This window comes from Dryas octopetala, chromosome 9, assembly GCF_963921425.1.
Source record: "Dryas octopetala chromosome 9, drDryOcto1.1, whole genome shotgun sequence".
In the NCBI taxonomy this organism is placed as follows: domain Eukaryota; kingdom Viridiplantae; phylum Streptophyta; class Magnoliopsida; order Rosales; family Rosaceae; genus Dryas; species Dryas octopetala.
In genome coordinates this window covers 13,260,639-13,398,159 of record NC_141374.1, presented here as the reverse complement: position 1 = coordinate 13,398,159, position 137,521 = coordinate 13,260,639, and the positions used below count along the sequence as shown (strand labels likewise).

The following is a 137,521-nucleotide window of genomic DNA, read 5'->3' as shown; positions in this document are numbered from 1 at the left end:
TAGTACACTCACACTTGTTACACACGTACACTTGGTTGGTTCGGGTCAATAATTCATCGCTTTGTCGACACATACCAATTCATGCAAGTCCAGGTCGTCGGTTATCTCATTCTAATGGATTGCATGGCTGTGACACATACCACAAATATTATTGATCATTGTACTGGGTAACCACTTAATTAACCTCAGTGAGTCAGTAAAACTTGCACTATGTTAGAAGCTCAAATTGGGCTCAATAGCAAAGCAGCTCTTCGATACTACATGTATGTATGGTTTGGATCAAAAGCTCTTGGATGTCTAAGTTAGTAAAGTATCATTGATAGTCAAACTAGCATAGTATATGCGCATTGTGCATCTTGGAAAATTGTCCAATGATCTTTATACTGTATAGTGGTGTAGAAGTTGTTTATCTTGATAAAACTGAATTAATTAACGTGGAGATGACTGATCTTTATTTGGCATGATGAACTTTTTCCAAGCATACATTATTTTTTTCTTGAAACCCATCATGCAGATCTAACATTAATTTCTCAAAACCCAACGTCAAGATTGGCATGAAAATAAATAATCTCAGAGATATTATTCTTAGCTAGGTTAATTAACTAGGCTAGATGTATTATTAATAATGAGTTAGTAAATTAATTACAACCATACTCATAATATATAAATGGCTTTATTACACTTTATCCACCTGAACTTTGAGCCCAATCTCACTTCACCTCCTAAAAAAGAAAATTGTCTCAATTTACTACCTGAATTAAAAATTTGTTGCAATGTACCACGTCTGACTCATTTTGTCTAAACTTTTGTTAAAATAGGAATATTTTAGCTTTTTCAAGTCAATTTTTTATTGTGTCAAAGTAGGTAAAGTAAAAAAACTATTTTTTCTAACAGTAGGAACTTGAAAAAGACCAAAACAATCTTATTTTTAACAAAAAATTAGATAAAATTAGCCAAAGGTGGTACATCGCAATAAATTGTTAATTCATGTGGTAAATTGAGACAATTTTTTTTTTAGGTGGTGAAGTGAGATTGAGCCTAACTTTCAAATGAATAAAATATAAAAAAGCTTATATAAATTCATATTTAAATTAACTACCAATTTAAATTCATCAAGTTTCATACCTGCTAGTCTGCTACGTACTAGCTAGGCTTCTACATCTTCTTAATGATCGATGCGAACCCACATTCCTCTACTTGGTACACCATCACACACCACAAACAATAAGTAATACCCTGGTGGTGCCAATGCAGGTGTTGCTGGTGCATAACCCTCAACATTGTAGTATGCACCAGATTTCTTGGTCTTCTTGATCACTTGGCTCAGCTCCAAAACCAACACCCTCTGGTTCATGGCAAACGAATGTGTAGTAAACGATGGAGCCACCATTGTCACGTAAACCTCCTCCGCTTCATAATTTGATTTAAACTCCACCCAAAATTTTTGCTTGTAATTAAGCTCCAATCCTGGTCCAATCGAACTTATCTGTGGCCTAGGCTTGGATGAACTCAAATATGGCGGATCAAAGGCCTCGAGACTCAGCTCAGTTGGGTAGAGAGTGGTGAAATTGTAGTTGGGATTTGGGTTGCTGCCACCAACTAAGACTCGACCGTCAGATAGCAAATGTGCTGTTGAATGATAGAGACGAGGTATGCTTGTAGGACTCATAATCTCAAACCGGTCTTGTTTTTTGCTGCTGGGTTTGTAGAGAACCGGGTTGAGGACCGGTTCTCTTGCCACACCCCAACCAGCGGTTCCCTTTGCTGCACCATTTATGATGAGCACATCACCTGTGGGGAGCAAGATCATGTCACCCATGACTCTGTTGAATGGCATTTGCTCCATTTCCCATTTTGGGTTTGGTGCAGTGAATGCCAAGCGACCACAGGTTTTGGTCGCAGGACTAAACAGTCCAGCGTTGGCCTTTATGTTTGAATCAGGCAATGTCCCACCGCAGACCAAGACCTCTGCATCTGGGGTAGTACTATTCTGTCCCAAAAGACTAATAGGAAGCAGAGCAGATGAGCCTGTGCTTGGATAGTTCCTTGAAACACCACCTGGCATCACTGGAAACTTTCTGACAACTTTGTTGTGTACATAATCGAACAAAATTGCGCGATCATTTGCGAATATGAAGAGGTTTCCATCAGTTGAGAGGTGCAAAAAAGGGAAAAGATTGTTGGGTACAAAATCTGAGTACCTTGTTTCTTCAAGGAATGGAAGTGGGTACAGTTTGCTTTTGGGGATGAATTCGTAGTTGAACTGAAACCTCCCACCAACAACAATGACTCTCCCATCTGGTAAGACTTGACTGGAAGCATACCATCTTGGCACATTCAGACCATTCTGTTGTTCCACCCAATCGCAGTCGAGGCAGGGGTTGAAGTGCCTGACAACTTTTTCTCCATCACCAGACCCACCACTTTGTAGCAGCACACCATTTTGTGACAATGCACCTGAAGAGCACCATGTATCGGTTGCTATGGTGAGTGGTCGATAATTTCGGTTTTTGGGGTTGAATTCCACAGAATGAGCATAGCAATGGCTGGTTTGGTGGTCAGCTGATTGGTAATCTTTTGGGCACTTCGATTGTGGAAGACTGAGGTTGGAGGGACTTCCATCTGTTCTGTCAAAGAGAATGACTCGGTCATTTGGTAACAATGCCATGTGCATTGCTGAGACTCCAATGCTTCTCTTCAGCAGCTTCCACTGGCCAAGGTAGCTAGCTTGGCTGCATTGGCACAAATTGAAGAGTGTTGAACATATTGCCAATGCTAGCAATGCAGAGGCTTTTGCTTCCATGTTTAATTTCTTTGATGAAAACGTAGACAGTATGAACCCCCCCAAACTATTTATATAGGTCCAAATTGATTAAGTGCTAAGTAGCAGTTGGTACTTCATATCATGCGTCATTACCCACTGATTCATTTAGTGGGGAATCAAGCATTAATTAGTGAATTAATTACGATTTCTATTTACTTACATTAATGTGAAAGATAATTACCACAAGTGCATGTTAATTTGCCTGAAGTGTAACTAGCTAGAAATAGGAAAAGGGCATATCTGGTGGTGGGTGGCCTTGGACCTTTGGTAGGTCAGTGGTGTATGTGAAAAGAGAAGGAGAACCAAGTGGGCTTAGCTGTATAGCATCATAGCGATTGGTCACTGCAGAGGAGGAGACCTTAGCTTGCAAGCCATGTTTTGTTTTTATCAGAAGTATAGCACTGAATCATTGAGGCCATTAATAATTTGGTTGAAATGCGTTCTTATTCAAGCTCCTAGCTTCCTTGTGCAAGTGGGACAATTAAGGATATGAGAGTATATATGCTATATAGTCTTTAGCCATGAGTAATTAGCTGTAATTGAATAGCTAGTTCAGATTCTTCAGAAAGCGGACCAAAGAAATTTCAGGGTGTAAATGCATTCATGCCATTGTTGGTGGGAAAGTGTGCTCATTGAAGATCGTTCTTGTTCAATTAGGCTGAACCTGAACTGACTGTGGAATGATGCTCATTTACGTGGAGGAATATTGAGAGAGCAGCCTCCAAAAGAAAGCTTTCCTTTCTGCAGCCTTAACTTTACACTAAACAAACCAACATATTAAGAAGTGACGATCTAGACTCAGAGGTTTCAAACAAAAAATGATAACTATTGTAATTAACTCAAAAACTTAAACTATTAGAAAATAGTTTACGATATGCCATCCAATCTGTTTTTGAAATCTTTTATGTTTTTAAGTATATGGATGGATTCTAAAACCTCCAAGTTCATGACAATAACCCAAAAAAAGTGTCGGTGACACAGTGGTCCGTGAATTATTTTGGTGATCACATCACATGCATGTGGGGTGGGGACTGATTTTACTGTTTGGACTTTATAGCTTTACATGAGCAGGATATTTCATGCACGGATGCACCTCAGACAGGTAGTGGTATTCGTACCTAGCTATTTAAAATAAGAGTTAAATACAAAAATAGTCTATGAATTTTATATTGATTCTCAATTTGATCTATTAACTATAAAAAATATCAATTTGGTCCACAAATTTTTCAAGTTGTACCAAAGTAGTACAAACGTTAACTTCCATCCGAAAATTAACGGACTTGGTCACATAAAAAGGAATGGGCTTGGTGAGGGGAGTGTGTCGGGGATGGGTTGGGTTTGGGGAGAGAGGCGGGGGGCTGGTGTTGGGTAGGGTAGAAGATAGAGGGATGTGAGATCTATTGTACGTGCAAGCTAGGAGAGAGAAATGAGAGGGAAGAGAGAGTCATGGGCAAGGAGGAAAATGAAGGAAAGAAAAGAAAAGAAAAGAAAATGAAGGAAAAAAAAAAAAGGCTTTAGGGTTGATTGAGGTTTGGAGTCTTTGGACAATTGGAAAGAAAAAAAAAGGTTTGGAGTTTGGTTTGGCTCTTTTGGGGTTTCATTTAATTGTTTTTAAATCTTAAACCATAATACATTTTTATATATAAAATAATTAAAAATATTCTAAAAGGCGTAAACCCTAATATCTTATACCATATCTTAAAAAATATATGGAGTATATAGGGTTTAGTGCATAGATTATAGAATATAAAGAGTATTAGGGTATATAGAGTATATAGGGTTAGTGTATAGATTATAGAGTATAAATAATATACTAATTTTATTTAATAGTATTTGCCTCGAGCGTGTATTATATTCATTTTATATCACATGAAAACTATTGTATAATTTGGTTTGTTCAATATTTTTTTTATTAATGTTGTAGATAATATGTTAAATAAACATATGATCAAGTTTTATTCAAAATTTTCGTATTTTAATAATAATTTTCATCGTTTTTGTCTAATTTTGTTGAAATCAAAATTTTAATCGAAATTTTTACGAAAACTTTTGTCAAAATTTCCATCGATTATGTATTTGAAACTGAAATTTTACTCATTAGTTGCATCTTATTTAAAACTCTGTAATATTCAAGAACTTGATACCACACAACTTTTACCTTTTTCTTTATCTTGAGTAAACAAAGGAGTGGTACCTGGCTATCCGTATCTTGAAAGAATAAAGAGATGTGGCATCACCTCTTTCTCTCATTCTCTCTTTCTATCTCTATGGGATGCCACATCCCAATAACGGGATAGGCAAGTTATTCCCAAGAATAAACCATTGTTTGTACTCCTATAAAGGTATGCTATATTTATCTTTTGGACCAGTAAAGTTTATTATGAAGGCACCTAGATCTAGAGGGTGGAAGATAAAGTACGAGTACAACATTAAAGCAATGGGACCAATGTTGTGCACCCTATAAAGTCTATAATAGCTAGCCTATCCCACAAAGTGTAAAGAACACAGTGGTGAGCAGTATATTATTAGTCTGCATGCATATGATTTTTCAACAAGAACACATGGGTACGTACTTCTTTGGAATTGATAAAGACTGGTTAGAAAAATCTACAAAATTTGTTATAAAGCAATGAACACTAGTCAAAATTTATTAACAACCCAAAAACAACAATAGTAAGATACCCCAGAAACAGGAACAAGCCGAAGCTGCAGGCTTTAAATTAGGGCCCAGGAACCAACAAGGCTAAAAGCACCAAAGAAAGCAATGAAAAGCCCAAACGGCAAAAACCAAAAGCCCAAGATGAACCAAACACAAGCTGGCCCAGAGATCAGAGGCCCTACTGCAGCAAGGCCGGACCCAAGAACCACCATAACAACCAACATAACACACCATTGGATTTGGGGAGATTCCATTCATTCTTAGCTGGACACGAATCAAATACTGGATCCCAATTCCCATTTTATTCACACCTTAAAGCTAAGTATAAACATATAAAGAAAAAACAAATAGAGGATTCGGATCCAATATTTTAACACTTACACATTGTAGATAGAGGCTATAATATATATATATATATATGTGTGTGTGTTCCTCAGTGTTCATGTTTTATGCTTTTCTTTTTCGTGTTAAATTATATTTGCTATCAACAAGGTGTCTTCTACGGAAGGTGCTCAATTGTTCATATATATTTTATGTTTATCACACATTACGTGATTACCACAAAATCATTTTAAATTTTGATACGTGGATCAATCTTTTTTTGGTGGACTACGCGCATCAATGTCAATCTTTCGTTCGCGTGACAGTGGCAAGTTTAATAAAAAATTAAATTCATATGATTTTATTTTTATTTTTATTTAGTTTGTAAAAAGAGTATATTAATTAGATAATTTTAATTGATGAAATTAACCCTACTAGTCTTTTTTTTTTTTTTTGAGAGAAGGAGGCTGTAATTTTTATTCAAGTTGCATCAGTATGCAGAATTACAGCAAGCCAATTTGGCCAATTATTAAGACTAATGAGAGAACCGACATGAGAGACAGCATACTTGGCGAGGAGATGAGCTGCATTGTTGCTGGTTCGTCGACAGTGGTAGCAAGTTGTCGACGCGAAGCCCAGCAAGAGAAGCTTTACATCCTCAACAAGGACCCCATCAGTTGCCAGGCAGCTAGAAGGTTCATTGATGCAATTCACTGCATCGAGTGCGTCCATTTCCAAAACAATATGGTGAAGGCCAAGATCTGAAGCAAGTTGCAGCCCCATGATAGCTGCCATAAGTTCAGCTTCTCGTGGCGAATGGGTGCCAGGGACATGCTTGGACGCAGCGAGAAGGGCCTCCCCACAACTATCCCGAATCACCACCCCCAGACCACACGCCCGAGTTCGTTTAGATACACCTGCATCCATATTGATCTTAAAAACACCCTCCGCAGGCTTCTGTCATTTTTCCACAGGCCTGTTCATCATGGGGCTCGGTTGGAGGCGAAGCCAAGCCTCTTTGTAATCAGTAGCAAAAGTAAGCATGCGGGTATACTAACGCAGGCCATCTCCAAGCACGCCAGTATGCACAAAATCATTCCGCATATTCCAGATGCCCCAACATATAAACGCAAATTCCTCCTGCTCGGCTTTGGAGAGAACAAGTAGAATTGAGTGGAAGAATTCAATGAAGGTTCCCCCCATGTACTGTCGCACCATCTCACCAAGAACAGAGCAGTGCCAAACATTTTTTGCGGCACTGCATCCCCAAACAGCATGAAGAACCGTCTCTGGTTTTTTCCAACACCGAGGACAGACCGGCCGAGGGATGACCTTGCGATTGAAGAGATTGACATTACATGGAAGGATTTCTTGGCAGCAGCGCCAGAGGAAAAGTTTGATCATGCCCGGGATTCTTAAATTCCATAATGTGCGCCAGAGTTGCTGATTGGGGCGACGAGAGGAGCAGCTGGGAAGGGTCGAGTTGGTCGCCGAAGTCATGGCGAGCCAGTACCCACTCTTAATGCTGTAAAGCCCATTTTTAGTATAGTGCCAGATTTGTCGATCAGGGTGGTGCAGACTACCAAGGGGAATACTAGCAATTATGTCAGCTTCCTCCATCGAAAAATAATTATAAAGCAACTCACGATTCCAGGCACCTGACGGAGTGATGAGGTCGATGACCACACAATCAGTGGGAAGGAGCCGTGGAGATTGCACCGAAAGAGTAACAGGGGTTGGAAGCCATTTGTCATGATATACCTTGATGTTGCGCCCATTACCAACACGCCACCTGATGCCATCCTTTAATAGACCACGAGCCCATATGAGAGACCTCCAAATAAGTGAGGGGCGCTGGCCAATGGTGGCGTCCATAAAAGAACCATGAGGGAAATATCTGCTTCGCAAAACTCGACTGGCAAGAGAATCAGGGGAGTACACGAGACGCCAGCCCTGCTTAGCAATAAGGGCTTTGTTAAAATACTCAAAATTTCGGAAGCCCAAACCCCCATCCAATTTGGAGGTGCACATTTTCTCCCATCGTAGCCAATGTATACCCTTCCCCTTTACACCACTACTCCACCAAAACCGAAATAACATCGCACGGATCTCCTTACAGACACCCTTGGGCATGCGAAAAACACTCATATAATAGGTAGGAATAGCCTGAACCACAGCCTTCAGTAAGACTTCCTTCCCCGCCTTAGAGAGAAACTTTTCTTTCCAGCCACTTAATTTCCTCCAGATACGCTCCTTTACTGATTGGAAAATGATCTTTCGCTATCTTCCCGCCACACTGGGGAGGCCAAGATATTTTTCATGACATTCCACTTTCGGCACCCCCAGAACCTGAGAGATAATAGTGGAAATTAAATGGTCAGTATTTTTGCTGAAACACACCGCTGATTTAGAAAAATTCACCAATTGGCCAGACACTTCGGCATAGATATTGAGCATGGATTTTATCGCCCAGGCACTGCCTGGTGTGGCCTCAAGAAAGAGTAAGCTATCATCTGCATAGAATAAATGTGTCAATTCAGGGGCATTGGGGGCAACTTTCACTCCTTTAATCATACCCTGGCGTTCTGCATTATTAAGCAGGGTGGTGAAGCCTTCAGCGCACAAGAGGAAAAGATATGGAGATAAAGGGTATCCTTGCCGTAGCCCCCTTTGAGGTAGAATGTTCCCCAGCGGGGCACCTCGCCAGAGGACTGAGAAACTCACCGTCGTCAAGCAATCCATAGTCAGAGAGATCCATTTCTCATGAAAACCAAGTTTTCCCATTAGCGCCCGTAAGAATTCCCATTCCACACGATCATACGCCTTAGCCATATCCAGCTTTAGGGCCATTTTCGGGGTGCCAGCCGCAGGCAAGGTCTTAATTGCATGGGTCGTCTCAAAAGCCACAAGAACATTATCAAGAATCAAGCGCCCCGGGACAAAAGCACTTTGGTTCTCCGAAATGAGTTGGGGGAGGATCTGCTTCAGTCTGTTGGCAAGAGTCTTGGCAACCAACTTATAAAGAACGGTGCATAGGCTGATAGGTCGAAAATCACCCACATTTTGAGTAAGAGCCACCTTCGGGATAAGGGCCAAGAGAGTGTGGTTGACACTGCGGACACTCTCGTGCCCATTTAGAATTTTGAGGCAGAAAGCCGCAACCTCATCACCTACAATAGACCAATATTTTTGATAAAAAATCGCAGGCATCCCGTCAAAACCCGGGGCTTTGGTGGGGAACATCTGTTTCAACTCCCGCAAACTAAGGCCCCGTTTGAGATTGTTGTGAATGACCCAAAAGCTGCTGTGGATCACAATTCTCAATCACCCACAACAGTTTTGGTATTTGGTAAAAAAATGAAAAAGTGTTTTGTCCCACAATTCTCAACTCCCCACAGCAAAAATAGAAAGCAAGTTTGTAGGTGTTTTTGAAAGCTGCAGTGAATCACAGCAACAATGAAAATTTTATTTTACCCATAATAGCCTCATTTTACATTACAATTTACCAAACACCTTCATACTGCTTTTTGTACTCACAACACTTTTGAAAATATAGTTTACGAAACACTCAACTGCTTTACTTGACAATTGACTTTACTTCAGAGCTACTTTACTTCACAGCTGTTTTTTTTCATAGCAATCCCAAACTAAGCCTAAGATTATGGATAGTTACTCCAGATTATACATGATATAGTACAAGACAAAACTTATACATATATAATTAATAATATCGGTACGTACGTGATAGAATAATAATCAATACAATATACGTACAGTGGATTATTTGATTAATTTGATCTCTTGATGTAGAGCACTAGACTCTAGTGCACTTCACGAGCAAGAAATAGAAAGATATATGGGTACAACTGTCAAACCACAATGTCAGAATATTGACAAGATTATCTTTTAGTTCATCTGTTTGGAATTTAGCGCTAATACCTGGAACCCATTTCAAATTTGCCTCAAGTTTTCTTCTTTGTTTCCATCCTCATCCTCAACAATACTATGAAACCATGTTGTAGACTTGTGGGTTTCTGGATTCTGAAAACATTAGGACACTGCACCGTTTATTTAAAAATAATAAATTCATTCATCTTCCATGTGGGTTCTAATTTTTTCCTTTATTACCAAAAAAAAAAAAAAAAAAAACCTTTAGCCAATTGGGTCCGTTTGAAAAGCTTTGTTGATGACTTTTCAAAGTAGTATTTGTCATCCCAAATGGGCTTTTTCTGTGTCTCACAAAACCCACATCAGGGACTCAGAAACCAAAACCAGAAAGCTAGCAACAGTTAGCTGCTTTGAAGATTAATTTGAAGCCAAATATACTCAATATTTGAGTGCCCTTTTAGATCCATGAGAGAAAACATGGAGGTCTCTGCAGATAGTCAGCAGATTATACTTGTAATAGTGCTCAAGTTAATTACGATGTGGGCAATATTTCATCAAGTGTCAGTTGGTTTTGGGTTGAGTTTGGGGTGGAAATACTGTTGCACGGGTTGCACCATTTAAGCTGACATATTTGAGTTTTGTACTTATCGAAGTTATGGAAATACAAAAACAAAAACAAAAACAAAAAAAACGCATTGGGTTTTGGTGTGGAGAAAAGAACACATGCAAACACAGTTGGTGGTGGCCAAATTGAAACATCACGGTCCATGTATTTATTATCAGAGTCAGGAAAAGAGGAATCCATGGCGTAACTGCTGATGTTGACTCCACTTTTATTGTGGTAAATGATTCAGATTTTTGCTGAGAAGAGTCAGACCCAGCCATTAAAGGCATTTAGTGTTGCATATGCACCGGCCTTGCCAGCTTCAGAAATTGATGACACACTCACACACACACACTCAGGATATATATGCATCAAATGCAATTATGCAATGCATGAGAGAGAGAGAGAGAGAGAGAGAGAGAGAGAGAGAGAGAGAGAGAGAGAGAGAGCCTGATCTGATGAACAGCATTTACCCAGCTTCCAATCACTTTTTCCCATTTCCTCTGTTTCTTTGTTAGCAATTTTCTGTGCCCTGATGCAATCCTGCAAGTAACAGTAACTAGAGGAAACACACATACACGAAATCATGCCAGCCCCTCAGACTCTCTCTCTCTCATCCAGCACACATTTTGAGACAAATTATGAGTTACAGTAGCTAGTGCCATGAAATCTCAAGCAAATTAAACACAACAAAATTAATACATATATATGATATATGTATAAAAGTACAATTCACTATGTGAGAGAACGTTTGAATGCTCAAACATTGGCTGTTCAAACGCTATCTCACGTACACAACTGATTTGTTTTAGTGTTGGCATGCTCTCAACGATGTCCGTTTTAGAAGATTTGCCACTATGTAAAGTACAAATTGCCTTGATGGATCCAATTTACACATTTTGAACATACCCATTACACAATTATCTCATGATCTATATTATAATTTTATGTGTGAAGTCACGATCAAAATCTAATTTCCATTCATGACAACTTTTACAGGATATATTGAAGTACAATTTAGAGAAGAGATGACTTGAAGGTACTCCAGGCATATCAGTCTGACTCTGAGACAAGTCCAATCTAGCTATCACATCTTTTTTCCTTTTACTTGTTTCACATAGAAATTTACCCCATGTAGCACAACCACAATCACCTTGTGTTGAAGAAAGCTCATGGTTTGGGAAGTTTATTATTTCAAAGCTAAGCTAGCTCCTCATCAGCTCATCGATCCTGCAAGTGGCCTGGGGTTGCTTCTGGAATACAACTTGGTCATACATGCATCTATCTGTCAGCCTTTGAAAGATTATTCTTTCCAATATATACATGATAATCTATTAAGTGATGGCATCACAGTGAAGAAGCATAATCATTAATCAAGTTTGGATCACATCTTTCAAAGATATTACATAACATCGAAGAAAGCTGAATGTATATTATGAACAGTTGAACACAATCTAACAGCATGATAATGAAGAAATCTCATCTGCATAAAAGGCAACCCAAATCGGCAAAAATCCTAGCTAATTAACCCAAACCATTATTAATTGATTTACTCCTTAATTATCATAGATCCAGAAGTAAATAACACAAATAATTAACCATGTTAATGGAAGCTGATAAAGGAGAGAAACAAAACAAGAATGGTGGAGATCAGACAGCTCTAAGAATCCACCCAACCCACTATCACTATTCACTACCAACAAAACAAGAAAATTGGGAGGGTAAAGAAAAAGATCGATCAAGCACATGATATTATTTTCCACCAAGTAAATCTATAAAAGGAGGATTATATATTCATGTAAAGAAACTAAAAGGAAAATTGAAGGAGGTTATAATTTAAGAGAGACAGTATAAGCTAGCTACTGTGGAAAGTAGAAACCCTATGAGATATGCAGCACAGCAGCAGCTATATAAGCACAAGTGAAAATAGGGTTTTAGGGGTTGCAAGTAAAAGGAGCCAATTATAAGTGGGTGGGATTAGCAGAAGTGGACAGAGAAGATTCTTCAAGGCATGATGAAAAGAGATAAGCCCAATGATATGAACCCCTGAGAGAAAGACTTAAAGGGACTACTGACAAATAAAACCCAACCCCCCCTTGCACCTGCATACACACTCATGATGATGATGATGATATCCAAGAAATATTTAGACATAAAAATAAAAAAGAAGTAATGATAATCTTTCCCACTTCCGTCAGAGCTAGGTAGATAAAAAGGCAGAGAAGAAAAGAAGAGTCAAAACCCATCATCATTACACCAATCTGCTTCTGTTCTGCCCAACGACCAGACCACAATTTCTTTACCAACAAAAAGAAACCGTCAAAAAAAAGTACAGAAATATAAAAGGGTATGAAAAAGAAAAAATCATGAAAAGGACTTACCTTTGGATGATGAAGGCAAAAATGTTACACGGGTTGGGTTGTGAAGATCTGTGTGATTTGGAAGCAAAATAATTGGGGGGAATGAAGCCTGGTCCGACGTCCCTAAATGTTGTACCAATTAATCAGTGATCATCCATCTGTCTCAACTCTCAATTTGGTCTTTGTATTAAAGATTTATTTATCATAATTTGGTCAATTGAGATGGAGAGACATAGATGGAGATCATAGATCTAGTACTTTGATTAGAGGCCTCGAGCCAGACAACATTCCCCTCAAAAAGAGATCCATGGCTTCCTCCTTGATCCTCCATTTCACAAACCCAAGTTGACCCAACAACCTCAAACCTCATGGGAGTGAGAGGCTACCATAGCTAGCTAGCTAGAGAGCAAGAGAGAGAAAGAGAGAGCTTGTGTGTGTGTGTGATTATGGTGAATGAATGAGAGAAATGAAATGAGTGTAGGAGAGATGAGAAGGAAGAGATAGAGATAAAAGGAGAGATGGGGGAGAGGTGAAAAAGGACAAGGTAATTAAAGTGGCAAGGACCCCCCAACCTGACCCTACCAACTCATGGGTTGCCTTACAGAAATGACCACGACCCCTCTCCTCTATTCTCTCAATCTCTCTCACTCACTCACTCACTTGTCCCATCGTCTCTACCATGCAAATATATATACACACACAGCTTCACAGCTCTCACACACACACACACATTCACACACTTTACACACGTTAATATCAAATCCCATGTCCACCATGGCCATCTCATCATGACCTAATCATATCATCACCTACACTAATTGGAATAATTGGAACCACCTCTACCAAATGTACACATCTTAATTTGAACAAAAACCCATATCAAAACACAATTAGGCTCCCTATAATACCTATTTGTTGATGATGATGACGACTTAATAAACCCTAAAAAATGAAACCCCATTTTGGGCCGTACGATAGGGGATGGGATATATACACGAATATACACGATGGTGATGACGACCATGATAACGATGAGACATGAATCAAGTAACCCAAGGGCCGAGGATGAGTCAGTGGTTTAGTTGAGCTAATCCAGCCACCCCTTATATAGAAATTTTGGATTGTGGGTTTGGTTGTCTTGTACATTATTTTCTATATTTTATTATTTATTGTTTATTTGTTAGTGTGAAATTTGGTAAACTATAAATAATATTCACGAAAAGGGGAATCCCTCGTTCAGTGGGTTTTCACTTCTTTTTATTACTACGGTCGCGGGGGGTTCAAGATGACGACACAGACTGACTGACAAATAAAAAGTTGGGGCAGGAAGAGAGGAGGACTCAGCACCATACAGCATTACAGCTAGCTAGCCAGCTCTTTCTTTCATTTTTCAGGTGCTCGCTGCTCCACTTTTCATACTATGCTCCTCCCTTTCTCATTCCACCTTTCAAGTAATTCTATACATATCATCTATGTATGTATAGAGATTTAAACATATGAGGTGCAATCTTTTGTAGGTTAATGTGTTTTTGCTGGCAAGTCTTTCAATTAGAACCACATATTTTGTCAACGATTAATTTACGCGTGGCAAATGTTAATGAAAATGAGATTCAAACTCATTAATTAAGTAACTTCTACGCACACCAGCATAAGGCAAGCAAGAGCAAGGCCTGTGTGCAGGGCCTCATATTAAGGGAGGCCTCGTATTAAAAGTATTTGACACACTATTAAAAACAAAAAACTTCTTTAAATATTTATATTTATATTTAGTCAATTAGGCCTCAAAATTCAGAAATAGGCTTTCTATTTTCTCCTTTAATGATTATTTGTTAGTGAGACTTTTGATTTTTTTTTTAATTCTCTTAGGCATGAGATAAAGCATGAATAGCTGAATTAATTACTTCTTGAATGATCAGACAAAAAAAATTTCTTCATGAATTGTTTTCGGAGACATCTCACATCTGTTTCATTTGTGTATTATGATCTGCTCTTTTTTCATTTTCTCTTATTCTCTATAATATTTCTCGTCTAAAACTAAAAGAAGCAGGCCTACGGGCTGATTTTTTGCTGGAAGGGCTAGTTCATCTATGCCGCAAGTGGAAACTAGTAAAGCTATTTCTTCAAAGTTTAAAATCAAGTTTTATTGTTCTTGAATATTGTATCTCATACTTTAGCTTTTGCTTGTTATTAGTAATATTAATTATATATGTCTATTAGGAAATTTGAATATGGACATGAAAAGAACAATGTTTGGGTCCTCATATTTGAGGACCAACCTTGTCCTCATGATCAATTAAATGAACTCTACCATGAGAGAAAAAAGATAGTTAGGATAGTAGATCCCATCATGAGCTTATTTAATTGGCCATAAAGACAAGATTAGTTCTCAAACATGAGGATCCAAGCATTGCTCATATGAAAAACTTAAGCAAAAAAGGCCTCCTAACTTAAGATTTAAAAAAAAAAAAAAACATTTTTAAATAATATATTTAGAAAGCCTCTGTGTAATTTTGCCTTAGGTCTCACTTTTCATTGAGCCACCACTGACGCACATGTGATGACTTGCACTAACATTTCTCTTAAACACTAGAAAAGATTATCCGATTCTAATAATGCAATTATATTTTTCTTTTTTTGAATGGATTTAAAATAAGCTATGAGTTTTAATTCAAATGGGGTTGGATGAATGAGATGAGAACAAAGATAGTTATGTTGGATTCATTATGTAATTTGATTCAAAATGAAGATAAATCAATGGCACCAGCAACAATATTCCTTTTCATACCATCATTGATATTGATATTTATCTTCTTATGAATCTATGATCGGCCAAAGTTGTTAATGAAAATTATAGAAGGAAGTCATCACGAGTTGTCAAATCCATGCCAACCACAAATTGACGTTAATTTATGGGGTACTAGTATTTGACAAAAACTAACACGTACTATAGCCTTATTAAAGTTATAAAAGTCCTTGTAACAAAAACAAAAAAGTTTCACAAGTACTAATAGCATTGAAGCTTTGTCAAAGAAGCCACAGCAGCCACATAATATAATTATGCTACTGCAGCATTGAAATTAAATTCAAATTGGGTAACATATATATATATATATGGTTTAATTGTTTGATAAAGATATATAAAAAAGTTTGAGCAAAATGAAGTATTTTTAGTTTTCAAAATGTTTGCAAGTAATAAAACCATGTTGTTTGTGATATAGAAATCAAAGAAAACCAAGCAAAGTAATGCCACGTTCTTTGTGTTAGAATTAATTAACCATTCAGAGGAAATAAATGGAAAAAGAAATTAACAGGAAGCAAGCATGCCAACATTTTGGTTGGATTCAGATCCACATTAAGGTGTCCATTGACCTGCAGTCACCTCTTTGACCCTATTCTAATAAAAAAATATAAAAGAATTGTGAGATTTGCATTAATTTCTCTTTTCCCGAGCTCCCTAATTTCATGGTGATTGACCTAAAAGCATCTTTAGAGAGACACCAAACTTTACCTAGATTTTTGTTCTTTCCCAATTTCCCACCACACATATTAACGGCATTGTCTCCCCTCCCTTTCCTTATCAAAATTAATTCTTCAAATTAGTATTTATTTCCCTTGCAAAGAATAAAAATAGTATTTATTTCCACAGCTCACAACCTGCTGTGACCAATTCTTAATCACATCCCCAATCATCAACTTGCAAAGCTTTTCTAAGAATTGTTATTATCTGGATTACACGAAATATTTTTCTATGTGACGAGAATGTGGCATTGCAGAACTAGTATGAAAATGTAGGGTCAATCACTCATGATGTTTTTGCGAATGTTAATCAATCTATGTGTTAAACTATCACAATCATAAATACGAATATCTCTCTTATTAAGAGTCCACATAAGTTAGGACGAGTTTATGGACAATTTCTAACTAAAAATGCATCCGGGTTCCTTAAAAGATATTCAAATACATTATTGATTTGAAATGACGCACACGTTTTTTACATTTGCTTAAGTTTTTTTATTTTTTTTCCAAATCAATCCTTGATAGGCGATAATTAAGATGATTTTGAAGCACTTTGTTGCAGCAGCTAGCCTCTCTGAATTCCATATTAAAATTAAGCTCAAGCATTTCCTATTGTTTAATAAATAATCTTCATGCTTAAAAAAATCAAGTCATTGTCCTCGTTCTCCTAACAAATAAAGATTAAGAAAATGAATGTGCAAGAGTAGTTGTGAAAAGTTGAAAAAGGTGACGGCCCTTTTGCACTCGCTTTTTTCCCACCCCAACCCAAAGTAAAGTAGGCCTTGATTGAGAGCAAAGAAGATTCTTTACAAACTACACAACGTAGAAAATAAAACCAAGGCTTTGGTGGGTGTTCTTTTTTATATTTCAAACTCCAAACTCAAACATACATACCACGACGCAATAAATTTCACTTTAGTTTTTATATAATGGTCTCCAATGGAACACCTGAGACTCTGAGAGAGAGAGAGAGAGAGAGTGCAGGAGCTGGAGACAGTTTACTGGCAAATGTAACAAATATTATTATTAAAGCTATGAGTACCAATATGTCAGCTTTGGACCTTTTTTTTAAGATTGATTTTTCTTTGGTTTGATGGAAAATTTTCAATATAGGACTGTCATTGATTGGGTTTTTTGGTTTCCAAAGTGAGTTGAGGCATGTAGTCTAGTTGATTAGTTTAATTAAAGGCCCAAATCTTAAATGAAAAATTAACTTAGCTTGTCCCTATGGCTTTGGGATCAATTGAACTAATGTGAATATATGTGATAGTATAATAAAGTTCATGGTGGATTCAAATATAAACAAATAAGACATTGTCACATGAGTTGGGTTGTAAAATTTTTGGACTTATTTTCGTGCCTGTAAGATTAGAAAAGCTTGTCCTATGATATACATAATCGTAACAATGCATATGAATATTATAGGGTTTTAAACCAATGGTAGTGATGAACAAACATTTGGAACAACTGTATTTCATTCGCAATACCTAACACAAAATTAAAAGAGACATTGCCAGAATAATCACTATTCAGCTTGAGAGTCAAGGGGACAACAATTCAAAACCAACTCCACCTAGAGCAAGAGTACATCATGTTAAAAGATATATAATTATGACTTATGACACCCCAGCAAGTTTCTACCTTCGAGTCATTAAAAAGAGAATCAGTCATTGCTCTCCATGCATGTATCATCCATTTTCTTTTAGGTTAAAGTCACAGCCTTGTATCCATCCATCTAATTGATTACTATTGTCGCTCCAAGACCAGAAAACGGAGAGTTACAACTCGGTAAATAAATTGTGACTTTCAACAGTTGCAAAAACTAGAGGCCAAGCAGCTATTGCAAACTGGAAAAGATGCCAAACCCTCTATTGGAAAGTTATAATCAGCAAATACATAGGGGATCAGTGAAGATGACCGCAGAAATATTGAAAGCAGTGAAAACGAAATTGATAATTTGATCATTTAAAACTTCGAAGAACTACAGATGGTTTTAACATGGTCGGGAAAACAAGACAGTTTTTATGAGTCAAGTTGAAGTTCCTTGCTAAGTGTAGGATCAAGTTTGGCATTGCTAAGAGGAGCAGCTTTCTACACTAAGATGAAGAGGAAAACTTGCATGAAATTGACATATACGCCCTACGTGTCTTTTTTTTTTTTTTTTTCTCATATCATCACGTATGCATGATATGAAAGATAGATACAAAGATATATGTACAACTCAGTGAAGTTTTTCACCTAAAATGAAACAGTCCTGAACCATGCCAACCCAAATCCAAAAACTCTGACTCCATGTGGCTTGTAAAAGATTGGCAAAACTCCAAAGCTAAGTTTCATCTACACCCAAAATATCTCCATCTAAATCTCGCTACTTGGGAAATGGATACCTATTACCTCCATACTATATAAGTTAACTATTTGAATGGTGCATCAACTCCGAGACCAACACCTTGTTCTGTGTCTAGACACCTCTTAAGTATGGTTGTTACAGAGTCTTAACTCAGTAGCTCTTTTTTCTGCTTTACTCAGTTTCTTGGCACCCTAGCTCTTAGATCTGAGGTGACCGTTGCACTTCTTTTCAATAAAATTTCGTAAATTCCATCCACAGTGGATGACCTTAGTGCACCCAAGAAAGCAAACAAAGTTCATAAAATTGAAAACGAAAGAAAGACCGGGCCAATAACATGAACTAAGTTAAAACTAGGTGAAGCCAATAACATGATTGTTAATAAAGTGTATTATATCTTAGAAAGTAAATTGACAGTTCCCAGATCATAAAAGAAGTATATACACAACTACTTTAAGGAATCTTTATCACTAAAATCATGAAAGGGTTATCAAACCCATTCTGTTCCCATAATTTTAAGCAATAATAATGTAATATTAAACCAATTATGCATAAGATTACAACCCATAAGATTACAAACATGGTAAGACATGCATAGATTCTAAGAACCTGATACACAATCACACACTTAAAGCTCGGGTTTGACCTTCACATCTCCATTTGGTAATATGCTTTGTGCTTGTGCCAGCCGTTTTGTTTCCTGTAATAGATGAGAAAAGAGCTTAAACCGTAGACGAATAATAATTAAACACACACACACAAGGAAAGGGTAATACTGATCTTTTCTAGCCAAACAGATCCAGTTTGCCAGAATAAATAGAATGAAATATTGACAATAAGTCAATAAACACAAACAAGCTGATTTCTGCTGGGTGCATAGTCAAAACATAGGTAGCACATTCATTTCCAAAAAAGTAGACCTTCAGAAAAAGGTTGTTTTGATCTGGATGAAAAACCTAAGAGAGGGAGAGAAGGGATAAAAAGGTCCACAGAAGACTTTCATCACATAATTTTGACAATAGAAAAAAAAATCATAATCAACATTCAGAAGACATCTATGAAGGAGGCCAATATGTTTTATAAAATCTTTGTACAGGATATTAATTGGTCAATGCAAGGTAACTTACAGCAGCAGAAGCAGCACGTATTTCTCTATAAGATTCAACTTCAACAGGAAACACCTGTTCAAGTTCCTCTAGAAGATGTTTGCGTAAACTCTGAACACGACACAAGTAGAAAGTTGAATCACGATGAAATTGAAACATTGAAGTGGAATCACAAAATTGGTTAAAAATATTATATTAAAAGGTCTACCTTGAAGGTGTCGGTTTTTCCTTTAGTGATTTGATTTTTCGCAATGCAGCTGTTTAGGACATCCCTTGTAAATTCATCAGGATTCTTCCCATCATCGATCAAACTAGGAAAAATTAATAAATCAACAGTAGTCAGAAATTGGTCATAAAAGAGCAATTTTCAGTTGTTATAAAAAAATTACAGAAGAAAACTCACTTAAACACTTCCATAGGAACCTGGATATTGCATTTTTCCGACAGCTTAGCCATGTTATCAAGCTCGATAACAAGAGCATTGCTGAGAGGTAAAACCTAATGTGAGAAAGTCTCAAAACAACAATCAAAATATTGGGAAAGAAAGAAGAAAGGTCTAAATAATCAAATGAAGAAGCTCAGATTGCAGAAAATTACAGGCGTTGGAGGAGGGGGAGCTGAGAGGCAGCATTGAACGAAGAGACAGTGAGGTAGAGCTGGTGAATGAGGCCTAAAGTTTTCTGGATAGAGTTAATGACCTGGTTCAAATTTTGCTTTGGATCATCCACCGATGTTGTTCCTGCTGTATCATTGGTTTGAGGGACTAAAATCCCATTTCCGCCACTCCCACCAGTCCCAGCTGTTGCATTCTGCGATGTATCCATCTGAGGCCACTCTAGAGCTCTTCAAAACATACGTGTCAATAAGAATTCAAGCCAATTAAGCGCAAAACACTAAATACATTACATTTTCATGAAATTTAGAACTTCAAAAAAAATAAACGGAACAAAAGTCCAGCTGGTGCAAATATTTCTGCATGTGAATATAATAAACCTAAGGTGACTTTAGTATAAACTTGAAAGAAACTTATCTTCATTAGTCCTCTTTTTCAGTTTCCATAAACTTAAGAATAATAGAATGCAGAACAAGAGAGACTCAACATTTATTTTCTATGGAAATAGAAAAGTGATTCTTATTTTATAACAAGTAAAACAACACCTATCTCTCAACTGCAAGAGCAATTTCAACCTGTCTGCTTAAGCCCCATATGTTTTTTTAACTCTATGTCCAAGTCACATATACCATTTAAGTTCACATGGGCAAAAGTAGACAGCCAATTGCTTTAAACAAAGTAGAAGCACTTCTTCTCTATCAACCTCACAAGACTGTGCATGTCTAAAAATTCCAAAAATCTCGAACTTAAAAGGAACAATAAGATTGATCATGCCTATAATTAGATTTACTTTCAGTTAACAATCAAACTTTGGAAATTGGGACTGAAACCTCCAAGTTCAAAGCCAAAACTCCAATTTTTCGAAGAAATGCAGGAAAAGATTCCTAACAAGATTGTTTTCTTTCAAAATTGTTTCAAACACAAAATAATTCCCCAAAGTACAATATACCCAGTACCAATTAAACTTGTCAAACACCATTTTCTTATTCTTAAGAATCGAACACATCAATCAAAACCTAATTGAAATTGAGCCCTACCTAGCCCAAAACGAACTACCCCAATTTCTCTTTATTTCAAGGAAAAGATCTTAACTTTGAATAAATGTAAAAATTTTAGGTCACCTGATATGAATTGCTTTGTTGCGGTTTGAGGCGGTGAAGCTGCTCTGCTAGCCAAAGGGAAAGAGGAGCTTCTGACTCTCTGAAGCGACGTCGCTTTTGGCTCCAAATGTTTGTTTTGGTCTCGTCAACTGTCATGTCCGTTTTGTATTTGGATAGATTGGACTGGCTTCTGGGCTTAGGTCATTTTTTCACCCTGTAATGGACTGGATGCCAGCGGTAAGGACCGAGCTCCCTTAAGCCCAACAAAGCCCAACGAAACTTTTTTTTTTTTTTTTTCTATCTGAGGGAGGGTGATTCAAAAGTTGGAACTTTGAACCTTTTTAATATTAGAGCAAATTACAATTTAGTACCTCAACTTTACATGTTATTTCAACTTAGTACCTCAACTTTGAAAACTTGCAAAAAAATACCTCAACTTTCATTTTGTGTCAATTTAGTACCCCAACTTTGAAAACTTATAAAAAGTACCTTAACTTTCATTTTGTGTCAAAATAGTACCTCCATTAGTTTTTATGTCAAAGTTACAGGGGTATTTTCGTCTTTTCCTTAAATTTAAAAAATAATAATTTTTTTTTTGAATAAAAAAATTTCTTAAAATTTCTTAAAATTTCTTAAAATTCATAAAATAAAAAAATAAAAAAAATTTCTCCAGCCCACCCCCACCCAACCAAAATTGAGGGGCGGCACTGGGTAGGGCGGGGGGGAGGGAGGTGGGTCGGGGCTGGGTGATAGGGGGAGGTGGGTCGGGCTTGGGTGAGGGGGAGGGGGTGGGTCGGCACTAGGTTGGGGAATGGGGTGTGCGAGGTGGGGGCGGGTTGGGCTGGGGGGTGCAACGGGGCTGGGGCTTGGGGGAGAGGGTGCAACGGTGGCAGGGGGTGGAGGGTGCGACTGCGCTGGGCTTGGGGTGAGGGGGTGCAGGCGGGCTGGGGAGGGGCTGGTTGGGGAGCTGGCTGGGTAGGGGCGGGCTGGGATGGGATGGGGAGGGGATGGGTGGGGGAGTGGTGGCTGGGTGGGGGAGGAGGAGAGGAGGGGAGGGGAAGGGCTGAGTGGGCCGGGGATGGGAAGGGGATGGGGGTGGGCAGGGGGGAGGGAGGTGGGTCGGGGCTGGGCTGGGCGGGGGGAAGGGAATTTTTGTTTTTTTTTATGAAATTTTTTTTTATTTTAAGAAATTTTTTTATTAAAAAAAATTATTATTTTTAAAATTTAAGGAAAAGACGAAAATACCCCTGCAACTTTGACAGAAAAACTAACGGAGGTACTATTTTGACACAAAATGAAAGTTGAGGTACTTTTTTGTAAGTTTTCAAAGTTGGGGTACTAAATTGACACATAATGAAAGTTGAGGTACTTTTTTGTAAATTTTCAAAGTTTGGGTACTAAATTGTAATTTGCTCTTAATATTAATATTGTGAAAAAAATACCACTTTTGATAGATAAGTCTCAACATTAGTTGACCAATTTTAATAGTCTTGGAATTCCTAAAAAAAAATATGTTCTATATAAGAATAATAATATTACGTGATGTAATCAATCCATGCGTTATAATGTGGGTGGACGACAAGTTTATACATTTAATAAATAGTATTAATAATATTCACTTGTATTATAACAAATTGATTAATAAAGATATCAAACGGGCTGGCCTGACCCATTTAACTTGGGTCTATCATGTTGCCCACATAGCTAAGACCTAAACCCAATGACCTGCAGATCATTCATGCTTGTCTCGAGTTCGTGTGGTGCCTTAAACGGGTCGACTCACGCTCATTTGACACCTCTACTAATTAATTACAGCACATGATATTGTTACCGTTATACAAAACAATTTATCATATTCCTCAAGCTTCTTTAAAAAATGTTACTTTAGGTTAGACACATTGATGTCGAATGTGACTGCGGATTAATCGGTGATTATATGCTTCGATCGGCACCCACATCTCACATTCATCCTGCAAACCCATCTCGCATTAGAGAAAATTATCTCCCGTAGTCAATTTTGTTGGTTTTTGTGAGTAGGGGACCAAGACCAATGTTAACTCATAAAAAGACAGAAAAACAGAGCACGTAAAGCAGAGTAACCAGCCCATTAAATGTTGCTTTTGTTTAAGCGGCTCTTCATGGTTTAAAAACCGAAGTGCTTAAGCATTACTAATCGACTTTTCCACCACTATTATTATTATGTACCCTGCCCTTTGATTCCTGCTTATTTTATGGCATTATTTTCAACTACAAGTCTACAACACCAGGGATCATAGGGAGAAAAGATAAATCGATCACTCTCATGAATTTGGAAAATTATATTTTAGAATAATATCTAATGGTCCTGCAATTCAAGATATGCAATTTTTCTGCTAGATGACTGATACACCACTTGCTACTTGTTTAATTAATTTATTTTTCATCAACCAATTACACATTAATTGAATGGTAAAAGAATATGCAGATATGGAAGCTTAGCCCAGGTTAGAAAGCTTTAGGCTTTCAAATTCAGCATAATTAAATCTCTCAACTCCCTTTTTCCAGAAGAATTGAATAGAACCTCACTAATTTTTTTTAGTTTATAACATCACATTTCTTTACTTATATCAGGAGAAGCTCTCCTCTTAAGTTTTATATAATTAAATTTTCATAAAAATTAACTGATGTCTAATCATCGTTCCAATGGTGATATAAAAATTTTTAAGATGAGACAGTCATAGTCATACCGTCATACACATATTAAATTATTAATCTCTACATCACATGCTTAAAATAAAGACAAAATATATTAAGTTAATAGCAAATTAAACATAGGTATTTCAATTTTACACCGTTTTTCACTTGGGTACTCCAATAAAAAAAAAGTTGCATAGATGTACTTCAACTACCATTTTTTGACACTTACGTACTTCCGTCAACTTTTTCGTTCATTAGTCCGTTAATTGTCTACGTGGCACAATAACATGGCTTAAAACAATGTCACGTGGACAAAAAAAAAAAAAGTTAAAAATACAAATAATTATTAAAAACAACAAAAATTAATAATTAAATTTAAAAAAAAAAAAACTCTCTCTATGCCTCACCTCCCCCCCCCCACGCCCATCCAGCCTCTCTCCCACGCCTAGCTACCCCTTCCTCTGGCCGCCTCTATCCCCGACCGCCGACCGCCGCTCTTTTCCCCGCCTGCTGACTGCCCCTCTCCTCTTTCTCTGCCCCCTTCTCTCTCCTCGCCCCTCACTTTCTCTCTCTGACTCACACTCTCTCTCCCCGAAACCCCAGCCCAACCCCAACCCCGAGCCCTCCTCCATCTGCCTCCCCCGCGTCGGCCACCCAACCCACCCACCCACCTCCCTCCCCCTCTCCGGCCACCAGCTCCATCTCTCTATCTTTCACTCTTTCTCTCTCTTTCTGTCACTCTCTCTCACCCTATTTCTCTCTCTCTCAGATCTGAACGAGGAGGGTGGGTGGAGCTCGAGGCGGAGCGGGGAGGGGCTGAGTTTGGGTTGGATTTCAGTGGTGATGTGGAGTCGGGGCTAGGGTTTCGGGGAGGAAGAGAGAGAGAGAGGGGTTGAGGTGGGGCTGGGTTGGGAGGGACGTAGGGGGAGGGCGGCGGTCGGGCTGGGGTTTGGAGGAGAGATAGTTATTCAGAGAAAGAGAGAAATGAGAAGGGCAGTCGGCGGGCGGGAGAAGAGCGGCGGTCAGCGATCCGGGGGATAGAGGCTGCAGGAAGGACGGCTGGCTGGGCGTGGGGTAGGGATGGCAAAATTCCCCGCCCCCGAAAATCCCCGTGGGGACCCGCCCCGATTAAGCGGGTATGGTAATACCATCCCCATCCCCGCCCCGCCCCGTATACCCGTTTAATAAAAATATTATATTACATAATTATATTATAATTTATTTTCTTAATTTTTATTGCATATCTTTAAAATTTAATAGTGTTCTCTTTATGATTTAGTATTATTGTAATATAATATGATGAATTTTAATGTATTTCATCTATTATATTATATATTTATATTAATTTGATATGTTATTAATAAAAAAAATTATTTTTTTGAAAATAATAGGGGCCCCAAATACCCCCGATGGGGACCCGATTACCCGGCGGGGCGGGTATGGTATTGGCAAACCCGCCCCGAACCCGCCCCGTTGCCATCCCTGGCGTGGGGGGAGGAGGCATAGAGAGTTTTTTTAAAAAATTAATTATTAATTTTTTTAAATAATTATTTGTATTTTTAACTTTTTGTTTTTTGGCCACGTAAAATTTTTTAAGCCACGTCATTGTGCCACGTAGGCAATTAATAGCCTAGCGGACGGAAAATTTGATGGAAGTATCTAAGTGTCAAAAAATGGTAGTTGAGGTATATATATGTAATTTTTTTTATCAGGGTATCCAAGTAAAAAATAGTGTAAACCTAAGGTACTAAGTGTAATTTGCTCTTAAGTTTATTAATTGTCTTAATCTATGCATGTACTCCAACTTGTTGCAATTGTGTATTTACTAGCATGCTTCATGCTTGTGAAAGGCAAAACATGAGCAAAATTTTAGCAAGTTTTTTCGAGGAAGATGAACCCATTGCCTGGAACAAGTCCATATTCACTTAAAGCTTAAAACAAGGCTATATCCATTTGATGTCACTCAAGCTTTTCCTTCAATTTAATTCGATGATCGACCGTAATCTCCATTAAATGGAAAGGTTGTATTATTGGATTTTCTCCTAGTAGGTTTATGGCGATTCATATAATCAGAATCGCATTTGGTGATAAATTAAAGCAGTACATGACCAATCCATTAAGTTTGCACTCTCGCAATATTCAATGACGTTAATTTCATTGCTTCCAATGATCCTTGTGCTTCCTTTGTTTAAGTTAGGACCAAGGGCCATTAAGGATATATATATATATATATATATAAAATAGTGTGAATCTAAGGTACTTACGTGTAATTTGTTCTTAAGTTTATTAACTGTCTTAATCTATGCATGTACTCCACCGTGTCGCAATTGTGTAATTACTAGCATGCTTCATGCTTGTGAAAGGCACAACATGAACAAAATTTTAGCAAGTTTTTTCAAGGAAGATGAACCCATTGCCTGGAACAAGTCCATATTCACTTGAAGCTTGAAGCAAGGCTATATCCATTTGATGTCACTCAAGCTTTCCCTTCAATTTAATTTGATGATCAACCTTAATCTCCATTAAATGGAAAGGTTGTATTAATTGGATTCTCTCCTAGTAAGTTTCTGGCGATTCATATGATCAAAATCGCATTTGGTGATAAATTAAAGCAATACGTGACCAATTCATTAAGTTTGCACTCTCGCAATATTCAATGACGTTAATTTCATTGCTTCCAATGATCCTTGTACTTGCTTTGTTTAAGTTAAGGAACAAGGGCCATGAAGGATATATATATATATATATAAATAAATAAATAATAGGGAGGCGATTTTCACACTCCTATTTTCTCCATTTGCACTCCTTCATATTTGTTTAATGGTTTTTTATATATTTTTTATTTATATTTCCAATTCTACCCTTTACTCCTTTGAGTTTGAAAATGTTTTAATTTATGTATTATGTCTTCTCTTTTTAATCTATTATCATGCTAGTAGCCTAGTACTAGCTAGGTTTCTCTCCAGAGGCTATTGTCTCCAGAACTTGGTTAATATTGTCCATTAAATACATATATATGGTCACAATATTGGAGTACTTTAAGTATTTTTTTAATAGTTGTATTGTATTGTATTGAAACTATCATTTTCTTCCTTCTTTTCATATTCTCTCAATATCTCTTTTTTTTTCTTTTTCATACCAAATAAATCAATAAGCAAATATAAATATTAATCTAATCCAAAGAAATCAACACGTACACTAGAATTTTTATGTTGAGATTTTTTTCATTCATTCTTCCTTTGTATTCTAGATCTTTCTTGTTATCTTCCTCTCATTTTTTTTTTCTATTCCAAATCTTTACAACTCAAGGCAAATATTATCCGAAACAACCAATTATAATTGTCATCCCCGTTAATAATGGTTCTCTTCCCCTTAATAATCTTTGCTTTCATACCCATCATTTATAGCAAATTTGAGCTATCCTTTAACAAAAATGAAAAACACTAGAGAAAAAATAAATAAATCCAAATAAGATTGGATATAAAGAGAAAGCATCACAGGAAGCACGATAAAGAAATGAAAAAATACCATCTGAAAAGTTTTAACATCTAACACTGATGTCTTAGATAATAATCGAATTAATAATGAAGAAATCAATAAGCCATAAAAGGGTCGATTTGAAAATACATAGAAAAAATCTTTAAAAATATGATAGAGTGCAAATGGAAAAGAAAAAAAAAAAAAAGTACAAAAATGCCTTCCTAAATAATATAATATAATTTTAATTAATTGCTACCGTACGTTGTCATTGTCACTCATAGTATGATATGGCATCCTATAGAAAACTAGTATTTTACTGGCACGCCCTAGCTTCCTTTCTCAAAAGCAATACATAGTGATAATTAACTTTTACTTATTTTGGCTGCCTTAGTCTCATTGAGTCAAGACTCATGATCAGCTTTCGGATTTTAAGTTTCAACAAGGTGTTAAAAAAAAAAAAAAAAAATCCGAACTATATTTTTGGAACCCATTTTATGTATTAACATATTAACGAATATTCAATATTAGAAAGAATATTACCGACTTGGCCAAAAAAAAGAAAAAATATTACCGTATTTGACAACAGAGAGGAGAGAGAACGAGAGTCAAATTTTAATCGTGAATTGGTCTGAATAATTATTCTACCATTAATTTATAAGCATCCATGCATGCCATGAGCGTACATGAGTTGTCCATATAGATGACACTTACTAATTGTTAAAGTTCATAAGAATTCAAGTTGAAAATGTCCGAATTGCGCATTAGAAGTTTATGGGATTGTAAATGCTTAATCTGGATTTGCGCTTTTGGCATATACCAAAAATTTTATAAGAAAAGCACCCATATATGATTTATGACCCAGGTGCTTTAGTCAATGTCATGATTCCCATATCGACGTACAGAAGATTATATGCTTAATTTTGAGTGCAAGATGCGTGGATAAGATTTTGTAATGACATCATATTATTTGTTCATCATATTTCAATCGCCCATGGATTTGTAAGGTGGTCCTCGTCCAGTCGTCCCTAGTATTTGTGTTGAGTTCCTGTATCTTAAAAAAATGTCAATAAAAAAGTGATAGATTCACAATACATGTTAGATTTATACAGCAAAAAATGTAATAAAATCTCAATATCAATAACAATGTCACTCGTTAAAATTTATTTATTATGTAAGACTCTTATGTGTGGGATCATTGATTGCATATTCTGACTTCTAATAATATGACATACATAAATTGAAGCATTCAACCATTGACAATAGATGGTGAAATCCAAAACTTAATATATAATACTATGCAAAGTCTAACATTTTTACTAAGGAATCTTTCTTTTAACAATCACAAATGTCCACAATGCACTCTTTTTAGAAAGATTTTTTTTTTTTTTTTTTCTGAAGAATAATTAATCATATATGGCCCAATTGCTGAAGCATAAGTATCTTTAAAGCATTAAATGTTAAGCTTATTATTCTATTTGCCCCTTGAGCATAGTTCAAATTCTCACTTTACCCTCCAACTTTTTTTTGTCTCAAGTTACTTCATGATGTTACACTCCATATATATCTCACTTAATCCAATTTTATCAAATCCGTCAATATCTACCGTTAAAGTGCTAATGTATCGTTCAAGTGTGCTTAAAAATGAATTAAATATTATTTTAAGATTTTAATATTTCAAAAAATTAAAATAAAATTCCAAAATCAATAAAAAATAATTTTAAAAAAAGAAATGGAGTATGGGGGTGGGGGGGTTGCTGATCGGGAAGGGAGGGTGGGGTTGGGTGGGTTGCCGATGGGGAAGGGAAGGTGGGGGTATGTGTTTGATTTTTTTTTTTGTAATATTTAATTAATTTTTTTTGCACAAGTGGATGCCAGATAAGCATTTTTAACATAAGATATTGATGAATGTGACGGAATCAAATTAAATGAGACACAGAGTATAACGTTAGAGAGTAATTGTAGGCAAAAAAAAAGTCAAAATGTGAAGCGAGAATTTGAACTGAACATAGGGTAAATAGAATAATAAGCCTAAATATTAAGGTGGATCGAATGCCTTTTGTCACAATGGTCAATGTTCAAACTTCAAACGGAGATTAGAGAACAAAGGAACTCCAAACGCCAGCATGGAATATATGCTTAAAAATCAGGTAAATTACTTCAATTATTTGATGATATTGATCAGCCTAAGAATATATAGTAGCTAATAATTGCTCTCTTATTTTTTCTTTACTCAAAATCAAAGGGTTAATTAATGTAGCACCAAAATGTGAATGCTCATAATGAGCATAACACTACAGTATGTACGTATAAGTGTGCGCTTGAATACTCATACGCATCCTGCGCTAGAGAAAATTTCCTAAATTGTATACATCAAATAAACATTTACAAGTAGCTCGATCAGAATATATCAGAATGAGAATATTTTGAATCACAGAACTAGCTCGATCATCTTTTTCTTGCTTCAAATATTCTCCAAGAAAAAGGAATAAAGCCTCAGACCTCAGTGACAATGATTATTATGATTAATATATAAAACATCAATCAAATCATCGATCAGATCAGATCGATTTGTTTCTTCAAAAGCTCATGAAGTACTTTTACAGGATTCATCTATCATACATGTGGCATGCAACAATGTCAATTAGTGCAACTATCTTCATTGTTTTTGATTAACCCACTTATTAATTATTCAGCACAAGTAGTACTAGGAAATAAATTATATATTGTGGTTGCACAAAAGTTATGCACTTGTGATTAGTGGTCACTCTGAGAATTGAGAGGCATATGATATACATCAGCAATTGAATTCTGCAAATTAATTGGAGGGTTTTAAAGCTATCTTCTCAAAGGACACTGAATATAAAGATCTTAAAAAAATAAAATCCTTCAGAACATACAAAAAAAGATTCAAGTTGGAATGAGTACGTTGAGTGAATGTCGACCTCTCAATGCCACCCTCAGCCACTAATAATTAACCTAGTTTATATATTATTAAATCATATCAATCCCAACAATTTTAATTGATTTCCATTTTACTTGCTTAATTTGAGTGGGAAAGACCAATCCACTAATTGGGTATATATTGACTCAAATTATAACCAAGGTAGAGGTGGCTAAAAGAATATACTTGAGCACAATAATGTCTCCCATCACATTATATTTGATGTCACCTCTCTCTCTCTCTCTCTCTCTCTCTCTCTCTCTCTCTCTCTCTCTCTCTCTCTCTCTCTCTCTCTCTCTCTCTCTCTCTCTCTCTCTCTCTCTCTCTCTCTCTCTCTCATACATGCTCTATTTCATGAATGCATGCGGCGTAGCCAAGAATTAATCATAATAGAAGTATGATAATAATAAAAAAAATTTCTCCTCACTATAATCCAATATAAAATTTTCCAATTATTATATCTACTTATCTTAGCTTCTAAAAGTACAAACAGAAACTATATATTTTCAAATAAAAAACTTATTTTCTAATGTTCATAAAAAATAGAGTCTAATTTTTTTTGTCTAAAAGGATAATGGGATTAGATCCAAAATTATAAGAGCCAAACAACTGGACTATTGGGGTCATGTGACCCCAATGCCCCCATTGTGGCTCCGCCACTTAATGCATGCATGACAATATATATATCTATATACAACATATATGGATGTACACAATTTCTCTATGTAGGAAACATATATATCTATATACAGCATACAGAGAAACAAGGCTGATTCGCGTTTTCCATGACCATTTAAAGTAAAATCTCTTTCAACAAAAAATGAAAGAGTATGGTCAATTCAGTGTCATCTCACTTTTTAATGTGGGTGGTCGTTGAGATTTCTTTTGATAAGGTTTGTCGTCCAGGCTTTCATGTCGAATATTACAACAGTATAAATTGTTTTTAATAAATTATAATGTCCATTGATTGAGACTTTCCTAGTTTTGTTTAGCTACATCCTCTAGTTTTGTTATTAATTTGTCGATCAGATGTCATTGTAGCTAGAAATTAATTAGACACAATCCATTGAATATATAGATTGTTTTGTTATTTAGTACAATATTTATGCATTCTAAGGAAATAATTTAAGTGACAGTATAATAGACAATGGGAAAAATTCCGAGAAATTGGAGGAGATTGTGAGAAACTGTGTGTGTGTGTGTGTGTGAATAATATAGAGTACAAGAGAAAATAATTCGAGAAAAAATAAGGGTTTGAAAGGTATGGATCGACCCGACAATAATTTGTTAGGAACAGACCATATGAATTGACCCATGAGTCAATTCTGAGACAAAATATCAAGTACAATCTAAATATTTGGTGAGCAAAAGATTTAGATTCTCTTGTCTTATTTTTTTTGTTTGTTTTGATCGACATATATATAAAGGTTTATGTTATAAGGCCTTCCACTATGGTAAACCCATTTTTTGTGACCCAAAATCCATTTTGGGTCACAAATAGTGTTGTGACCCAATTCTCACATTTATGGTGCTGTGACTCATTTTGGGTCACAGTGTTTTATATATATTTAAAATATGCCTAATATTGATTAAATGATATTTAATTGATAATTTTAAATTTAAAGTATAATAAAAATGATTCTAGTGATCTTATTTTAATGAGATCTTTAAAATAAGGTCAATATTGAATATATTTAAAATAAGAAAATTTCATAAATTAGACAACATAAGCCTTACAACATCGGGACTTCAACAACCACAAACAAGAAAAACAACACGATGATTTAAAGGAAAAACATGGCATTAATAATATCATTATATAAGTATGCTACATTTATAAACAAAACCAAAAATAATCATACAAATATATAAATATGTTTGATACATATACAAAACAATAAAATAGTAATACCATTATATAAATATGCTTCATTTATAAACAAAACATATAATAATTATACAAATATATAAATATGCTTGATAATTGGATAAAACAAAAAATAATCATGCAAATATATAAATGCATAAAAACTTACCACATTGGCATCATTTGCACCGCTTGCACGCATTCGCTCGGCCTCCAATAAGCAAGCATAAAATTTGTTGCAATCACGCGCAATATCTTTGAATCGTGCTTTAATACCGCCAACCTTACGAATTGTTTCACCCCCCATGTTACGCTTGAGAATTTGATAAATTTGTTCCCAAAGCATGACGGCTCTATTTTGGGCACCAAGACAACTGTCGGGAGACCTCTCTAGGTATGCCATCACTAGGGCTTCATCTTCAGCTACCACCCAAGCACTTCCTCTTGGAGCCATGACAAAGAAAAAAAAAATTTGTGTAAATTTGGTAAACAAAGGTTGTAATTTGTGATGAAACCATATGAGTGTTGTGTGATATATATAGACCTATTTGAAAATATAGTTGTTGGAGGGTTTGGGGAATTTTTTAAAATTTTTTTGAAATTTTTTGACAATTTTTCGGATATTATATCTATTTTAAATGATTTATTAAATATTTGTTAAAAAAAAAAAGGATTTGGCCGATCTGGACCGTTGATTATCAACGGTCCATTCATCTCAGCCTTTGATTCATTTTCCGGCCCATCTAAAAAAAAAAAAAAAAAAAAACAAATCACAGCAGCCGTTGATCACCAACGGTCATCTCATCTGGACCGTTGGTGACCAGCCCAGCACGCCACGCGTCAACAGCCAAGCTCACTAGGCGCGGCCCACGAGATGACACAGGTTCCGGAGCTGCAACAGTCATCTCCAGCCTTCAGCCGACACTTGCGTCAGCAGCAATAGGCGCGGGGCCCACCAAGCTTTTTGCCCAGCTTTTGCTTCTCTCTCTTCACGTGGTGGGCTTTGCTGATTTTGGGTTACACACAGATTTGGCTCACACTGAAACCCTCTTTTGGGTTACACTTTGGGTGACACCCTCTTTTGGGTCACATTTTCCGGCCCATAGTGTTAAGGTGTGACCCATTTGTGACCCAAAATGGGTTTTGGGTCACACTTTCCGGCTGCATAGTAGTAGGCCTAAGAAGTGCTAGAAATTTATTTAATTAGTTTTTCTTTATGCTTAAATAATATATATAAGACTAAAATTAAATGTTACGTAAAAATAAATAAATAAAAATGAGGAGTGCTCTAAAGATAATCAATTAGCAAGTTAATATGAAACTAACTATACTTTTGGGCCCATCACATAACTAATTTCATAATCCGAACCATCAATTATTTAGGTCATACTTCAAAGATCATCATTACAAAAAATCAACTAAATCGAAAATCATTTAGTTATCTAATTAAGATCAAATAAATAGACGATCAGTATTTTCGATAAAAGCATATAAATAGTTGTTGTTATAATCAAATGGCTAAATGACTTCCGATTTTAGAGATTTTTTACAGGGATAATCTTTGAAGTAGGGCCTAAAAAATGGACGGTTTAGATTTTGAGTGTACATTATGCAGTGGGCCTAATAGGGTGGTTAAATTTGTATTAACTTACTAAGCAGTTAGTTTTAGAGTATTCTTGAATAAAAATAATGAGCTTAACCATAAAAAGAAGTCACCATTTCTTATAATCCAATCACAATGAGTCATATGTGTTTAATTTTTAGATAAAATTTAGGACCAAGACGTAACTTTTCTAATCAAAACAAAATTAAACAAACCACAAGATATCATAGCCTACGTGATTGAATCCGTAGAAAATTATATCAACAAAATACTACTATTTGAAGCTTATTGGGAGAGATTCTTTAATAGGGGCACTTGTATCAAGTACATGGTGTGACATTTAACGATATACTGACAAGTATGTTTATTTAAAATAAAATTTACAATTGTCAATAATTATTTGATTTAATGGATGACATCCAGTCTCCCATATTGAAATAGGTTATGAATTTTAAATTCTTAGATGTCAATTAAATAATTAAAATAAATTTTAAAAAAGAAAACTTTACACATAGCATTGTAGTAAGTCATACCATAAAAATTTCTGGCTTAATGACTCTAGGTACTGAAAATTATTTGTATAAAATATTTCTCACAATATTCCTTACATTATTAACGGTAGGAGTCGTAGGACTTGGGTGTTAATTTTCCAATAACCATCCATAAATAAAATATAAAATAAAAAACCATCCACAGTTTTGACCACCTGGGACCAACGGTCCTGGTCCTGGGGGTTTTCAGTGGGGGCCCACTTTCAAATGGAAAAGCTACGAGACGAGGCCTGCTTGTACCATCCCCTGGCCTTTTGTGGTTTTGACGTACTATTATTGTGAAATGACGATTGTACCCATGACTGAACAGGTTCCAAAGTCGAGAAATGTGCTTGTGTCCCCAAGGATATTTGGGACCTACGAAACGTCACATTCTGTGCCACTACCAAGCCCTTTACTGTAGAGGACACGTGGAGGTTTAATGAGGAGCTTTGGTGCGCGGGAAAAGCAGGGATCGTCGATTTATGAACCCACTGCATATCACACGTGGTAAGCAAGCCACCAGCATCGCACAGACCATAGGGGGGTGGGAGGGGGGTCTCACACCTTCACCCAACCTCGCTTGGTGCGTGATATGGGGCCTCCTCCGTTCCATTTGCATTTGCATTTGCATTGCATGCCCTTTACTGTGTACTGCCAAAACTTCATGCGACTTCTAGCTGAACCTACAACTGGGCACCCTAGGCATCATAGCTAGGCACGATAGCATCACCATCTCACCCTTGGTCGGACACGTGTAACCATCACACATCTATGTCCGACTTTTCTAAGATATTTTCAGATTTTTTTTTTAACATTCTCTATAGTTAAGCCCAAGTGCTCTCCTGCCAAAATAAAAAATACTCTATAATATATATGATCAAGATTTGTATTACAACTTATGTTCTCATAAGTTTCTTTACTCGTTATCAAATAGTTATGAAATTAAAAAATGATTGTAGTAGATGCATGGCATTGACAAAATCAAGAGTCCCAACTCCCAAGGTTCCTCAATCCCAATATATATGCACATATATCATGGGTTGTGATTATTAGCACAACGTTTGGTTGATGAATGATGAGGGTGGTGCCAACAGATGGGAGGAGCGCGCTTTAAAGTGGCATGGCAGTATGCGGTTGTGAGCTTTGGAATAGGAGATGGAGGGTTTTGACTTTTGAGTGCTAGCCAAGCCAGGCCTTGTGACTAATAGATTTTGAGTGCATGAGTGTGATACAACCTCCACTAGTGGGTTGGCTTGATTCAAATTGGGTTAATTGCGATTGTTTTGGATATATAGTAAAAGGGTTTGGGTGTTTAGTTGAGAAACACACGATTAATATCATTTTTGAATACTTTGCATACATATCATCATCAAGTGATCGATAGTTACATATACATGCTTTTACTTTATTAATAATAATTTAAAATTAATAGAATGATACGTCAATAACGATATATGATACGTCAATAACGGAATAATATGTCGATAACAGAATGATATGTTAATAACGAAATAATATGTCGATAACGGAATAATATGTCGATCGACATATAACTCAAATGGTAAAGTACTTTTTGTCCTTACCTATACGTAAAAGTACAAATATTGTTATTTTCTTTAACATGATCATATTCTAGATTTGATATGTTCCCTTGTCCTCACATGTACCCTTAATATCGAATCCTAAAACTTCAGGGAATAATATGATGATATTTTGCTAAATGAGAATTTTAACCATAATGAGAGAGAAAATTCATTCACCTGCCTTATAAAATATCTCAAGAATGTTATCAATATTTTAAATAATTAAAATAATATTTATAAAGTTGAACATTATTATACTAATTTCTTCACGTATATATATCCATCTCTTTCGCTCTTTCTTTTAAATTTATATATTTTTTAAAAACTTTTTATGTTCCTCCTTATAACTTATGTCATACATATAGCGTGTGTAGTCATTTTACGTAATACACATAGAACTTGTATCTCCCTCATGGACCGGACCTTGACCTGAAAACAGTAACTGCGCGATTAAACGAGCGTTGAGTGAGTCACGACTCTTGAGTGGCTCGCTCTTGTCCCGTTGTCCGTTATATGTTTTTATAATGATGGCGGCGCAAACTGATATTTCCATAACTTCCCTGTTCACTTCCCCTTTTCCGTTACATGAGAATTGAGGCCCCTATTTAACGGTTTTGTTATTTAAATTATTATTATTATCCTCCTCCTCCCTCTTGCTCCACAGCCCACAACGCACAACCCCAGTATCTATATAAGCCAATTCCCACTTCATAGTTCAATCCAAAAAAGGAAAACAAACAACACAACACAACACACTCCCCCCTCCTCTCTCTCTCTCTCTCTCTCCCACCATGGAAACACAGCTAGACAGCCTGTGGATTTTGGCTCTCTTCTCCAAATGCAAATCTTTGTCTTCCACAAACACCCTCTTTGGCCTTCTCTTTATGTGCATGGTCTGGTTGACCATGTCGTTCTTATACTGGGCCTCTCCTGGAGGCCCAGCATGGGGAACGTACCAGTACTGGAAGAAAAGAAAGCATGATCAAATTACCAAAATTACGAAAACTCCCATTCCCGGACCACATGGATTCCCAGTGCTTGGCAGCATGAACCTCATGGCCAACCTCGCTCACCGCAACCTCGCTAAAGCAGCCGACCGCCTCGGCGCCAAGCGCCTCATGGCTTTCAGCCTCGGCGACACCCGCGTCATCATCACATGCAACCCCGACGTAGCCAAAGAAATCCTCAACAGCTCGGTTTTCGCGGACCGCCCCATAAAAGAGTCGGCTTACAGTCTAATGTTCAACAGAGCTATCGGCTTCGCCCCTTATGGAAATTACTGGCGTACCCTCAGACGCATCGCCGCCACCCATCTCTTTTGCCCCAAACAAATCTCCGCTTCCGAGCCCCAACGGTTTCAAATCGCGGCTCAAATGACGTTCCTGATCGCGACACGTGGCGATCACTGCTGCGTCCGTGATGTTCTCCGGCGAGCCTCTTTGAACAACATGATGTGCTCCGTGTTTGGACGTAAATACGAACTCGGCTCGTCGAATGCGGAGACCGAGGAGCTGAGTCAGCTTGTGGAAGAAGGCTACGAGTTGTTAGGTAAGCTCAACTGGTCTGATCACCTTCCCTGGCTCGCCGGTTTAGACCTCCAGAATATTCGGTTCAGATGCAACAAACTCGTTCCCAAAGTGAACCGGTTCGTCAGCCGTATTATCCATGAACATAGATCGGCCCAAACCGGCCAGACCAAAAACCATCATGATTTTGTAGACGTTCTTCTATCTCTTCAAGGACCCGATAAATTGTCCGACCACGATATGATCGCAGTTCTTTGGGTAAGCAAAATTCAAATTTTTCAAGCTGAATTGTTACCGATTAATTTACATGCATGGTGTTTGGTTGCTAAGAAAATGATGCGCTACAGGAAATGATATTCAGAGGAACGGACACTGTTGCGGTTTTGATTGAGTGGATACTAGCGAGGATGGTGCTCCATCCTGACATCCAATCCAAGGTCCACGATGAGCTCGATCGGGTGGTGGGAAGATCACGGCCGTTGATGGAATCCGACATTCCGTCGATGGTGTACCTGCAGGCAGTGGTGAAGGAAGTACTGAGGCTGCATCCGCCGGGCCCACTGCTCTCGTGGGCCCGCTTGGCGATCACAGACACCATTGTCGATGGCTATCAAGTGCCTGCTGGGACCACCGCTATGGTGAACATGTGGGCCATCACCAGGTGCCCACTGGTGTGGGAGGACCCGCTCCAGTTTATGCCGCAGAGGTTCGTGTCGTCCAATGATGCTGACGTGGAGTTTTCTGTGTTGGGGTCTGACCTCAGGCTTGCGCCTTTTGGGTCGGGTCGGAGGAGTTGTCCCGGAAAGGCATTGGGCCTGGCCACGGTTTGTTTTTGGGTCGGGTCCTTGTTGCATGAGTTTGAGTGGGTGCCGTCGGATCGTGACCCGGTGGACTTATCCGAAGTGTTGAGGCTTTCTTGCGAAATGGCAAAACCTCTCACTGCCCAACTGCATCATAGGCGCGGATAAAGAAAAGCATGCCAGAGAAAAAGATAAAGAAAATTATAAAATGTTTAGAGGTTCTTTCTAATATGTTCAATCTCAGCATCTCAATCTTTTACTTTTAGCCCTGTTCATGAAGAACAACTGTTTGTATAAGAATACTTAAATTTTACTTTTTGGTTAGAATCAATGATATTTTGGCTTTGTCAATATATTATCTTGTTCTAGTCTATGCATATGAGCTTGTTAAAAGTTTAATATTCTACAATGTTTCTGTGTTTCATTTTCAAATTGGTTTTTATTTTTTAAGGGCGATGCTAGGGTGTCATAATTATTGGTGCCCTAATCGTGTCCTTTTATAACATAAAATTGGAATAATTTAATGTTAATTGTCAACATAATTCAACCTTTGTGCGATCATATGATACTCTTTCATGTAGATTTTTTGTAAGAGTGTTTAGAAGTATAGAATGAATAACTAGTTGTCATGGTGTATAAGAATTCCAATCGGTTGTGAGTTGTATTAAATTATTCATGGAGTAGGAAATGGAAGCTAATATTTTTTGCATTGTAAACATGATGATTGATGACAAACCAATTTTCTGCAATGGGTAGCCAAATTGGTATCCTTGTTTGCCAAATTTTTGCAAATGAGTAGTTGAATTGAGATTCACATTCATATTGAGAGGAAAAGAAAAAACACTCAATCCAATTATTTGGTTTATGATTTAGGATTTAGGGAGGAGAGCAATTGATCTGTAGGAGAAGATAACTCATGTGCAAAATCAGTTGGATTTTTTGAGAGAAGATTCAAACATGGAGAAGATAACAACAATCTATAGGAGAAGAATTGTTCAAATTGTTTTGTGTGATCTAGACGTGGGTTGCAAATTTTGAATGTGGAAAAAATAATAAATTAGAAAATTAGGATTAAATATCAAATCTCACTAATTTTTTGGTATAGCATGAAGACCATATAATATTTCAATTGAACTACCAAATTTAAATGTAATTTTTTAGATTAGGTCACAAATATGTTGACCTCTTTGATTTGAGCATTTTTCATTTGACATTTTTATCCTTTGGCCTACATATGATGAGTGTTAGTTAAAATTTATAAGGTTTTGATAAAATTGTCCTTGATGCTTTTATATTATCTTGAAAATTTGCTAATGTAGTCTCAACTTTACATTTAGTTGTGACTGTACGACACTCACAACTTCAAATTTAGTTGTGACTGAACGACAGTCACATCTAAGTTGTGAAACAGTCACAGTTAAGTTGTGACTTAATTGAATTTTTTTGGAGAAATTATACTACATTATAGTATAAATAGAGGTCAAAACAATACTTTTACTCAAAATAATATATAGTATAGTGGTGTAAGTTGTCTCTTTCAATTTACTAAGACAGTCACAGTTAAGTTGTGACTGGATTGATTTTTTTTTTTTAATACAATATAGTATAAATTAATGTAATATTTGTGATGTAATATTATTTTTATTTTTTTATTGTAGTGGCATGTGATGTAATATTTGTAAATTCTAATACCTTTTACTTTATTAATTTGTTTGACTTTTCAACTAGTACCTAATCTAAAATGCTATTTAATTTTGGTACCCAAACTAAAAAGTTATTGAAATTTAGTAGTTAAAATCAATGGACCTATAATAAATTATGTAAAAATTAAGATCATTAGATTTGGGTAAGATAAGAAGGTCTTTCAATAAATATGATATTAATTTCATATTAAACATAAATAAGTAATACATATAATCACCAAAAAACAAAAGAAGGATGTGTATTATTTAACTTTGTCATATATTTCTTCATTTGGCCAAAATAAGTAGGGCTCGACAAAACATAAAGTATCATGGTACCGACATCAACATGGAACTTGCATGCTGGAGCGCGTGAAAGTCGATCTATTATGACCAGCACGGTTGTTCATATTTCATTTTCTGATCCACAACGAGAATTAGACAAAGAAATAAAAAAGAAAGAAGGGAAATGGAGAAGACAAGGACAACGTACAGGCGGTACAGTCTTCTACTTCTTCTTTTAAAAAAAAAAAAAATTGTCATATATAATTAGGACACATGGATTTCCTGTCCTAATAGGACACAAGATCTATGTATCCTAATATGATGTGACAAAATTATTGTGTACACATCATAATTTATTTTCTATATTATTATAATATTATTAATGTTAAAATACTATCTTGCCCAATCAATGTTTATTTAGTGTAACTGCGTTTGAAAAAAATTATTGGAACACCAATACTTTATTGTTTTTTCATTAGCCGTCTTTGACAAATCATCGGAGAGAGAGATGGCCATAGTCGTTAACAATTTTCATGGGGTAATACTGCATGGTGCTTAAGACTTGATTTGAGTGGTTACTTTGTGGCCCAAGGAGAGAGAGAGAGAGAGAGAGAGAGAGAGAGAGAGAGAGAGAGAGAGAGAGAGAGAGAGAGAGAGAGAGAGAGAGAGAGAGAGAGAGAGAGAGAGAGAGAGAGAGAGAGAGAGAGAGAGGGGGGGGGGTTCAAACGGACCTAATCAAAGCAAAAGGGAAAGAGGAAGTGATACCTGATACATCGATCCATATTGATTTTGTGTAGTGTGCAAATCCTATTTCAATTTATAAACTATAAGATTATATGAAAGGTGATGGAATAAAAATCAATTTCTTTTCCAGGTAAAAAAATTGAAATATATAAGATTTACTTAAACTCAATTTTAAAATTGGGATGAAATATTTTTTAATTTTTTTACTGTAATTTAAGTTTTGTAAAGTTAAATAAAGGGTTAATTACAATTATATACCTCAACTATACATCACTTATCAACTGAGTACCTATGGTTCAAAAACTTTCATTCGGGTACCTCAACTTCAATATTTCGTCAACTTAGTACCTCCGTTAGTCTGACCGTTAACTGCTTACGTGGCGCTGACGTGACACATGATGACCCACCACTAAACGTTGACTTGTCTTTTAAAAAAGGTCACATGGACAAAAAATAAAAAAAAATGATATAAAATAGAAAAAAAAAATTTATTGAATTTTGAAAAAAAAAAAAGGCAAACAGAAACTTTCATCCATCCCCCTCCATCGCATCGCCGACCCAACCCACCCACCCACCCACCCACCCACCTACCTCCCTCCCCCTCTCCGGCCACTGGCCGGCAACCCCCTTCCTTGCGTCGGCAACCTTCTCCCGACCGCATCTCTCTATCTCTTTCTCTCTGTCACTCTCTTTTCCTCTCACTCACTCCGCGAGCTCGGCTTCCTTCCCCACCACCACCCCGTCCACCCCGCACCCAGCCCTTCACCAACCTCCTATCTCTCGTCTCTCTTTCTCTCCTCCCGCTCTCCAGCCACAACAACCAAAACCTAGCAAACAATTAATCGAATTCAAAACAAAAACCAACAAAAACAGACCAAAATCGCAAATCATAATCCAAAAATCAAATCCCAAAACTCAAATAAAGCAACAAACCATTTCTTTTGTTTTCCAAACCATTTCTTGGTTATGAATGTAAATCAGAGAATGAGGGAGGGAGGAGGGACAAGGCTGGGTGGGTGATACCTGATACATCGATCCATATTGATTTTGTGTAGTGTGCAAATCCTATTTCAATTTATAAACTATAATATTATATGAGAGGTGATGGAATAAAAACCAATTTCTTTTCCAGGTGAAAAAAATTGAAATATATAAGATTTACTTAAACTCAATTTTAAAATTGGGATGAAATATTTTTTAATTTTTTTACTGTAATTTAAGTTTTGTAAAGTTAAATAAAGTTAAAATAGTCTTTTAAAAAACTTATGTAGCCATGACATGTCATTAGGGCGCAAATACCAATTATTGTGGCACCCTAGCATTATCTTTTTTAATTAGATAGGTAAGGAGAAGACATTGGAAAGATTGCTCCTTCATCCCTTCATAGAATTAAGTATGTGCTTTTGAATATACTTGAAATTATTTGTACTACATTTACCAATTACATGTTTACTACTATTCATGCTAGAACCTAAAGGAGTGGGGAATAACCATGTCGGTTCGTGTCTGTAAATAATTTTTTCCTTGAATGTGATGAGTAAAGATGATTCATATGTCATTATTGCTCAATTGATTCCTCACATATATTCATCTCAATTAAATACGATAATCACTAGTCATAGGCAACTAGTTGAAAGCATGTGGATTGAACGACACACATTAATGGACATGATGAACGATGAGGAGTACTTTGTCAGTGCTCCCTAAAATTGCATTGTGATCTTGTTGTCTGCATGTTTTGGTAATTAAGAGGGTGTTTTGGAGTAGTCCAAATCAAATCTTGTGTGATGGCATTGGTTATAGGTAAGGTCGTTTTCCCAAATTTTGATGTTCGTCGTTTGGTTGTGCCTTGGGGCAATTGTCCGGATGGCACCAACCAACCGACGTTGATTTTTGGACAAATATATATATATAAGTTTGTGATAAAAGCTTATCTTGCAAATGATTATGCCCCTTGTCTGGAATGAGACCCACGATTTGTATGATATATCGGATGCAATTTTTGGAGTAAAGCTAACTCGGAAATATCTGAAACGAATTATAAAAATAGAGTTTTTAATACTTTAACAGATATTATTTAAGTCTAACATAATATGTAAGTAAAAAAAAAGAATAATGCTATACTTACCACATTCTTATACCACATTTTTATACCATCTGACGTGTCATTATTTTATTAGACAATGTTTTTCTTTTTCTTTTTGGGTTTTTCTTTTTATTTTTTAGTATCCAATGTATGAATGCCATGTAAGTTGCCACATAAGGTGGTATGAAATTATGGTATAAAAATGTGGTATATGTAGCACTACTGAAAAAAAAATTTATAAAATTTGGGACTTTCAACATTTCTGAATTAATCGAGATTGTTGTCTACTTCACCTACCCTCAGAATCACCTAAGTGCAATGTTTTGATAACTTAATTAAACATGCATTTAGGCTGATACTTGCGGGTCCAAGACTCCAAGGCTTCTACAAGCTTATATTTGACCCATTATTAGTGAACTAAATTGAACTTAGTCCAGCCTAAATCTAGCCCATTGATTCTATTGACCTAATCACCAAAAGAATCCTAATGGTTCAACTTTAAAAGACCTATCATTATTATTGAGCGGAAGAATTACACCCATTTGTTCCCTCATCATACCCATCTCCAAAATATTTACTCACATAGTGACATCTATTTTTATTTTTCTGTTACTTTAAAACTTGGGTCTTTTACAATTTTAGTACCTAAACTTTGAGTTTTGTCCCAACTATCTACCTAAACTATTATTTGTCTTAATTTCATAAAAACTTTTATTTTGTCCTAATTTAGTATTTAAGGTGATTTTTTTAAATAATACATCAAAATTAGGGGCATGTAAGTTAATATAGGATCGTGAATATACCAAAATCACCTAAGATATAAGACATGTGTAACACACATAACCAAAATTTGTATTTAATTCTATTAAATTGAATAAAAATATAGTCACAAATCTAAAAAATTATTTGTAGCTTAAGTTACAACTGATTTCGTACAATTTTGTGTAGTTCAATATACCCAACTCTCTCGCATATTATCCCTCCATCTTGACTCATCTCGAAACCTCCCTCCCCTAAACACCCATAACCACTCTTTCCTTGATGCCACATCATTGCCAAAAACCCAAAACCCAAAACCCAAATCCCAGTCCCGATGCCTCTTCCTCTTCCCATTGCCGACAACAATTCCTTTGTCAAACTACAAGTTCTAATGGTTTACCTGTTTGGTGCCCCTCTCTGGGTGAGCTAAAATTGAACTTTGATGCATCATGGAATCCCGCCACTTGTGAAACTGGAGCAGCTACTCTCATTCGAGACTCATCTGGAACTCTGCTTGCCGGCTATGCTCACCTTCGAACTGCCGCGAGCCCTCTGGCAGCAGAAGCTTATGCCGCCACTGATGCCATCGAGCTAATTAGAAGCTTTCCCAACCATAATGTTACTATCGAGTCGGATTCTAGGGAGCCCATCACTCATATTCATAAGGCTCGGAAGAACACCTGTTGGACCCTGTACCTAGTCCTTCTCAAGATCCATCATGCTCGTGAGACCCTCCGGCATGTCAACTGGGCTTGGATCCCCTGCCAAGCGAATCGTGCAGCCGATTGGATTGCATCGCTCACTCTAAGGAAGACGTGCCCACTGTGCTGGGTCGAACGACCCCCGTCCTCCCTAGTCCACATTCTCTCACGGGACGGCCTCCCTTGTTCTCCAACTGATTCAAACGCCCAGCGTTCTAGCCCCTTGCTGCCTTGAAGTTTATTTGTTAGGTCTCAGCTTTTTTGCTAGATTATCGTTGTATTTTTTCTTGCTTAGTTTGGTCAATCCTTCCTCTCTCCTTGTTTGAGTTAGAAGTAGGCTCTCTAGCTCTGCTCTTGGGCCTTTGCGCCTTCCTTTTAATGAAGCACTATATTTGACCAAAAAAAAAAATAGAGTTTAGACCTGACATAGCAAATGGGTTAACGGGCTAGCTAGGAAAGGTCAACTAGATGAACCAGAATTTGTGAGAAGACAATTGAACAAAGCAATGCTTTGTTTAGATGGACTTATGGACCTCAAAATATTCGACATGGAAGTCCAGTGGGTAACAATCATATCATGTGTGTCTGTGTAATTTCATGATTCAAATCATTCATATTTTAGGTCTCCATTTAAAAATCAATCAAATCAGAAATCATTTAGCCATTCGATTATCATTACAATCATTTCATATTTTATTGAAAAACTTGTGTTCGTTCATTTACATGAGCACAATAAGCTTACTAATAGTTGGCTACACGATTTTTTGATTTTGTTTATTTTTTGTAAGGATAATCTTTAAATGATAATCTAAAATTTGCCCAAAAAAAAAAAAAAAAGAATGAGAATCTAAAAAATAAACGGTTCGAATCATGAGATTACATTGTGTAGTGAGCTCAATATAATAGTTAGTATCGTATTATCTTACTAACGGTTTACCTTTAGAGCACTCCTCTTTTTTAAGTATTGAGAAATTTAGAAAAACATTCATGAAAACTATATAAACATTAATAGAACTACCCAAAGGAAAATTAATTAGGATTTGATATACGAAATTAACCAAAGGGTACACCTATTTTTACAAGAGATGCAACCCAACCCAGCACTCTCTAAACCATACTTATTCATCCCCCAACAACAAACAAACACTGGACAACAACAATTTATCACTTCTTCCCAAACAAACCAGAATCCTGGTGCATTCTAGAGAGTGCCTTCTCAAACTGGCTCCATCTCTGCTCCAATGTCCCAATGTACCCAATTGACATTCTCACCAACCCTGGTGAAATCCCAGCCAAAGCTTTCTCCTCAGCATTCATTTCACTGCTTGTGCTGCTTCCAGAGCAGGACATGAGGGTCTCATAGTACCCCAAGCTCACAGCCATGAACCCAAACTGCGTGCAGTTTTGCAACAGGTTCATGAGCCTGTTGGCCCTCTCCTCAGTCACCATGTCCACACACAGAAGCCCACCAAACCCATAGTCCTTGTTGGCCAGGGACTTAAGGAGCTCATGTTGGGGGTGGTCCTCAAGGCCTGGGTATATGACTTTGAGGCCCAGCTTCTTCATCCTTGTGGCATAAATCATGGCCCTGTGGCAGTGCTCCTTCATTCTTAGGGCCAAGTGGGGAATCCTCTCAGAGAGTTCAAATGCCACCTTGGCATTCATTGTTGGGCCCAAAAGCATCAGGGCCCCTTGGTGTAGGTCCATCATTGAGTTCACCAGGCTTGCAGGCCCACACACAACCCCTGCATATAAAAATTTAGTATTTTGTTGCCAATCAAAATATAAAGGGTTAAAAAATTGTGACAAAACATATCCGTGAGAAGTGGTGGGGTTTGCAGATTGCTAGATACGCATGGAGGATTATAATAAGACTAATGCTAGAATCTAACATATTCTTAGAATTGAATGATGTGATATTTGTTATGTACTAATTAAATTTTAATTAATCAAGTGGATTAGACTAAGTTTTATAACGCTACCTTAATTGTTATATAAAAAAAATCTTTATATTTGTAAAACACATCACATTGGAATCTCACAGTGAAGTTAGAAAAAGAACAAATTAAGTAGAGGACCAAATCATGGATCACGTAAAAGATTCTTCCACTGGAAGAAGAATACAATTCCAACTCAAGTCACCCATGTTAACACCAAGTACGGTGGACAAGAGATAAACGAAACCAAACAAACCTCCTCACCAAAAAAACACAAACAAACATAAACATTGTACCTAAAAATAACACAAGCAAACAAAAACGAACAGAACACCTGCCTTGCTGTCATAGCAGTAGAGCAAGACAAAGATGATTCACGAGGGAAAAAGTAAAGCCATCATCACATGAATTCCATATGGCATTTCAACAATCTCTATGGACGTCCCAGATTTCATCACTAATAGTAATCACCTTAATTTTTTAAGAAACTAAAACTATTTATACCCATTTTTTACATGCAATGTTAAGTATACTATATATTTTTTTATGTCTGATAGATGAATTCATCTTTATTATTAAAAAGTCGTTACAACAAAATTAAGTAAGGACTTGTAGAACTGAGATGTTATGTTAGGTACGTTATACAAACACATTTGTCCATAATATTAGAGAGATTTGACATTTCAAAAATGGCCAAATTAAAATTTTTGGGAAAATGTATATTTATTTACCTGCGATAATATCAGCACCGCCGCTAATAAATTTGGATATGCTGTGAATGACGACGTCGGCTCCGAGCTTGGCCGGAGACAAAACCATAGGGGCGAACGTGTTGTCGACGACAACCGTGACGCCCTTGTGGTGGCCGATGCGGGAGAGTTCAGGCACGTCGGCCACCGTGAGAGTCGGGTTGGACATGGCCTCGAAATAGAGGACCTTGGTCTTCCCGACCTGGATGGCATTCCGGACGGCGTCGAGGTCGTTGATGTCCACAAACGTCGTCGTTATGTTACAGGCCCTGGGCAGGAAGTGGGTCAGCAGCGTGTGGGTCCCACCGTAGAGGGTCCTGGAGGCCACCACGTGTTCCCCGCTGCTGACCAGCTGCAGCATCACGGCCGAGATGGCGGACATCCCGCTAGAGGTGCAGTAAGCGGCCTCCGTGCCCTCCAGGGCCGCCATCTGACGGCTCAGATTCAGCACCGTCGGGTTGAAGTGCCGGCTGTAGATGAAGAAGTCACGTTCCGGCCCCAGCTCCCCGGAGAACATGCGCCGGAGGGTCTCCGGCTCCATCACCGTGAACGTGGCCGAGGCCTCGATGGACATGTTCACCCCGCCGTGCTCGCCAAACTCATGGCGAGTGCTGGCCAATGCCGCCGCAGGGTCGTCATACTCGGCGGCGGCTGCGGCGGAGTTGAGCACCATTGATTTTTTGGCGACGACGTTGTTGTTGTCGTCGCCGCCGCCGTCCATGCCGTCGCGGTCGGCAGGTCTCTTGTTGTGCTTGGTGGTGGGGAAAACGATGCCGTTTGTTTTGGTGTCGGCCATGGATGATGAATATGCAAAGTGATTGGCAAATTGAGGAGAGAGAGAGAGAGAGGATGGAGGATTGTGTTTGAGTTTAGACAAGGTTAGGATGAGGAGGAATCCATATATAGAGTTTTAATGGGTGCATGGTCACACAAATTGGTCTGTTTTTTTTTTGGTGTTTTTGGGAAGTTCGTTACTTAATTAAATTTTTACCATTTTGACAAAAAGTAAAATTGATTTGTTACCATATCACGGGGGATTTATTTTAAGGTGCAGTGAATCTGGCCAATTTTATTCACGGGGCCACCTAAAATATGTTTCTTTCACTTATACGTTTTTTTTCTATTTCATTTTTCTACTAAAAAAACAAAACTCTGACTACAATTCGAACTCTTATCCTTTCAAAATAAAGGGAAACGTTATTTTGTTCAAAGCCAAGAAAAAGCACTCCCCTATTGTGAGTTTGTAACACACAATATCCATCCATCTTGTTTCATTTGAATAATTCCTCTTTTGGGTACCAAAATTAGAAGATCCATCTTTCATTTGGGTGGTAATTGGTCTTTTTTGCATTGAGTAGCACACTAATTAATCTTAATTTAACTAATTTAATTAATTATGTCAAATGACTTGATAGTCTCGAATCTCGATCATCAAAGAATTTTGTGGACATAGCAGAGACCTTAGACCGATAAATTGATTAAACCAATTATTGTAGACTTTTTCATGGAAGAATTGAATTACAGTCATTCATATGTGCCGATTTCATATATAGTCAATAAACAATAACACAATATGCCTATTATTTATTTTGTATTCTAATCATATATGGTGAACTAGAAATGTAAAATTAAATTTCTTTAGAGTCCGTTTGGATTTGGATTTTAAATTCATGTATTTCAACTCTTTAAATTTCAAATCCTATTGTTTGAATAAAAAAAATAAAATATAAGAATTTCAATTTAAGAATTTTTAATTTTTATATATATTAGCCGGAGGAGTCGCCGGAAAAGTTGGTTGGAGGGGTTGTCAGAAAATTTGGCCGGAGGTCGTCGGAAAAAGTGTCCGGAGGTTCGTCGAAAAAGCTGGCCAGAGGAGTTGTCAGAAAGTTGGCCGGTGGTGGTTACCAAAAATTTGCTAGTGGTGGCCATCGGCAATGGTGGCCGGAGATGATGAGAGAGAGAGAGAGAGAGAGGTGGTGAGATTTCTTTTTTTTTTTTTACCAAGGGGTGATGAAATTTCATACTTATTTGGAGAAGGTATTTAAAATCAATAAATTTGGGCCTCCAAAATTCACCATAAATTTAAGTCAAATCTAAATTCATTATTGAAATTAAATTCAAACATGAAAATTTGAATTTGAGGAATCCAAATTCAAATTCAAATTCACCCCATAAAATTCAGATTTTCAAACGAACCCTTAATTTGTAAATCAAATATATCGTATGTAGTCGATCATATACATTCCTTATTGGTATAATTGAGCACCTCATTTAACGACTGGAGATATGGAAAGTTTGAGCTTGAATAGCACGAATAAGGTGAAAGTTTGGTTGTCATCAACTATATGTAATGAAGGGTATATCATAATGTATATGTATGGGACGTCCTTTGTCAATAATTTGATGGAGCCTGCAGGTAATATTATCACAGTCAGTTAGCCACACAACGGCCACAACTTCCTTCTATTGGGTACTTTATTTTTAAAAGGTTAATAAAAAACCACTAAAATTTTTTAAAACAACTCGAAAGTGAATATATATATACAGGTTCCTTCTGTTGAGGTATACCTCAACTTATTTATGTTGAGGTATGACCTTGTTGGGGCCCACACGAGTCGTTTTGTGTCGATCCGAACCGTTCGCAAGGATCATCTTCATTGATAGATCATCCTTGCAAAAAATTAGCCAAATTGGAAATCATTTGCCTATCTAACTTTGATAAAACAAATGGACGGTTTCATCGAAAATATTTAGTTCGTTCATTTATTTGATCAAAGTTAGATAGGCAAATGATTTCCGATTTGGCTAATTTTTTGCAAGGATGATCTATCTACGGAGATGTAAAAATTGAACGGTTCGGATCGACACAAAACGACTCGTGTGGGGCCCAACAGGGTATACCTCAACATAAATAAGTTGAGGTATACCTCAACAGAAGGAGCCTGTATATATATATATATATTTTCTTAACACGTAAAGACAAAATCACATTGACGAAGGACGCGCGTTTACATTTTTATCGAAAACAATGCCAACCGATCGACTGAGGATGCCGTGCACCCGGCTCTTGCAATGCAGCGACAGTTTCAAGTGCAAAGTTTTTTTCACATGTTTGTTGATAATTTATTTTTGTTGTTAGGTTTTATTCAAGGAATAAAATTTCGGGTTTCGAGAAAATTTCGACGGAAATTTTGATGATTTTTAAATTTCGATAAAAATTTGACGGAAATGATGGAAATTGATATCAAAATACGGAAATTTTGAATGAAACTTTATCATATGTTTATTTATCATATTATCTACTAAACTGATAAAAAATATTGAAGAAACCAAATTATATAGTAGGTTTCATGTGATATAAGATAAATATAATGCACGCTGGAGACAAATACTGTTAAATAAAATTAGTATAAAATGAAATTAGTATATGATATATACTCTATAATATATACATTAAACCCTATATATTTTATAATCTATATTCTATATTTTTTAGGATATGGTATATGATACTAGGGTTTAAGCCCTTTAGGGTAATTTAAATTATTTTTTATATAAAAATATATTATAGTTTACTAGTTTAGGGTTTAAAAATAACTAAACAAAACTCCAAAACGGGCAAACGAAACTCCAAACTATTTTTTTTCTTCACAATTAACCCAAAGGCCCCAAACTCCAAACAACCCTAAACCTTTTAATTTTTTTTTTTTTTCTTCTTTTTCTTTCCTTCCTTTCCCTTTCCTTTCTTTTCCCCCGAGGCTCCACTGCTCCAGCAACCCCCCTCTGTTTTCTTCATTTCCTCTCTCTCTCTCTCTGCATCTCCCCCCGTCGTCGCCCCCTGCCCTCGCCCCGTCGCCTGTCGCCTCTCTCCCTCGATCTCCCCCTGCCGTCGCCTCCCTCTCCCTCGATCTCCCCCTGCCGCCGCCCCTCTTTCTCCCTCGATCTCCCCCCTGCCACCTCTCCATTTTTCTGCAAAAACCCAGCTCCAAAACCAGATCTCAAATTCAGTGTAGGGGCAAGTGGGCAACCGACTTAAGGGAATGGATTATGGGCACCGTCGAAATTTTGCCGAAATTTCGACGATTTCGGCGAAATTTCGATAATTTCGACAAAATCATCCCGAAATTTTAGCAAATATGGGTTTCGATTTCGATACCCCCAAAAATCGAAATTTTCGACGAAATTTCGCCGAAAACTTCGAAATTTAACACCCTGGTCTTATTTGAATGTGTTTATGTATAATTTAATATTTTTTAAGAAATTTATGAAGTTTAAATTTATAATTTTAAGTCTTTTAAAAGATATATAAACAACTTAATGACCATGAATAGATAAATTATTCTATGTAATCGATATATTTGTCACATGGTGTAATCAATTTAACGTGTCATAATATGAGTGAATGTTATTAATACTATACTCTACTAATATAAATATACCGTTCAATAATACCCTTACACGTTGAATTTATTACACTACATAACGGTGTATCGGATACACTCAATAATTTTTCTCATGATTCTAATCTGTTGAAGAAAAAAAAAAAAAGTACTGGCTTATATATTCCCCACAAATGTTGATTAAGAAGCAGCCACGTACCTTTCCTGCAGTACATAGGTGTAAGGTGTTTCCCCGTGAACCAATACATTGGATCAATGGACATCAATATTGTTCAAATAACATTTACAAACAGTTAGTTAGATATACATTAATTCATAGAGAGTTTTATTATTAGTGTAGTTATCTAATATAGTATGAGAATTCTAGTTAACGTTGAAACATCCATTATTTTTAGGGTAATTATATTGTTGGTGATCTATTTTTAAAATAAACTATTCATTGAAGTCTAGTAATTATCTACCAGTTTACTATATATAGAGAATTCAATGACCAATAAAGAAGGTGCCAATTTTCTACTAATAAGACCCATCCATATATATATATATATCTGAAATTACCAATAGTACTGCATGTTTGAGTGCTGATGTAGAATATTGCATAAGCAAAATAATATTACTTCTTTGATGATTTAATTTGTTCTAGAGGTAAACAATATAAAGACTTAGTTCTTTCTTAATTTGATGCCTGACGCCCTTCCCACTAGTTTTGTAATGAGTAAAATTGTGAATTGTGGGTGTGTGGGGATGATATTGATTACAATTTACAAGTGCATCTCTGCACGTTTAATTTATTCTAGGCTTCAGTCTTTATCATATGCCATAGTGCATGCATGTGTAGAGCAGATTGAATATCAGAAAACAATCTTATAATATATACAAAAGAGATAGTAGATATAGGTGCACTTAACAATTAATTGTAGATAAAACTAGCTAGCTACTTATATAGTTATATAGTACTACATGTTAAAATGACTAAAGAAGGTAAAATTACTTAAATCATGGGTTTAATTTATTTTTTCACTTAGCTATCAAAACATGACTAGCTATATATGTATGTTAAACTCATCTTCTATACGTGTATGGACATTTAGTGATAAAAGTCAGAAATCATGTCCAAACTTTCAAAGACAGATTAATTAGTGATACTCAGCTTTAAAGAGCAACTATATATTGCAAATTCCAAATTGACAAGCTTTTCCGGAATTTTCCAAGTTGATTCCAAATTGACAAGCTTTTCCGGAATTTTCCAAGTTGATCCTTAGAATTTGGAACATCCAAATGTGAAGGAAGTTGGTGATCATGTGGTACCAAAAATGGGAAGATAAAAAAGTTGGCCTGGGGACCCCTGTCATCGATAGCTGAAAGCACTTGGCTCATAATTTGGATTCATACATCACTTCCCCTCTCTTTCAATTCGATTGGGATCTTGGATTCTCGATTCTCTCTTTTAAAAAGAAAAAAAAAAAATTTATTTTTCAAAGACGACTTGTGTTCCTCTTCTTGTGAGCATGAGCATGACATAAAGTTCAAATTTATATTTGATATTTTCATATGCATTCAAAGACTTTATGGGCAAGTTGTACGGACCATCATTTTCTTCCAAGCATTAGCAATAGCATAGTCTCCCGATCGGATGAGGCAGACAATCTTTGTGTTTGTTTATATGGTCATACAATTAGTAATTTTTCAGCCGACTAGGGTAGGCGAATTATAGTATGGAAGCCTCCTTCAAATGTTGAGGACTTCAAATTTTATAAATTCTCTTATATATTCATATAATATGTTAAGTTCAAGTATATATGAAAAGTCGAAAACTTTATTTTTATATTTCGATTTCATGTTTCGGAATCTCGTCTATCTCACCTTTGTGTTGTATGCACCCTACCGAATGATCTTTATCAATTTTATTGCATCTAGTGCATGCATGTCATATTCAAGTAAAAATATCGTGAAAAATCCAAAAGTTATTATAGAAAACTTCACACTTTATCAGTTGGGTAGCAAAAGAAGTTGCATAGCCACGCAGGCACGCACTACTTTTGGTACTTATATAGTTATATGCATATGTTGTTGATGTGGGTGGTTATCCAAAACCCTCCTCGTGAAAATGATGATTAACAAAATGACAGGAATTGAACTTGGCATATTCTCTATGCATATGTGTACAATGAATGAACGATCCATATTGCAACCATATATTGAAAGCTCTAAAATTGGAAAGAAAAACAAATTCCGCACAAACAAACAACTAGAAAAATTGATGATTCATTCATGCAATTGCAAACAATATGGAAAAGTAGTCAAGCTATGAATATTGAATAGTGGGCACTCATATACAATGAATGAATATATATATATATATATTAGGTGCATCCGAGAAAATGGAACTATAAACTTATTATAGTTTTAATCCATTATCCCACCTTACTCATATATATATATTATTTAGTATAGCATTACGTTATATATATATTCTAGAAAAATATATGTGCCTATTTTATAATTAAAAAATTCTTATATATATACACATTCTCTCTATAGGACATTCATTTTTTAACTAAAGTATGAACATGAGTCTTTTTATTTTTTACTATTATTTTTTAATTTTTTACTGGGTTCACCATTTTATAGTATAGGGTTTTATATTTTAAAGTATAAAATCATCGTTCGAAATTATATTTTAGGTTTTAACTCTTTAGTTTTATACGGAGTCCAAAAATTGAGAGTTAAATTATTAAAACTCGAGCTGAAAAACATGAGCTCAAAATCATTAGAGTTAAAACCGAAAAGCGAGTCATAATTGATGATTAATAATTTAATACCATAAGAAAGCTCTATATATATATCAATCTCAAATTCGGTCCCCTAATCCAAGCTTGTAATATGCCCTCCACAAATAAACAAACACGTGCTAAGTGATAAAGCATACAATGCATATGTTCCAATAGAAACAAATCTAATAAGATGGGATGAGACATGCACCTCATGATCTCGATTTTTTTGAATCTTATCCGAAACATGGAAATTAAAAGTTTAAAACAAAGATTAAAGACGTAGGATGTTGCTCTGATCTTTGCTTTGGATGACATCGGAAGGACGACGTTGTACACTGAAGTGAAATACAACACATGGCCGGTGGGTCCCGCTGCTAAGAGGGCCCAGCTGATTTGTCCTCAACCGTAATTTGGACATGTTGGGCCCTACACGTGCCCATTCATCCGCACCACATTATACCCAGAAAAAACGTCCTTTAATAATAGAATGGGTCCAAAGCATATGAAAATAGCTTTCATCAACATGCATGCACTCTGGCCCAATTCTTTTTCTAAAATATTTTCTTCATGGCTCAACATCTATCAACAACTGTGTACCCATGGATTAGATTCTGTACCTAAATGATAAATTATTTTTTCATGAGTAATCCTGATCAACAATGAATATAGGTACATTTTTTTTTCCCTGGAAATAACTCTATTAAAGAGATGTACTAGCATGAAAAAAAATTTGGTACGATAGTCCTTAAGAATAATACAAATACTAGTACTCTTGTAAAAAGTTCATTTAACCCAAAAATGAATAAAAAAATCAAATATCCCTTGATTTTTCTTTTGGGTGTGTGAAACCTTCTTTCTTCTCAGTAAAGTTCTAAAAAAACCTCCACATTCATTCCTACATGTATGTTGTCTTCAATTTGATCCAAAGCATGATCCTGGTCAATCCGAGTAACTGACTTCCCAGACTCTTCTTTTCATCTTTTGCCATATGTTTTGGAGACTCTATATTTTGTACTCCAACCTTTCAAAGGGATAAGTATTATTAGCTTTGATTGGTCAAATCTGAAAACCTAGAATAATGTGTGAATTGGAAGCACAATTGCATTTGAATTGTAGCACTCATGTGTCATGTGCAAATATGGGCTCAACTTCTTGGCTGGAACTTGGTAGGATACGAGATTATCCTTTTAGATTTGGATAATGTTAATACCAAAACCATTAAATATATCAGAGAAGCACAAGCAATGACGCAAGGGCTCACTCACAAGTCACAACCAAGTTCATCAAAAGAGCACCAATAAATAAATAAAACATGTCACAAATGCCAATAGCAAGGCCACAGAAAAAAAGCAGCAATTGATTCTTGGCATGTAGGGACAAAACATAAAAAGAGAATCCCAACACTCTGGACAATCAAGAATTATATATAGTAAAAAGTAAACTGGAGGTAAAAGGTAATCAAAGGCATGGGTTTGGAACTTTGGATCATAGTCTGTTAAAAACCATTGTGTTATAGACATGGTATACACAATCCATTCACTTTCTTAATATATATAACATAGAATCATGATTAAGCACTGCATTGGCAAGAAAAGAATTCAAGATCTTTATGCTGGCGAAAGATTCTGTCAAAACAACATAGTCGCAAGCAGCTTGCCATTACACCTTTCAGATAATAAGATTTCAACTGTGAAATAATACATCAGAATTTCAGATACATCAAAGGTCTAATTGCCTGATAAGCTGCAACTGACAGCTCTAAAAATACAAAGATGATCATATACCATCTCATTATTAAGACTAAAACCTGAAGTATTTGCTAACTATACTTCCAAGTGGTGCAAGCCCTCTGTCTCAGAACATTGTTGCACATTTTCCAGATTACTAGAACATAAAAGGGCTTCAGATTTTCCTCTCTCTAGATGATCAAGGAACTCCATGACAACTGGATCAGTCCATGGAGCTCCAAACGGAGCTTCACCACCTGCAACCCACCCTAGATGGCCACCTTTGGGTGTCACTATCAACAAACAGTTTGGATTGTCCTGAGACAACAGAAAGGGATGTAATATATTAAAATGCCAATGGTATATACAAAGAGATGGCAAGAAGTAATTCAAAAGAAATCAAAGAAAACCACAAGGTTAAGCCCAATGGTCCACCAACCCATTGGATGCCATGTGATCAAAACGGAAGAGAACCTCTTTTATCTTTTTCCTGAAAATTTCTCCTTCATCCTCTATTCTATGAATCCTGAACATATGGCTCAGTTAAACTTATTGTAGAACCTTTCATAGGGCCTCCATGGGCAGTTTAGAATACGTCCAGTCTAGAACAGTCCCTCCACAGTTATTCTCCCCAACACAAACATTGTTTTACTTTACTTTAGCCTTGCATTGAATCGTACATGATTACATGAAGGGGAGACAGAATGTAGCAAACCCAAATTTGTTTGGAAATAAATGCTTCCTTTGTTTATGTTAAATGAGTAATACTATAGGCACTGAGATAATCCCAAATTTGGAGACTAGCTGATACGGTAGTGTTTTGTTTGTTTATATTTGGTCCTGCTTACTTTTTTTCATGTGAACTCCATTTACTTAATACAATGCCATGTCACATTAGTTTCAGGATTTATCTTAGTGTTAATAGTATTTACTCATGTTGAATTAGATTGAAAATGATAAAATATCAACTATTGGAGAAAGAGCAAGCAAATTAAACATTGAGGTTTAGTATAAATTAGCCTCAAGGGCATGGTATCTGGCTCACAAACTCCACAAACCTTGATATCTTCACGAGGAATTCCCCTGTTTGGAGCAATTGGATCATTTCCTGCCTGAAAACCAGTAAGAACTTGTAAGTCCAAGCACATTTTGAGATTCACTAGGACATAATTTCAGTTCTGTCACTCAAGCAATTGGAATCATATAAGAACACTATGTTTGATAGCGAGAGGTAAAGGATGCATGAGGTAAATCATGAGGAATGAAAGAAGTGATTTTTCCCTTTTCTTGTTTGACAAAAGAGAAGGAATGGAGGAAGGAAAGAAAATAACAATCTACCATTATACCATTCATAAAGTAGATGGAGATAAAAAAAAAAAAAAGTAAAAAAATTGTGTTTAACATGCTCATCTTTCTCTCCACTTTTCCTATAGGGATATATAGATTATGCTGGACCCAGGTGCACCTTATCCTTCCACTTTTCCTTTCCACTCAAACAAGAACTCCAAGGATTGGCAATATACCTCCCTTCCCTTCCATCATTCCTTTCCTCTCTCTTTTCTATATTCCTAATCTCCTACCAAACATAGTATAAAGAATGACACAGAGAAAAAAAAACTGTAACTCTATAACAATAGCAAAAAGTTTTCATCACCTATACAGTTTTACAGCAGCAGAGAGGCTCATAAAATGTCAATGAAAACATATATATTGTGGAGAAATATCACCTGAATGCAAAGCAATGGTGTGCAAACATCTTTTATGGAATCTGAACTACAGGAATTAGAGTAGTAGTCATCTACTGACTTGAAGCCAAATGAAACTGCAAGTTTTCATCAAAGGTGCTCTCATAAGATGATTGCCGTGTTATCCCATCCAAATACAAAAAGGTTTCATGCACACGAAATATATACCACGAGTTAGTCCGTCATCAAACTCCCTGACAGACTTGGCATTGGCAGCCAATGGAATATTATAAACACCACCCATGTCTTCAAAGAGTAGAGCATGCCTACAATGTAGTGCCAACAAATTAGGTTATCAACTTCAAGCTGAAATAACTGTTGGAGCATAACATAAATATTTCATGGGATTACTTCTTGAAAATTTTGCAGAGAGCACCTGCAAGAGCTTTGTCATAAACAATGTTAAAGCCCTTACGGAAGTCCTCATCTGCAATGACCAAATTGAAAGGATTACACAACGACACAGCACCAGAAAGACGGCATGCATGAGATTCCTGCAAGTACCACATCATAGAAATATAAATGAAATGGAAGTGGAGGAGAAAAGGCAAGGCAAAGAAAATTCCAGTGCAAAGTGCTGGTCCTTATAAAAGTTATATTGCTATTTTTCACTACTTAAAATGGGACGTAATGACGTATTCTCCTAAATAGGGAATGTAGCTCCATAAAAAATTCAAGGTCATAGAAAGACTACTGCATGCACAAATAAGACTGATATAAACTTTATATCTACATCCCAAGTCAAGACTGTGTGCTACTGCTAGACAAACTCCTATTTTAATCACTCAAACCCACATCCTTTGTTAGGCCTAAAGTCATTGATAAATTCAGTTGAGCAGAAAACAACAGCATGTTGCAGCGAGATAGAATGCAACACTCACTGCCTTGTTAAAGCTATCATTAAGATTTGCAGTGCATTCCCTAGTGCACATATGCAAAATGAAAATGCAAGAGCAACATATGCTAAACCATTCTAGTGAAAGTCATTGATCCAAAAAACATACAAAAACTTTACAGAGAAGAATGAGAACAATATTATGAGCAATTGGTCAATCACAAATTCACAAGGTACATGGACAGCATGGGAGAGGAAATGAGTTCAGTAACATGAGTATCCTACCTGACCCAAATACCGGACGAGAATGTTAGCACCAAGAGACCAACCGACAGCATATAAATTTGCTTTCGGATAACGAGTTCCAACATGGGTCACAACTTCACGCATATCTCCTAAAAATGAAGCCGAATAGAACTGCATATCAGCGTCATAAGATAACGAATCACAAAGTTGGCTAAAAGCACATCAAAAAGTTGAAACTTGAGAAGAACAACTCCATAAGGTCATAGACTCATAACAAGTATCAATGTTGACAAATTTCAGACCTGGCTAGCAATAAAATGTTAACTTGGATTACAGTTAAACACAAACAAGCATGGTTTTGGGTTTGGGTCAAATTATTAGGCCCAAGAGAATGTACCTGAGGAGTGGTTACAGGGCTAGCACCACAACCACGGCTATTGAAAACAACAACCCGCCACCCTTTACTTCTGGCTCTAACCAGCATGTGCCTCACATACGAGTCGTGACTCCCTCCTGTTAAACCTGGCTGCAAAACGAACACCATCCATCACCCAAAAGAAAATTTTACTTCTTTTCTTTTTTGTCATTTTCTCGGAAAACAAACAGAAAATAAAAGAAGGGTAGAATGTAAGAACCAGGAGAATGAGGAGGGGAGAGTCGGGGGGCAAGTGGAGGTCATTGCCGGAGACCCAGTCGAGCGAAACGGCGCCATCGTCTTCAGTACGGAGGCACTCGCGGCGGAGCTTAACTTCGGGAGTGGACCTGAAGAACGCGGCGAAGATGGTCTCCACGTGGCGGCTCCACCCGATTACGGGAAACGGGTTGTAGGGTCGGGTCATGGAGTTGAGGGCCGGTAGGAACTGCTCTCGCCCGCCTCCGAGGACTTCGAGGGACGGGTGATGGGCCATTGGGTCGGCGGTTGAGCTGACGTGGATTGTGGATGAGGCGGCGAGACGAGAGGTCTGGTGGTGATGAGCCACGTGGCGGCAGTAACTGAGAGGTGGTGAGTAGCCCAAGGAGCCTTTGGCCATTACTCATCAAGTCATTAGTTATTGGAGTGTACTGGAGTGGGTAGCATTAGATGTGGCCATTAATTAGGATTTAATATTTCATTTCTTCTTCTTTTTTTCATTTCACCTTAAATTTCTCGTATCTTTAATATTATAAAGGGATAAGAGAAGTTTGGTGTTACATGTTTTACAAAAAATGAAAATAAAATTAGGGAATATATTTAATTAAGATTTTAATAAATTTTTATAGAGTTAAAAGTTTAATGGTATTCAATTAAATTTTTTAAAGATTTTATTAAAATGTGATGGTATTCAAATAAGATTTTTAAAAACTAGAGCTATTAAAATTTGATGGTATTCAATTAAAAATTGGGGTGGGGGGGCTATTTAGACCACCCAAAACCATTGAGTTGACCACCCCTTCAATTTTTTGTCCCTTTTTTTCTATTTTGCCCCTACATTAAAAAAAAAACTCATTTCCAGTTTTGACCGGCCACTCCTCCCCGCCGCCGGCGTGACCTCACCCCTCCCCATTGCCGGCGCGACCCACCCACCCTTCCCCTTGGCCCGATCTCCCTTCTCTCTCTCTCTTCCCTCTCTATGCCTTCTTCTCTCTCTCCCCACTCTCTGCCTCCCTCCCTCACCGGACCACTATGAGTAGCTGGCGCGACCCCCGATGTGTGAATAGCCCCCTCCCTTAAAAATTTTAAAAAGTATAAAAATTTGTTAGGATTCAATCAGGACTTTCAAAAATTATAAAAGTTATTTGGTATTCAAAAAGTTATTAATTTTAATAAAATTCAATAAACGGTGACTTTGATTGAATTTGAAGTGTGAGGTATAAATACCAATTCTCCAACCTCCTCCCTAGAGATTTCTGAGGAATTCACATCGAAAAAAATTCAGTGAGCTCCTAGCACAATCTTCAATCTTCCTCAAGAATCAACTTTCTCATCTCATCTCCAGGTAGGCCAGGGTTTTTAATAATTCGATGTTGGAATTCTTTTATGTGATATAGATGCATGTGTTTCTAGTTTATTTCTCTTGGATTTAGGGTTCTCTTCTATGGCTGGAAAATAGTACTATGTCTTCTCTTTTCTTGATATTTTTAGGCAGCCGACAGTAATTTTGGACAAATATAATTACATTAGCATGATTTATCTTTACTAGGGGTACTGAAAGTAGACGAAGAAGATAATATAGTAAGACAAAAATTGAGAAGACATTATCATGACAAAACAAACAATTAACAATAATAATAACAAAACGAAGAACAAAACGAAGAAGATTACCTGTGAGTACGTACATATATAGCAACACTAATCAGAGAAGCTCGATATGGCCACATGGGCCAATTGATCATTGATAAACAGTTGACAAAAATCGAAAAGACAAAAAAGAAGACAAAAGAGGGCTGATGCACGCATCTAGATTTCATTAACTGACAACTGGGTTTGACATCTTTTCTCGATTCACATAGTTGTTGATTATTGATGACCATGTCAATGCTTTCATGTATTGTATTAATTCTTTCATTGATTGGATAGGCTTATCTTTCAAATGTTTGTTGTTGCAATTGTATGTACGTTACAGCATAAAACTCAAGCTTTTTTTTATCCAATGCCAGTGATTTAAGAAGTTTGGTCATGCTAGCTTCTGCATCATATATGGTTATGTGCAACTTAATTAGACCTGAGATAATGATTTTCTAGGATCCAATATTAGGGAGATTTGACATGGAAGACTGCTTATTTATACATGATTTCGTTTCTATTAAAGAACAGGTTATTAGTAATAGATATGGTTGACAATTAAATATGGTCTAAATAGTATAAAATTATGATCGATCGGTGTGTACGTGTACGTTCTGTTCCCAGCTAGCTAGCTTGTAATTACGTGCAGCACGTGATTGTACTCATTCGATAAGTTGGCTATATATATGTAGTATTTCATGTTTGAATGAACTGATATTATATTTTGACAAAAAAAAAAAGAAAAGAATGAACTGATATTATATATATATATGTATACTGACTGCTTATATAGCTAGAACCGTATAAAAAACCGTATCTGACATTGATTTATTTTCATGAACTGATATTATATATATATATGTATATATACTCATTGGATAAGTTTTATTTTCATGCTTTTAGAAGTTTAGCATAAGAAAGTCTGATATGACATTGATGCTACTATTTACAAATATCAGATTATGAGAAGGAAATTGAGATCGATCATGCAAACTGTGATAAAAGAAGAGTATATATGGCCTCATTAAGAAGGTAGGACTTCATACAACTTTTTTGTGAAAAGACTTCCACACTCAGAAATTTCTTTGGCCACAGTTTTCATGATAATTAAAACTATTTGTTTCTATGTTCTAGAAAAAGCAGTGGCTTTTCAAGAGGTGTATTCAAGTATAGGGGAGTTGCAAGGTGATATTCTTAACATTGTGATGATCAAACCAAATATTTTAAATACTTACTAATGAAAAAACAGTATCTAAATATTAATTATTTTGGCACATATTTTCCAGGCACGTACCATCATAATATTAATGGCAGATGGGAAGCAAGAATAGGAAGAGTTTTTGGGAACAAGAGTAGGACTGATAGCGAAGAACAAAAGAACCAACCGCAGGTTGGCAGTGAAGACGAACATGGAGGGATTTTATTTGATGGAATTGGCGACAACTACATGTGGATTGCTTTTTTTCATTTAAGCTTCCCATCATTTTTCCCATTGATTGCTCACAGTGCAAAGCACATTGTGTTGTCTTTTGTGTTCCCTTTTTGGTTGTACTCTGTCTTTTTGAACTTGTTGTAGAGACAGAGCTATCTTCTTCTTTTTTTTTTTTTTTTTTTTTGTAAGAGACAGAGCTATCTTTAATACAAAGATCTAGCATTCTCCTAGAGAAGTATTATTCACTATATAGTTTTACAGCCCTAGACTTTTACCTTTCCCTTATAGTGAAAAGCATGTTGTTAAAATAGGTAGGGGTGTTATGAGTATAGGGTGTGTAAGGAGAAGGTAGGGGTGTTATGAGTATAGGGTGTGTAAGGAGAAGGTAGGGGTGTTAAAATAGCAGCATTCATAGCTTTCTTTTTCTTTTGTTTTTTTGGTTATCATAGCTTTTTTATTCACTATTCGGACTTTGCTATTCGACATTTATACATTTGATATTCAACATTTGTACTTTTGGTATTCAGCATTTTTATTTTGAGTATATTCACCACCATTCGTATACCAATGATGTGATGTGGTATTGCCATATGCATTATCAAAGAAAGTGAACTTAATTAAGGTGAGTATGGTACAACCCATTAGCTTTAAACCCTGATGACAAATTTAAAGTCATGAACTCCACCATAACATCTGATACAAGGCTTCTAACCAAGGAAGAGATCAAAGCGATAACAAATTAAAAACAAGAGTAACTTTCTTAAACAATTAAAATTAACAATACGACGACATAAAAAATAAATTCGTTATTTAATAAAATGTTTATATGCGAACAAGAAAAGAAATATATATATATAATATTTGTGTGCAGCCTCTCCAGATTAAGCTGAAGAAGCTTTATTCATTAACCTTCTCCAAATACTTGTGCTTCTCCTCCTCTGTCATGAAAGCTGTGAATGGGAAAGACTTCCCAATCCCCATTGGAGTCTTGAAGAATATCTTCTGGCTTGCTGGGTCTTCAATGCACATTTCTGATATGGGCACCCAAAGAAACAACTGCTTGCTCTTAATGCCAGTCATCTTCTTCATCCTAAACTTCTCAACATACCCAGTCACCTCAGTGGCATAGCTGACACGTGTATTCGACCCAACAAAGAAGTGCTCGTAGGGTGCCTTTTGCTTCATCCACACAAACCCAGTTTCTCTAACTCTTCCACACTCCACAAGGTCTTGTAGGGGAAGAACACCTCTGGGAAACCCCAGCTCCGCCAAGAGCTCTACGGAGTGGCGGTAGCACTCTTCAGCGCCATGAATAATCTCAGCACCTGCACGCTTGTTGTCTTCCTGGGGTTTGCCGCTAGCCATTTCAGGGTGAGGTGGTCTAAGCAAAGCTTGATGATGTCTCAGAGTTGGGGAAGGAGGGCTTCTTGTGTTTTGTTAGCTGGGTTGAGTTAATATATGCAGAGATGCTAAGAGGAGCAATCAAGTGTCTAATGGTAGTTGGGTGTAGGTTGAGCTGAACGGGCTTGCACTGTAGGGTAGTTCACCTAATGGCCAATCAGTGCATGGCATTGTACTATTTTAGTGTTATACTTTGTATATTGAAATAGAGGATTAATTGCTCACGGCTTAGCAACTCTAGCCAGTTAGCTTGGCTCACCTATTGTGTGCTTACCATTAATTAAGGGTCTAAAAAGAAAGAGCTTCACATGGTTTGGCGTGTTCGATTATACTTGCTAGATTAAAGGCTTAAAGCTAACACATAGCATACCAAACCCAACCCCCGCGGCTCCACTGGGACCACTACAATTCAGAGTTATTGACACTATTCCTCATTCATCGCCTTATAGCCGTTGTTCCAATCACTAACGCTACTTGTATAACATTTTTACTAAATATGGTAAAAGTTAGCACAAGTACTAAGGGTAGGTGAGATAAAAGTTAAGATTAAACTAAATCTAGATCCGATTCCATCCAATGTAACAAAAAAAGAAGTTAATATGCATGGTACAAAGAGTTTTATTGACACAGAGCTGAACTCAGCTAGGCAAATTTGACCTCTTTCTTTCTCAGCTGGGCAATCAAGGAACAGAGTGAGTAGTTCATACAAGGACAACTCTAACAAGTTTGTGACTTGCAGCTGAGATCAGGCTTTTAAGAACACCCCCTTAACATAAAAAGATTAAATGGGAATACCAGAGATAAGATCCAAACTCAAAGACAATTTTTGCAAAATAATTGATGCTTGTGGTCAATAGCAATCACCTAACTACATTCAGTGCTGGGATTTAGGAAAAAGTTTAGAATGGAACCACGCAAACTTTACAATGGAGCTTTCTTGTGCGCTGGATTATGGCATTACCAGAATAGCTTCATCAGGAAAAGTCACAATTGTGCAACTTTGTTTCTCTTACGCTAATATTAAAAGGGTACCTTGGATAAACAAAGCATAGCTTTCTCCTTGGTTTCTAGTTACATATCTATATCTAAAGACCGAAAATTGACTAGGAAAAACTAGATGAGACATTTTATGAACAGAAAATCCAGACAAAGATCAAGACTTATCCCAAAAGAAACACCACCAAATATCAAAAATTAAGAAACGAAATGAACAGTCAACTACTGTGAACCACCAAGGTGCGCCCATATCGACACTAGTGCTTGCCTTCCTTGGGGATATCCTTCTGCGAAACTTTTGATTCCAGTTCCTTGGTAGACTTCTCAGCTGCCCTGAAAGAAAATCCATGGAGTCATATGAATGTCTCTTAAGATGCAAGAGGCCCCCAAACAAAAGATAACAAAACAAAGAAATGAAAGCAAAAAGAGTGAATTATTCCCATGAAGTGGTAACTTTTTAAGAGATCATACTCAAGTGGTAGCCTTGGACAAACATCCATTACTAGGTTTGAGTGGACGAGTCTTTTGAACTCTACACAATCATTTGATAGCAAAACAATCTTGGCCTATTTAATCATGGACAGTACCAGAACCAACTAATAGAGTAACTCAAAATTTCTCTAAGCTGCTCTTGTGTTCATTCTGATTCCAAATTATTAAAACTAATGCATCACTCCAACCAAAAGAGCAAGGCTAGGGTAATGCTGAAAAGCAAGAATAAACAAAATGACAATGGAATGAGTATGATGAGATGCCTAGTCAGTATTATAAAATATATCCAGCACTCGAAAAATTAAACCCTTCAAAATCAATCAAATTAACATCTCTCACAAGGCAAACCAATTTCAACCCATCACTTGCTAACTTACTGGCCCCGCACCATTCGAAAAGAAAAGAAAATTATGCTTAATGGTAACAACAGAAATCTTCATCCAATCTGATTATCAAGCATATCAGGTGTGGCAATCTGCGGATAATCACAACTCTGAACAATTTTAAGAACATAACTAGCATGGTAAAGTAAAGCTAAATCGTTTTCAAGGAACATATTGAATTAAATTGAATCCCTAATATGCAAATATATCAACAAATTCACAGGGAATATTTTTTTTTTAATGAAAAAGAGATATAAGAAGAGGATACTTGGATGCAGAGGCGGATTCTTCTTCAAGCCAGGTACGGATATGTTTGATGTTGCGCCTGAAGATGGTAGCTGATTGTTTCACATCACTCCTCAGCAGAAGAACCACCGCGCTTACACCAGCCACGGTCAGTATGAAGTTTGTTAAAGCCATACTTCTTGTGCTTCTACCAAACCCTAATTCCAACAACATGGCAAAAATGATTCCCAATTTACTCTAGTAAATGCAGTTTTTAAACCCGTGTCTTATTTAACTTAGCTAAGAAGACGAATATCACTTCACTGAGTCTCTTACATATATATATGCTATACAGATTCAGTATGACATTATGAAAACAAAAACACAAGAAAATTCATACTCACATCATCTTCAGAGAAGCAAAGTGATCAAATACAGTACCCATTACCCAGTAAACCAAACCAATTAGCATCTTAATAGAAAATTGACCCAGATGGAAGCCATGGCCACTGACTTGTTTTATATAAAAGAAAAGATAAACCCTTAATCTGAACCAGATCACATCATTCAAATGACAACAACACCATAAATCAAACACAAGTATAAAATCAATTCAGAAATTCATTTCTAAATGTTTAAAGCCGAAATCGGCGGCTGAGAGATCACCTGACAGAAAATCGGACTGAGAAAGAACTTGCGAGTTGGGACTGCTCGTCACAGAGTGCTGGTGATGAGGCAAACGGAGGGAAAGAGGGATGGGGATTTAGACAATCAGGTGTGTGTTTGAACATCATATTAAGGTGTACCCACCCATGAATTGGGCTTCGGATCGATATAGTTACTTTGTCTGGGTAAAATATAGGCAGGGCTGGCCCAGGATATAAGGATTTGTTGTTTGAGATAAGCTTGGGTCTTTTATATTAGTCTGGACCATCTGTTTAAGGCCCAATACTGCATTTATATTAGTAACACTTATTTACTAGTGGGCCCTTGGATCACCATGAGTTTTAGTCATTCTGGAATCTGGGCCCTTGGTCCCTCGTAGAGGACAAAACAAAGCGATAAACGGCATCATCCTTGATGAACCCTCCAAGTGGTAGCTGCCAAATTCTGTCAATACCTTAATCATCTAAATTAAATAATTAATCACATAAATAATTTTTATATGCAATATCATTAATTATTTCCTTTAATACTTTTTATTTACTCTCCTACGGTCCTACCGGCCTACCATTCTTTGTTTAGGAATATACAAAATGACTCACAATTTTCAATTAATAAATTACCTTAAGCTTGTTGAAACTTGCTTTGACAAACTAATCTCTCATTAATAATAAGATTTGAGTGTGATTTATGGTTCTTGCTGGTCATTTTCAAGATTAATTATAATAAAATAGGAATCTCTGTTCTCAGTTCTCACTACCTCATACTTCATGTGACATTTTTAATAAAGATTTGATGAGTTTAGGTTCAAGACAAAGTAAAGGCATGTGGTCCGGCAAAACTAAGTGGTTTGGTCTCCCCACTGTCTCTGCACAAATGTGCACATAATAATCATGTGTAGGCTGCTCATAGCATATTCTGATCCAGTGATTCCTCACCTATTTGTATTTGGGTGTCAAGTGATTAATTCCATCTTTACTTAATCCCACTTATAAGATGGACCCAACTTGTCTTTTGACTTTTGTGTGTTGGTATCTTCTTTTTCTTCTCTTTAACCTGTTACTTTGTTGAAGTAAATGACTTTGATCAAGCATGCTTTAATGAAATGAAACATCACAATTATGCAGATCATTGTGCCTGTGGGGGAGAGTAAAAAGCTAACTAATGAGGTTATAAAGTGATGTTTGGATGCAATAATTAATGAAAATTATATAGGGATTAGGGATTAGAATAGAATAAAGTATGGAATGAAATTGATTATATTGTTTGGTTGAAAATTGGAATCAATCAAATTTGGACTTATTGTCTAAGTTTTAGGGTTCTTGTCATGAGGTTTGGTGCTAAGAGCTGAATATGTATAGGGTAGATGTCTAGACTCTAGAGTATATGGTTCGAGGCATGCATGAGTGATCCGTGGTCTAAGATTTTGATCCCAAATCGATGCTTGACTGGCTTGAAGTATAGGGTATGGTTTGAGGCCTGAATGGTCTATTTTTTATGGTGTATAAAACAAGTATGAGCAAGATAAGCAAAATATGGATTATAATAGTGTTCCTCGGTGCTATTTTAGTATTGTCTCTAACTCTATGTAAACAACTTTTCCCACAAACGTTTCTCTTAAGAAATTACATATTTTTGTATAGAAAATTTAGTAAAAAAATTTATGGAAATCCCTCAAATATTAATCGGTAAGTAGCTTAATAAGACTTGATAAAAAAAAAAGTAATTTAATAAGGCACTCACCCACAATATATTTGAGGGGAGAGCTTACTCTATAATATGGTCTTGTAATTTAAACGGATTACTCTTAAATGTTCATGCAAAGGTAATATTTATAATAAGGATTAAATAACTAAATGATTTATAATTTTGTTTTTTTTAATTGAATGAATGAGCTCTAAATAATGATCTAAAAAATATATACCATATTATGATATACCTCAAAAAGAGTGATTACTAACTTACTACATTATCTTATCAATCAAGTTAGAGTGCAACACCAAACTACATTTATTTCTCACCACCAAACTCCAAGTGTTAATGATGTTAGTTATTAATGGTTCATCATCACTATTGCTGTACACTTTTACCTAGCTAAGTCATTAATTTGGACGCTGCTAATATAATTATCATCCCTGTCTTAATTATAATTTTTCTTGTTAGAGACTCCCCTTGTCATTTTCTATTACATATACCAACCAAAATATAATTTCTTTTGTTTATCAAAGTAAAAAAAAAATATATATATATATATATGTTTTCTAAAAGGTTGCTTTCAGAGTAGGTGATTTCTGATTTCACCTGTGCGTTGTTTTCCTCACATACTGAAATAGAGTGAAATTGGGCCAAACTGGGCCGGGCCAGAAATCCCAAGTGTCCGCCCATTGCAGTGAGCTCCGAGCTCCGACCCAGTTCAAGTCTTCGATCTACTTTTGCAGTCCCCACTCTCAACTGAGAGAGAGAGAGAGAGAGAGAGAGAGAGAGATTTGCATACGAAGATAGAGACTAAAGAGAGGGGGGAGAGAGATATGGATATAATATCGCAATAAAATATAATCATTTTTTTTATAATTTCTGCCTTTCATGGAAAGAGAGCGAAAGCTCTAAAAAGAGAAAAAGAAAAGCAGTTGGAGGGAGAGAGAGTGGCAAGGGTTACAGTTAGGTAATGGTGGAGAGGGAGAAGCAAACGAAGAAAGCCGTCGGTGATAATCAGCATAGTAGTTGACGAGTGTGCGTTCGCCCATTGATGCTCTCCGGCGGTGGTGGTGGCGGCGCTGCTGGTTGGAAATGGATCGTGTTCGCGGAGGGTAGTCCCGGTGGCGGTGGTGGCGGCGGCGGGAGGAGCGCCTCGATCATCGGAGGCGGCGTCGGCGGAGGAAGCGGCTTCTGGTCTTGGACTGCTTCTTCCAATGTCAGCTTAGCCGTCGCCGTCACGGCCATGGCCGGTATCGCCTTGGCCGCCACTGTCGTCTACTCTCGTAGGTAAAGCAACACATAAACAAAATTTCCCAAAACTAAATCGAAATCCCTAATTTGGAAGCCCTAGATTCTTAGCTAGGTAGACATAGGTAGATTATACACCATAGATATGCTTACGCAACAGAAACCGTTAATGAGAGCCCTACGGCGGAGTCACACTTCTTCTCCCTCATCTCAACCGTCGTCAAATTCCTCATCTTCACAGTCATCATCCTCGTCGTCGTCGTGGATTCATCTGCGATCGGTTTTGTTAGTCGTTGGTTCCTCCTCGTCTTCCTTACCAGTTTCCACTGATCGGTGAGTTTTCACTGTTCCTCTTCTCCCCCACTATCTTTTCCCTTAAATTTCTCCCCTTACACTCTATTTCGTTACTTAGAAATTGTATTAATTGGGAGGAAAGCTGGGATTTTTGTTTCATTTTCATGTTTTCTGAGCAACCAACGAAGGTTTCTCTATTTTAATTTTTGATATGCGATCTTAGATCCCGATCTGGAAGTATCCAGTTGATTCCTTTGTGTCCAAAATGTCATGTTCAGCTACTTATCCCTAGTATTCTTTGACCACTCTCTCTGTGGGATTCAGATTCTTATTATTGTTTCGTTGCTTAACTATTGGTGGGCTGGAACTGTGTCTTTTATACTTGCATTAAGTTTAGGAATGCTGGAAATGAAATTGGGGTTTATTCGGATTTAGCCTATCACAATTTTGGACTTCCGATTCTGTTTTGATATTGTTTCTCAAATCCCTCATTACGTTGTCTCTGATTCATAAAACAATGCTTCATGCTTCATGATCGGGGGTTTCCTGTTTAGTAGTTAACATTGTACCTGTTTAGTAGTTAACATTGTACTTTCCATCAAATTTTGTTCTTTCTTTTTTGGTGGCAATATTACCCTTTGTTCTTTTCTAATGGACCTTATTTGTATAGGTGAATTGCGCATCAATATCTCTGTGTTGCATTTATGTACCACTTTGGATTATTAGTTGTGTTTGTTTAATTCTTCTTTCCTCCAGCGCTGAAGTTGAAAACTAATCACCTTTATTTTGTTAATTTTCAGGGGTAGTCTTAAATCACCTTGGTCCCGTAGGAGAAAAAAACACGCTCTTCTACCTAAACAATGGAAAAGTTTATTTACACCAGAAGGGAAACTCACTGATGGTGGTGTCAAGTTCTTGAAGAAAGTTCGCAGTGGAGTATGTTATTGACTTTTGTCAGATCTGTTTCTCCTTTTCTTTCTAGTTGTTTTATTTGTCATTATTGTATGTGCTACAGCTGTTGGATATTAATCACTTACTTCCTAATGCAGGGCGTTGATCCGAGTATTCGAGCTGAAGTGTGGCCATTTCTTCTTGGAGTGTTAGTATTTTCTTCTCTGCACAATTTCATTAATATTTTCGGTTGTGTGTGATATACACATTAGCTAGTGTAATTGAGAAAGATTTAGCTATCTTTTAAGAACTTCTTGTTACTGTAATGACAATTAGTTTGCCTGGTTCCTGTGGAATGCTTGTTCTATGGAGCCTTGCTGGTATCTGTTAGGAATTATGATGAGCTTTTCATCTATCACCTGCTTATACTTTGTCTTTTCTGGTGTGTCCCACTCTTGTATGTTCCAAGTGATTTGATCACATGCACTTAGAACTATCGTCACAGTTGATTTTTACTTTGGTTCATTATATGTTTCCTGTGAATTGCCGAGTGCCTACGATTTGGTACACTCAGGAGGGGTGAGAACCACAATGTATTTGATTTATTGGGTCCAACTTTTTTGTAAGGAATGAACTCCCATGCATGGTCCTTTCTGTGTTTATGGATAATTTTTCTCTGACTTGCTGTTAGCACGGAAATCTGCATCTGACTGTATGGTGTTAAGTTTGTTAAGGAATTTCTGTTTGTATTTCTTTTCTTTATTTGTCCAGCTTAATTTTCTAGTTGTAATGGAAGCCATAATTGAGTCCTTTGATTGTTGTTTGGCATAAAGAAAAATGGAACCTCACCTCTGTTGCCTTGTAGTCTCACAAGAAAAATGGACTTACATAATGCTCCTTTATTTTTGGCTTTTTGTGTGTGCGCTGGAAATTTTTACTTGCGTGCTAGCTTATCTTTGTACATACGCTGACATTGATTTGCTCTTGACAACAGCTATGATATGAACAGTTCCAAGGAAGAAAGAGAATCAATTAAAAAGCAGAAGAGGTATCGTCATAGCTCTTTGGCCTCTTATACAAATGCATCTGTGACCATTATTAAATTTTCCAGGGCATATTCCTTATCAAGGCTCCCTTCCTCTCTCTCTCTCTCTCTCTCTCTCTCTCTCTTGCTCTCTCTATTTGGTGTGTGTTTTCCTTCTTCACCTTGTTCACATTCTCTTAAACATTTGTAATGCAGAAAAGAATATGAAAACCTTCGGAAACAGTGCCGTAGAATTTTCTTACAAAGTGATAAGAGCTTTAAGTTGAAGGAAACTTCTGGGAATAGTAGCAATGAGGACAGCGGGGAATTTAGTCAAGTTTTAGATACTCCTAGAATAGGGGGTGTTACAAGCACCAGGAAATCCATCTCAACTGAAGGAAGCCTATTGCCTGAGGATCCAGATAACCCTGTCAGCCATCAAGCTGTTCAGACTTCTGAATCATGCGAGGCAGATGGTGAGAAGAGTGGAGTCACCTGTGAAGATGCCTCTGCTGGTGATACAGAGTCAACTGATTCTGATTCCTCTGAAGAACCTGATATCACTCAACCTTTACTTGCTACTGAAGGAACTGAAGAAACTTATGTTGATGACACTGCTAAGGAGAATTCCTCACTCTCCAATGTAGAAAACAAGTCCAAATCCCACACAGCAGAAGATTTTGCCACATGGCAGAGAATCATCCGCCTTGATGCTGTACGTGCAAATGATGAATGGATGATTTACGCACCATCTCAGGCTGATGTGTTGGAGATAAAGGCTTGGAGATTAGCTGAGAGTGTCGGGATGAAGGATTATGATCACTTGGAGCCAAGCAGGATTTTTCATGCTGCTCGCCTAGTTGCAATCCTGGAAGCCTATGCTCTGTACGATCCTGAGATTGGTTACTGCCAAGGGATGAGTGATCTACTTACTCCCATTCTCTCAGTGGTGGAAGAGGACCACGAAGCCTTCTGGTGCTTTGTGGGATTTATGAAAAAGGCTCGGCATAATTTCCGGCTGGACGAGGCAGGAATTCGGAGGCAGCTTAGCCTTGTTTCCAAGATTATCAAGTGCAAAGATATTCCTCTCTACAGACACCTGGAGAAGCTTGAAGCGGAGGATTGCTTTTTTGTGTACAGAATGGTAGTGGTTCTCTTCAGGAGGGAGTTAAGCTTTGAGCAAACGCTTTGCCTCTGGGAGGTAATGTGGGCAGATCAGGCTGCAATCAGGGCGGGGATTGCCAAGTCCGCTTGGGGGAGAATGAGGCTGAGAGCCCCTCCTACCGATGATCTCTTGCTCTACGCAATAGCGGCCTGCGTGCTGCAGAGAAGGAAGTTGATAATAGAGAAGTACAGCAGCATGGAAGAGATCATGAGGGAGTGCAATAGCATGGCTGGCTGTCTGGATGTTTGGAAGCTTTTAGATGATGCACATGACTTGGTGGTGACCCTTCACGACAAGATTTAGAAATACCCAATTGTAAAAGCAAAGGGGGCTCTGGTTTTCTTTGCTTTCTTGTTCCGCGATTCCCTTTTCCCTTTTTCTTTTATTTGTTGTTGCACCTGCTGAGGATCCCTTTAAAACTAAGGGATCTTTGAGGTCATTCCACACTGCTTGAAACAAGCATCTGATAGAGGCAATTTCTGTATTGGAGTAAATTATGGGATTTATAATATAAATGTATTGCCCGCACTCGGTGCTGATCCTGAGTGATTGTGGCAGCAATGCAGATTTAGTAATTCAGAGCAAATCTCAATCTGACTGGGACTCGTAATGTATTTTCAGCTCTCAGTCTTATGCTTCTCTTTTGTGTTTCTTAATCTTACGTGCTTTTCAATTGACCTTGCCTCATGTTTTACATGGTATGGTTATTGACAACGCTAACACCTTTGATCAGCCCATTATTCAATTCTCTTTCATGAAGATGTAGTTGGGGCTTTTACATTCCACCCCCATTTCGATTTTTATTTTTTATTTTTTTCCCAATCGAAAAGGAAATCTTTCTTTCAACCGTTCATGTGAAACTTCACAAATGTTCTCTTTCCAAACACTGTAAAGGTTAAATTCAAGGTTTTTTTTAAAAAAATTCGAGTTTTTTTTTTTTCTTTAGCCTGTGAGGATTCGGACTAAAAAGTTCAAATTTATAAATCATCTCTTACCCTACATTTTTTTCTTGATCATAGAGAGGGTTTGTCCTTTTTTTTTTTTTTTAATCTTAAAGAGGGTTTGTCCCTTTCTTAATCTTAGAAAGTTTCATCCTAAACTCTAGTTTGTTTCAACAACTATGGTCATGCCTTTCCTAAGCCTACGTTGTATTTCATATACTTGAAGTGAGAAGGAAAGATTCTGGATATAGAGCAATCAACAAGAAGCCTGATGTGGTTTTCCTGAATTACTCAATAATGACTGCGATTTAATTATCAAAACTATGATCGATTGGGGATTAAAGAATTTCTTGTATTGAGTTTTTTAGTAGTCAAACATGGCGTGCAATTTGCTTTAAATGTGAGTTATTTGTCTTTTGTTATGGAGTGAGGCTATCTTGAAGCATGCTTAATGATTAATCATCCGGCAGAGAAGGTTAGATCATTGTTGGCTCTAGCCAATTTTTTGAATTTTTATTATCGGTCGTTCTAGCCAATTTTTTGAATTTTTATTATCGGTCGTTATAGTTATAGTGTAATATAATTGCTTGCTTTATGTTCAAGGAACGTGGTATGTTCTTTTAATTAAAGGGTAATCCTTTATGGCTTATGAATTTTATTCTAATTGATTTTGTTTATTAATAAAATCCAATATTTAAAAAAAAAAATTTTCCCTCGTTTGAATTTTTTCTTACTGACACCTATACACATGTTATGAGTATGACAGACATCTATACATATTATAAGTTATAATATAGATGGATTAGTAATAGCTGTCTTACGGTCATAAAAGTATAAAACCATTCTCTGCCAATTTACCGATATATTTTTACTGTTTATGAAATAGAGGTAAGTACGTTAATCACTTGGTTATTTTATTTGACAATTTAACTTCTCCTCGATCCGATGGCTGCTTAATTTTGATTTTGCTTTCCTTCTTTGAAGAACGGATCTCTCATTCTCCCTACAACTTCTCTCTCTGTTTTCTCAGTCGTACCATCATCAGTCTTAGAAATCTGAGCGCTCTTCCTCCCATCTCCCACAATGTCCACAACCCATGAAGAACAAGAACCCCACTCCCAGAACGGACTCCATCCTGACCCGACAACGAATCCGGAAACCGCACCCGAACCCGAAGCTACAACAGAGCCAGTGTCAGTGCCAGAACCTGAAGCTGAACCAGAGCCAGTGCCGGAAACCGAATCTAAACCCTACCCAGTTGCAGAAACCCAACCTGAAGCTCAACCCAAAGAACCAGAACCAGTGGTGGCAACCGATGCTGCAGATCCGAAGGTGGACGAAGTCATTGAAACCTCGATCCAATCCAATGGCCAAGGAACTGCGCGCCCAGAGCTGAAAAAAGACGAAGGGAGCCGTACATTCACAATGAGAGAGTTGCTTAGTGGCTTGAAAAGTGACCAAGGAAACGACCCCGCTAATGATTCCAGCTCGCCTTACAGTTACAGGTTTTCTTTCCTTCATTTTGTTTTATTTTCTGCCTTCAAGTTCTGTTTTTTATGCTTGAATTTTGGTTCAATTACTCCAATTGATAATATTTGTCTCCAACTTCTAATTGGGTTTATTCAAACAATGATTAAAGTTTCAACTTCGAATTGGGTGTGATCCAATTTCATGTCTGTCTTTTGACGAAATTTATCAGTTTTAGCTTTGAACTAAATTTTTTGTCCATGAATTGCATTTGGGCCAGTAAAAGTTTAAGTTTTGTATGTTCATTCTAGTGGATCACCTTTCTTTTTTTTTAATCATTTACCAACAACTTATTTGCCAAGTTGTGGCTTTGAATTGTATCAGTGAAGAAAGCCCACAGCAACAGAACTCAGAGCAGAACAATGCTGCAATGGAGTTGATCAATAGTGTCACAGGTACTGACGATGACGGTCGATCTCGCCAACGGGTTCTTACTTTTGCTGCCAAGAGGTGTGCTGTCTTCTTTATTCTTTCCTTTACTTGTCAGTTTTTCTGGTGATAGTATAATTTTATAGTTTACTACTGAAACAAAGCTTAAATTGCTTGCAATGCACACGATCTTTTTTTTCTTGTGGAACTATGTGATGTTTTCAATCACAGGGTTCCCCCCACCCCCCTATTTTGGAGTCTTGTTTTCCTGAAATTGTAATTTGTACCTCAATTATGTAGGTATGCTAGTGCAATAGAGAGAAATCCTGGAGACTATGATGCGCTATACAATTGGGCATTGGTTCTTCAGGTTTGAGATACTCTTTTGTTTGATTTACTATTAAAAACAGGCGTTGGATATAGTTGTTCTTTTGCTTTTCGAATTTCAACCAGATGGCTTTCTGTGACAATTAAACTATTTTAGAAATACATATGTGAGAATGATGTTGTTTTATAAGTGTTTGGAGGCACATTATTGGCAAGAATAATATGCTCATTGAAACTTTGTTTTTTTTTTTTTTGTTTTTTTTTTTTTAACTCTGTATTTTGTTTTCTAAGCAAGAGAAAATCAGTCACTTTACATAAGTCAACATTTTCCAGCTGGGTCATATGTTTGGAATGGAAAAAGGCTAAAAGTACCTTGGATATATTGGCTCTCTACCACAATAATCTACCGTTGCATGTTTCAGTTTCTGTATGTTACATTACATATTTCAGTTTCTCTATATATGATATCATAATGGGAATGCTGATTGTAATTCTTATTTTTAAGAACATTTTGTCTTACTTTTAAGTGCATTAGAGTGAATTTACTGTTTAAATAATTTTCATTTGGCATGCAGGAAAGTGCAGATAATGTTAGTCCAGATTCCACTTCTCCTTCTAAGGATGCTTTGCTTGAGGAGGCTTGCAAAAAATATGATGAGGCTACCCGTCTGTGCCCAACGCTTCATGATGTATGTGTGCATATCCTTTTGCAACATAATCTCATCAAATGGCTAGTGAAACTAGCAATCTCAAAAGTGTTAAGCTTGGGGGCACCTTACAAAACTAACACCTAGAAGATGTGTTTGTGTGTATATGTATGTGGATGAGCATTCTATAGTTTCTTATTAATTATCTGACTTATGTGTTATTACTACTTGCCAGGCTTTCTATAATTGGGCTATTGCAATCTCTGATCGGGCAAAAATGCGTGGTCGCACAAAGGAAGCTGAAGAGCTGTGGAAGCAGGTTAGACTATAATTTTACTACTTCAACCATGCAAATTATTCATTTTCATTTTTCCTTGTCTTAAAGAAGGTCATTGCCCTTGTTAATATTTGCTGTTGCTGTTGTGGCAACTCTGAGTCTCTGAGACTAGGTAGCTGGATGTGACTTTAATATTATGGGAATAGCATTGTGAAACAATCTGCTACTTTGTTATTTGCCTCATTTGTTATATTGTTAAGTGTGGGTGACCTTCGTGAGCTTTAGGAGTCATTGTTGCTTAAAGCAATTTTGCTTCTCTTTAGATATGGTGGTTCTGGTATCAAGTGGGGCTAGTTCTTATTTATTCTCTTTAAATCATAATCAACTTGAATTTTCCAGAAGAAAAAGCATAGCGTCAAATAAGTAAAGTGATTTTTACCATCTTTTAACTTTATTTGCAGGCTACGAAAAATTATGAAAAAGCTGTCTTGCTCAACTGGAACAGTCCCCAGGTAGGACTCAATAAATTATTGTATTAGGCTTATTCCAAATTTCCAATTTCTTATGATATCCAAGAAAACCAACTTCTTATACAGTTGTTTCCTCTTATATGATTCTGTTCATTTAATGCTATTGACTAGTATGAAACACTCTTCCAAAGAGAGTTATGAAACCCTTCTGATTTGCTGAAAGAAAAAAATAAATAAATTTAATTGCCTTTTGTTTTCTTCTTTCCTTAGTACTAACTCCTAGTGATATATATTTCAGGCACTGAACAACTGGGGACTTGCTCTGCAGGTATCTTAAGTTGCATTAGCATTGCCTCTTAATTTAACTTTTTTAGAAGAAAGAAAATCTTATTGCATTTTCCCCTTACGTGGCTTGTACTTATGTTTTGTGTCATGAACTACAATTTGATTTTTTATTAGTATTTAATTATGCAATTTAGGAACTCAGCGCAATTGTGCCTGCACGAGAAAAGCAAACAATCGTAAGAACTGCAATTAGTAAGGTATAATAGTTGTTTGGTGGCATCAGAATGATTGGGTGAATGTGGAGGGAATCCAGCAAATTATTCACGTCTGAGTTGTAATTCCTCCTTATATATACTCTTATGACTTGCTTCATTTTCTTCTGGTGCAGTTCCGTGCTGCTATTCAGTTACAGTTTGATTTCCATCGAGCAATTTACAACCTTGGAACTGTATTGGTCAGTTTGCTACTTATCCTTAATAATTTAGGATAATGTGATATTTACTTCTTAGCTTAAATATCTTCTCATTTTTCCTCGGCACTGGATAACAAGACATCACTAATTCTCTTATCTAATAATCCTGGGTAACTTGAATTACCAAAACTTGGTCTTGTTCCTACTTTCATGGAGCAATTTACAACCTTGGAACTGTATTGGTCAGTTTGCTCCTAATAATTTAGGATAATGTGATATTTACTTCATAGCTTAAATATCTTCTCAGTTTCCTCTGCACTGGATAACAGGACATCACTAATCTTGTATCTAATAATCCTGGCTAACTTGAATTACCCAAACTTGGTCTTGTTCCAACTTTCAGTATGGATTAGCGGAGGACACACTACGAACTGGGGGATCTGGAAATCTGAAAGAAGTTTCACCTAATGAGTTGTACAGTCAATCTGCTATCTACATTGCAGCTGCTCATGCTTTGAAACCAAATTACAATGTAAGCATCCCATGGCTTCCTACTTCATTTGATATTTTTCTGGATCAGATAGGTAAGCTGATCTAGACTATGGGTACCTTATTCATGAATTCAAACATTTTCACAACTAGGTAACAAAATTTTGACACGAATCTAGACATTACCCATTCAAGTCAAGCCCCACATATCACTTGATTTTATTTCTCCTTTGATGTTTGAGGATGTATACTTTGATTTCATTTTATGCTAAAGTTTTTGTGTGATGTTAATTACTTACAGGTTTACACTAGTGCCTTGCGGCTGGTGCGATCCATGGTAAGCATTAATACCAATTTCTTCAATAAACCCCCTAAAATTTTGTATAAATAGTTTTTGGTCAGTTATGACTTATGAGATTGGTCTCTAGCTGTTCTCTGTTAGAGATGGTCTTTATTAGGGAACCATGTGTGATGTGCATTCTTGTTTTGCATTTTAATTCCTATGTAATTCTTTGCATACTAGTAAACATTTCTTTCTAAATTGTTTTTTAGGTTAGCTTTTGTTAATGATCAGTAACCTTGGCTGGATTAAATCATTCAGTCCCAAAACTCTCAGTGGTCATATTTTGTTGCCTTCTTAATTCTTGTGGGTTGGGCAATTTTTTCCCTTACATGGTAATACTAATAGAACTCAATTTTTACAGCTTCCTTTACCGTATCTTAAAGTTGGATATCTTACTGCACCACCAGTGGGGAAGCCAATTGCACCTCATAGTGATTGGAAACGATCACAATTTATTTTGAATCATGAAGGGCTTCACCAGGTAATTCTTTGCCAGTTTTCTAGTGTATAGGAAGCAAAGAAAAATTATCTGCACAACTAATCACACAATTAAGTGTAGCTTGGCTAAATATGTTGCTTGTGCTGCAGGTATATTCTTTATTTATTAATTACTTATTTGTTGCCTTTCTATTCTTCATCTACTTCCCTTCAGCAGGTTAGCAAAGGTGAGCAAAAACAAGTACCCCAAAGTGGCTCTGGCAGACCAGGAGACGCAGCTATAAAAGTTGACGTTCCAGATATCATTTCTGTTTCCGCATGTGGTGATCTGACTTTACCACCTGGTGCGGGCCTCTGCATTGATACTATTCATGGACCTGTCTATCTGGTAAGGATCATCTTTTGTTACACAGAGAATCCCTTCTATGAAGAGAATGATGTCATGTTGTATTCCAAGTTAAGAATTGATAGGTCTTAGATACAGAGGCCATATCCAGCTTTTGCATGCTATGATTTCTTTGAATAGGGTATGGAAATGAGTTTGAGTTGTTATGAAACAGTGGAAATCTTTCTCTCTCTTCTAATCCTATCTATAAGTTAAGTCAATGCTTCTAATCCTATCTATAAGTTAAGTCAATGCTTTTAAGTTTTTCATTGGTCATTTTTGGTCAAGCTTGCTTTCGTTAAAAAGCTTACTGTCAGGAATCAGGAAATATATTGCATCATTGCTGGTCAAGCAAGCAAATTTATGAAAACATGAGCTTGCTAATTTTAAGCAAAAAATACCTTAGCTTTACCAAGCAAGAGAGAAATATATGATTTTTACATCCTTTTAACATATGACTTTGCAATATTAGGTAACTTTCATGCACCGTCAATTGCTAATACTCTTAATATCTTCTGTTGTAAAACACCGCCTCAGGAAATTTATTGTTTCTAGTTTGCAAGATGATTAAAAAGTGAAAGCTGTTCTTTGATTCTTTATTGATGTCAACAGATCATTATAATTCTACAGGTGCTGTCAAATGCATAAAAAGTGGATAGAAAGCATTGCTATTTGTATATTAGAAACCCATCCTAATGTGAAATTTCATCATTCCTCCAGGTTGCTGATTCATGGGAATTCCTTGATGGATGGCTTGATGCAATCCGTCTAGTTTACACAATCTATGCACGTGGTAAGAGTGAGGTTCTGGCAGGTATTGTAACAGGCTGATTTTTTCTTTTCTAATTTTTTTTTCTCTTAATGTATCATCAATTCCTCGATTTTGGTTTGGGTGAATGTATAATTTTTGTATTGAGAATGACTTGGTCAAATAAAATCTGTATATTTATAAACTTTGGATGCCTTCAATACAATTTTTCTTTGCATAATGAGATTATTTTACTCGAGTGCAGACCTGGTTTCTCTTTTCTATCTTCTAGCATTTACACTCAATTGCAGCTCTTTTCATCCCCCTTTTAAAGATGATGCATGTATTAATGTCCTGCATCTCATCCCATAACTGACCTGCATCGCGTTGGGTTTGTTGTTTATTATGTCCCTAAGTGCTTTGATCTTGATTATTGATGGACTTATACTTAGATGCTATGCAAATAATAAGAGAAAACAAAGACTATAAAACACACACAAGATTTGTTATCGAGGTTTGGCTAACTTTGCCTACGTCCCCGTGTGATCTTTAGATAATCACAGCTGCACTATAAAGATTAGAAAGAGATTACAAGAACCTAATGTAAACCCTAACTAATCCCCAAAACCCGAGCTTCCTTTCTCTTTATCACTCTCGGCACTTTTTGTTTCTGTCCCTTATATATTTTCTGAAGAAATTCTAGCAAGCTTATTTATATATATAAGCTGCTGATTACATTTCTTAACTTATTAGGATAGCCTAAACCTTCTAGAATAGGGAAATGAACTTTATTTCTTAAATCTAACATTAAATCAACTAGGAATACTAAAGAGAACTATTTCCTAAAGTTACTAAGAAATATTTGTGCACACTTTTCTCTAGTTTCCTAAACTAATTAGGAATCCTAAAACCAACTAGAACTTCAATGAGTCAAACACAACAATCTCCACCTTGATGAGTTGAACCACTGAAATAACTGCTGCAACCTTCAAGATGTCTTGAACTTCTTGAAGTAACCCTAAACAAACTCCAAGAATCTTCACCTTGGCAAGTGTCTTCTTGTCTTATTGCACCTCAGGTGAGAAGGTGCTACACCCATTTCTTAGCATGTGACAAGATTGATTAAGTTCAAGCAATGCCTGAACTTATCTGTTGTGACCTGCTTAGTGAAGCAATCTGCAGCATTTTCTGTTGTATGAACTTTCTCCACTATATCTCCTTTAAGTTAACCCAATCTCTAATTCGATGATAGTGAACATCAATGTGTTTCAATTTTCCATGAAACACTTGATTCTTGGCTAAGTATATAGCACTCTGACTATCACACTTGATCATCAATGACTTTTGATTTAAGCTGAACTCACGAACTAAACCTTTCAGCCATATTGCTTCTTTCCCTGCTTCTGCTAAAGCAATATACTCTGCTTCAGTAGTAGACAAAGCTGCAATTGATTGCAGCGTAGCCCTCCAGCTGATCGGCCCACCACCATAAGCGAAGACATAACCTGTTGTGGACCTTCTTTTGTCTAAGTCTCTTGCATAATCAGCATCCACATAGCCTAGCACACATGCTTTCTTTTTCTGCTTTTCAAACAAAATCCCAAAGCTTTTTGTACCTTTCAAATATTTAAGAATCCACTTCACTGCCTCCCAGTGTTGTTTACTCGGATTTGCCATATACTTGGAAACTACCCTTAGTGCTTGAGCTAAATTAGGCCTAGTGCAAACCATAGTGTACATGAGACACCCTACTGCGCATGCATATGGAACCTTCTTCATATCTTCCAACTCTTTTTCTGTAGTTGGGCTTTGTGATGCACTCAACTGAAAGTGCGCAGCAAGTAGAGTAGACACAGGCTTTGCTCCACTCATATTGAATCTCTCTAATATATTCTGAATGTAGCTTGATTGTGACAACCATATTCTTCCCGCTTCTTTGTCTCTCCTAATTTGCATTCCAAGAATCTTTTGTGCAGCTCCCAGATCCTTCATGTCGAATTCACTACTCAGTTGTGCCTTCAATCTTTGAATTCTTGACATATTTTGGTATGCAATCAGCATGTCATCTACATAAAGCAGTAGTAGTATAATCATACCATCCTTGAACACATGATGGTAAACGCAACAATCAAATAAGCACATTTTAAAACCAATTTTCAGCATGTATGAGTCGAAACGCTTATACCACTGCCTTGGAGATTGCTTTAAACCATAAAGTGATTTCTTCAATCTACAAACCAGATTTTCCTTTCCTGTTTCGACAAATCCAACTGGTTGAGCCATATAAATAACTTCTTCCAAATCACCATGAAGAAAAGCTATTTTAACATCCATCTGCTCTATCTCCATGTCTTGTTGGGCTGCTAGTGACAACAACAACCTGATGGAAGTGTGCTTGACAACCGGAGAGAATATTTCATCATGATCAATCCCCTTCTTCTGCGAGTAACCCTTGACCACTAACCGTGCCTTGAACCTCATGGCTTCACCTTCATGTAGTCTTTCCTTCTTTCTAAACACCCATTTACAGCCAACAATCTTTCTATTTTTGGGTTTAGAAACTAACTCCCAAACTAAGTTCCTTTCCAGAGATTCCATCTCCTCAGTCATAGCAACCAACCAACTTTCCCGCTCCCTGCTTGCTATAACTTCTTGATATGTAGTTCGATCTCCTTGACTTATGTTTAAAGCATAATTAACTACGCCTTCTTCAAACCCAAACTTCTTTGGAGGACCAACGTTTCTCTTGGGTTTGTTTAGTGATATGCATCTTTGGAATCCTTGTGCAGGTGTTTAATGGACCGGGGAGTCTTGGATCCGAACAGGTGATTGTTCCACCTGAGCCTGCACTGGTGACTGCTGTTGTTGCTTTATTTCTTCTTGATCATTCCCATTAACTTGATCAACTTGCTCACCTTGATTAATTGGCTCCTCTTGAGCTTGATCATCTCTAAAATTGTGATTAATGGGAATTGGGATTGCTTCTTGCTCAACAATAGTCTTATTTACCTCACTTGTCTTGTCCTTACCTAACGGCATAGTTTTTTCATCAAATGCAACATCTCTGCTGAGGATAATCTTCTTGTTGACTAAATCCCACAACTTGTATCATTTCACTTCTTCTCGAAATCCGAGGAATATACACTCGAGTGATTTTGGTTTCAGTTTGGTTCTCTCATCTTTAGGAATATGAGCATATGCAGCACAACCAAACACTTTTAATGTAGAATAATGAACAGGTTTTCCAGACCATACCTCTTATGCACATTTAAAGTCAAGAACTCTTGATGGTGATCGATTTACCAAATAACAAGCATGATGGACAGATTCTGCCAAAAAATTCTCAGCCAAACCGGCATGAAATCTCATTGTTCTTTCTCTCTCCATGAGAGTTCTATTCATCCTTTCTGCAGTTCCGTTCTGTTAGGGGGTTCTCTTCATCGTAAAGTATATTGTAATACCTTCATCTTTGCAATATTGTAGAAAAACATTACTGTTAGGGGTGGGCATTTACTACCGAAATACCGAAACCGAATCCGTACCGTGTCAATTTTATACCATAAAATAATACCGATTACATACCGTATCGATACCGTACCGTACCGATTGTAAATCGGTATGGTATAGGTATGAAACTTTCAATACCGTAATATACCGTACCGTATCGAATTATATTTAATATTTTTTTAATTAGGTGTTGCCATATTAGTGGCTATTTGGGCAAAGGGAAAGAAAAAATAGTGTAGACTGTTTGGTGATGTTGCAGCATGCAAGTACTAACTAAGTAGTGTTTATTGTTTGTAATAACTATTATTGTGTATTTGTCTTAGTTATTTGTAATAAGCCATAAGGCTTAAGTACTAACTACCATTGTGTATTTGTGTTGACTGCTTGTAATAACTAATAAGCCGTAAGGCTTAAGTACTACTATTGTTTTTGACTGTTTGTACTTTGTAATAAGCCATAAGGCTTAACTATTTTGGCTTTGAGGATTGTCAGGTTGGGTTTTGTTTTATCTTTTGGTTGAGAAAAAATATTTCTTGTTTGTAAGTTGTAACTGAATAACTCAGTGCACACTGCATTCTATTCTATGCTGTTATTATTTGTGATTTCTAATTCTATACAGTCAAATATTTACAATGTAATATTAGAGTTAGACAATTACTAGCAAATGATTGACAATTAATATGTAAGAATAAAAGTGCAAGGGATTGAGAGTATGTCTTTTTGGTTGTTAAATGTTGTTTTTTGACAACAAAAAAAGAAGTTTAAAATGTTGGCACATACTGAAACCATACCGAATCCATAGAACACTGGTATGGTATGGTACCAGTTTTAAAAATGTCAATACTGTACCGATACCGTACCGAATAAAAATTTCGGTATGGTATCGGTATGGGGCTCATACCGTCCCATACCGTACCGTGTCCACCATTAATTGCTGTTATATTCACCGCCATTGTCACTTTTCAGGAACTTAATCTTTTTCCCAGTTGGGTTCTCCACACCAGCTTTCCACTCTTAAACTTAGTGAAAACCTCAGATTTTGCATGCATAAAATAGACCCAAAATTTTCTTGAGAAATCATCTAGAAAAGTAGCAAAATATTTGGCTCCACCTTTTGACATGGTCGGCGCAGGACCCCACACATCTGTGTGAATATACTCCAGCACCTCCTTGCTTCGATTTCCACTATTTGTCAACTTAAATGTAGTCCTTGTTTGCTTCCCAAGAGTACAATATTTGCAGAACTCTAGCTTGCATTCACCAATACCTTCTAGCAATTTTCTCTTGTGTAGTTCTTGCAAACCTCTTTGACTCATATGCCCTAACCTTTGATGCCAGAGCTCAGTCTTGTCCTCCACAGTAGTAACTACGGCTCCACCAATGATTGTAGTCCCTTGAAGCATGTATAAACAGTTAGCCTGTAATGTGCCCTTCATAACCACAAGTGATCCTTTGATAACTCTAATATTTCCGCCTTCAGAATGGTACTTGTAACCGGTCTTGTCTAGAGTTCCCAAAGAGATTAGGTTCTTCTTCATTTGTGGCACATACCTGACTTTCTGAAGTGTCCTAATCACTCCATCATACATTCGAACCTTGATAGATCCCAAACCTTGGATCTTACACGATGAATCATCCCCCATCACAACTCTTCCACAATTTGTCTCTTCATATGTGTCAAACCAAGTCTTTTGGGCACACATATGAAAAGAACAACCACTATCCAAAATCCAAGTACCTGGGGCATCGGAACCTGAAACTGCAAGAACATCAACGTCACTTTCATCTTCTTCTATCGTCAAATAATTGGTTGTATTTGAGTTTCCTGCAGCATGCTTTGCCTTTCTATCTTTCCAGATTTTACAATCTTTCTTCCAGTGATCCGTTGAACCACAAGTGAAGCAACCTTTAGAATCTTTTCCTTTTCCTTTTCCCTTGGATTTGGATCGTCCTCTATTGCTGTATTTACTATCCCTAATTTGAGAAAGACCCCTCTTTTTTTCTTGCCCTCTCCTGTATTTACTATGCCTAGTTTGAGAAAGACCCCTCTCTTTTTTCTTGCCCTTTCCATAGAGACCTTGTGACTGATTCACTTCTTTATTCTTGTCCATCTTAATGAACGATTTAATGTTCTCTATGCATTGGTCTGTTCCTACGGTGTCCTTCCCATATAAGAGAGTGGTTGCAAAGTGATCCATTGAAGGAGGTAGCGTTCCTAGCAAGAGTATGGCCTTCTCTTCATCATCTAGCTTATTATCCAGTTTAGCCAAAACATTGACTAGATCTTTGAACACAGCAACATGTTCACTGAAATCTGAACCTTCTTCCATGTGAAGTACATACAGTTGTCTTCTCAACATTAGCTTGTTTGTCAGAGTCTTCCCTTGATACATCTTCTCCAGATTTTCCCAAGTTTCCTTGGTTGTGGGAGCTTTATCTAGATTGCGTAAAACACTGTCTCCTAGATGTAGTTCAATCAGACTCTTAGCCCTTCCATCTATGTCGTCCCAGTCGTTAGCTATAGTTGTTGGCTTGTTCTCTTTGCCACCAATTGCTGCTAAAAGACCCTAGGAGACAAGGACGTTTTTCATCTTTCTTTTCCATAGAGAAAAGCTGCCCGTCCCATTGTAAGGAACAAATGAGACCTTGCTACCCTCTACTTCCTTCGCCATCGCCAATCACCTGAACCTAGGCTCTGATACCAATTGTTGTTTATTATGTCCCTAAGTGCTTTGATCTTGATTATTGATGGACTTATACTTAGATGTTATGCAAATAATAAGAGAAAACAAAGATTGTAAAACACACACAAGATTTGTTATCGAGGTTCAGCTAACTTTGCCTACGTCCCCGTGTGATCTTTAGAGAATCACAGCTGCACTATGAAGATTAGAAAGAGATTACAAGATTCTATTGAAAACCCTAACTAATCCCCAAAACCCGAGCTTCCCTTTTCTCTATCACTCTTGGCCCTTTTTGTTTCTGTCCCTTATATATTTTCTGAAGAAATTCCAACAAGCCTATTTATATATATAAGCTGCTGATTACATTCCTTAACTTATTAGGATAGCCTAAACTTTCTAGAATAGAGAAAGGAACTTTCTTTCCTAAATCTAACCTTAAATCAATTAGGAATACTAAAGAGAAATATTTCCTAAAGCTACTAGGAAATACTTGTGCACACTTTTCTCTAGTTTCCTAAACTGATTAGGAATCCTAAAACAAACTAGGACTTCAACGAGCCAAACACAACAGGGTTGTATCTGGTTGCTCTCGATTTGTATATAAGATGAAAGAGAGCCAGTTATAATTTAGGCCGCTGATCACACGCACCTCTGTTATAGAAAGCAGTCGTGTATGCTACCCTCCCACATCAATTCGTCATGCATTGATCACATGATGGGATGCTTGTAAGAGAGGGCATACATGCCATGCCTTACTGAAGACTTTCTCGCATAGAAACCCTCATTTTGAAGGGCAACTTGCCAAGTTCCTTTCTCTTATTTTTCATACTAGTTGACTGGGCTGGATGGGAGGATGATGATGAAGGAGCTAAGGGATGAAGGTATTTCAGGAACAGGTTAAAATTAACCCTACTGGGAAATGCCATATCTGATTCTCTAAAATGCTTTCACTTTGTTAGGATTACTAATGTTGTGATCAATTTAAAGTACCATATAAAATGTCATGGTGAATATTGGAAACACCTCTAACTCATTTTCTTCAATTTTTTACTCCGCATCTCTCTTTTTTCACTTCCATTGCATCGATTCGTGTGAGCCACTACCCCATCCAGCAAAAAGGGTAAAATGGAGTGGAATATTGCTAAGTGGTGGTCAATCACCTACCAAAGTGGGTTGTGACAAGGTGAATTTTATTATTGTTTAGGATCGGATGCAACCTGTACAATTCTACTAATCACATCCTGTCCCGTTTTGAAAATCAATTGTGTACATTTTGATGTGATGTCTTTTTTATTACATTGGAAGGCATCCAACAATTGATTTATTCTATTCTAATCATAATTCATTACTTTACCCTCCCCCACCTCTTGAGCTAACCCAAAAGCTATCCTCCCTCACCACTTGACCTTTAATGTTGTTACTTACCCATTTCTCAATGACCACATTTATATAAAAGTCTAACCTAGGAACCCAAAAATTTCATGCATATGGGGGGTTTTACTTTGGCCAGAGCAAGAACTGAAGCAGGAAGAATCCACAGCCCTTCACCACAAATTAATCCAGAAGCCACCGCAGGAATCATCAGCACAGCCTTCTTTCTGTTAAGCCTGTGCCATACAAACACAATTATACTCCCCATGCACATATCAATGGCAAAGTATGCACCTACTAGAAATGGCACAGCCATCACCATAGGAAGTGGCATCCATTTTCCAATCTTTGATGGTGCAAAATCTCTGACCAGGTTAACTATCACTGCGAAGCCAAAGAAGCCGTAGCAGAGCTGCAGGCAATGCTGAGGCAGAGCTGAGAAGCCTTGAACACCTAGAATTGCCATGTTTCTGTAGATCAAAGCATAAGGAGCTTTGAATTCTCCATGTGGGTTTCCCACATCAAATGCCTTGTAGAACAAAAAGAAGCTGAGAGGAGCTGTCACACAGCCTATTACAGTGCCAAGGACTTGGCTCATAAACATTGCTCTAGGAGAGGTGGAAGTTAGATGGGCTGTTTTGAGGTCTTGCATCAGAATGCAAGCTACAGAAACTACTGATTTGATGAGACCACACCCGGCAAGCCCTGCCACCACACCATGCTGCTTTCCGGTTAATGCAGCCAGCACGAAGAGGGCGACTTTGCCATAGTTATAGGCCATGTTTATATCGGTGAGACCAGCTCCGTAAGCATTGCAGAATGCAAGAGATGGAGCAAGTATGTAGGCTATGACAACATAATACCATTTAAGTTCTGGGAACATCATTGGGATGGCTATTATGGAAATGATGGAAAATATAAGGTATCCGGCGACTCCAACCCACATGGGAATGTTTTCACTGAGGAAGATTTCATTTTGTTTTTCTTCAATGGGCTTCACATGGCCATCCACAGCTGCAGTGAAAAGAGAATATGTCTATTAGAGTTACTATTAGTGATTTGGCAGAGACTTTAGTGCACCTCTCTGACTGTGAGCACCACTAACAAACTTTTAACCAAAGAATATAGTAAGATCGAGCACCACAACAAGTGCATTGGCCATGATTAATTTTTAAAGCAGCATAACAAAAAGAGATTCCAAGGCTGCTCTTATTACCTGTGTTGAGGTTCTTGTTTTTCAATCTGTCATGAATGTTAATTATAGTGGAAACAAGTATCTTGATGAAATTGTATAGTCCATCACCAAGGATTAGAGCAACAGAGAGAAAAACCTGACAAAGGTTTTATGGTAAACAGTGAGTCAGTGAGTACGAGATGAGGAAAAAGTGCATAGAAATTTAAAGGAGTGAGTGAGAGAGACCTTGTAGCCATATAAACTCTTCATGTCATATTCCTCTAAGCTCTCAGGGAACCATTCTCCTTTAAGCCGACCAATAAGTGGCCACATTACTCCAAATGCGAGCACAGCTCCAAGAAGCAAAGACAAGTTTACTAGGTGGGAACATATCATGCCTGCTCCAACCAAAGTCATGCTAAAATCGAAGTAGAATCTACAGTTCAGTAGCCAATTACAAAGGGTCAGTGACTCAGTAACATCTATCAAAAGCAAGGTAAAAGAGGGCGACTAGGGAAATTAATCAAAGATCCATACGTTTTCTTCCAAGCTTGCAATCCAAATGTGGGGAATTGTGAGAATCCACACTCTTCTGTGGCATTGTAAAACCACTTGAACAATCCCCACAAGAAGCTCACTGAAAAATACTTCATGAACCCACGTACTTGCTTCCTGCAAATGATCATAACTTTCGTTAAGGTTTCATCCCGGAAATGTTCTCTTGCCAAATAGTCTAACGTGTTATGTTATCAAACTGACAATCTAAATCATTGATCATATATTTTTATTTGAATGTATGAACTATGGTCTGGATTGATAATCTGATAACACAACATGACTTCTGACAAGTGAAAAGTATCCTTTATTCTAATTTCTAATACTACTTTCTAAGAAGAAAGAGATGGCAACTGTTGACAGATGTTTACTTAGCCATCTTATCTCCCTGAGTGTGGAAACCATTGATGAGAACAGCAGTTGCCAAGCCACTTGGATAAGTTAATTTCAGGTCAACTATCATGATCTGTGAAGGAATGAAAATTCCATAGATAAGGAAAAAGAAATTCTGTTTATCATAAGAAGTTGGACAAGAACTAAAGACTATAAGAAATACCTTCCTGAGAGGAATTAAGACAAAAAGGCCAACAAAGCAGACTAGAAAAAGGAAGCCAGTCATCCAACCAAGCCCAGGTTCCTTGACAGCAGTGGCAGAGTTTCCCTCTGTGTGCACCCCTGACAACTCATATGTCTTCTTGTTTAATCCCAACAGATAAGAAGCAAATCCCCCTGCAACCAAAAGTACTAAGATATATAAAAAGTGAATACGTATAAAGAAGAAGAAAAGAGAAGTGAGCAAACCAAAGATTTGATATCCAAAATTTAATATGTGAAAGCCAAATACCTCCAACTGCAATGCTGTAACATGCAACTGCACAAGTTTGTATCATAGTATTCTCTTGCCGAGTGAAGGGTTTTGATTCATATCCAGCCTTTTTAAGCAGGTTTGTCCACGTCCGGATAAATATGAAAGCAAGGAGAGCAGCTGAGACATTGAGATTAGGAACAATCCCAGTTGTGAGGTTAAGCTTCATGGCTATCACACTGTAGACCATTCCAATCACTATGCTTGCAACAACTCCCCGGACTGTTAACTGCTCTGTCCATGGTAGGATTGTCCCAGCAGCTAACCCCTCAGATTCGATTGTCTGCTCTTCCGGGTCCTCTCTCTCAATCTCTCTCTTTTCTTTTGATTCCAGGTCCATGTTAATGGATTTCACTGCTACTATCTGCACTGCTTAAATCACATGAATTCCTTCGTTAGAACTCAACATGGTCTTTAGTTGAGGTTAGCTTATTTGTTAGGCAACAGAGACAGATGGATAAAATTAAATTAACTTGTCACTTATAGTATGAAAAATGAAGACTCAATGAGAAAATTAAAAAGATTAAAAGGGAATCCCATGCATGGACTCACCTTGGAGTTCTTATATTTTTATCCTTCTCTTATAGCTAGCTACAATTAATGGATGGGATTGGATTGGCTAGAGAATTACATAATATTGAAAAGATGACAGATATTGCTGCCTTGTGCCTTGTGCCTTGTGCCTTGTGCCTGTCTTCTTGTTTTGCTGATAATTCAGAACCTCTCTAGTCAACTGGGCAACCGGAGAACATGCATGAAGTTCTTGTTGTCTTCCTGAATATATAGCCCACCACTCAGCAATTAATATTGGACAGGTAAGTGACAGAGAAAAAATATATATATTGGACAGGTTATCCTCTTCCATGTTACTCACCAGCCTACAAGTACAAGTAACACATAAATATCTATCAATAAAAATTTCACCTACTTGTAATATGTCTATGTATATCAACCACTTGCAAAAGTACCAACCAATAAGTAAGATTTATGAAATGCTAGGAGGGCAGAACCTGGCAGAAAGTTCTTGATATTGAGGTATGACAATGGACTACAATACTTATCACAAATTATAACTATATATGATTGCCTACTTCACAGGTATTGGCTTTGCTTGCTGACCTTATCATTAACCTTTCTCTTTATATCTCTTCCAGGAGGTAGTTATGGTTATGATATTAATGGAGAGATATTATCTCTTTATGGGAGTGTTTAATTAAAGGCTTAATTATCGATTTACCATCCAAAACTGTAACTCATTCCCACTTTACCGCCTGAAAGTTTTTTTGTCCCAGATTACTACCTGTAACTTACATCCGTGTCCCATTGTACCTTATTTCGTCAACAATTTCGTTAAAAATGATGACCTGGTCGTTAATGCTGACATGGCGCGCTGGATGTGCGCCACGTGTCACATCTTTTCTTGTATTTTCTGATTTTTTTTTTCTATTTTTATAAACTTTGAAAATTAATTAAAAATAGCTCCGAACTTAGAAAAATACACGGAAAATTCCTACCGACTTGTCTTGACTAGTACTAATTTACTATGGGGTCAAAATGCTAATTTTTCCTCTAAAAATAAAAATTTCTAGAAAATTAAAATACTCTAGACTCTTTGGAAATTCATAGGATAATCTCTCGAACTCCAAAAAATATAAGGTCTGCACCGTTTGTCTTCTAAAAACTAACAAGGCTTATTCATACCATTGCCCCCTGTAAGATACACTTTTTTTCACTTTGCCCCCTGAAACTTAAATCTTCTCAGTTTGCCACCTGAACTTCGCAAAGTTGTTGCAAAAGACCCTATGCCGTTAACTCTGTCAATTTTTCCGTTAAAATAGCTGACACGACACCTATATGACATGAGTGAGACCCTTTTTTAGTTATGTAAGATCCATGTAGACAAGCAAAATTATAAAAAATTGACATGGATCTTATTATTTTTAGTTTAAAAATTATTTTTTTTGTCCACATGGATTTTACATAACTAAAAAATGGTCTCACTCATGCCATATAGGTGTCACGTCAGCTATTTTAACGGAAAAATTGACAGAGTTAACGGCATAGGGTCTTTTGCAATAACTTTGTGAAGTTCAGGTGGCAAACTGAGAGGATTTAAGTTTCAGGGGGCAAAGTGAAAAAAAGTGTATCTTACAGGGGGCAATGGTGTAAATAAGCCAACTAACAATACCTTTTTCGTGAACACTTGCTACCTAAAAGACCTCTCGGTCTTAGAGGAAAATAAATTTTTCTATAAAATAAATTCTAGAAAAATTATAGAATTTCTATAAAGTCTCGAAATAATTCTCTAAAACAGACTTTTGGTAATTTCCAAAATAATTTTGAGAATTTATCCAAGAGTTTACGAAAATTCTAGAATTTTTTCTAGAATTTATTTTAATTTTTTGGAAATAAATTTAGACTTTCTAATTTTTTTTTGGAAATTTTTAGAGAGCAAATTGGTAATTTAACCTTATATTAAATTAGTGCTAGTCAAGACGAGTCCGTAGGAATTTTCCGTGTATTTTTCTGAGTTCGGAGCTATTTTTAATTAATTTTTAAAGTTTATAAAAATAAAAAAAATCCGAAAATAAAAGCAAAGATGTGACACGTGGCTCACATCCAGCGCGCCACGTCAACATTAACTGCTAGGTCATCATTTTTAACGGAATTGTTGACGGAACAAGGTAAAATGGGACACGTATGTAAGTTACAGGTGGTAATCTGGGACAAAAAAACTTTCAGGTGACAAAGTGGGGATTAGTTACAATTTTGAGTGGTAAATCGATAATTAAGCCTTAATTAAATTGGACCATTGGAAATCAGTAAGTTGTACACATGCCGGTCAATCACCTCCATTGGGTAGAAAATGATAGCTGCAGAAGAAAAACAAACATTGATGTTGCTTCTTGAGTATGAAAATTTCAGAATTGCAATAAAGATATATAAAATAAATTTGTTCAAAATAAATCAATACTCACAGTACTTGAAAGGAAATTTGACTGAGGCTTGATGATGCAATTTTCTTAAGACAATATTTCTACCCCTGCTTTGCTGCACACAGTGAATGGGTAGAAGTCTCCCAAGATACAACAGTCTTTCGCTTTATTAATCTGCACTGAAAATAACAAAGTCCTAGCAAACTGAAAATAAAGAACTTCTTCAACAGAGATAGAGTAAGAATGTTTTATGTTTTTCTGAAAGATTGGAATTTAACAAATTGGCCAGATTTGATTCCAATTTATAGGCAAGGCTAATGTCTGTTCGCAACAGACACACTCTATTGAAAAGTAGTGTCTGTTTGAATAGACACAACTTTCTGATGGGTGGTGTCTGTTTGAAAGAACAAACACATCCTTTCAGTTTAAATCTTTGTCTAAAAGTCATACTCCTTTGAGAATGTGCAACAATTTAATACCCAAAAAAAACATATATCAATTCTGCTTCTCATTCATCTGAAAACCAACAAGGGGTCATGAAAGTCAAGAAGATTCTCTCTTGTATTTGATCATTACTCTGTCAATCATACTATCATAGTGCTTATACTCCACAGAATGTGCTATGTTGTTCTCTAGCACAATTTTCTTGGTTTGATATGTATAATACATCAGTTACAGCAAGTGCTACTAGTCAATATGGAACCGTCTGGATGAGAAGCTGAAGTTCAACAATTTAGGAAGCGACAATCTAATCAAAAAAGAAAGTGAGTGGATCGAAGCTAAACAATTTGGAGATGACATGTCAATGAGAATGAGCGGAAGGTGGTGTTTGTTCTCTATGTAAAAAGCAGTGGTCATGAGGTGTACACACGCCCATTCAGCCCAGCTGTGGTTTTGGAACCTTGCACTAAGATGACACAATTGAATTAATTGATTGAAACCTCAGGTTTGCCAATTAGTTAAGGTTCAATAATGACTTCTTCTTCTTCCTTTATCCAAGAAACAAAAGGAAATGGCTAGCTAAGAAGGGTTTCATTAGCTTTTTCACTATGCTTGAAGCCTTAGTTTTTGTTTCCAGTTTTTGAAAGCATTTATACTTCATCACATCATATGACATATGTTTTGTTCTTTCAATTCAAAAGATCATTATAATATTAATTTAGTGGTGGACCCATGTGCAAACTTGGGAGGACATGGCCTCAAAAAATTTCAAGATTATGCATATATATTATCAAGTTGAGGTCATTTAAAAGTTCCCAAAATATGCTATTACCAATAATATATTGTGAGAAATATCAACTGATTCCCCCAACAATGTAAAGTTAATGATGTAAACTCAATAACTAGGGAGAAAGGAATGTATTTGATGATGCAAACAAGCACAAGTTTATGACATGTTTGTGTATTCCAATCAAATACGTTTACTCCTCTTTTTCAAGAATCAAATATATATGTTCACTTTTTTTTTTTCTTTTGGTTAGGCAAATTGAGGGATGTAGTTAGGTGATTGAACCCCAACCATTGATGCGGTCCTTGGAGATATATATACATATATATATATATGTATATATGTGTATATGATTGCTATTTAAGAGTTAGGACATTGATCTATTATAAAATTTTAAAGCAACCATCCTATGCCTAACTATTGATGCAGCTTTTCTGTTAACTTGTGAAGGCATGCTGGTCCTGGTCCTCCTGGATGAGGAGCACTTTGGAGTTAAACAAACCAATTAAACCCACAAATAAGGGCCACTATGCCTAGGTTTGGCTTCACTTTCCAATTTTTAAATCTCCACCATATGCTGGAGTTGACTAAATGGAGATGGAAATCTTCATCCAAGTGGCTTGCCATCATAGATCTAATGACCTTAGTGGAGCTTTAAGCAATCTATGCTGATCTTCTATGAATAGACATGGCATTGCAAGTCCATCACACTTCCTTGGAACTTTTCAACTTGTGATAATTTTAGTATACCAAAAACTTGTGTGTTTTAAAAAATACGTATGAATAAAAGAGTGGTGCAGTAAAATTCATGTATGAATACTGGCCGGTATTGTAGAATAACCTCCAAACTGCTCTTTCTTTTTGCACTAAAAGAATACTTATTATCCCTTTTACTTGGAGCTTGACTTTTTTTTCCCGCTATTCGATCTAGTACAGAATATTTGGGGCCAGTGAACATGGTCCCCTGATCTCCTACTTTTTTCATGTGTGCTACGCTGCTAGCCAAGGATATATGATGGAGCAGCCTTTCTGCACCATACTTCTTGATAGGCTTTGGCATTTTCTTGCTCTCCATCTTAGAAAGCGAAAACAAGTGATAGAGTGGGGTTACAATTCATTCTCACCACAGCAGCAATCTGTCATGTTCTTCGTGATAATGCTCTATGCCCGATGCACTGCGCCGGACTCTCACGTATAAAATGTGTGTGAGAATCCGACGTAGAGCTTACCGAAAAACTCCTTGACAAAAGTAGGACACACGAATCACGATATGGGCTTTACGGCCTGGTAGGAATAATGTTTGGCCCATGGTCTTTTGGGCCAATCAATTGGGGGCCCACATAAATGGTTCAACTATAAAAACCAACACAAATAAGAGATTCTTATTTTCTAATGCACCAAACAAGTCGCAGACTCACGACAACTTGTGGAAGGCGCCAAAAAATGATAAAATATCATAACCATCGACCTGGTTCCAAAAGCTTGATGAATGCAAATTGTGTTATAAATTTATAATATCCCCAAAACCAAGACGGCAAGACAACGACACCACCCAGTTGGGCCAATCCCAACACAATCCGCAGAACCATATCTGACCGTCCATTAAACATTATCTCTATACTCTCGCTCTTAATCGACGGCCCAAAGACCGTATCCAAAATACCGCGAAGCACCTGATTGTCCAGAACTTCCACGAAGGCTGCTGCATGCAAGCCAGCACGTAGAAAAATCTCACAAACTTGTTGGCGGGCTTTTTTGTCTTTTTCTCCACGTCATCAACAATTATACCGTGTGCTCATCACCCCGGGAAATCCGAGCCAAACACGGATGACCCAACTACATATACAGAGTACAATCTCCAAGAATCTTATAAGTTCTCACTGCTACTATCCAAATCAACTACTTGAATTCTATTCGGGTCAGTAACCGGGTCGCCTTCAATTCTCCGAACCAAGATGTGTAGATCGACAGATTCCTATGGATTTCAACCTAAGAGAGACCGATTGAAGATCCGAGCTTTCTTTCTGCGGTTTTCGGGTTTGAATGCCCGGCAACAACCCTTACCCGAATCGCTCACTCTCCATTATCTTCCTCGGATCAATGAGAACGCGCTTGAAATCGCCGGGTCCAAGATCCGACCCGACTCTCCGGCCTTCGTCACACTCTACCGGGTCGTGAACGCGAAGGTGAGGGATGGGGAGGCGATATTTGGGTCGCGGGAGCGGGTCGTGGCCGGTGACGGGCTTCGGTTCGAGGTGTATCTGAGGGAGGAGAAGGTGTTGAAGGGAATTTTCAGGAAAGACGAGGGGCAAGAATGGAATTTGGAGTGTAAGTGCGTGCTGGAGAGCGAGGCGGTCGGGGCGGAGATTACGGAGGCCGAGGTCTGCGTGGCGGTGGAGGGACACGTGGCGATGAGGGAGAGAGTGGCTATGGTGGTGAAGAGGAGGAGGGGGAGGTGTGGGTTTAATTGTCTGGAGGAGATTCCAGAGGAGGGAGCGGTGGAGGAGGAATCCGACGGGTGTTGTTGCACGTGCGGGGAGATGATGGACGGTGGAGATTTAGAGATGGGTGGTGGTGACGTGGAAGAAGAGGTGGAGATGGATATGGAGGGAGTGAGATGGGCCGTGGATGTGGGTATTTGGGTTATGTGTTTGGGTGTGGGCTACTTGGTTTCTAAGGCCTCTGTCAAAAGTTTGAGACGCAGCAGAAGATTATTTTGAACCCAATAATTTTTATTTTTCTAATTCTAAAATTTTTGATACTTCTGAGTGGAGTTGTAAAGTTGCGAGGATTTGATTTTCGTGATGTATCATAATTTATACTTTTCATATGAAGAAATTACTAAAACCCATTTCAAAAATGAAAACTGATTAAATTTTTTATTATGAAATCAAAACATGACAATAGGGGGTTAGTGTAAGTTTCTGAAAATAAAATAGAGGTTTCTGTTATTTTACCAAAATTCAAAGGAGTTAGTGTTGTGTAGTTTACCCATGGCCTTGGTGGTGGTGAGGTTAAGGATGATTTCAATTTGACCCAAAAGAAATGATTTCGATGGATGAATCAATTTCAGTTCAAGATAGGAAAGAGGTCAACTCAATCTTATCAAAGCTTTTATCTCCACAATTGTCGAGGTTAGTTACAATAACACCAATTAGTAGGGTTATCAACTTTGAGAATTTTCCAACATGCCTTGTTTGTGTTGTTTTCAATCAAAATTTTTGCACCCTTATATTATTTCGTAATATATCAATTTTACAAAATAATTTCTCTTTTAATAAATTAAGTCCTACCTATTTTCTCTTTGGCAACTCCTTTAAAGGTTATGTTGAGGACCTTAATCCTTTTTGTTTGGTTTGGTTTGGCTTGGCTTGGAGGGAGTTGCCTTTTATAAAATCTATAGCCTATAGGTTGTATACCACCAAAGAGCACATGTTGTGTACCTTAGGTTATGTAGGCTATGTACTACCAAGAAGCACATGTTACGTTATACTAAAGAGATTCACACTTTATTATCGACTTATACTTCTAACAACAAAAATAAAAACTTACACGTGATAAAAGATGTTTCTAATTTTCTTTGGTGGTACTTGAGATGTATAAACACATCACTCTATTCAATAAACTTTGTATTGGAAAATTGATCCCACATCTAAACACAACTCGTGTCTTAGCAACTTTGTAAAGTGATGATGCTGTTTAGTCTTTATTATGTGCATATGAACTATATATCTTATCCACATATTAAATGATGGATGGGCAACTTTGATCGAGCAGCCTACCCTTTGCATCATTATTTAATGCTTTATGCTCAGAGGGGCACAAGCCTTACAATGGCATGACTAATAGAGCCTGCATGTCTAGCTTGGTCGACAAAAGGGACAATGAGCAAGTGAGCTACCAACCCACATGAACATGCTTAATATATAGTCGTGGAGCTGACTCTATGGCATATGAGAGACAATACAACTGGACATATATATATACAAGTACAGTACTACTCATATCTCCATTTGATCATGGGTGTCCTTGTACTTAAATCAATGTTAAATTTCTAAACTATAAACTTGAAATCTCTAAAGTACTCCCTAATAAATGATATCATGCTAAACACTATCCTAATAAATCTCTATAGTGTTTAATAATTTTTTTGCAAAAAAAAAGATTGAGGCCACAAAATTTTCAAAATTCTCAACTTTAAGACTTTAATGGTGAACTTAATATTTAAAAAGTACCGGTTACATGCTCAAACAACAATACTATACAATTTTTTTTTTTTTTTTGTTTCCAACTTACATGACATGTTCACATTAAGATTTAGACATTATTTTTTCTTAAGAGGGCTGCTATTTGCACACCCCTTTTTTTCTTTTTGCACACCCTTTTTCCCTTTTTTTCTCCTACACACCCCACACACTTATCTTAAATTCAAAACCTCTCAACACACACCCAACCCATTACCAAAATACCCTCATTTCATTACACACCCTCCCCTCTTTCCCTCTCTTTTTTCTCACGTTCACACCCCCCTCCCCCTGTTTTTTTTTTTTTTTTCTTCTTCTTCTCCAGCCAGCCAGCCAGCCCCTCCACCCAACCAGCCAGCCAGCCCCTCCACCCAACCCACCAAGCCCCTCAACCCCCTCACCCGACCCACCCCTCCCTCCCTCCCCCTCCGGCCTCCCCCCTCCACCCAACCCACCTAGCCCCTCAGCCCCTGCACCGACCCCCCCCGCAGCACCACCTCCTCTCTCTCTTCCCCAGCCCACCCCAACCCAGCTCCGACCACCCCTCACAGCCCACCCCAGCCCCGACCCACCCACTCAGCCCCTCACCGGACCACCTCATTCCCTCCCGCACCCCAGCCCTGTAGCAGCAGCACCTCCTCTCTCTCTCTCCTCCCGCGCGCAGCTGCGCATCCGTTCGACACTGGCCCGCCGAAAATGTCACACTCGTTCGGCAGGCATCCGCCGAACGATGTGAGTGTTGTTCGGTAGGTACCCACCGAACATCAAGGACCCGTTCGGCAAGTGCCCGCCGAACCAGCTACTCGGAGAGAGAGAGAGAGAGAGAGAGAGAGAGAGAGAGAGAGAAGGGCACGCCGGTGGTTGGAAGCCGCTGGGGTGGTCGGGGCTGGGTTGGGGTGAGAAGGGGCGGGGCTGGGGTGGTCGGGCCTGGGTTGGGGTGGGCTGGGGCGGGGCTGGGGTGGTCGGCAGAGATGGTAGAGAGAGGGAGAATGGTGGTGGGCGTGGCTGTGCAAGCTTGAGAAAGATGGAGGGGCTGGCTGGAGAAGAAGAAGAAAAAAAAAAAAAAAACAGGGGGAGGGGGGTGTGAACGTGAGAAAAAATAGAGGGGGGGGGATGGGAATGGGGTGTGTGGGTGTGTGGGTGAGGGGAGGGTTAAAGTGGTATTTTTCTTGAGGCTTTTTTTTTTTTTCAAAAGGGGTGTGCAAAAAGAAAAAAGAGGGTGTGCAAATAGCAGCCCTCTTTCTTAATGCATATGTAAGTTGGGGGAAAAAAAAGTCAAGCAACATTTTTCGAAGAATAGTATGTAAACCTCAATGTAAGCATGCCGTATAAGTTGAAAAGGAAAAATTTAGATTTATTTGCATAGCATGATGTTGTTCAGCATTAAAAAACAAGATAGTCATATAAACGTTTCAGATTGGAAAGTTCCCAACTTTCCCTATCAAAAAGCAATATTAAGCATGGGAATGAAGTTGTTATTTTATTCATTTGATTAAACAACTTGAAATATTAAAAAAAAAAAAACACAGCTTGAAATATTTAACTATAATAGAAATGCTATGATGGGGGTAGAAATTTGATTCATTTTAGGTCTACATCTTATGGTGTTTGGAAAAAAAGAAAAAGAAAAACCACTAATTTGATAATCTAATTAATGATTTAATGGGATGCATGCAGCATGTCATTCGGTCATTCCCATAGTTTTTCGTTTTAAAAAAGATAAAATAAAAAATAAATAAATTTTCGGATAAAACAAGAAATCTGGCCTAGAAATTCAAAAACATTATTCCCAAAATATCGGGGTTGTCTGAAAATTACCAATTAATTAGCAACAGAGATTCAAAAATGAGAAAATTTACCAAAGGGCAAAGGCAAACGGCGGGGGAGGTCCGTCCCAGCCGTCCCATATACTGACCGGTCCACGTGTCAACATCCCCATCACCTTCCACCACCCCGACACGTCAGCACCCCAACTCTCTCTCTCATCACAATTCACAAGCCAGTTCTGTTCCTGAGTTCTCTTTTCAGTCTCGCTTTTTATTTCTATACCGCTTCTCATGGCGGTCAACGAGTCCATATACATATAATACCATCGAAACGCAGCGCGCGTAGGCTCAAAACGCACACAGACAGTCTGTCAGACTCGGATAGAGCCAAAGCACAAGTCCTCGCTCTAGTCGCTTCTTCTTCTTCTTCTTCTCCGAGAGTGGTATGGGGAGGATGGGAGGTAATACCAGAACTCACTCGGCCAACCCCAGCGACTACAAGCTTCTAGAAGAGGTCGGCTATGGCGCCAGCGCCACAGTTTTCAGAGCGATCTATCTCCCTTTCAATGAAGTCGTCGCTGTCAAGTGCTTGGATCTCGATCGCTGCAATAGCAATTTCGTCAGTTTCTTATTTATTCTTATTACTCGAATATCTCAGTTTTGTTTTCTGTAATAAATTTTGGGAATCATTTTTGGTTCTTTGGTTATTGAGTGAAGCTAGATTTAAGGTGAGCATGAGATCCTTGCTTTGGTTTGAGATTGGACTTCAATTTGTGAACTTGATTGGCATGGTTGGTGATTATATGTGCTTGCGTTAGGACTTTGATTTTGATTTAATGCTTGATTTGTGAGTCTGAAATTAGTACAAATGCCATTGAATTGGGTCGGATTTAATTTGGCTGAGTATATGCCTCAGATCCTCAACTGTCTTATACAAATGCTATTTTATATTTGTTGCTGAAATGATTCTTTGAAATGAATATTGTTAAAGAAAACCCATGTTCTACTGTTTCAATACTACAGTTAATTCAAAACCCATTATCTGATATACTATGTTTATGTTCTTCTGTAGGATGATATACGCAGGGAGGCACAGACAATGCACTTGATAGATCATCCAAATGTCGTGAGAGCGTATTGTTCATTCGTAGTTGAACGAAACCTTTGGGTGATCATGCCATTCATGGCTGAGGGTTCTTGTTTGCACCTCATGAAAATCGCATATCCGGATGGGTTTGAAGAGTCTGCGATTGGTTCTATCCTTAAGGAGACACTTAAGGCTTTGGTTTACCTTCATAAACAAGGTCATATTCATCGAGATGTTAAGGTTGGTTTCATTCACTGGTAACTGTTCTTTCTGTTTGTTTATCATATCTTTGTTCGGAGGATCTCACTTTTAGTTTGTGTTAATATTATGTATGCAGGCTGGAAACATACTACTTGATACTAATGGGGTGGTGAAGCTTGCTGACTTTGGTGTTTCAGCTTGCATGTTTGACGCAGGTGATAGACAACGTTCAAGAAATACTTTTGTAGGAACACCATGCTGGTAAGTTTTAATTTCACAGAAATTATTACTTAATCCCTGATTCGGTGCTCCATGTTATGCTAATTGATTTGCTATCCATGAATTTGGGATTCCACTTGTTTCTGCTTTCCAGGATGGCACCGGAGGTATTACAACCAGGAAGTGGATACAATTCCAAGTGAGTTTTATTTGATGTAGTAACTTAAAAATATATTTTAAGGAGTTGGGAGTTTCCCCTCCTTTACAAGCCATGGCACCAGGCTTGTGATATTTGCGACTTAAGAGTTGTCATCTCCTCATCAGGGGGATAGAGAAGTAGGCTTTGAGTTAACATGCAGGATGTCATAACAAGAGCATCAGAGCTTTTTATAACAGATTTTTTGTTCCTTCACAGCTGTTGCTGTGCCGTACATATTGAGCTGATAACTAGATAAGAATACATACAAGCTTCTGTTTTGTGAAACATGTTAGATCTATACATATGTGTTCATGCACATGCCACATAATAGATAGTATTAAGACGTATTACCCCTATATAAGGGGCTAGGGAGGCTCCCTGTACGGCCCTATTTCCACATCATCTAAGCTTCTCATAATAACCAGAAGAAGTCACATTATTCTTGCAACTGGTCATTGTATTATCTGCTTAAAAAAACTAACTTCGTCACTTGATTTGCTGAGCAAATGATAAGTTCTGTTCTGTAATTTATAATTCAAAAGAAGCTCCTATATGCTTATTTTCTTAGTTCTCTGTTGTATGATTCCTGTAAAGTTCTGTTCTGTAATTTATAATTCAAAAGAAGCTCCTATATGCTTATTTTCTTAGTTCTCTGTTGGATGATTCCTGTACAGGGCTGACATTTGGTCATTTGGTATAACGGCATTGGAGTTGGCCCATGGTCATGCACCATTTTCAAAATACCCTCCAATGAAGGTACTTAATTCTTTTACAAGGGTGTTTAACTAGAATGTATACAAATACATGGTAGTGCTTCTTTAAAACCTCTGACATATCAAACTCTCTTTGTATGTTCTCATAGGTTCTCCTCATGACCATACAGAATGCCCCTCCGGGACTGGATTATGATCGTGATAAGAAGTTCTCTAAGGTATTGGTTTTCTTTCTAGATGGAGAGTTATATTGACGCATACATGTGTTTAATGTATGTAAAGCATATATTAGTGCATTGTGTATCATTAATTGGTATGTAAGTGGTCAAAGGCTTCAACTGTAGTTGCTTCTTTATATTGTATTTTGCTTAGGGAATAATATTCTAATTAGAGGATTTCCAGTCGTGATCAGTCTTTTAAAGAGATGGTTGCAATGTGCCTGGTAAAAGATCAAACAAAGAGGCCAACAGCAGAGAAATTGTTAAAACACTCCTTTTTCAAGCATGCAAAACCTCCAGAGCTTTGTGTAAAGAAATTGTTTGCAGACTTGCCGCCACTTTGGAATCGTGTAAAGGCCCTCCAGGTTAGCTGTCATACTGTTTTTATATCGCTTCCTTGCTTCCACACGTGTTAGAATACTAAATTTATGAACTGCTAAGATATTACGATATTGCAGATTAAAGATGCAGCACAACTGGCGTCGAAGAAAATGCCTTCAGCTGAGCAAGAGGCAATATCACAGGTATGAGACGTCTCTTGAAGCTGTTATTTTTTACATAATCTTGAGTTAAACATGGTCAAAGGATCATACATTCAGAGCTCAGTCATGTAAACTTGATAGCTAATTTGTGTTTTACAATTTCTTTTTCTCTAATCTTTAGTGGTGTCATCTTGTATTCCCTTGATCAGAGTGAGTACCATAGAGGAGTTAGTGCTTGGCACTTTGACATTGAGGATTTAAAAGCTCAAGCATCCCTGGTATGCCACATATTATTATTTAGCAAACTGTGAGCATGTTTCATATATGGGTGGTATCTCTAGGTGGTAGTTTGCTTGTTTGGCTTTATTAATTAGTAAACCTGAATTAATTTCTTTCATTTTTCTTCTAGGAGCGAGACGACGATGATATTGCAGAAATGATGGATGATGATGAAAAATTAAATTCTGTTGTTCGTTATAAGGTCATTAATTTGAAATCTGTTGGTTTTTCCTTTTAGAACTATATTCTTATGCAGAATAATGATTTCTTGTTTATTGCTAGCAGAATGCAACTGATTGCCAATCACGTTTGGGGAAGTTGAATGAAAATAGTGAACCACCACCTTGGACTGATTACAAAGGAGAAATAAATGGTGATGAATCACAACAGGTTGAATGCTTGAACAACAAAGGCAAGGTTCTTGAAAGTAATTTATTGGAATCTGATGACCAACAGAAAATGAGCTGGAAGAAAAATGGATCAAGCTCTGAGGCAACAGCGTCTACATCAGAAAAAGACATGGTACAGGCCAAGACTAAAACTGTGAGAAGTCGTCAAACACAGAGTGGCCCACTCATGCCTGGTGCTGTGCTTAGTCATTCATTTTCGGAAAGGGGACGCATCTTTGAAAGGTTTGTCGTGGTTGAGTAATGCTCCAGAATTTGAGCTATGGTTTCATCTCTCTCTCTCTCTCTCTTTCTCTCCTATGGGATAAGTGGCTAATGCTTTTTTATTTTTAGGAGTGAGAATGAACATCAACCAATAATTGACAAAGCTAAATGTGAAGCACGGCGAACACCAAGCTTTAGTGGTCCACTGATGCTTCCAAACCGAGCTTCAGCAAACAGTTTATCAGCTCCTATAAAGTCTTCTGGAGGTAATGAGAATGTTCATTATGCTTTAAAGATAATCATCAACAATGCAATTATTTATTCTGCCACGAGTACTATTAGCTCGGAATTCTTGTAGCACTAAGTGTTTTACTTGTTATAGGATTTAGAGATTCTTTGGATGACAAGTCAAAGGCTAATTTGGTTCAAATTAAAGGGCGGTTCTCAGTGACATCAGAAAATTTAGATCTTGTAAAGGTAAGGCTCTATTCTTATGGTGTGTTTATTATGTTTTAACAATCACTAACTTAAAAAAATTGCAATAGGATATTCCATCAAGTACAGTACCTCGGCGATCTTCACAGGTAGGTGGCGGTATTTGCTTAACTGTTTCCCAAGTAAATTTGTTTAGCTTTCTATTTCTAATTCATGTTCTGTTTTGTTATTTTAGGGATCACCTCTAAGAAAGTCTGCTAGCGTTGGTGATTGGGTATTTGATTCCAAGCATATGGTTCGTGTTGTAATCTCTCTCTCTCTCTACACACACATTGAGCATGAAATTTTTTCTTCCCAATTATTGGATCGAAGTCCAATGCCTGACATTTGTTGAAAAAAAGAAAAATACTTTGTCGAGCTTTGAATATCATTTTCAATATATACATGTTACTTTCTAGTTTTTACTATGACAACATGTAGAAGATTGAGTCACTAATTTTTTCACTGTGGTAGCTTGAAATTTTATTTGCCCTCCCATTTATGTCATTTCATTCTTTATGTTTTCAGCCTGCTACTCCGTCCCCCAAGGAGATCAACAACAGCAACATACCTGCATCACTTCTCCTGCCTCACCTTCAGAATCTTTTTCAGCAGACATCAATTCAACAGGTAAAGTGAAAATTTGGTCCGGCATACATGGTGCATTTTTTACTTTTGAATTTCTGAAGCTAAAAAGGTTCTTGGTTATAATTTCTATTAATTACAGGATATTATTATGAACTTGCTGAGTAGCTTGCAACCAGCTGAGGCAGTAGATGGTGAGTGGAATATCTATAATTGTATGATACTTGATATTTGTTATTTTAGTAAAGAGGTGTCGGACCAGTTAGTAAGCTACTCCAATTTTGTTTCAGCTACTCAAAATGGAAAGTTGCCTCCACTGCCCCGCAGTTCAGAGAACAATGGAAGTGTAAGTATGCTTTGTTTTTTCTTAAATGTTCTTCTTATATGAATGTGACTATTATCATGGGAATGATACAATTTTCCTTCTCAACAGCTTCTATTGGTTTTTTTTCGAATTATGAATTACTTGACTTTAGTTGGAAGAATTCCATCAACTTTTACTGGTTGATAAAAAACTTCCCTCAACTTTGACTGACGTGTTGTTAGATTAGTTTATTTTGGATCAGTCTTTTGCTTACTAGATCAATTATTGTTGATACATATTTGTTGGGAATATTATGGTGGTGACCTTACTCTATTGCATTGAGTTTTAAATTTTCTACTTGATGGGTCATGTAATGTGGAAAGCCATCCGTCTTTTATTTAGACACATTTTTCTTTAGTTCATTAAAAACTAAATTGGACCGATATATATCATCATCAGTCATTAGCTTTATAGACTTCATCATGTTCTCTAATTTGTCCAATCAACAGGTTGACACCGCAGTTTCTGAGAGGGAGCGTTTACTGCTCATCAAGATCACAGAGCTTCAAGCTAGGTTAGTCATCTTAAATCTATATTGAGTACCTTTGAAGTCCTTTTCTGTTTTTTATTTTTGTCCTGTTTTCTTATAAGTTGTCTAATGCTCTACAGGATGAACAACTTGAATGATGATCTGACTGCTGAAAAGATGAGACACATTCAAGTGAGTTTCCCAAGGGTTCATAATTACAATATTCTTATTTAATTCTGAATTTGTTTCCATTAACGAGTTGGTTATCGCTTGACAGTTGCAACAACAGCTAAATGCTGTATCTGGGCAGGAAGAAAATGGAGACACAAGATAAGGGAGGGGTGCACGAGAACCCAAAGTTGTGATTAGTGTAAAGTGAATCCACCATGTACATTCAGCCGGGGACGAGCTGCAAATCGTGCAGAATGTGTTGTCCAACAAAATTTTTCTCTTCACTGAAGAGGAATCGTTTATGGCTGCTGTTAGAAGCAGAGATGCATGCAGAGGGTAGCATTGATGTTCCTGGATCTCTTCTTCCACTGTATCTAATAAGTTGGTTCCCTCAGAGAATTTCAGCCACCTAAAGACGCGGAATGAATAAGTGAGTTTATGGATTCCCCAGGATGTGATTTATCTTGTTCAAAGATGGAAATTATTAGCTCCAACTCCCTGTAGTGATCTAACTCCTGGGCTGGCGGTCAAATTTGTTCTATAGTTATAGAGGCTTGTAGCCATCAGAAGGAAAGAAGTTATATTTATAAATAGGAGTGTATTTGTTATATATATTTGTAATGTTAAAACATATAGTATCGCATCATTATTTTTGTCAAAAACAGATTTGAGAGCTTGTATATGATGGCGGTAACAAATGTTGTTTCTTATTTCATTAATGCTAATTATGCTACTCCTATTCCTATAATATGCTTCTCCAAAAGCTTTTACTTTTAGTTTTGATTTTTGAATGAGTTAAGGATTTCATATTTGTGTACCGAATTTGGATTTTAAATAATGTGTAGTTACTAGTTAGTATTGAACCCTAAAAGTTGAGGTACATTCCATTTTTATAAAGTGTTACATATTGAAAAATGAGTAGGGTTGATGTGGCATGAATGAAGACTCATTTGGTGGATGGAACAAGCTAAACGACGTGTCGTATGAAACAAATTAGAAAGAATTAGGAAAAGAAAAAGGTCGTGGATTGGTACGTGGAGGCGGTCGGACTTAGGTGGGTGTGCATAGCAGAGCTCCGATTACATTGGCAGTGAACGCATGTGAGGTCCTTCTCAGCCAAGCCATGGTGTCAATCCACTGCTCTTCCACTCTCAACGCTCTGAAACCTCCTCCTCCTCTTCCTTCTCAGCTCTCCAACCTTATTAAACCCTCTTTCCTCCACAACAAGAGGAAGATCGCCAAACACAAAACGTGTAGAGCCCAGTTCTCGCAAGACGCGCCCTTCGCTGCAGCCATCGGGGCCTGCATGCTCTCTTCGCTGGTGCTTCCGGTCAGCTCGGGTGGTTCAGACGATGATGCTGATGGTGGCTCGGCCATTGATTCCACCGATGCCAGGTTTGCAGTTATGGGCATCGTCAGCTTCATTCCCTACTTCAATTGGCTGGTAAAGTAAAACCCCATTTCTGAACTTCTTGTTTGTTATTTTATGTTTTTATTTATTGGGTTCTTTTTTATTTTTGTTGGGTTGGAAACTTGGAATTGTAGAGTTGGATTTTTGCGTGGTTGGATACTGGGAAAAGGCGATATGCGGTGTATGCGCTTGTGTACTTGGCTCCCTACCTGAGGTTTCAATCTCATATCCTTAATTCACACTGCACTGTCTTCTTACTTTGTTTCCTTTATAATTGCTCTACTTCTGATCCAAGACCTATATACTTGAGCAATTGGATACTTGAGCTTATGCTTATCGTTTTGATTTTGTGGGCAATGTAGAAAATTTGTCCTACCAATGAACATCAAATTATTGAGCTTGATGATTTGAAATAGTTGATAATCCTGAGTAGTGATATGTAGAAGACTTTTTATGAGTTTTGATATTTATATCTGTGATTCTTGGCACTAATGCAATTGCTTAACTTTACTGTGATCTGTTAGATCGAATTTGTCATTGTCTCCTGAGGAGAGTTGGCTGCCCATTGCTAGCATTGTTTTCTGTATCATTCATGTCCAGGTACAAGTCCTCTCAATTATTCTTTCTACTTGCTTCAATCTGTATACTTTGGTGGGGTGCACTAGAATGTGTATGTTTTATGTTCTTACAGAAACTCCTTACAAGTAAATACTTTGTCACTCATGTAAAGGAAATATATTGCTAAGCTACATGGAGAAACTATAAGCGGTCATGTAACTTCTTTTTCGTTGGTGGGTTGTTTGTGCCAACTCTAGACCAATGGTTTTTGAGGCGTTTTGTTGTGAGTTCATTCAATTGTTTGTACATCATGAAATCTTATTCTTGTGATTCCACATATTTCCACTTGCAGCTGGAAGCAAGTATTAGGAATGGCGACCTTCAGGGCTTTCAATTCTTTAGTGAGGCTGCAAAGCATATTTCATCATCGACTACAAAGAAAGATCATCTGAGTGGGCATCAAGGAATCTCTGAGGAGGTATCAAACTGCTTAGGGTCCATAGAAGTTTTTAACTATGCTACATTGCTTTTGTGTCCTTGTCTGACAAAGGCTTTAATCGCTTTAATAGAATCTGAAGGGGAGGAAAAGAGAAGATAAGAAACTGCCATCCAGTGAAGAAGAATCGAGAAACGACATTGGGAGTTGGGGAGTTCCCAGACAAGATCGTGAACCCTTGAAAGAAGATTGGGATGACAATGAAAGAAGGAAAAACTAGGTGGTTTGAATTGTATGCAATCTATTTGAGTTGCAGAATGTGGTTGTTGTGCCCCAAGCAAAAAATATTATGAATGTTGATAGTGTCTTCTCTGTAATCAAGATGACCATGAGTGCAAGCTTATTGCATGAGAGAGAGCAAAATTGGTGTATTGACGGATCATTTGAGGAGCAAAATTGGTGAACAAATTTAGTGATTAGCATTGTTGTAAAGTTAATCTTAGATACTAAGGTAGTAACTAGTAAAATTGTTTATTGATTTGATTATTTCGTTTGAGGAATGAGGAATGAAAGTAAGACGCACAATAACACCATCAATAAATAGTCATTTTATATATCATCGACATTTGAAATAAAATCACATTGATAGGAAGAATATATTTAAGCTGATATTTGAAGGATGAGATTGTCAATTCTTTGAAAGGGGTAATATTGATTTTGACCACACATCTACCTTGTGGGGATACACAGGTGAAACCTCCTTGAGCTCTGCAAGCAGGCAGCGGGCATCCCATGTTCCTCTCAAGGAGTTCATAGACGATGAGAAGAATGAGAACCCATCTTTAATACACCAATCACCTTGTACTCTTTACTAATTACATGAGCTCATGGAGTCTATCATGAGAGAGAAGATGGTGGACCTCATCAGCTCATGTGATTGGTGATGAATACAAAGTAAGTACTCAAAATTGAGTACCCAAGTATTTTCCTTTCCAAAATATAAGCTTTCTCAGTTTACAATTCATAAACTCCTACATGGTCTCAAAAACAAGAGCCGAAATCAACAATTCGTGTCTTACACAATGTGAATAGCTTTATGATCATAACAAGCCTGCTTGAAATCAAACCACATTGTTCACCGAGTATTTTGTGATTGAATGTGGGTTAGTAAACATACTGCGATTATGATACAAAGTAATTGTATTTTTCCTAGTATAAACACCTTGGCTTAAATGGAACATCACCTAGAATTGGATCCTGAAACAGACTTCTTGACAGGAAAAGGACTTAAGAGCCTTGTCTTAAAACAATAGTCCAGAGCAACAGCAGCAGAAAGAAAAATAAAGAGATTCTGAGATACATACACTGCACCATCAAAAGCATGTGACAAGAAGCTATCAGCATTTAGTTCCAGAGGTTGTCCACCATCCAGCGTAGCAAGACCTGCAAGGCCAGTTCATTTTCATTTCAAACCTAAACTATGCACTATACAATGTCCCCAGTTATAAGTTTTGGTAATTCACATAAACAGTACCTTTGACAAAGCCAAAAGCTGCAGGTGCTCCTGTCTTAAGCTGAAGATTGTCCAAGTCTCTTCGGATTGTGTATCGAAAGGTAACTCCAAATAGTGCACAGCTAACAAAGGTGATTGCCAGAGGGAGTATCAGCTGAGAACTGCTGGCCACCTGAGTGAAGGAGAAGGGCAGTCCAGCAAAGGTGCCAACAAGCGCAGAGACAGAAGCTGCTTTTATGGATTCCCATCTCTCTTCTTCCCTGTCAATTTCCCCATTTTCAGTCTCTGCAGCATCACCAAGTCCATTCCCATCTTGTGAGAGGGCACGTTCAGCTTCCTCAACCATGGCTTTTGCCTCTGATATCTCCTTTTGACATTCTGCAATCTTTAATGCGCACATAGTCTATTATCATTAGCAGCACCAGATGCTCAGTCAACATGAACACATAACTTGTCATCATATTTGAACAAAATTAACTTGTTCCAGGAACAGCCATGTGTAAGCAATATATGGTATGTTGAGTGTACAGAGAACCAATTATAATTAGCAACAAAATGTCTTAATAGCACACAACAAGGAATCAAATGAACACACTTCGTCTAATAGAGCATAGTTAAATATCAATGATTTTAACAAATAACACTGACCATTTTCAGCAACAACAATAACAACAAACAAAATGGGGGCTAAATTAGAAAGTGGAAGAAGGCATCTAAAACCAAAACCCAACTCAGAAACGACCCCACAAAAAGCATATCAAAATGGGAATTGGGGAGAGTGAGAACCTCAGAAGCCCTGCTCTCAAGTTGGTTAATGTAATCCCTCACAAGCTTAGCCTCAAGTTCCTGTTTCTCAATCTCAGCAAGCTCTCTTTTAGCCATCTCTACCCTCTGGGTCGCCTTTTCCAACCCATCAAGCAAACCCCTGTTCTCTTCTCTGTTCAAGAGCTCCTCCACTTGCTCCCCCACAATGCCACTCAGTGCGTCCTTCAAGCTACCGCCGCTCTCTTCAGAGGGGCTGGTCGAGCATTTCACTATAAGGGGTCGAGATGTTGAAGAAGAAGAAGAAGCTCTGTGAAAGACTCTAGAGCAGGTTTTTGATCCTACGACGAGCTTCCCTGGTAAGAGAGATATGGCGTTTGTGGAGGGAACCCAAGTGAGCTTGATGACTAAGGGCATGGTGGTCACTGAGTTTGGAGGATTTTGTTATCCTATTTAAAAGGGTCAAAACCCAAATGTTTCAACTTCGGTAAAAAATTATCAATTTTCAAACTTTTCCATACTCTTTTGGTTATTTATAGTAATGCCTCCAAATTATCGCTCCTGTCCCACGTTATCTACCAAACATTATATTGTCTTGTTTTGCCTCTCGAATTGTAATTCCATGTCTGACATTAATCTTGAAGGGGGCATCTATGTCGATGGAATATTGCTCCAATTAACAGTTTTTATTATTGAATTTGATTTTTTTCAAACTTGTACTGATAAAATCATAAAAATACTCTTCTAATTTGTTTTCATTTATACAGGCTCATTAAAGTACGGACGTCTACATGTTTGGATCCAATTCCGAGTGTTCGACCATTAAAAAAATATGTTATTAAAGATTCGATAACACAATTGTATGTTCGTTCATCCGGACCTGATCGAATCTGTTATTTATAAATCACAAGTCACGACAATATGGTAGATGAGAAATTTAACTAAACTAGGGCTAACATATCGGAGTAGAGCGACACACAAATTAAAGTTTGGATGCAAAAACAAAGTGAGATAAAATAAAATTTTTAGGGATAAAGTGAGAGTGTGAGACATGAGTAATAGTTTCGGGCATTGCTAAAAATAAATAATAATAATTATTGTTGTTGTATAATAAAGTGGGGGTTTAATGGTAAAATAGCCCTCGACTGTTGGAAACCCGCGAGGCATGCTTTCTCTAGCAGGCAGAGGGTTTAAGCAGAGGCTACCATTCCACAGCCACCACCACCCACACCTCTCTCGCACTTTCATGGCTTTTGCTACTCCAACCAAGCGAGTCGGCACTCACAATGGGAGCTTCCACTGCGACGAAGCCCTCGGCTGCTTTATGATTCGCCTCACCGATAAGTTCTCCAACGCCGAAATTGTTCGCTCTCGCGACCCCCAGGTTCCAACACCCCCTTTCCTATTTCTGTTTGGTTCCCAGGAAATTATTGCAAAAAAATGAAATTAATTGATTGGAAATTGGAAACTCGTAGGTTTTGGAGGGTTTGGATGCTGTACTTGATGTTGGTGGTGTGTATGACCCTAGTAGGGACCGATATGATCATCACCAGAAGGGGTTTGAGGAGGTTTTTGGCCATGGTTTTAAGACTAAGCTAAGTAGTGCTGGTCTGGTTTACAAGGTACTTCAAAAGGTCCTCTCTTTTTGGACTTTTAAGTATGAGCTTCTCTTCAAAGTTTCTGACTTTCTTTGTGTTGAATTCTGTTTGTAGCATTTTGGGAAGGAAATAATAGCGAAGGAGCTTCAAGTTGATGAAGGACACCTAGATGTGCATCGGTTGTTCTTGGCTGTTTACAAAAGCTTTATGGAGGTACTACTACTACTAAATTCTGCATTTTTCTTTCTTATTCTGAGTGAAACTAAAATTGGGTCGTTTTAGCTTGAATATTCTCTTCGTTTAAACTTGCATGGAATCATGGATACTGAGAAACCTCTTATGTTATAAAAGAGAACAAAAACCCTTGAATATGTTTTCATTTTGTTACTCTTTTGGTATTACTAATTGTTCAGCAGATTCATGTTGACATGGATTCTTGTTAATTGAACTGTGTTTTAAACATTATTGATTACTTGTAACAGGCAATTGATGCTGTGGACAATGGGATCAATCAGTACGATACGGATCAGCCTCCAAGATATGTGAACAATACACACTTGTCTTCAAGGGTGGGCAGATTGAATTTGGATTGGATAGATCCGGACCAATCACCTCAGAAGGAGAATGAAGCCTTTCAACAAGCAATGGCCCTGGCTGGCAGTGAGTTTTTAAATGTGAGATTAAGACTTGACAAAATATGGAGAATTTTTTTACTTATTTTTTAATTTTGATAAATTCACATCAAACATCTTCATTTAATATTTTCTTTCAAGTCTGAGCACATGACCCGGATAGAAGGAGTTACCAGTTTGATGAGGTTGTGTTTTATTGTGATTTATTTTTTCAAACACCGTCTTTAATGACCTTTTTCCAAATTTCAGAGTGTTCGCTTTCATGCAAAATCATGGTTACCAGCACGGTCTATTGTAATGGAGTGTCTCTTAGCAAGATGGAGTATTGATCCTAGTGGAGAAATTATGGTTTTGAATCGATTTTGCCCTGTAAGTATGCAATGGGTGTATTTTCTTTGCCTATCTAATATTTGTAGTCTTAAGGTCTTTCATATCAATGTCTAACGATATTAGTTGTACAATTTCTTCCATTACATCTCAACTGTTTTTAAATAATTTGGTTGTATCCATATTTGGACTTGTTTGAGACATTTATGTCTTTGTGCCCTACAGTGGAAGCTTCATTTATTTGAACTTGAAGAGGAGATGAAGATTGACCCTCCCATCAAATATGTTCTCTATCAGGTACTTGTATCTATTTTCTACCCTTGTCCTTTTTTTTTTTTCTCTCTTTTTAATGTTTCCCTCCATAAAGCATAAGTTTTTGCTTGTTATTGTCAAAAGTATCTGTCTAAAAACATACTTAGGATAAAAAAAAAAAAAAATGACAATCATGGATAATATACATGTTAAGAGAGCATTGGCATTAAGGAACTTGTTTGTGTATTAACATTCCAGTGCATTTCACGCAAGTGGAAGTTGTGTAGCTTCTATTCTAAAGTTATTGGTCATTTGGAAGTGCAAGTAGCTTTAAATGACTTATAAGCATACTTTTATGCCCTCTTTCCACATTCCTCTTAGTTATGTAGCCAATATATCTGCAAATTTTATCTGAGAAGAGTTCCAAATATTTATTATCACAATAAAATTATGTGCAGGATGATAGGAGCAAACACTGGCGAGTTCAAGCAGTGGCGGTAGCTCCTGATAGATTTGAGAGCCGAAAGGCTCTCCCATCTCAATGGCGAGGACTTAGGGATGATGAGCTCTCTAAAGAGGCCGGGATTCCTGGATGTGTTTTTGTCCACATGAGTGGTTTTATTGGAGGAAATCAAAGTTATGAGGGTGCTCTGGCAATGGCAAAAGCTGGTTTGAAGCTTTGCTAAAGAAGATTGACTTGCATCAATTTGTTTACTATTTCAGATGATTAGTAAACTTTCAGCATTTGAGCTACGTCTTTGCTAATTTCTTTTTCTTTAGCCTGTTTTATTAGATGAAATTTTCGCTATTAAGTTCCTACAAAGCGTTAAGTAAACATATTGTGCAATGATTTCAGAATCCACGAACTGGAGGCTACTTTGATATGAATTATAGATGAGTTTGAATTGATTTTCTGTCAATGACTTGGAATATGCAACTTTTTCAGTCATAAATCTGATTGATTAAGCATATATTTATTTGGCCTTTTAGATGATTTATTTATTATTCAGATGCCTGAAATTCACACCATGGCAGGCAACGCATTGAAATGAATTTGCAAACTAGAAGTTGCTTTAGCTTTAAGGTGTTGAAAGAAATGTATAATACAATGAAATGGTGTGTAACAATCTCTGTTGGTCCCTTTGGTTTTGAGAGTGCAAAATCTGGATCACTAGCCATAGCCAAGTTGGTTCTTCATGCTTGGAAGCTCTTCAATTGTTGGTGCCTGTATTCTCTAAGAAAGGTTTTGGGCTTTTTCCAACAATGGTTGCTGAACTTCTCAACCCTATACTGACCAGACAATGAGTCCATGACATACTCAACTTCTCAGCTGAAGTTCCAGGAGTCCACCATGCAGCTTTACACGTGACAAATCATCAAACACTCTCTCTCTCTCCCCTCTCCCTCCCTCTCCAAATTGGAAGTTACCGTGTGAGTGAGTGAGACTCTCTTCGATAATCCCAAAGTCCAAAGCAGCAGCCATGGCGACACTGACTCACCCCACCACCACCACCACCTCATCATCCCTCAGAAAACCCATCTCTTTCACTCCCACCAAACCCCTCACCTTCCCTTTCTCCCCGTTCAAAACCCTAAACCTCACCACCTCCTTCTCAACCAAATGCACCACCACTCCTTCCGATCTCTCCACCACCACCATCACCACCACCACCACCACCTCCATCTCCCTTTCTCCCCAAACCCTCAAGTCCCGCCTCCAATCTGGCGAAACCCTCTACGGCCTCTTCCTCCTCAGCTTCTCCCCCACCCTCACCGAGATCGCAGCCCTCGCCGGCTACGACTTCGTCGTCGTCGACATGGAGCATGGCCCCGGCGGCATTTCCGAAGCCCTCTCCTGCCTCCGAGCCCTAGCCGCCACCCAAACCCCAGCCATTCTCCGATTGCCCGAAACCTCCGCAACTTGGGCCAAGAAAGCCCTAGATCTCGGCCCACAGGGCCTCATGTTCCCCATGATCGAAGGCCCAAAGGCCGCCAGAAAGGCCGTGTCGTACTGTCGCTTCCCTCCCGCCGGAATCCGTGGGTCGGCCCACACCGTCGTCCGGGCCTCCAATTACGGAATCGACGAGGGGTATTTAAGTAATTACGAGGAGCAGCTCCTGATCATGTGCCAAGTGGAGAGCGAGGAAGGGGTGAAGAAAGCCGAAGAGATCGCGGCCGTTGATGGCGTTGACTGCATCCAAATGGGGCCATTGGATCTGAGTGCCAGCATGGGGTGCCTGTGGGACCCAGGGAATAAGAAGGTGAGGAGCATGATGAAGGTCGCCGAGAAGGCCGTGCTGGGGAGCAAGCCGCACGAGGGTGGGGCCTACTTGGCCGGTTTGGCTATGCCCCACGACGGGCCTCTGGATCTGTTGACACGTGGATACCAAATGATTTCGGGAGCCGTTGATGTCGGGCTGTTTAGGAGTGCTGCTGTGGAGGACGTGAAGAGGTTTAAGATGAGTTTGATCAACGGCTCTGATGAAGAGGAGGAGGGTGAGAAGGAAGCTGATGAGAAGTACTGGAGCGAATGAGAGAAGAGGTCTTTTGGTGTAAACTTGGAAGTTCGAATCTTTGACTTTTTATGGAAAAAAAAAAGAATCTTTGACTTTTTTTTTTTGTTGTAAATTTGAGTGGTTTTGTGGGTGTTTACTGTTTAGGCCTTTTGGAATTGGACCGTCTTTAATTAATAAAGTCAAATTGCCGGCCAGAAATAGATGATTAATTGGACTCAACAAACAATAAGCCTACTTTTGTGAAGTAGCCAATACTCAATGGAGTTGATTTGATACATAATATCTTTTTTCTTACCTAAATAGTTACCATTTTTCATATATAATATGAAGATATTTCTTGATGGGTTGATTGCCATGAAAGTTGAGAATGGACTCTCTTTTTGGTCGAAACCAACACGGCACATGCACAAAAAGCGACCAAGTAAATATGAAGATGTTGAAATGTCACCACGATCTGATCGTGAACAATAAAGACATGCAAGTCTTTGTCTTCTATAGTTAGCTTTATATGCACTTAGCTTCGTGAACTTGGGTTAGGTAGCATTATGATTCATTTAATTTTAAATGGACAGTGGACCAACGCTGGAAAGCAGTTTTGCCAAAATCAAGTGGGTTATTCAGATGTTGAATATGTGTTTAGACATTTTTTTCTTAATAATTCAGGCCTAATGCACTATTGTTAATGGGATTGCATTCGAATGGATTGAGCATCTACAATCTAATTTATATTAGTCTAGATGCGAGTTTGTTGATAATTAACGTTTTTGAACCGATCAACGCTGGTAGTGCTACAAATAGTGTTTGTTATTGATGGAGACCTAAGATTTGATGTGCTTTAGACTGAAATTAAAAATCTGTTATACATATTCATAGGTGGCACAATAACATGACTCAATCTGACACAAAATTAGTAAGTTTTGGTTGATAATTTTTTAACACGAATATGAATATAACACGATACGCTAAATATGAATAATATACGAATCAGGTTAGTGTCAAATACATTTAACATGATTATAATACGATAAATACATTTAACTAGTGTTATACAAAGAAATTAAATAACTTTTTTATTTTTTTCAATATGTATCGTATGAGTTATTGTATAACTATATAGTTATTTTCTTATAATTTTGTTTTATAAGTGATAATGTTGAGTCAACTCATTAAATTAGAGTTAAGTCATTTGATATAATTAATTAAATAAATTAAATTAAGGTTGATTAGTATTTAATATGAATATCAAACGATACTGATTAGAACACAACCCAATAACACAAATTACAGCTTCTAATTTAGAGAAGAATTACCTTCACCGTTTGTGCATTTAGATCAAAAGAAAGAAGTACAAAATAAAAGTCATAATATACTTGGATTTACATTTACCCGAATAGAAAAGAAAAGAAAAACAGTCAAACTGACCCATCACCCATTTCACCCATCCAACTCAAACCGGTGTGTGTCTCTGTGTGAGTGTGTGAGTGTGTGAGTTATGGAGATTGGAATCCCCGCGAAATCTTGAAACGCGGTCGTCTACTCCCCTTTGCCTTGTCATTCACAAATCCCATTCCCACCACCTAAACTTCGCATTGTGTCGGTACCAAGTCCTTTTTAAGCTTTTAACAACACACTCGTTTCGTTTGCACTCCCCATTCGCTTTTGCTTCTCTATCTGACCCTTTGTGCGTTGTGAGTCTCTAAGAGACTGAGACTGAGAGAGCTCGCTGCAATGGAGTTGCTCTACGTCCTTCTGTTTGGGGCTCTCGCGGCAGTGGTGGCAGCTTTGGAGCTGAGCAAGAACAACAAGGATCGCATTAATACCCCCTCTGCTTTCAATGCCTTCAAGAACAACTACCTCCTCATTTACTCTCTCATGATGGGTACACTCAGATCTGTCCTTGTTTCTCTTTTTCTCATTTGGGTTTGCTTTATTCTGTGCTGTATTTACAGTAATGTGGATTTTCATTTACTGTTGCTCTTTATCTTCTTGATGTTGGTTTGTTCGAATTTAGTACTGTCTTTTATGGAAAAACAGTGGATGTGGGTTTTGGGTACCCTTGCAAATGTTTTCTTTTAACTGTGATTCAGTTATTTTGGCTGCGAAGAAATGAATGGGTCAGAAAATAGAGAAGAAAAAACAAGATGGGGTAAGAGAGAGTTTGAATATTTGGATCGAATTGCTGGTTTTTTTTCCCATGAATTGATATGAAAACCCCAACTGGACTAAAATTAGAGATTGAACAATTCTGGTTACCTCATGGGGGCAGTGAGATTATCTTGATCTAGTTGTTTAAGTCCTTCTAATCACTTCTTGTTTCTTCTGCCTTACTTTTTATGTGATGAACATGTTGTTTGTAACTCGTATACTGCTTTGTACCATGGTCTCTGAATCTTTTGATTGTAGTGAACTTCATTGCAAAGATTTTGGTAATATAAACATTTATGGTCAAGAGTATTATAATCTTTGAAAATAGCTTGGAATTGAAGCAGATGGTTGATTTTCATTGTGAATCATCCTTGAAATATTTCATCATTCCTGGATCTGATCAAATTCGTTGTGGCTATAGCCGGGGATTGGTTGCAGGGCCCATATGTTTACTACCTCTACAGCCAGTATGGATTTAATAAAGGGGACATTGGACAACTTTTTATTGCTGGGTTTGGGTCATCTATGTTGTTTGGGACAATTGTCGGATCACTAGCTGACAAACAGTAAGGTTTCGTGTTCATTAGTTGTATTTTGTTAAACTTGATTAGTATTATTGATTCTCAATAATGATACGTCAAATTCAGGGGTCGGAAGAGGGCATGTGTTACATACTGCATAACATACATTCTAAGCTGCTTCACCAAACATTTTCCTGACTATAAAGTTTTAATGCTGGGGCGCATATTGGGAGGCATTGCAACTTCTCTACTTTTTTCAGCTTTTGAGTCTTGGCTTGTCGCAGAACACAATAAGGTACGCTGTTGCTCTGCTAATTATAATTGCAATTCTGGAAATCATATTTGTGACAGGTTCTAATTTGTAGTCAATGTTATAAAATTGTGGATCAATATATCCTTCTTTGGTATTATGGAAGGCCCTTTATATTCTGCACGTCGTAGGAGGTGGAACCGGTCATTTATTCAGTTCAAATGGCTGAAGTCATTCAATTTTGTTAGTTATTGTGTTATAAAGTAATTCCATTCAGTTGAATTGCTCTCTCCATGTTTTATCAGGCCAGGGATTTTAAAATTCAATCTTACTTACAGAAGCAGTTGTTTTGTAACTTTTTCTGTCCCCTAATTTTTGCAGAGGGGCTTTGAGCAACAGTGGCTTTCGTTAACATTCTCCAAGGCCATTTTTCTTGGCAATGGTTTAATTGCTATTGTATCTGGTTTGCTTGGGAATCTTCTTGTACATACTTTGGGATTTGGCCCTGTTGCTCCATTTGACGCTGCTGCATGCTTTTTGGCAATTGGCATGGCAATTATATTGGCTTCATGGGGTGAAAATTATGGAGATTCTTCAGATAACAAGAACTTGCTTACCCAGTTCAGGGGTGCTGCTGTAGCCATCGCTTCTGGTGATTCCCTAATCTTATTCTCTCTTAATAATCACTCCTTTTTCATTAAAGAATTTAAAGGTTAAGTCCATAAAATATTCTTGTCCAAATAGGTAATATAAGAATTTAAATAAAGGTCTTATTATTATGGTCTGACTTCCGTATGACCACCAATGTACATCCCCCCTCCCCTTCCCCCCAATCTCTCTCATTCTCACAAATTCTTTTGCTATTATTTTTCATTTGGGAGCAGATGAGAAAATTGCTTTGCTGGGTGCCATACAGTCCCTATTTGAAGGTTCAATGTACACCTTTGTGTTCCTCTGGACTCCTGCTTTGAGCCCAAATGATGAGGAGATTCCACATGGTTTCATTTTTGCAACATTCATGCTAGCCTCAATGTTGGGAAGCTCTATTGCATCTAGACTGATGGCCAGCTCATCCCCTAGAGTTGAGAGCTACATGCAGATTGTATTTGTAATCTCTGCGGCATCACTTCTGCTTCCCATTGTGACAAATGTATGCCACGAATTCTAATTTATCAATCGATCTTCAAATATATGAATTTAAATTTCTTTTAAACAGGTTACTTTGGAAATGCTGCTCAATAATATCAACTTGTCTATGAATTTTTACAGTTCTTGATTGCACCTTCGAACGTGAGAGGTGGGAGCATCTCGTTTTCAGGGTATTCTCAGCTTATTGGCTTCTGCGTATTTGAGGCCTGTGTGGGAATATTCTGGCCATCTATCATGAAAATGAGGTCCCAATACATCCCAGAGGAGGCAAGAAGCACCATCATGAACTTCTTTCGCATTCCTCTGAACATCTTTGTCTGCGTTGTGCTGTACAATGTGAGTGATTTGATTGCATTTGGTCATAATCTTTTGGGGGTCCACCTACTAGTACTTTCTTTATTTCTTTGTTTTTTTTTTGAAAAAAAAAAAGAACTGTGGAAGTATCCTTTCAATGGTTTTTTTGTCTCATGGAAATCCTTATACATATCTGCACTTCTTTCTGTATAATAAAATTTGGTTTGTGTTTCCTTTTTGAAGGTTAATGCATTTCCCATCACCATCATGTTTGGTATGTGCTCGATTTTCCTGTTTATGGCTGCTGTATTGCAGAGGAGGCTCATGGTGATTACTGATGGCCAAAAGTCAAGTAAGTTGTGCAATAGCCATTGCTTGTTGCTATTTTAATTCATATATTTCAACTCTAATATTACACTTATTACAGTTGCATCCTTTTATTTTTATTTTTCCTCCTGTGGGTTTTCTGTTTTGATGATTAATAATGAATATGCTGTGTTTCATCATAGAACCACAAGAGTGGAGGACACTGGAGAGGGACACAGAAGCAGAGGCTGCAGAGCCATTGAATGACTAATTGATAATAATTATAACAAAATAATCAGAAAAACCTTTGGAATTTTTTGATGGTTAAAAGAAGCCACCTCTTCAAATTTGGATTTTCAAGCTGCATCTTGGTTTTCTGTTTGCTGTCCAATTGACGAGGAAAATACGGTTTGTTGCCAACTTCGAAATGGTATGAAGGATTTTCAGGGCCAATTCGCTGGTGGCTATAACACAAAGAAATGATTGACTAAAGAGTGTAGTTACTATGTGTAGTTCATGTATTCTCCAATCACTGGCATCAAGTATATTTTGTCATATGTTGGTTTTAGAAAATGTAAGGATGCTTCAGTCACCATATAAAATGTCAATTGATGCTTTGCTGATCTTTGTCATTTGGTGTTATTTGCTGTTTCTTCCCCTTCAACAGCCCCTCATTTTTGTTTTGTTATTATTGGACATACTTGGAGGCAGCATCTAATGATTGTAACATTTATTCTGACCATATAAATCTATATATTGGAAGTACACTTTCACCCATGTAATTTATTAAATTGAAAGTCAATTTGGTCCCTCCATTTCTAATTTGAAGATGTTAACATTGTAGTTATGAACTTTTTCTCCAACACTCCATCCATGTCTACCCTCGGCTTTCGGTCACTTTAGCATTAACGTTTTTAGTTATATTAGAAGGAATCAAACCTTAAACCTATTTTAACATTAATTCATTATCTTATCCCCTCTCATTACTTGGGCTGTCCTCAAGGGTTTCACTTCTAACATAAGCATTAATTCATAATGCTTGAAGCTGCATTGTTCCCTTTCTTTCTCTTCATGAGCAACTTTTTTACAATACCAATCTTATGCCAAACTTTATTTTCACTCACATTTTACTTCCCGCATGCTTAAAAAGTATTATGATCTATTTTATTTTTTGTTCACACAATTTTCAAAACTCTTTAGGCTGGTACACTAAAATAACCCTTTATGAGGCATCACTCATTTGAAAATAGAAAGAAGCAGCTTATCTGCAGTATATGTTTATCTAAGTGATGTGGATGAAGTCATGAGTTATAAGTAGGTGATTGATAATAAGTTAAATCCCATAGATCTCATGAAGTGAATGGTATAGATTACAAAACCATGCAATTACTTTACAGAAGTCATCCTTCTTTGAAAATGCAAAATTTAAATATTGATCTTCAATTATTATTGGACAATAAAAAGCATTAATATAGTTTTTTTTTTTCTTAAGCAGACGATATAATTACTCTGACAAAAAAAGATAGACAACATAATTACAAATAATTTATAGTTAGATATTTTATATGTATTGCTTTGAATGATGAGTAAAAAAAGTGAGCTTTAACTAAAAAGATGGCTTTAACACGAGCGCCTAAACAGTGTTTCACCCATGAGCGGCCTCTGACTGAATTCCAGACGATTAAGCATGTGTGACAGGCTTTCATGTTCTTTCATGTCTTCTCCACATGATGAAGTAATAACAAACTGAACCCATTTCCCTAATCATATTCCATAGAAAACTGAAAACCCCACCTCCTCAACTTATATGCCCATTTTGAGTTGCACTCATCTCATGTATGACTACCCAACTTGCCCATGTGCCATTATTAGCCTCTATGATTGATTTTCGAATTAGCCCCATCAGCAAATCCCATCCCCTGTTGTTAACTGTGTCTAGCTGCTAGTCACCTGTTTTATGATACCACTTTTACCAGGAACAAACCAAGCCTCTGCCTCTCTACAATCTACAGAGATCTCCACCATCCATTTTAATGATGTTTTGTCCTTTTTGCCACAGCTGGTTTGACTTTGAGTCTTTGACCATCTTAAAAGATGTACCATGATGTAAACGAGGGGCATTTGGTAATTGTCTTCAGGTTGTCTGCAGACACACTCTAGCCAATAAGATTTGCCATCCAGTGATTCATGGTTCACTCCTAAATTTGAGAAAGGGAGAAGTCTAAGTGAGAGAGAGAGAGAGAGAGAGAGAGAGAGAGAGAGAGAGAGAGGAGCTAAGATGGCCAATCTCAGAAGTCCAAGGTACCAGTTCTTATTGGCTTTACAATTCCTTATGTTAATGCAATCCAAAGTGCTCTGCTACCAGTACAAAGTTGGAGATCTAGATTCTTGGGGAGTACCCACTTCAGGAAACCCAGAAGTCTACACCAAATGGTCTAAATACCATGCTTTCAAGCTTGGAGATTCTCTCTGTAAGTTCTCTTTTCTTCTACATTCTTCTTTCTGTTTTCTCATTCCAAAAGCACCCATAAATGCTTTTGTTTCCCTATATTGCAGTGTTCTTGTACCCACCAAGCCAAGATTCAGTAATTCAAGTCACAGAACAATCCTACAAGACCTGCAACCTCAAAGATCCAATCTTGTACATGAACAATGGCAACTCTCTGTTCAACTTCACTGCATATGGGGACTTTTACTTCACCAGTGGAGAACCAGGTCACTGTGAAAAGAACCAGAAGCTTCACATTTCTTTTGGGAATGGCACTGCTTACTCTCCCTCCTATGGTCCTAGTGCATTGTCAGACACTGCACCTTCTTATCCCACTGTTTTTGGCACAATCCCAGCACCCCCTTCTTCTGCACCATCACAAAGTTTCCCAGTTCTCATAGGAGCTGTTATTGGATTTGTGGTATGTGCACAACTCAGTGGCAATCTCTGAAGAGCTTAAACATTGAATTGAAGAATTTTCTTCCCACGTTTGGATACAGATTCTTTTTCTCCCATTACTTGTTCTATAATCTTTGGCATATTGGTTGATATGGAAGTATTGGTTTTGTAATTCTTTTTGTCAATGGAATAGAATAAAGCAATTCATATGTGATTTAACAATTGCTTTGCTTGTTTTTTGTACTTTTTTAACCATTTTGTGTGAAACCCTTGAGTTTCGGAGTGTAGACAAGAGTATCTTCAACCCTTAGACAGAAAGTTACAAAGTTACTTCCTTTTTTGTTTTACCAAGAAAAGAAAAGATAACATAGGTTCCATAATAAGGACAGCCTGACAGGTCTGAGAGAACACTGCCCTGTAATTGTGGTGGTGGTGACAACTGACAAGTTCTATAAAAATGCTACAATTATTAAAGTTGCCCAGCTGGATATGCTCGTTGCTCTTGAGTCTTGACAGTGTGATCTATCATCTATGTGGGCCACCGATGAAATGTAGCATCATAGATTAAAAAATGAAGTACTCCAAAAGTCAGCAAGAATATGCTTATAAAAGATATAAAAGAGAAGTAATTCTGTCACAGATTAACAAAACTCAAAAAACAATCTAACATCATATACATAGTAACTGTAAAATATTACATGCTCTATCATATGATACACAACCTTTCAAGTCCTCATAAAAACACATGTGCTTCTCTCTTATCTCAAAATTAGAGGGAAGCACATGTGACAAAATTGATGAGGATCCAGTCCCTTCCAAGGTCCTATATTACAATCATAAATTGTGGACAAGGGTGAGGCTTTCTCTCAACGTCTCAGTTGGGATGGCCAACCGTTTTTGTTTGATTACTCAGTTTGACAGTTACTTAACTTACTATGTAGGGGGATTTTATGTTTGAGGAGACCGTAAAATAGTTATTTTAATTTTTTTTTTTCGATATCTTAATATAATATCCAAATGGACCAAATATATCAATAATGTCTCTTTTAATTTAAAAAAAAAAATAACACTACTAAAAAAAATAGTATAAATGTCAAGTTGTGTAGAGTATACATAGATTAAATCTTCATATAATTACTATAGATGGTAAGGCACATCTTTTGAATGACATACCCCAAGATATATTCATAAGAATTTTGCTACAATTAGAACTTATTTATTATAAACACGTTAAGAAAATTACTGTTGGAATATTAAGTTGTATACATTTGGTGTACTAATTGTCTTTGACTCTGTGTGATACCCAATTTTTTTTTATTTAGTTAATTGTATACTTGATTATTTTCCTGTTTGATTGTTCATAAGCTGATTGTATTATATTAATATTAGGTTTAAGTGTGTTTTAACAACTTTGAAGATGTCTGGTTCTTTAAACAAAAGAAATTACAAGAATAAATCACCACTGGTTGCAGTTTTTTGCAAGTGTAATTGCAAATGGGGGAAAAAGAAATTACACAAAAGAAGTTGGGTCAAGAATAAGGTACAAAATAAATGAGCTCAAATAAACACACTTTTAACAAAGAAAAAAAACTAAAGCAATATTAATCAATTAAATATAACAACAACAAAAACTTGTATTACCCATTACCATAAAGATCAAATATCCATATGATGTTGTGAGGTTTGAGTCAAGTAGCATATGATCATTTAACTGTAATGTTCAACACATTGGTATTCTACAAGTTATATTAATTTTTTTTTTTTTTTTTTTTTTTTTCAAAAGTTTGAAGGGGCCATGGCTCCTCTTAGTCTGTTCTATGTTCCGCCCATGTCAACATCGGTAACTGTTGGCTTCCCTTCAGAAGCCGCATAGGGTGCCTCTGGAGCTGCAGGCTCTGCAAATTGTGAAGTCGTGGGCTTTGCTTCTGTTACTGAAAATGGACTTCTCATTTGGGCAGCATTTGAGTCCACTTCCATAGCAGAAGCCCTGGGTGGGGAAGCCGGTTGCACTTCCACATCTGGGTAAGCAGCCTTAAATCGTGCACGCAGGCCTTCATCAACCAATCGTACACCACTCAGTTGATTACCCAGCGACATCCACCTGATACAAGATAGTTCAGCAGGATATGAAGAGAAAGAAATACCCATTTATGGGACATCTATCTAATGAATGGAGTTTAGAGACAGAATGGTAAAGGAATTATAACTACATGAAGGAGTTATTGCTATTTATCATCATTATCATGATACTCAACTTTTCTTGAAGAGTTGCAAGCATCAAATCACTTTTAACCTACAGAAAAACCCAAGACCATGCTAGATTCAGATTGTCATTGGTCCTCACAGGATCCTCTACTATCCTCATCTTAATATCTTATCAATTTATGCCAAAAATCACTAGTGTTGATCAACTAGAACGAAGGAATTCCATGTAACAATTACAACATCACTCAACAAAGCATACCCTGCATGGGTGTTGTGCATGCGAGCAAACAGTTCCAGCTTTCTTGTCCTTGGACTTATCCTCTCCAGCAAGGGGTACATCTACAACAATGCATGTATATTAAGTCAAATTTGAATCTCATAACCTGGATTTAAATTATTTTGTAGCAAAACTAAACAAGTAATAACAACAATAAAGATGATAATTATAATAAAAATATCTAGCCGAAGGCAATAACTTCTATATGACAACCTTCAGAATGCTATAAGCCCATTACAGGAAGAACCATATTTTGAATAGATATTTCACTGTACAAATTATAAACTAACCTCATCTGGTTTACGACTTGTCTCTCTGACCTCAGCAACAATGACATCAGTATCAATATTTCTATTTACCAAAGGGCTCCCCTTTATTCCAACAAGGCAATGCTCCTTGCTATGATTAAGCCAGTGGCCAGTCCTCCCTGTTCTAATTATTCGTTGAAGTTGATTAGTCTTTACCCAAATTACCTCCTCAATACGCTTGTATCCCCAAAGTTCTAAACTGTAAAAAGAATGGTGATATTTCTGTAAGCAAAAGCCAAAGAATAACTGGATCCAACTTAAGCATCTTTGGTTAAACGTTTTGCGAATCATATAGTTGACAGATAGCCAAAATAAACACATACCATTCACGTCCAAGCTCCATTGCACGTCCAGTGACCCAGAGGAAAATCAGACCATCAGTCTGCAATGCAGGAACATTGAGATTGCGCATTTCATCATCAGCCATTGTCCCATAAGGCAATTCCATATGAATGTCCCACGGTGGATCTGCCATTATGACTCCAAATTGCCCTAAAATGTCCATTCTAAAATTGCGGATATCACAGTTAATCCATTGTGGTTGACCAAGTTCTACCTCAGAGCAATATTCAGCACGCTGAGACTTTAAATGTCTAGAGGGAGCGAGAGCTGCAGAACCCATCATCATGTGTGACACATCTGGTGTTGGATCGAGCTCATAATGTACATACTTGCATGTCTAAAAATGGAGACAGACAAATGTATTATTGTCTGTAAAAATAGTCATTAACAAATGTCTATCACTCCAGCTAGAGGGGTAAACTTTACCTTCATGTGACGGCAAGTATCTAGGAAAGAACAGTCTCCTAAATTGACATCCGTATGTAGAGCAATTATTCGCCTGAAATGAACCTGAAAGGAGAGAATAAAATACAATGTGAAAAAAGAAGAAGCAAAATTAGTGAACACTAAGATCAAAGTTATCTGCAGTAATTTCAGAATAAAATTAGAAATACATCACCAAAAGAAAATGAAAAACATCTAAACAAATTCAAATGAGTTGACACAAAATGTACTGAATGGAACTGAAATAGCTAGCGTGCAAATAAATTTCCATTTCTCAAACAGGTAAAACTGAATCCAATTATCCTCGAAAGTGGGATGCTGCAAGTTAAAATTAAACCAGAGCTCATTAATTTAGTTAGGTTACACTAGCAAGCAGGAACATTTGCAGCACATTATCAGCTTTTTAGAAGACCGCCCAATTCAAAATTTAAAGCTTCAACAAGATGCATCCTCTAAATTGAAATTGTTCAACATAAAACACATTATAAGCAAGCAGGCAGCATTCTTATCACCACTTATTTCAGGAATTAGAAACTTATGATCTCATTCATGTTTTGTGCTTGTAAACACTGCTAACAGACTATTGTTTACCGACCTTCTCACATGCAAGTAAGGTATTAGATTGACGACGGCAGTCCTCTTTTGTTAGGGCTGAGCAGTATTCTTTCAATTGCGAACCACCTTTAGTTTTGAACTGAAACAAAACGACAAAGTAGAGAATGATAAGAAAGAAAAGGATATAAATATGAAGAACTGCACAAGGATAGGAAAAAATCGGCAAGAAATTAAACTTCAGAGTTTCCTAAGATGCAACCAACCACACAGAAGATAGAAAATCAGAGTATATTTGACAAATAACAAAGTTTAAAGCTTAAGCATTTCCTATGTCCAACCAATGAGACCATGAAATAATTGTGTCCTATTTGTAACACAAAGAACAAATGGCAAGCAAACCAAGATGTTTCGGACAAGTCACTACAATCTACTGACTCATTAAATACAGAACCGGTAATCATTTCTTTGGTGCTCTTGATCAAAAAGCAGAGAAGGCAATACAAAATAAGAATGTATCACTTAAATTTTTATAATTAGCTAACAGACAGAAATAGTTTTTACATATAGCAGCTTTCCAATTTACTTATATAGTTTTTTACAGCAAGAACCAGTTAGATGAATTTCTTAAGATAGAAATACAAATTAAAATATTGAAAACTGTATATCAAGGCCATAAAGTTCGACAAACCTTGGCAGCCACAGCAGTCTCTTTTGCAGTTGGCCGGTGAATGAGGTCTAATAGCTCCTCACCAGTTTTTGATTTCTGCAACTCCCTAAAGGTCTTCTTATTCAACAGTGCCTCAAGATCCTTCATTTCTTCCTCTTCACTCCTCGGCTGCTTATGCGACATTGCATTGGGGATATCCATTGCTGCATTTAGCCCCATATTAGGTCTATGCATTGGAGGAACACCAATCCCTCTAGGCATTCCCATCATGCCCATAACTCTAGGTGCACCCCTCGGACCCATCAACGAACCGGGGGGTCCACTACCCGGAAACATAGGTGGCAAACCCGCCATGTGGGGATCATTAGGCCCCATCCACATTTCCGGCATTGGCCTCGGAACAGGCCCTCCCATTCCAAACACTCCACCATTAGCTTCAACCCCACTATTCACCACTTGCTGCTGATTCCCATTCCCATCTCCCAAATTCGAATCCTGATTCTGAAATTGCTTGCTTTCCGGCAATTCCTTCATCAGCCGAGTCCGGTCAATCCCCACAACCATGACTCTCGACTTGCCACTCACCACAAACTCCTCCAACTCAACACCACCATTTTCTTCAGCCATTGACCTCAATGCCATCTCCACCGCCAATATCGTCCCGGACTCTCCTCCGACCTCGCGAAGCGCCGCCTTCTCCTCCGGCGTCGCATTCTGGTCATTCTCAAGCTTCCTCAGCACCGTCGAGGACTCAATCGGCGAAAAGGGAACCCTTTCAAGCAAGCAAACCGCAACCAAAGCCCGAACCACCGACAAGGGGTTTCCGCTCTCATCCATGGGGCTGAATTTCTCGCTTTCGGGTTGGCGACCCGGGTCCGGCTGCGAAGAAAGTTGTGGGTTTTGGGCATTTTGGTTTGTGGGTTTGGGTTCGGGTTCGGGTTCGGGTTCTGGGGTCGAAGGGGGAGTGGGTTCGATGGGTTTTTTGGGGTTGGGTTTAGGTTCAGGGAGAGAAGGTGTGGGAGTGAAAGGTCGGTTGTTGAAGGACGAGAGGACCTTGAGAGAGAGATCAATGGAGGGGACAATGGCGGGGACTATTTGGGCTTGGAGGTAAGAGAGGAGTTCCAGCTGAGCGCTGCGTTGGGACTCCATGCGAGCTTCGAGCTGTTGACGCATGTTTTTGATGGAACCTATGGCGGCGTCTTCGTTACCTTCCGATTGAGTTTCCATTGCTCTCTCTGTTGCCGAAGCTCCCTCTTCTTTTGCTCGTTTCTCTTGGTTTCTCTGTGATTTGTGTGAGTGAACTTGGAGGAAGCTGAACCAAACTTCGAGGTTTATGATTGTGTTTTTTTAGTGAAAAGAAGTTTTTGATTTGTTCGCAACTTCGCACCAAAGTACCAAACCTACACATATGAGACTATATGAGAGGAATAGGCGCGTGTGTATAAATTATGCAATTTTGAAAAAAAAAAAAAAGTATAAATTATGCAATTGTTTCCTTTCAAACAAAAATTATGCAATTGGTACCCCTCAATTGCACACCCTAAAATTATTTAATAAAAATAAGGAGAAATTTGGAAAAATAGCTCAAATCTTTAGTAAATATAAGCCTATTGCGATTTTGTGTCAAGGGTGGAACTAAACTCTTGTGAGAATAATGAATTGACATATAAAAATATCAAGTGAAGCAATAATAGAACGTTTGTATGCTCGATCATAAAAGAGCTTGTCTTTGATATTTTAAAATATTGTCTTGAAGATTTTGCTATGACATATTTTTATTTTGTAGGGTTAGTTAACTTCAACATTTTGCTAGACCCATTAGACGAGACCAAACACTTTTAGTTTTGTCGGAACCAAATTCAGGCACCAACATTGGTAATGTGCAAGAGTACTAAGGGATTTCCCAATTACATGTTAAGAATACAACAAATGATTGAAATTAAATCAATCAAATTTTCTATCCAACTAATGCAATTATTCAAAAAACAAATTTAATCTAAATCTAAATTTGAATAGTAATGTATGTTTATTAATTTAATGTAATTTTTTTTTTTGTCAATACTCAATAGTAACTAAAATGAAATTATAAAAAAGTGTATTGACTAAAATGTAATTATAAAAAGTTTGATTGATTTATTTGTAATTAGCCCTATATTCAATTTATTTTCAGTTGAAAACGGGGCAACCTTCAACCACCACTCCTTTGGCAGTTGGGCAGGCAGCCAAGGGACACCCATCAAGGTCATTTCCCCACCAGCTGGGGCTAATGTCTTCCAAGCCCAAAGAAAAATACAAAAGCACCCCCATGAAGGCAAGCCCAGCATCAAGTGCCCCAGAAAGAACATAATTGTGACGCCTCCACCAATCTGGTCTATACCTATACACAACAAACCCAGAGAGGAAGCCCAAAATGATCCAAGAAGTGTAGTTGACTGCAGTGGCTGGTGGCATACTTCCTGTGGCACCAATTAGGACTGGCATGTTGATGAGTCTAATCCACTCTTGCTGTGGGAATGCCTTGGCAGCCAACCAAACAAGAATGGGAGCAATTGCACCAGCTAGGAAGAACCAATTGACTGCTTCATATGTGCCCAAGTCCCCAAAGATTCTTCGGGGACCAATCAGACCCCATATGACAGACGCGTCGTAAAACACGGTGTCACTTGGGCAAGTCCAGACGGATGATGTGTCAGTACATATGCCAGGGATGGTCTCCATTAGCCACCAAGCAGTGCTCAAGTAGACAATGGCAGCTATAAGGGTTCCCACAACCTAAAAAGTGAAGTTTATGGCTATTGGAGTTGGGAATTGGGATTATGAAAGGAAATAATGCACAATAAATTAGGCAAGGTAAAAGAATAGGAGCTGACCTGAGCCATAAACATGGTTCTGGGAGGGATTTTCATGTAGTGACCAAGCTTGAAGTCTTGCAAAAATGTGATGGCTTGTGTCATGCTTATGTATCCATAAACCTTGAAGCACATATTAGCAACTGGGTACCCTGGGTAGATGTACCCAATTATATACTCTGTGATGATGTTTAAGCCTGGTGTCTGTCAAAAGGCCAACATATATGATCGACTATTAGGCCTTGTACAAAAAAATGTCGGTGATCATATATGGCCTTGAATAAGTTGAGATGTGCCAGAAAAGGGTACCTGATTTGTGATCGCAGTGATGATCCCGATTGGAAGGGTGAAGAAAATGGCAATGGCACAGGCTAGTAGAACACCCCACCAAGGCAACTGAAGCTGGTCATTGTAATACTGACAGGTGAAAATGGTGAGTCCAATGTTGACCACAAGGATGACCACAAACCACCACTCAGGCACTTGATTGTACTTCTGCATCAGTCTTGTGTGTATGTCCATTTTACTCTCTTTGAAACTTGATTTGCTTTGCTCCCATATTTCCCTGCATACCAATATAGCTAAGAATGAGGTTCAAAGTCTAATTGAATTGGTATGTGCCAAATTTACACATATTGTGATGTGCCTTGTTACTTGTTAGAGAATATCAAGCTAACAGTTACCTTCCATGAAACAGAGCAACATGTACAATTGTAGCAGTGAGTGCTGCAAAGCCAACACCATAAGTTACTGCAAAAAATGTGCTGAGGTAGAGTGGACCTTCTTTCTCATATGCAGCAATGTCTAGATGGAAATTGGAGTCAATGATGGCTGTTATGTTGTATTCTTGGCCGTCAGATGTGAACATCTCGTCTGAAAATATTGGGAAGGTTTTGGCTTTGTAGACATTAAGCCAATAGCATATGGGAGTGAGTACATACATGACAAAGACAAATCCAGCAGCAACATTGGCTGTGGCAAACCATGGGCTTGCAAGTGGGCTTCCGAGGTAGGACGAGATGGTGGACCAGTCCAGCCCAACAGCGCCAATTCCAAGCCCAGAAAGCCCCGAGCCGAGTTGTTGGGCCAGGATAGATTTGGGGAATATCCAGCATATCCAAGAGAGGGAAGTTAACATTTGGAAGAGGTAGCCAGGAAAAACATAGTACGCAAAGCTGCACATGAAGGCAATCAGAAAGAACTGTGTGCGGGTCACCCCACCTTTAGGCCTTGCTTCTTTCTCGTGGAGGGCCCTGAATATGAATACAAACTGTTTGATTAGTTATAAGCCCATATCTGGATTGGGCCTTAGAGCCCAAAATCAGCGTTCCTATCATTTCTTTTTTCCATTGATGAAAAAAAGGATGGAATATTTTAGATATTTGACTGGTTCATGTGAAAGGAAGGAAATTAAATATTAGATGAATGTCTAATTAATTAGGATGTGATATATAACCCATTTGTTTATCTTCTTGAGTATTTAAATCGTACATTACAAAGTCATGAAAACAAAATGGTATACCACAAATTTAAAAGTTGGGTATCTTTTTGTCTTTTATTAAAAAAAAAAAAAAAAAAACCGTATCTTTAAATTTACGTTATATACGTACTATTTACATTGAAAGTTCAAAACTCCTAAAAAGAATCCAAATTCATTAATTAGATTGAGCAGAGAAGTTCTATATATGTGGGCCCAAACAAGACTAATTTGAGTTAGGTATAATGCAGCCAAATGCAGGCATATTTCAACAACTTGATCACATCACCTTAACTTCAAATTTCTATAAGTCGTTATATTTTGAGAGTGAAATCATATATGACAGACTCATATATACAATTATTATTACTAAGTGGAAGAGTCGGTGTTTCGGTTTTGTACGTGATCGACTTGCATGCATAGGACACATTCTGTTGAGACTTGAGACTTTTACGTAGAAAAACAAAATATCTATGTATCTTTTGCGTGTCAAACAACTAAACTCACTGTTTTAGTGAAAATGATCTTTAATAATATAAATATAAATATTATTAAAATCTAAAATTATATACAAAGAACTAAATTCACTGACTCTCATAATTTTGTGGCAAATTAGTTGCATGAAGGGTTGAAAAAGACAATAGTTACTGCTTGAATGCAAACCCACCTACCTAGCTACTGGACCTACTTTTACTCTTCTAGAGAGAGAGAGATAAGAATCTTAAAGAATCTTAAAGAATGAAAGATATATACCAACCAGTCAAGGCCAATCAACTCCATGGCCACCCAAACACATGCACCGGAATCCATGGATATCCATAGGAAAAATGAAATATGCATGACAACAAAAACATATATGCAAAATAAAATGACAAATTAAACACACACCTTAACATATATAGTAACAAAATATGGTAATTAATTAAATATATGTAGCACGTACCTGAACAATGAAACTTGAACCAGATTTGCTGGCCACCACATAGCAGCCGGTTCAACCAAGTACCTCCTGAAAATCCCGGCCCAACCAAACCCCAACACCTACCATTCAAACCCCATCAAACCTAATCAACAAAATATCAATTAAATCATATATAATTCTTAATTCAACCATACCCATCAAATTAATAATAATTACAAAAATGAATTAACCTGAGTCGTTAAGATGACAAGTAGGGACACAAAGAAGGTGATGTGTTTCTTATAGAAAACCTTAACCACAGTGACAATATGAATGGCGTACACCGTGCCAGCCCCAGAATTGGCGAAGATGGTGATGAGAACATGTTCCTTGACATTGAAGGGACCGGGGTTGAAGCTGAACTCGCACTTGGTCCCTTTGAAGAAGACGCGGCTGGTGATTTTGGAGGCCATGAGCTGACCCAGAGGGACCACGGCGATCTGGGCGGAGATGGCGGTGATCGTGAGTGGCTCCGTTCGGTACCAGAAGAACTGGTTGAGGAAGGAGAGGAGGACGCAGGAGAGGGTTCCTAGGACCCACATTCGGAAGGTCAGGACCGGGAGGGAGGGGTCGTCTGTGGTGAGTACGGTTAGAGCTACTTGCTCCACAGGTGAGTTCTCTTCTTCCGGCTCTTCATCTTCATCATGAATCTCAGGATGGGGTTTTGATGCTGAGGACGATTCACCATCCTCGTCTTTAGATACTGCACCAAAACAAATATGATCAATAAGCGGAGGAAAAGAAACTTACGAGGATTCATCTTCAAAAGAAATTATTGAATGAAGGAGGGGATTAATTAATTACTGAGAGGGGTTGTGATTTCATGGGAGGATTCTTCTTCCATGGCTGCTGCTTTGCTTTCTGTCATAACATTTATGTGTTTGCACAACAAACAGCAGACATGTTTAATTTGTATGTACTATTGTAAGATGGTGGACTGAATTTATGAATGATATGCAAGAATCTAGGAGGAAGGGGATGGGTTTGGATATTTAGTCATTCAAAATGTCGTAAACATAAATTTTCTTGGGTGAAAATTAATTTTAGGAGGATATATATATTATTAATGTACGTACAATAAATTTAATTAGTTGCATATGCCGATATATGCATTTTAAGTAAAGATAATTAGCTAGCTTAGCTAGGTGGGGAGCAAGTCATGTGGTTGACTTGTTGCAGCTGGTGACCCACGTGGTACGAGTAGCTATATTCATTATTCATATTGATGAGTACTATTTCATATGCTTCCTCATTTTTGAAGAGGGGTTGGGGAACATTAGTTGGTAAGCTTGGCCATCCAAGCGGTAAGGTTTAATTCTGTGTCATTTTCCAGTGGGACTAGGTAGCTACTTTTTCCCTAAGCCTAAAATATACATGTCTTTTTTTTGGGCCTGTAAAATATACATGTCTTTAATTTGGCAATCTATTGGACCTTGTACACTCATGTACTCAGCGACAAAAATGATATCAATTTAAATCAATTTGAGGGGTCCCCATGGCTGCTTAGTTGTCTGTCTGTTCTATATATAATTGTAGACTGTAGTTGTTGACCAAAATAATAGGGTGCAGTAATGCCTACCTACCCTTATTTTTTTGGACGTACACACCCTTTTCCAAAGCCAACTAACTTTCACAGTTGTTAACTTAGTATAAATAGCTACAAGGTCAAAAAAAAAGAGAGAGAAAATTGAAGGAACCCTGACTCCGAAGATTGAGGAATCCAAAAAAATTGCACTTAATTCCGGTCTACATTTACATGACACACATACACCCACGTAGAGTCACAAACAGCCAGTGGCAAAATCAAGATTGAAAATTAGAAGGAACAATAGGCAACTCATACCTCCACCCCTACACGAACGTACCCTACTACGTACCAATCGAACGAAAAAATCTCCTACACATGCAAAATGTACGAATTATGAAATCAATTATTGTAAGGGAGACATTGTTTACAAGAGTTACAAAACTAAAGCTCTTTCTTACTCAAAAATCTTGGCCAGGTACATGCCTAACATGCCATTTCTATCAACATCGTTTTCTTTTTTGGTGATACCATGCCCACATATGCAGCATGCATCAATTTAGTATACAAGAGAATGCAACTTGCATCTATATGCTTAATAATGTCCCATAATAATGTTTGCTGTCCGTCCAATATATATCATCATCGTGTCAGATTGCTTCCCAAAGCGATAATAAGCAAATGATAATAATATGCAAAGAGACACAGCCCACAGGCCGGCCTTCAATTTCAAGGGACCCAGAAAGTCAGGCGGTAGACGCAAATCGCACTCATCAATATTATTTCAGTTCTAAACTAGTATTTATTAATAAATTGCTTCCTATATTTTATTGAGAGGCAAATAATGTGCAATGAGATACGGCCTTTAATCTCTGACTATGAGCTAGGCACACCCGGGCAGGCGCAATCATCAATGCTAAAACAATATGATTAAATTGATGTTCCATCATTTCATGCACAATTTTTGTAATTAATTGGTGTTTTATAAAAAAAATTTGTAAAGTATATGCATGAAATGTTCGGCGTGATGACTTAAACACCCTAATATCCTCTAACTCTATAGTTGTTCGAATGATTCTCACACATTTGATTTGGACGAAATTTT

The 137,521-nt window shown here is 37.4% G+C and overlaps 20 protein-coding genes, 2 long non-coding RNA genes and 1 pseudogene across 29 annotated transcripts; 10 read left to right on the top strand and 13 right to left on the bottom strand.

Annotated features, from left to right (window-relative positions):
* Window positions 1-634: 634 nt before the first annotated feature.
* On the bottom strand, window positions 635-2,840 carry LOC147274355 (aldehyde oxidase GLOX1 pseudogene; annotated as a pseudogene).
* A 3,444-nt stretch (window positions 2,841-6,284) lies between these two features.
* LOC147274354 (uncharacterized) lies at window positions 6,285-6,731 on the bottom strand. Its single transcript, XM_086228327.1, has one exon. It carries the CDS (start codon window positions 6,729-6,731, stop codon window positions 6,285-6,287), a length of 447 nt encoding a protein of 148 aa, XP_086084453.1.
* Window positions 6,732-6,857: 126 nt separating this feature from the next.
* On the bottom strand, window positions 6,858-9,014 carry LOC147274353 (uncharacterized). The gene is made up of 2 exons (XM_086228326.1): window positions 8,205-9,014; window positions 6,858-7,757 (listed from the first exon to the last, which is right to left on the bottom strand). Exons 1-2 carry the CDS (start codon window positions 9,012-9,014, stop codon window positions 6,858-6,860), a joined length of 1,710 nt encoding a protein of 569 aa, XP_086084452.1.
* Window positions 9,015-11,253: 2,239 nt separating this feature from the next.
* LOC147274352 (uncharacterized) lies at window positions 11,254-13,296 on the bottom strand. The gene is made up of 2 exons (XR_015119605.1): window positions 12,678-13,296; window positions 11,254-12,593 (listed from the first exon to the last, which is right to left on the bottom strand). It is a non-coding gene; the product is annotated as an uncharacterized LOC147274352 (long non-coding RNA).
* A 5,595-nt stretch (window positions 13,297-18,891) lies between these two features.
* Window positions 18,892-21,493, bottom strand: LOC147274351 (mediator of RNA polymerase II transcription subunit 10b-like). 2 transcript variants are annotated; one of them, XM_086257559.1, is made up of 6 exons: window positions 21,360-21,493; window positions 20,223-20,468; window positions 20,029-20,109; window positions 19,834-19,936; window positions 19,647-19,736; window positions 18,892-19,219 (listed from the first exon to the last, which is right to left on the bottom strand). In XM_086257559.1, exons 2-6 carry the CDS (start codon window positions 20,447-20,449, stop codon window positions 19,148-19,150), a joined length of 573 nt encoding a protein of 190 aa, XP_086113685.1. In that variant the 5' UTR covers window positions 20,450-20,468; window positions 21,360-21,493; the 3' UTR covers window positions 18,892-19,147. The 2 variants fall into 2 exon arrangements, with proteins under 2 accessions (XP_086113685.1, XP_086113686.1); XM_086257560.1 differs by having other exon boundaries at window positions 20,223-20,460; window positions 21,360-21,470.
* A 15,274-nt stretch (window positions 21,494-36,767) lies between these two features.
* Window positions 36,768-38,612, top strand: LOC147274350 (cytochrome P450 78A9-like). Its single transcript, XM_086256807.1, has 2 exons — window positions 36,768-37,805; window positions 37,895-38,612. Exons 1-2 carry the CDS (start codon window positions 36,813-36,815, stop codon window positions 38,513-38,515), a joined length of 1,614 nt encoding a protein of 537 aa, XP_086112933.1. The 5' UTR covers window positions 36,768-36,812; the 3' UTR covers window positions 38,516-38,612.
* Window positions 38,613-45,615: 7,003 nt separating this feature from the next.
* On the bottom strand, window positions 45,616-48,162 carry MGL (methionine gamma-lyase). Its single transcript, XM_086228527.1, has 2 exons — window positions 47,273-48,162; window positions 45,616-46,349 (listed from the first exon to the last, which is right to left on the bottom strand). The coding sequence occupies exons 1-2, from the start codon at window positions 48,084-48,086 to the stop codon at window positions 45,769-45,771; spliced, it is 1,395 nt and encodes a 464-aa protein (XP_086084653.1). The 5' UTR covers window positions 48,087-48,162; the 3' UTR covers window positions 45,616-45,768.
* Window positions 48,163-55,988: 7,826 nt separating this feature from the next.
* Window positions 55,989-60,099, bottom strand: LOC147274348 (esterase/lipase/thioesterase family protein). The gene is made up of 8 exons (XM_086227532.1): window positions 59,653-60,099; window positions 59,415-59,543; window positions 59,057-59,188; window positions 58,288-58,430; window positions 58,105-58,202; window positions 57,919-58,013; window positions 57,250-57,303; window positions 55,989-56,509 (listed from the first exon to the last, which is right to left on the bottom strand). The coding sequence occupies exons 1-8, from the start codon at window positions 60,046-60,048 to the stop codon at window positions 56,288-56,290; spliced, it is 1,269 nt and encodes a 422-aa protein (XP_086083658.1). The 5' UTR covers window positions 60,049-60,099; the 3' UTR covers window positions 55,989-56,287.
* A 2,151-nt stretch (window positions 60,100-62,250) lies between these two features.
* LOC147274347 (uncharacterized) lies at window positions 62,251-62,813 on the top strand. Its single transcript, XR_015119593.1, has 3 exons — window positions 62,251-62,312; window positions 62,415-62,465; window positions 62,567-62,813. It is a non-coding gene; the product is annotated as an uncharacterized LOC147274347 (long non-coding RNA).
* A 625-nt stretch (window positions 62,814-63,438) lies between these two features.
* On the bottom strand, window positions 63,439-64,568 carry LOC147274346 (DUF538 family protein (Protein of unknown function, DUF538)). Its single transcript, XM_086227533.1, has one exon. It carries the CDS (start codon window positions 64,075-64,077, stop codon window positions 63,610-63,612), a length of 468 nt encoding a protein of 155 aa, XP_086083659.1. The 5' UTR covers window positions 64,078-64,568; the 3' UTR covers window positions 63,439-63,609.
* A 560-nt stretch (window positions 64,569-65,128) lies between these two features.
* On the bottom strand, window positions 65,129-67,009 carry LOC147274345 (uncharacterized). The gene is made up of 3 exons (XM_086227807.1): window positions 66,876-67,009; window positions 66,253-66,427; window positions 65,129-65,442 (listed from the first exon to the last, which is right to left on the bottom strand). The coding sequence occupies exons 2-3, from the start codon at window positions 66,402-66,404 to the stop codon at window positions 65,367-65,369; spliced, it is 228 nt and encodes a 75-aa protein (XP_086083933.1). The 5' UTR covers window positions 66,405-66,427; window positions 66,876-67,009; the 3' UTR covers window positions 65,129-65,366.
* A 2,352-nt stretch (window positions 67,010-69,361) lies between these two features.
* LOC147274344 (Ypt/Rab-GAP domain of gyp1p superfamily protein) lies at window positions 69,362-73,822 on the top strand. 2 transcript variants are annotated; one of them, XM_086227881.1, is made up of 5 exons: window positions 69,362-69,854; window positions 70,910-71,045; window positions 71,159-71,208; window positions 71,995-72,048; window positions 72,241-73,822. In XM_086227881.1, the coding sequence occupies exons 1-5, from the start codon at window positions 69,619-69,621 to the stop codon at window positions 73,490-73,492; spliced, it is 1,728 nt and encodes a 575-aa protein (XP_086084007.1). In that variant the 5' UTR covers window positions 69,362-69,618; the 3' UTR covers window positions 73,493-73,822. The 2 variants fall into 2 exon arrangements, with proteins under 2 accessions (XP_086084007.1, XP_086084008.1); XM_086227882.1 differs by having other exon boundaries at window positions 69,854-70,148.
* A 1,256-nt stretch (window positions 73,823-75,078) lies between these two features.
* On the top strand, window positions 75,079-81,107 carry LOC147274343 (Tetratricopeptide repeat (TPR)-like superfamily protein). Of its 2 annotated transcripts, none has more exons than XM_086256816.1 (14): window positions 75,079-75,635; window positions 75,982-76,107; window positions 76,327-76,396; window positions 76,929-77,042; window positions 77,236-77,319; window positions 77,739-77,789; window positions 78,046-78,075; window positions 78,227-78,289; window positions 78,421-78,486; window positions 78,848-78,976; window positions 79,235-79,270; window positions 79,638-79,757; window positions 79,932-80,102; window positions 80,820-81,107. In XM_086256816.1, the coding sequence occupies exons 1-14, from the start codon at window positions 75,214-75,216 to the stop codon at window positions 80,928-80,930; spliced, it is 1,593 nt and encodes a 530-aa protein (XP_086112942.1). In that variant the 5' UTR covers window positions 75,079-75,213; the 3' UTR covers window positions 80,931-81,107. The 2 variants fall into 2 exon arrangements, with proteins under 2 accessions (XP_086112942.1, XP_086112941.1); XM_086256815.1 differs by having other exon boundaries at window positions 79,929-80,102.
* A 7,077-nt stretch (window positions 81,108-88,184) lies between these two features.
* On the bottom strand, window positions 88,185-91,777 carry YSL1 (YELLOW STRIPE like 1). Of its 4 annotated transcripts, none has more exons than XM_086257491.1 (8): window positions 91,635-91,777; window positions 90,983-91,372; window positions 90,695-90,867; window positions 90,510-90,604; window positions 90,121-90,255; window positions 89,830-90,019; window positions 89,626-89,740; window positions 88,185-89,423 (listed from the first exon to the last, which is right to left on the bottom strand). In XM_086257491.1, the coding sequence occupies exons 2-8, from the start codon at window positions 91,341-91,343 to the stop codon at window positions 88,501-88,503; spliced, it is 1,992 nt and encodes a 663-aa protein (XP_086113617.1). In that variant the 5' UTR covers window positions 91,344-91,372; window positions 91,635-91,777; the 3' UTR covers window positions 88,185-88,500. The 4 variants fall into 4 exon arrangements, with proteins under 4 accessions (XP_086113617.1, XP_086113618.1, XP_086113616.1 ...); XM_086257492.1 differs by having other exon boundaries at window positions 90,983-91,367; window positions 91,556-91,723; XM_086257490.1 differs by having other exon boundaries at window positions 90,983-91,375; window positions 91,556-91,722.
* A 5,258-nt stretch (window positions 91,778-97,035) lies between these two features.
* LOC147274341 (NADP-specific glutamate dehydrogenase) lies at window positions 97,036-98,449 on the top strand. The gene has a single exon (XM_086257115.1). The coding sequence runs from the start codon at window positions 97,123-97,125 to the stop codon at window positions 97,885-97,887; it is 765 nt and encodes a 254-aa protein (XP_086113241.1). The 5' UTR covers window positions 97,036-97,122; the 3' UTR covers window positions 97,888-98,449.
* Window positions 98,450-100,656: 2,207 nt separating this feature from the next.
* On the top strand, window positions 100,657-107,997 carry LOC147274340 (uncharacterized). 2 transcript variants are annotated; one of them, XM_086256564.1, is made up of 21 exons: window positions 100,657-101,796; window positions 102,250-102,504; window positions 102,602-102,726; window positions 102,839-102,883; window positions 103,558-103,639; window positions 103,746-103,814; window positions 104,009-104,179; window positions 104,273-104,338; window positions 104,506-104,574; window positions 104,706-104,777; window positions 104,861-105,207; window positions 105,316-105,452; window positions 105,569-105,663; window positions 105,732-105,770; window positions 105,857-105,916; window positions 106,189-106,290; window positions 106,388-106,439; window positions 106,536-106,591; window positions 107,059-107,123; window positions 107,219-107,270; window positions 107,356-107,997. In XM_086256564.1, the coding sequence occupies exons 1-21, from the start codon at window positions 101,623-101,625 to the stop codon at window positions 107,410-107,412; spliced, it is 2,190 nt and encodes a 729-aa protein (XP_086112690.1). In that variant the 5' UTR covers window positions 100,657-101,622; the 3' UTR covers window positions 107,413-107,997. The 2 variants fall into 2 exon arrangements, with proteins under 2 accessions (XP_086112690.1, XP_086112691.1); XM_086256565.1 differs by lacking the exon at window positions 105,732-105,770.
* Window positions 107,998-108,258: 261 nt separating this feature from the next.
* Window positions 108,259-110,529, top strand: LOC147274339 (zinc finger matrin-type protein). The gene is made up of 5 exons (XM_086256294.1): window positions 108,259-108,693; window positions 108,795-108,874; window positions 109,185-109,260; window positions 109,571-109,696; window positions 109,788-110,529. Exons 1-5 carry the CDS (start codon window positions 108,373-108,375, stop codon window positions 109,932-109,934), a joined length of 750 nt encoding a protein of 249 aa, XP_086112420.1. The 5' UTR covers window positions 108,259-108,372; the 3' UTR covers window positions 109,935-110,529.
* Window positions 110,530-110,714: 185 nt separating this feature from the next.
* On the bottom strand, window positions 110,715-112,372 carry LOC147274338 (homer protein). The gene is made up of 3 exons (XM_086256293.1): window positions 111,954-112,372; window positions 111,189-111,552; window positions 110,715-111,097 (listed from the first exon to the last, which is right to left on the bottom strand). The coding sequence occupies exons 1-3, from the start codon at window positions 112,344-112,346 to the stop codon at window positions 110,895-110,897; spliced, it is 960 nt and encodes a 319-aa protein (XP_086112419.1). The 5' UTR covers window positions 112,347-112,372; the 3' UTR covers window positions 110,715-110,894.
* Window positions 112,373-113,075: 703 nt separating this feature from the next.
* Window positions 113,076-115,657, top strand: LOC147274337 (Metal-dependent protein hydrolase). The gene is made up of 7 exons (XM_086256291.1): window positions 113,076-113,313; window positions 113,405-113,551; window positions 113,642-113,740; window positions 114,010-114,201; window positions 114,409-114,528; window positions 114,712-114,783; window positions 115,197-115,657. The coding sequence occupies exons 1-7, from the start codon at window positions 113,095-113,097 to the stop codon at window positions 115,422-115,424; spliced, it is 1,077 nt and encodes a 358-aa protein (XP_086112417.1). The 5' UTR covers window positions 113,076-113,094; the 3' UTR covers window positions 115,425-115,657.
* A 3,113-nt stretch (window positions 115,658-118,770) lies between these two features.
* On the top strand, window positions 118,771-122,544 carry LOC147274336 (uncharacterized). Its single transcript, XM_086227777.1, has 8 exons — window positions 118,771-119,133; window positions 119,821-119,965; window positions 120,047-120,215; window positions 120,552-120,822; window positions 121,055-121,320; window positions 121,440-121,655; window positions 121,857-121,965; window positions 122,123-122,544. Exons 1-8 carry the CDS (start codon window positions 118,983-118,985, stop codon window positions 122,188-122,190), a joined length of 1,395 nt encoding a protein of 464 aa, XP_086083903.1. The 5' UTR covers window positions 118,771-118,982; the 3' UTR covers window positions 122,191-122,544.
* Window positions 122,545-124,138: 1,594 nt separating this feature from the next.
* LOC147274335 (early nodulin-like protein 8) lies at window positions 124,139-125,020 on the top strand. The gene is made up of 2 exons (XM_086227797.1): window positions 124,139-124,390; window positions 124,476-125,020. Exons 1-2 carry the CDS (start codon window positions 124,198-124,200, stop codon window positions 124,856-124,858), a joined length of 576 nt encoding a protein of 191 aa, XP_086083923.1. The 5' UTR covers window positions 124,139-124,197; the 3' UTR covers window positions 124,859-125,020.
* A 1,400-nt stretch (window positions 125,021-126,420) lies between these two features.
* MTA (mRNAadenosine methylase) lies at window positions 126,421-131,010 on the bottom strand. Its single transcript, XM_086256062.1, has 7 exons — window positions 129,626-131,010; window positions 128,978-129,076; window positions 128,365-128,448; window positions 127,920-128,275; window positions 127,579-127,795; window positions 127,271-127,350; window positions 126,421-126,907 (listed from the first exon to the last, which is right to left on the bottom strand). The coding sequence occupies exons 1-7, from the start codon at window positions 130,829-130,831 to the stop codon at window positions 126,622-126,624; spliced, it is 2,328 nt and encodes a 775-aa protein (XP_086112188.1). The 5' UTR covers window positions 130,832-131,010; the 3' UTR covers window positions 126,421-126,621.
* Window positions 131,011-131,666: 656 nt separating this feature from the next.
* Window positions 131,667-136,094, bottom strand: OPT7 (oligopeptide transporter 7). The gene is made up of 7 exons (XM_086256063.1): window positions 135,696-136,094; window positions 135,083-135,594; window positions 134,874-134,971; window positions 133,137-133,706; window positions 132,763-133,018; window positions 132,475-132,657; window positions 131,667-132,376 (listed from the first exon to the last, which is right to left on the bottom strand). The coding sequence occupies exons 1-7, from the start codon at window positions 135,757-135,759 to the stop codon at window positions 131,771-131,773; spliced, it is 2,289 nt and encodes a 762-aa protein (XP_086112189.1). The 5' UTR covers window positions 135,760-136,094; the 3' UTR covers window positions 131,667-131,770.
* Between the last annotated feature and the right edge of the window lie 1,427 nt (window positions 136,095-137,521).

Bases quoted from the DNA above. Each gene is read 5' to 3' on its own strand.
- LOC147274354 (XM_086228327.1), bottom strand. From the start codon at position 6,731: ATGGATGCAGGTGTATCTAAACGAACTCGGGCGTGTGGTCTGGGGGTG.
- LOC147274338 (XM_086256293.1), bottom strand. From the start codon at position 112,346: ATGCCCTTAGTCATCAAGCTCACTTGGGTTCCCTCCACAAACGCCATA. The intron at 111,553-111,953 runs GTTCTCACTCTC...TGCGCATTAAAG, and splicing joins TTGAGAGCAGGGCTTCTGAG to ATTGCAGAATGTCAAAAGGA. The intron at 111,098-111,188 runs GTACTGTTTATG...CTGGCCTTGCAG, and splicing joins AGCTTTTGGCTTTGTCAAAG to GTCTTGCTACGCTGGATGGT.
- LOC147274341 (XM_086257115.1), top strand. From the start codon at position 97,123: ATGTGTAGATCGACAGATTCCTATGGATTTCAACCTAAGAGAGACCGA.
- LOC147274335 (XM_086227797.1), top strand. From the start codon at position 124,198: ATGGCCAATCTCAGAAGTCCAAGGTACCAGTTCTTATTGGCTTTACAA. The intron at 124,391-124,475 runs GTAAGTTCTCTT...CCTATATTGCAG, and splicing joins CAAGCTTGGAGATTCTCTCT to TGTTCTTGTACCCACCAAGC.
- MGL (XM_086228527.1), bottom strand. From the start codon at position 48,086: ATGGCCGACACCAAAACAAACGGCATCGTTTTCCCCACCACCAAGCAC. The intron at 46,350-47,272 runs GTAAATAAATAT...TTTTATATGCAG, and splicing joins CGGTGCTGATATTATCGCAG to GGGTTGTGTGTGGGCCTGCA.
- LOC147274350 (XM_086256807.1), top strand. From the start codon at position 36,813: ATGGAAACACAGCTAGACAGCCTGTGGATTTTGGCTCTCTTCTCCAAA. The intron at 37,806-37,894 runs GTAAGCAAAATT...GATGCGCTACAG, and splicing joins ATATGATCGCAGTTCTTTGG to GAAATGATATTCAGAGGAAC.
- LOC147274337 (XM_086256291.1), top strand. From the start codon at position 113,095: ATGCTTTCTCTAGCAGGCAGAGGGTTTAAGCAGAGGCTACCATTCCAC. The intron at 113,314-113,404 runs GTTCCAACACCC...GGAAACTCGTAG, and splicing joins TTCGCTCTCGCGACCCCCAG to GTTTTGGAGGGTTTGGATGC. The intron at 114,529-114,711 runs GTAAGTATGCAA...TGTGCCCTACAG, and splicing joins TTTTGAATCGATTTTGCCCT to TGGAAGCTTCATTTATTTGA.
- LOC147274353 (XM_086228326.1), bottom strand. From the start codon at position 9,014: ATGCCTGCGATTTTTTATCAAAAATATTGGTCTATTGTAGGTGATGAG. The intron at 7,758-8,204 runs GTGTGTTTCAGC...ATTGCTAAGCAG, and splicing joins TGAATTTTTCTAAATCAGCG to GGCTGGCGTCTCGTGTACTC.
- LOC147274346 (XM_086227533.1), bottom strand. From the start codon at position 64,077: ATGGCTAGCGGCAAACCCCAGGAAGACAACAAGCGTGCAGGTGCTGAG.
- MTA (XM_086256062.1), bottom strand. From the start codon at position 130,831: ATGGAAACTCAATCGGAAGGTAACGAAGACGCCGCCATAGGTTCCATC. The intron at 128,276-128,364 runs GTAAAGTTTACC...CTCCATTTTTAG, and splicing joins ATACTTGCCGTCACATGAAG to ACATGCAAGTATGTACATTA. The intron at 127,351-127,578 runs GTTAGTTTATAA...GCATTGTTGTAG, and splicing joins CAAGTCGTAAACCAGATGAG to ATGTACCCCTTGCTGGAGAG.
- LOC147274339 (XM_086256294.1), top strand. From the start codon at position 108,373: ATGGTGTCAATCCACTGCTCTTCCACTCTCAACGCTCTGAAACCTCCT. The intron at 108,875-109,184 runs GTTTCAATCTCA...GTGATCTGTTAG, and splicing joins TACTTGGCTCCCTACCTGAG to ATCGAATTTGTCATTGTCTC. The intron at 109,697-109,787 runs GTATCAAACTGC...TCGCTTTAATAG, and splicing joins ATCAAGGAATCTCTGAGGAG to AATCTGAAGGGGAGGAAAAG.
- LOC147274344 (XM_086227881.1), top strand. From the start codon at position 69,619: ATGCTCTCCGGCGGTGGTGGTGGCGGCGCTGCTGGTTGGAAATGGATC. The intron at 69,855-70,909 runs GTAAAGCAACAC...GTTAATTTTCAG, and splicing joins ACTGTCGTCTACTCTCGTAG to GGGTAGTCTTAAATCACCTT. The intron at 71,046-71,158 runs GTATGTTATTGA...TTCCTAATGCAG, and splicing joins TGAAGAAAGTTCGCAGTGGA to GGCGTTGATCCGAGTATTCG.
- LOC147274351 (XM_086257559.1), bottom strand. From the start codon at position 20,449: ATGGATACATCGCAGAATGCAACAGCTGGGACTGGTGGGAGTGGCGGA. The intron at 20,110-20,222 runs GTAATTTTCTGC...TTTACCTCTCAG, and splicing joins CTCCCCCTCCTCCAACGCCT to CAATGCTCTTGTTATCGAGC. The intron at 19,737-19,833 runs GTAGACCTTTTA...TGTCGTGTTCAG, and splicing joins GAAAAACCGACACCTTCAAG to AGTTTACGCAAACATCTTCT.
- LOC147274343 (XM_086256815.1), top strand. From the start codon at position 75,214: ATGTCCACAACCCATGAAGAACAAGAACCCCACTCCCAGAACGGACTC. The intron at 77,320-77,738 runs GTTAGACTATAA...CTTTATTTGCAG, and splicing joins CTGAAGAGCTGTGGAAGCAG to GCTACGAAAAATTATGAAAA. The intron at 79,271-79,637 runs GTAAGCATTAAT...CAATTTTTACAG, and splicing joins TGCGGCTGGTGCGATCCATG to CTTCCTTTACCGTATCTTAA.
- LOC147274340 (XM_086256564.1), top strand. From the start codon at position 101,623: ATGGGGAGGATGGGAGGTAATACCAGAACTCACTCGGCCAACCCCAGC. The intron at 104,180-104,272 runs GTTAGCTGTCAT...ACGATATTGCAG, and splicing joins ATCGTGTAAAGGCCCTCCAG to ATTAAAGATGCAGCACAACT. The intron at 105,208-105,315 runs GTTTGTCGTGGT...TTTTATTTTTAG, and splicing joins AGGGGACGCATCTTTGAAAG to GAGTGAGAATGAACATCAAC.
- LOC147274348 (XM_086227532.1), bottom strand. From the start codon at position 60,048: ATGGCCAAAGGCTCCTTGGGCTACTCACCACCTCTCAGTTACTGCCGC. The intron at 58,014-58,104 runs GTATATATTTCG...GAAAACTTGCAG, and splicing joins TGATGACGGACTAACTCGTG to TTTCATTTGGCTTCAAGTCA. The intron at 56,510-57,249 runs GTTTGTGGAGTT...CTGTTGTCTCAG, and splicing joins TTCCTCGTGAAGATATCAAG to GACAATCCAAACTGTTTGTT.
- LOC147274336 (XM_086227777.1), top strand. From the start codon at position 118,983: ATGGAGTTGCTCTACGTCCTTCTGTTTGGGGCTCTCGCGGCAGTGGTG. The intron at 119,966-120,046 runs GTAAGGTTTCGT...CGTCAAATTCAG, and splicing joins GGATCACTAGCTGACAAACA to GGGTCGGAAGAGGGCATGTG. The intron at 121,656-121,856 runs GTGAGTGATTTG...TCCTTTTTGAAG, and splicing joins TCTGCGTTGTGCTGTACAAT to GTTAATGCATTTCCCATCAC.
- YSL1 (XM_086257491.1), bottom strand. From the start codon at position 91,343: ATGGACCTGGAATCAAAAGAAAAGAGAGAGATTGAGAGAGAGGACCCG. The intron at 90,256-90,509 runs GTAAACATCTGT...GATCATTTGCAG, and splicing joins CAGGGAGATAAGATGGCTAA to GAAGCAAGTACGTGGGTTCA. The intron at 90,020-90,120 runs GTATGGATCTTT...ACTGAACTGTAG, and splicing joins TTGCAAGCTTGGAAGAAAAC to ATTCTACTTCGATTTTAGCA.
- OPT7 (XM_086256063.1), bottom strand. From the start codon at position 135,759: ATGACAGAAAGCAAAGCAGCAGCCATGGAAGAAGAATCCTCCCATGAA. The intron at 134,972-135,082 runs GTTAATTCATTT...TTTGAATGGTAG, and splicing joins TTGTCATCTTAACGACTCAG to GTGTTGGGGTTTGGTTGGGC. The intron at 132,377-132,474 runs GTCAGCTCCTAT...TTCACTTTTTAG, and splicing joins GAACCATGTTTATGGCTCAG to GTTGTGGGAACCCTTATAGC.
- LOC147274345 (XM_086227807.1), bottom strand. From the start codon at position 66,404: ATGGCTTTAACAAACTTCATACTGACCGTGGCTGGTGTAAGCGCGGTG. The intron at 65,443-66,252 runs GTATCCTCTTCT...ATTTTCTTTCAG, and splicing joins GAATCCGCCTCTGCATCCAA to GGCAGCTGAGAAGTCTACCA.